The 129,949-nt window shown below is 43.3% G+C and overlaps 1 protein-coding gene and 1 long non-coding RNA gene across 2 annotated transcripts; both read left to right on the top strand.

The window, feature by feature from the left end:
• Positions 1–41,412: 41,412 nt before the first annotated feature.
• On the top strand, positions 41,413–118,486 carry LOC129624620 (adhesion G protein-coupled receptor E1-like). The gene is made up of 21 exons (XM_055542801.1): positions 41,413–41,448; positions 41,654–41,729; positions 45,314–45,460; positions 77,604–77,759; positions 78,143–78,262; positions 79,899–80,045; positions 87,763–87,891; positions 87,990–88,136; positions 89,238–89,326; positions 90,827–90,910; positions 96,844–97,021; positions 98,092–98,211; positions 102,223–102,422; positions 103,063–103,233; positions 106,098–106,292; positions 109,356–109,591; positions 112,109–112,175; positions 112,881–112,972; positions 114,030–114,198; positions 114,314–114,418; positions 118,481–118,486. Exons 1-21 carry the CDS (start codon positions 41,413–41,415, stop codon positions 118,484–118,486), a joined length of 2,670 nt encoding a protein of 889 aa, XP_055398776.1.
• On the top strand, positions 69,249–73,076 carry LOC129626735 (uncharacterized). The gene is made up of 3 exons (XR_008702166.1): positions 69,249–69,344; positions 70,572–70,718; positions 72,936–73,076. It is a non-coding gene; the product is annotated as an uncharacterized LOC129626735 (long non-coding RNA).
• Positions 118,487–129,949: the final 11,463 nt, after the last annotated feature.

Raw genomic sequence — 129,949 nt, 5'->3', positions numbered from 1 at the left:
TGGATAACAACAGGGACCTGCTGTGTGTAGCACATGGAACTCCAGTGCTCAAGGTTATGTGGAGCCTGGATGGGAGGGGAGTTTGGGGGAGAATGGACACATTTATGTATATGGCTGGGTCCCTTCACTATTCACTCGAAACTATCAAAACATTGTTTGTTAATTCAGTTCAGTTCAGTTCAGTTCAGTCGCTCAGTCGTGTCCGACTCTTTGCGACCCCATGAATCGCAGCACGCCAGGCCTCCCTGTCCATCACAAACTCCTTTGTTAATTGGCTATACCCAAATAGAAAATAAAAAAGTTTAGAATATCAAAACAAATAAGGCCTGAAATACGGAAATGGGACTCCTATGTGGCAGGAAAGAATTTTACACTCACAAATTGTTGTTGTTCAGTCACTAAGTCACGTCTGATTCTTTGCAGCCCCGTGGACTGCAGTACGCCAGGCTTCCCTGTCCTTCACTATCTCATGGAGTTTGCTCAAATTCATATCCATTGAGTCAGTGATGCTACCCAACCATCTCATGCTCTGTTGTCCTCTTCTTCTGCCCTCAATCTTTACAGCATCAGGGGCTTTTCCAATGAGTCAGATCTTCGTTACAGAAGGCCAAAGTGTTGGAGCTTCAGCTTCAGTATCAGTCATTCCAATGAATATTCAGGGTTGATTTCCTTTAGGACTGACTGGTTTGATCTCCTTGCTGCCTAGAGTCCAAGACTTTTTTTTTTGATGGCTACTGAAATATCAAATTTAATGATCTCATACATACAAGTGATTTTTAAAGCAAGTAATTCATTCATTTTTTTGATTCAGAAGTAACAATCTGAACTAGGTAAAAATGATGAATGAACTCCTCTAGACAAGAACTGCAGAAGGAAATGGCAAACCACTCCAGTATTCTTGCCTAGAAAATCCTGTGGATGGAGGAGCCTGGTGGGCTGTGTCCATAGGGTCGCTCAGAGCTGGACATGACCAAAGAGACTTAGCGGGGCAGCAGACAAAAACTCTTCATATTCAAAAACACTTCCAACATTTTTACTCCTGCTGGAAGATATATGTGTGTGTGTGATATTGACTCTATTTGACTATATATAGTTAGAAAGCCTTCCAGTTATACAGCATACAGTAATCTAGTTATGATTTTTAAGTAAAAATTCTTCTATTAATTATTCAAAAAAATTATCTCAACACTTTTGTATGTCAGGCACTATACCAAAGCCACTGAGAACAAATGTGAATAAGGCAGACATGCACCCTGCTCTTATGGAGCTTGAAAACTAGTGCTACCATTTTATTTTATTTTTTTAAATTTTATTTTATTTTTAAACTTTACAATACTGTATTAGTTTTGCCAAATATCAAAATGAATCCGCCACAGGTATATCTGTGTTCCCCATCCTGAACCCTCCTCCCTCCTCCCTCCCCATACCCTCCCTCTGGGTCGTCCCGGTTACTAGCCCCAAGCATCCAGTATCGTGCATCGAACCTGGACTGGCGACTCATTTCATACATGGTATTATACATGTTTCAATGCCATTCTCCCAATTCTCCCCACCCTCTCCCTCTCCCACAGAGTCCATAAGAGTGATCTATACATCAATGTCTCTTTTGCTGTCTCGTACACAGGGTTATTGTTACCATCTTTCTAAATTCCATATATATGCGTTAGTATACTGTATTGGCGTTTTTCTTTCTGGCTTACTTCACTCTGTTTAATAGGTTCCAGTTTCATCCACCTCATTAGAACTGATTCAAATGTATTGCTTAAGAATCTTCTCTCGATATTTGGTAAAACTAATACAATATTGTAAAGTTTAAAAAATAAAATTAAAAAAAAAAAAAGAATCTTCTTAAACACCACAATTTGAAAGCAAAATTTCCTCGATGCTCAGCCTTCTTTATGGTCCAACTCTCACATCTGTACATGACTACTGGAAAAACTGTAGCTTTGACTATATGGACCTTTGTCGGCAAAGGTTGCTTTACAATGTTATGTTAATTTCTACTGTACAGCAAAGTGAATCAGCTATGTGTATACATATATCCCCTCTTTTTCGGATTTCCTTCCCATTTAGGTCGCCACAGAGCATCGTGGTGTTCCGGGTGCTATACAGTAGGTTCTCGTTAGTTACCTATTTTATACACAGAATTGATAGTGTGTATGTGAGTCCTAATCTCCCAGCTCATCCCACCCTCCCTCCTTTCTCCCTTGGTGTCCATTCGTTTCTTCTCTGCATCTGTGTCTTTGTTTCTGTTTTGTGAGTATGATCATCTCTACCATTTTTCTGGATCCTACACACATGTGTTAATAGATAATATTTGTTTTTCTCTGTCTGACTTCACTCTGTATGACAGGCTCCAGGTCCATCCATGTCAAAAATATGGGATACTTGACAAATTTGCTGTTATCCTTGCACAGGGGCTGTTCCAATTTTAATATTTGTGCTGCTGAAGTGAGCACCAGAATCTTTCCTTGGGCTTTTGAAACCCCGGAAGTCACATCTTTGGTAGATTTCCTGAAGGGATAACTCTTAGGAGAAAAAAATCTGTCACCTTGGGCTGAGTATTGCTACTCTAGCAAATGATTTCTCATCTCAACATTGCATAATTCTTTCATGCACTGGCCTCAACTCTGCTGAAGAAGAAGCTTCTGGAAGGAGAAGGCACTGCAGCCTTGGGATGTGCCAGGCTTGTGGCAGGAGTAACAGAGAAATGACTGGACCACTCGGCGGTTTCCTCGTATTTCTTCTTGGGAATGAAAAGAAGACATCTCATTAGCCAGAGCAACATCAGTTGGCAAAGGTTTCCTCCTCAACCAGGGAGAAGCAGTGAATACACGGGATAAAATCAGAACCTGCCAGAAAGCCCTTTCTATCATTCATTCATTAATTCATTGATTTATTCACTCACTTTTGTGATAAGAAGGAATCTGTGATGCTGACTGTATTTGAAGATGGGTTTTTTAAAGCGCTAATTAAGTTAACGTGATGTCGTTAGGGTGGACCCTAAGTCAATGTGACTAGTGTCCTTCTAAGGATTGGGACGCACCATCAATACCATCAACAGATGAATGGCTAAAGACGTGTACACACACACACACACACACACACACACACACTGGAATACTATTCAACCATAATACGAATGAAATCTTATCACCTACAGCAACATGGATGGACCTAAAGATTATCATACTAAGCAAAGTGAATCAGAAAAAGACAAATGCTGTATGGTATCACTTATCCGTGGAAACTAAAAAAAAAACACCAATTATTTATTTGCAAAATAGAAACAGACTCATAGATTTAAAAAACCTGTGGTTACCAAAGGGGAAAGGGGGGAGGGTGAGATAAATTAGGCCTATGAGATTAACGTCTACAGACTGTATAAAATAGGCAAATAATAAGGACCTACTCTATAGTATAGGGAACTATGCTCAATATCTTGTAATATGGGAGGAAATCTATGTGGGAAGAAACCCAAAAAAAGGTATGTATAACTGAATCACTTTGCTGTATCCCTGGACCTAACACAATACTGTAAGTCAGCTATACTTCAATTTGAAAAAAAGAAAAATGGGGTGGGTTTAGGGGAAAGAGAAATGAATGTGAGCCTTGTAGGTTCTGAAAATTACCAGGAGTTTACTGTGCTTAGGGAGAAGGCAATGGCAACCCACTCCAGTACTCTTGCCTGGAAAATCCAATGGGCGGAGGAGCCTGGTAGGCTGCAGTCCGTGGGGTCGACTGAAGCGACTTAGCAGCAGCAGCAGCACTGTGCTTAGATGGGGAGGGAGAGAGTAAGGGGCGGAGAAGTGGTTGGAGCTGCCTTGTTACAACCCCCCGAGGGACCAGGCAGATGGCTGCTGAAAGAGGCCACTTCTTACCGGCTGGCAGAGGTGAGGGGTGGCCTCAGGTGTGCCCTGGCGTGGCCTGCAGGTGGCTGTAGAGTTGGGTTCCAGGGAACAGCTGTCACCGAAATGTATTGACATAGGAACACAGGACAGGGACTTCCCTCGGGGTCCAGAGGTTAAGAATCTGCCTGCCAGTGCAAGGGACAAGGTTCAATCCCTGTTCTGGGGGAATCCCAAATGTCGGGGAGCAACTAAGCCCCTGTGCCACAACTACTGAAGCCAGCCCTCTGAAGCCCATGATCCGCAACAAGAGAGGCCACTGCAGTGAGAAGCCCACGCACCACAACCACGAGTAGCCCTGCTCACCGCAACTAGAGAAAGTCCGTGTGCAGCAACAAAGAGCCAGCGCAACCAATAAATAAATAAGTGGAACACAGGGCAGTCCCCCTGCCCTAAGCAGGAACTCCCCTGGCCCTGGCTGTTAGTTACATGCAGCTGCCGGGGGATGCACATACACCAGCACACTGTATTAGTTTGCTCAGGGTGCCACAACTGAGTACCACAAACTGAGTGGCCTAATTGTTGTCACTGTTGCTCGGTCGCCAAGTCATGTTTGACTCTTTGCAACCCCATGGACTACAGCACTCCAGGCTTCCCTGTCCCTCACCATCTCCCAGAGTTTGCCCAAGTTCATGTCCATCGAGTCAGTGATGCCATCCAACCATCTCATCCTCTGTCGTCCCCTTCTCCTCCCGCCTTCAATCTCTCCCAGCATCAGGGTCTTTTCCATTGAATCAACTCTTTGCATCAGGTGCCCAAAGTATTGGAGCTCCAGCTTCAGCATCAGTCCTTCCAATGAATATGCAGTACTGATTTCCTTTAGAATGGACTGATTTGATCTCCATGCAGTCCAAGGGACTCTCAAGAGTCTTCTCCAACACCACAGTTCAAAAGCATCAATTCTTTGGTGTTCAGCCTTCTTTATGGTCCAACCCTCACATCTGTACATGACTACTGGAAAAACTATAGCCTTGACTGTACGGACCTTTGTCAGCAAACTGATGTTTTTGCTTTTGAACACACTGTCTAGGTTTGTCATGGCTTTCCTGCCATGAAAGGCTTAATTAAACCAAACAAATGGATTGTCTCACATTTCTGGGGACCAGAAGTTCAAGATCAAGGTGTCAGCGGGGGGCTGTTCTCCCTCTGGATGGTGGAGAGACATCTCTTTCAGGCATCTCTCTCTCTCTCACTTCTTGGGAGCTTCTTGCCTGTGGGAGCACAACTCCAGTGTTGACACAGCACCCTACTTGTGCGCATGTGTCCAATCTCTCCCTCCTGGGGAATTCCCTGGTGGTCCAGTGGTTAGGACTCCAAGCTTCCGCTGCCAAGGACCAGAGTTTGATCCTCAGCTTGGAAAGTAAGATTCTACAAGCCATGAGGCGAACACAAAAACAAAAAACAAAGAAATTTCTCCTTTCTAAAAGGACACTGGCTTCCCTATGGCTCAGTTGGTAAAGAATCCGCCCGCAATGCAAGAAACATGGGTTCTATCCCTGGGTTGGGAAGAGCCCCTGGAGAAGGAAATGGCAACCCACTCCAGTATTCTTGCCTGGGAAATCCCGTGGACAGAGCACCCTGCCCTCCTACAGGAGGGCTACAGTCCATGGGGTCACAAAAGAGTCAGACATGACTTAGCAACTAAACCACCATAAGGACACCAATCTAACTGGATTAAGGCCCCCCCTTACTCCAGTGTGGCCTCAAATTAACTCATCATATCTGCCAAGATCCTATTTCTAGATAAGGTCACATTCTGAGGTCCTGGGTGTTAGGTCTCTGTTTGGCGGGGGGGTGGGGGGGTGTCAATGCAATTTAACCCATAACACACGTGATGGATATAAAGGCCCTTGTGATGAAACAGACACATAACAGGCCAAGCAGGTGCACTGACTGTCATGAAGAAACACAGGCCCCCAAATACACACAGACAGGCAAATACAGCAAATAAACTGGAAAGCAGGCATGCAGGTGGACACTGAAAGGATCTGCCCATGTCTGATGTCAAGCGGACATCTCTAGGGATGCACACAGATATCCTCCCCTCATTACACCAGGCCAACAGATCCCAGACCCCAAATACTCCCCTCCCCAAATACCGAAACTAACTGAAATAAGATTAGAAACGCCTACACAGAGGTGCAAAAATACTGACACCCGCTTTCAACTGGCAATTCAGAGGTGCACCTGTCAAACTGATTTATAAAAATAGGTGCGGAGACATGTGTCTACTCAGCTAGCTGCAGAAGCACACCCCAAGCACACACCATATGGTACCCGAAACAAGCAGACAGATTGACAGATACAACATCCTCAAACAATACACCCTGCCCTTACTTACTCAGATGAAGACATCCACAGGTGAAACTGGTGGACAGACTTCAAACACAATCAGACATATATCCATTGGATCAAACAAGTACATTTATAAACATCACAAAAGATGGCCAACAAGCACATGAAAAGATGTTCGCTACCACTAATTATTCAGTTCACTTCAGTCGCTCAGTCGTGTCCGACTCTTTGTGACCCCATGAATCGCAGCACGCCAGGCCTCCCCGTCCATCACCAACTCCCGGAGTTCACTCAAACTCATGTCCATCGAGTCAGTGATGCCATCCAACCATCTCATCCTCTGTTGTCCCCTTCTCCTCCTGCCCCCAATCCCTCCCAGCATCAGAGTCTTTTCCAATGAGTAAACTCTTCTCATGAGGTGGCCAAAGTATTGGAGTTTCAGCTTCAGCATCAGTCTTTCCAATGAACACCCAGGACTGATCTCCTTTAGAATGGACAGGTTGGCTCTCCTTGCAGTCCAAGGGACTCTCAAGAGTCTTCTCCAACACCACAGTTCAAAAGCATCAATTCTTCGGCGCTCAGCTTTCTTCACAGTCCAACTCTCACATCCATACATGACCAGTGGAAAAACCATAGCCTTGACTAGATGGACCTTTGTTGGCACTAATTATTAGAGAAATGTAAATCAAAACTACAATGAGGCATCACCTCACACTGATCAGAATGCGTGTGTGCTAAGTAGCTTCAATCGGGTCCAACTCTTTGCAACCCTATGGATGGTAGACCTCCAGGCTCCTCTGTCCATGGGATTTCCCAGGCAAGAATACTGGAGTGGGTTGCCATTTCCTTCTCCAGGGGATCTTCCTGATCAGATCCAAGGATCCAACCTTTGTCTCTTAGTCTCCTGCAGTGGCAGGTGGGTTCTTTACCACTAGCGCCACTTGGGAAACCCAAAGCCATCCCAGGTCAGAATGGCCATCATCCAAAGGGAAAAACAAAGCCAAACCTGTAAATCTCTCTCCCTCTCTCTCTCTCTCTCTCTCTCTCTCTCTCTCTCTCTCACACACACACACACACACACAAACACGCATTACAAATGCAGATAGCCCCAAATTAAGCCACGCCTGCCCTCTGGTGGATATCGGGAGTAGTGCACCAACCTCCTTGGCAGATAACTTGGCTTGGGGAAGTGGAGAGCAGGGTGAGTGTATGTGTGTGTCTGTGTGTGTGTGTGCACACGTGCTTGTTCACAAGCCTGCTTATATGAGCCCAGGTTTGAACAATAGAAAGAGCCCTTGATACTTTTGGCCCTGCAGCATCATCACACTGCCCAGAGGTACCCCCAATCCCACCCTCAATTCATTCACCCAAAAGTATAGGGACGGGATCCATAGAGGCCTCACGTCAGAGTTGTTGGATACAAACACTCGCAGCTTCATGTGGCCAGGTTGGGGCAAGAGGGAGAAACACAGAGTTGGAGGAGCCAAGAGGAATGAGTTTCCCGGAAGGAGAGGTTGGATCTAGGTCTTTTGAGGATAAGTGTGTGTTTAAGGGCTTCCCAAGTGGCTCAGACGGTAAAGAATCTGCCTGCAATGCAGAAGACCCGGGTAGGATGCCAGGGTGGGGAAGATCCCCTGGAGAAGGAAATGCAACCCACTCCAGTATTCTTGCGTGGAGAATTCCATGGACAGAGAAGATGGGCAGGCTACAGTCCATGGGGTTGGAAAGAATTGGATACAACTGAGCCACTAACTCTTACTAAGTATACAGCTGAAAAGATACCTGCTGTATGTGCAGTGGGCTCTGCCCAGAACCTTTTACTGTGACACAAAGGCTCTTCCTAATTCTTTAATCCCTTCCAGGGCTCAGCTTGTGCTGTTGAGTTAGTACCCTGTATCTCTTGGAAGAGAAATATTAAAGCCAAAGAAATGACTCTTTAATGGTGGAATGCCAGTGAAGTCAGGCACAGGGCATTTTTTTTTCTTTCGTTTTGAACCTAGTTTATTGAGGTATGATTGACATATTAATATAAAAATGTATACATTGAGTGAATACATAGCAATGAGTTTGGGGATACCTATCCACACTGGTAGCTCAGATGGTAAAGAATCTGCCTGCAATGCAGGAGACCTGAGTTTGACCCCTGGGTAGGGAAGATGCCCTTGAGAAGTAAATGACAACCCACTCCAGTATTCTTGCCTGGAAAATCCCATGGACAGAGGAGACTGGCAGGCTACAGTCCATGGGGGTCGCAAAGAGTCAGACACAGACTGAGTGACTAACACACTCTCTTTTTCATCCTCCTACAAAAGCATCACCACTATCTAGGCCATAAACACCTTCATCACCTCCCAAAATTGACTCCTGCGGTGGATTTCCGCGTTGGGTTCCTATCACATTTCATGGCGACTGTTGACTTGATGAAAGCTTGTCCTCGGCGACTCAGGACAACGTTTGAGAGGAAGCAGGAACGGCTCAGGTCTAGTGAAATCTTTTTGCCCTGTGTTCCCGCTTCACCAACGTGAAGCTGTGTGCTGCCCTCTAGTGGCCACGGCGGATTCTAAACTTCCTGCTTCTGTGACCAGGCTGGAAGGGCGGGCTGCATCAGGCTTACAAGTTTGAGCTTTGGGACTTCCATGGTGGTGGTAGTACGTGCTTCCTTGCGGGCTCAGACGGCAAAGAATCTGCCTGCAATGAGGGAGACCTGAGTTCGACCCCTGGGTTGGGAAGATCCCCTGGAGAAGGGAATGGCAACCCATTCCAGTATTCTTGCCTGAAGAATTCCATGGACAGAGGAACCTGGCGGGCTACAGTCCATGGGGTCGCAAAGAGTCGGACAAGACTGAGGCACTAACCCACAGTGCATAGGACTCCTCTAGCCAGTGCAAGGGACACAGTTTCGATCCCTAGTCCAGGAATATTCCACATGCTGCAGGGCAACTAAGCCTGGAAGCTACAACTACTGAACCTGCATGTAGCAACTACTGAAGCTGGCACTCTGGAGTCCGTGACCTGCGATAAGAGACGCCACTGCAATGAGAAGCCCATCCACCACAACTAGGGAGTAGACAAGAGTTGTGGCGAGCCCCCACAGCAATGAAGAGCCGGTGGGCCACATTAAAAAAAAAAAAAAAAAAAAGACCCAGCTCAGCCAAAAAAGTTGTAAAAAAGTTTGAGCTTTAAGCTGCAGGAGGACGGAGCCATGGAGTAAGGGGATTTATTCAGTGGATGCTGGTATGGCATTTTACACTTGTCACAGTTTATTTCAAGTCATTAGTATCATCATGTTCATTGACTTTTGTAAAGGTCTCCCCAGTTTCCAATCCATTCTGCAAAAGCACAATCAGTATCATATAATTCAGGCACCAAACTGAATCCTTAGGATGACCCATAGGACCTTATGTAATTTGCATTATTCTTCTTGTTCTGGCCACACTGACCTCTGTAAACTGGAAGGGGCAGGAGATAAGCAAAGATGTGACCTCAGCTTGAGTTTACTTAGAAAGTAGCTTCTTGGAGGAAAAGAATGTATGTAGAGTAGCAGGGTAGAGGGTGTCTTGATGGTGGTGGGTGGTTATTATTGATCAGACAGCAGGGAAGTCATCTCTGACTTTTGAACTGAGACCCCAAATGAATGGAGAGAGTGCACCATGCACAAGCGAGGAGGAAAAATGTGTGTTTTAAACAGAGGAAATGAAAAGTGAAAAGGCTCTGAGGAGACTGTTGAGTCCGTACCCTGTATTTCCTGGAAGAGAAATGCCTTTAGCCAAAGGAATGATTTTCTAACAGTGGAATTTCAGGCAATGAAGTCAGATGTAGGACAGAGCTGCTGCTTTTTTTTTTTTTTTTAAACCACTTTATGGAAGTATGAAGAATGAGTTTGGTGAAATCAAGAACTAGTAATAAGGCCAAAGTGGCTGAAATAGAGAAAAGATAGAAGTAAGAGGTTGGCAGAGACAGACCATGATGGAAACTTGGGATTTTTTTCTAACCTTGATGGGAAGCTGGTGTTTTTATATATACTTGTGTTCTGCACAAAAGTGCTTTCTTAGGGGAACAAGGGGAGATCGAAACTCATCCTGAGTTAAGCTGCAAGTTTGAAGATTTGTAAAAATTTATAATATTTTATTGTGGTAAATATACATAATATATTTTCACCATGGCTTGGATCCAAGTTTGGTTGGGCAACAGATTGTGGTTGTTGTTGTTTGGTCGCTAAGTTGGGTCTGACTCTTTGCGACCCCATGGACTGCAGCACCCCAGGCTTTCCTGTCCTTCACTAGCCCCAGAGTTTTCTCAAACTCATGTCTTTTAAGTCGGTGATGCCATCCAACTTTCTCATTCTCTATCGCCCACTTCACCTTTAGCCTTCAATCTTTCCCAGCATCAGGGTCTGATGCTGAAGCTGTAATACTTTGGCCACTCAATGTGAAGAGCTGATCTGTTAATTATGTAACAGATACATATAGCCTATTTTGCATATCCACTCATCTGTTGACAGATATTTGAGCTGTTTCCACCTTTTGGCTTTTGGGAATAGTGCTTCTATGAGTGTTTTTTACATTGAAATGGATGAAGAGGGAATTCCCTGGCAGTCCAGCAATTAGTACTCAGCACTTTCACTGCAGGGGGCGTGGAGTCGATGCCTGAGAGGGGAACTAAAATCCCACAAGTTGCATGGTTCAGCCAAAAAGTAAAAAAGTGGTTGAAGAAGATCAAAACAAGAACAATATTTCACGACATGTGAAAATCTCTGTCCATGGGATTTCCCAGGCAAGAATACCAGAATGGGTTGCCATTTCCTCCTCCAGCGGATCTTCCCGACCCAGGGATCGAACCCGTAACTCTTGCATTGCAGGTGGATTCTTTACTGAGCCACTAGGGAAGCCTAATAACATGTATGTACATGGATGTAGATGTATGTAGTGTATTGTAAGAGTGATAATATAGCTGATGCGTGTTTTCTGGGTATTTTGTTACTCTAAGTGCTTTGGCTAAGTGCTATGTTACTTCATTTAGTCCCTATGATTACTATTTGAAGTAGATATGTATATTTTTTAAAATTAATTTTTAATTGGAGTATAGTTGATTTATAACATTTCAGGCATACAGCAAAGTGATTCAGTTATTCCTCCATCTATCTCTACATCATATTCTTTTTCAGATTGTTTTCCTTTATAGATTATTACAAGATACTGAATATAGTTTCCTGTGCTCTACAGTAAGACCTTTGCTGATTTTATATATAGTGGTGTGTATCTGTTAAACTCTGAATTTTCCCCCTCCCTCTTCCCCTTTGGTAACCATAAGTTTGTTTTCTATGTCTGTGAGTCTATTTCTGTTCTGTAAATAAGTTCATTTGTATCATGTTTTAGATTCCACATATGACATTTGCCTTTGTCTGATTTACTTCACTCAGGATGAGAATCTCTAGGCGCATGTATGTTGCTATAAATGACAGGCTTTCATTCTTTTTCATGGCTGAGTAGTATTCCATTGTAGAGATATGCCACATCTTCTTTATCCACTCCTCTGTCACAGACATTTAGCTTCCTTCCAGAAGCAGACATATTTTTCAGTAGATGAGAAAACTGAGCACGTTTTAAGGCCACATGCTGAGTGGTTGGAGCTGGACTGTGAGTGTGATGGATTGAAATGCATCACCGTCTCTGAACAAAACATGTTTGTTAAAGTTTTCAACTCCAGGTCCTCAGAATGCGACTGTTCTTGGAGGTGGGGGTCTTCACAGAGGTGATGAAGTTAAATGAGGTCATCAGGGCGGGCTCTGACCCACAAGGATTGTGTCCTTAAGAGAAGAGGAGATTAGAACACGGACACCTGAGCAGAGGGATGGCCCTGTGAGGACACAGGGAGAAGACGGTTGTCTACGAGATGAGGAGAGAGGCCGCAGGGAGACCCAGCCCTGCTGACATCTTGACTGTGGGCAACCTGCCTCCAGACCATGAGAGAATATCTCTCTGTTGCTTAAGCCACCTACGTGTGTGTGTGTGTGTGTGTGAGCACACACGAGTACTCAATTGCATCTGACTCTTTTGCGACTCCATGTAGCCTGCCAGGCTCATCTGTCCATGGGACTCTCCAGGCGAGAACACTGGAGTGGGTTGTCATTTCCTCCTCCCGGGGATCTTCCCGACGCAGGGATGAAACCCACATCGCTTGTGTCTCCTCTTTGGCAGGCTGTTTCTTTCCCACCAGCACCACCTGTAGGATTTTGTATGGAAAGCCCCAGCAAAGCAATGCACCGATACTAGTTCTATCTGCCTGTGTATTCTAAGCTCATGGACAGAATTATCCCTTGTTTGGGCTGTCTTGTTCTTTTGTGGCCATGTTGTGTGGCATGTGGGATCTAGTTTCTTGACCAGGGACTGAACGTTTGCCCCCTGCATTGGAAGCACAGAGTCTTAATCACTGGACCTCCAGGGAAGTCCTCAAGGGCTGTCTCCTTCTGATGTTCCACTCCTTCCAGAATCTTTGGCAGTTGCAGAGGCTCAGACCTGGAGGCCCACTTTCTTCTTACACTGTTGGAGAATTGCTTCTTCAAATTCTGGCCCCTAATTACCCTGTGTTTGGAGAGCAAATATGAAGATTTCTTATGTTTCTCTCACAGCTCTGTCTGTCCACATCCTCCTCTGTTGATACTTTTGGTTCTGTCCAAACGAGGTCTACTTACAGTTCCTCTAGCCGGGAGATGGAATAATCACTAGAAAAGCATTCGGAGAACCAAGTTTCTGCAGTTATTTTGCAGAGGAAGGGCAGGTGTGCAGCAATGCCTGCAAACACCAGCAATGCACTCAGAGAGGAATGGTCCACTCGATTACATGCGATTAATACATGTTCACTGTGTAGGTTCACGCGTGTAACCATGTTGTTACTGTGGATGGAGAAGGACTTCCCAGGAACATGTCTTATCTGTCTGGGTGCAGTTAGGAAACACACACTGCTTTAGTGTTTGCTGTTGCATTTCAGTTTTAAAGGGAGTGTACGTTTAGGTTGTTTCTAAGCTTTCTGAGGTCTTTATAGTTGTGAAATGAGATCAGCTATCTATTTAAAAAAATATTTCTTTAGCTATGCCTGGCTTAAGTTGGGGCATTACAAGATCTTTGAACTACGTTGCAGCATGCCAGATCTTTAATTGCAATGTGAGGGATCTAAGGACTTGACCAGGGATCAAATCCCCATCCCCTGCATTGAGAGCGCAGAGTCCTAGCCACTGGATCACCAGGGAAGTCCCAAGATTAGCCATCTATTTAAACGAATGCTTAAATGAAAAAGAGGACACAATTCACTAGTGATCCTCTAAGCACATGTCTTCTGATCTGTTTATACAATATAAATATATAAATATAAATATCCATTTATATAATATAAATAATATAAAAATAATTTTGTCCCTTTATACATAGTATACAAAACCTAACAATTTGGTCTCTTCATGTGGAATGCACAATACAATAATTTGACAGAATGCTGCGTACTCTTCATTTTGGAGTTAATCTTAGCAATTCTATCAAGAGAGTGATTTACACACAACAAACTGTTTCTTTTCACAGTATAAGACTTGGTGCATTTTGACAAACTCTGTTGCAAGCAAGATAGAGAACATTTTCATCATTCCTCCTAAATTTTCTTCATCCCTTTGATCATCCTTCCCTCCCTCCACTCCTGGCCCTAGGCAATCCTGGAAGATTGAACGTAATTTCCTCTGGACTTCAACCCGTTCCTCTTGTTTTTTTTTTTTTGTTGTTGTTGTTGTTGTTGTTTGTTTGTTTTTTTAATGTATTATTATTATTATTTTTGCTGGCATTTGGATCTTAGTTCCCCAACCAGGGATCAAACCCAGGCCCCCTGCCTTGGAAGCATGTAGTCTGAACCACTGGACAACAAGGGAAGTCCCAGTACTTTCCTCTTGTTGATTTGCTTTGTATCTCACTGATAGACAGAGTGCCTGATGAACTATGGACCGAGGTTCGTGACATTGTACAGGAGACAGGGATCAAGACCATCCCCATGGAAAAGAAATGCAAAAAGCAAAATGGCTGTCTGGGGAGGCCTTACAAATAGCTGTGAAAAGAAGAGAAGTTAAAAGCAAAGGAGAAAAGAAAAGATATAAGCATCTGAAAGCAGAGTTCCAAAGAATAGCAAGAAGAGATGAGAAAGCCTTCCTCATCAATCAATGCAAAGAAATAGAGGAAAACAACAGAATGGAAAAGACTAGAGATCTCTTCAAGAAAGTTAGAGATACCAAGAGAACATTTCATGCAAAGATGGGCTCGAGAAAGGACAGAAATGGTATGGACCTAACAGAAGCAGAAGATATTAAGAAGAGGTGGCAAGAATACACAGAAGAACTGTACAAAAAAGAGCTTCATGACCAAGATAATCACGATGGTGTGATTACTCACCTAGAGCCAGATATCCTGGAATGTGAAGTCAAGTAGGCCTTAGAAAGCATCACTACGAACAAAGCTAGTGGAGGTGATGGAATTCCAGTTGAGCTATTTCAAATCCTGAAAGATGATGCTGTGAAAGTGCTGCACTCAATATGCCAGCACATTTGGAAAAGTCAGCAGTGGCCACAGGACTGGAAAAGGTCAGTTTTCATTCCAATCCCAAAGAAAGGCAATGCCAAAGAATGCTCAAACTACCGCACAATTGCACTCATCTCACACACTAGTAAAGTAATGCTCAAAATTCTCCAAGCCAGGCTTCAGCAATACATGAACCGTGAACTTCCTGATGTTCAAGCTGGTTTTAGAAAAGGCAGAGGAACCAGAGACCAAATTGCCAACATCCGCTGGATCATCAAAAAAGCAAGAGAGTTCCAGAAAAACATCTACTTCTTCTTTATTGACTATGCCAAAGCCTTTGACTGTGTGGATCACAATAAAGTGTGGAAAATTCTGAAAGAGATGGGAATACCAGACCACCTGACCTGCCTCTTGAGAAATTTGTATGCAGGTCAGGAAGCAACAGTTAGAACTGGACATGGAACAACAGACCGGTTCCAAATAGGAAAAGGAGTACATCAAGGCTGTATATTGTCACCCTGCTTATTTAACTTATATGCAGAGTACATCATGAGAAACGCTGAGCTGGAAGAAACACACGCTGGAATCAAGATTGCCGGGAGAAATATCAATAACCTCAGATATGCAGATGACACCACCCTTATGGCAGAAAGTGAAGAGGAACTAAAAAGCCTCCTGATGAAGGTGAAAGAGGAGAGTGAAAAAGTTGGCTTAAAACTCAACATTCAGAAAACGAAGATCATGGCATCTGGTCCCATCAGTTCATGGCAAATAGATGGGGAAACAGTGGAAACAGTGTCAGACTTTATTTTTCTAGGCTCCAAAATCACTGCAGATGGTGACTGCAGCCATGAAATTAGAAGACGCTTACTCCTTGGAAGAAAAGTTATGACCAACCTAGATAACATATTGAAAAGCAGAGACACTACTTTGCCAACAAAGGTCTGTCTAGTCAAGGCTATGATTTTTCCAGTGGTCATGTATGGATGTGAGAGTTGGACTGTGAAGAAGGCTGAGCACCGAAGAATTGATGCTTTTGAATTGTGCTGTTGGAGAAGACTCTTGAGAGTCCCTTGGACTGCAAGGAGATCCAACCAGTCCATTCTGAAGGAGATCAGCCCTGGGATTTCTTTGGAAGGAACGATGCTAAAGCTGAAACTCTAGTACTTTGGCCACCTCATGTGAAGAGTTGACTCACTGGAAAAGCTTCTGATGCTGGGAGGGATTGGGGGCAGGAGGAGAAGGGGATGACAGAGGATGAGATGGCTGGATGGCATCACTGACTCGATGGATGTGAGTCTGTGTGAACTTCGGGAGTTGGTGATGGACAGGGAGGCCTGGTGTGCTGTGATTCATGGGGTCGCAAAGAGTCGGACACGACTGAGGGACTGATCTGACCTGAACTGAGAGGATAGCTATGTGCCCAGTTCTAAGAGTTATTCTAGGGAATCATTGAACTGGGTATGGTTCTGGGGGATTGTCAATAGATCACTGCTACTTGGCAGGGGTCTGAGGAGCCCAGGATAACTAGGAATCATTCAGAGAAAGCAGTGGCTCTGGCCTTTATCACCTGTTTCCCTCTCAGGGCTCCTTTTCCTTTAGTCCAGTAGAAAGGCTGCTGCTACTCACCCCCAAATGCATCAAATCTCTGGTCATCTCTCTGGAGTCAGGGGAGGATCAGGATATTCATTAGTTCACCTTTTTTCTTCTTTTGTTTCCTCATTTTCTAGGATACAGTGTCCCACAGAATCCCTTTCCAGCCCCTGTGATGCTCCCAGTCTTTGAAGGAAGCAGACTTGGTGGTTCAGACAGTAAAGAGTCTGTCTGTAATGCAGGAAAGCCAGGTTCTATCCCTGGATTGGGAAGTTATCCTGAAGAAGGAAATGGCAACCCACTCCAGTATTCTTGCCTGCAGAATTCCATGGACAGAGGAGCCCGGTGGGCTATAGTCCACTGGGTTGCAAACAGTCGGACACGGTGGAGCAACTAACACTTCACTTTCATTCTTTCCAATAAGCATAGATCATGCTGAGCGTTGGGATTTGGGGAAGCGCAGAGTGAGTGAAGTGAAGTCGCTCAGTCGTGTCTGACTCATTGCGACCCCATGGACTGCAGCCCACCAGGCTCCTCCGTCCATGGGATTCTTCAGGCAAGAATACTGGAGTGGGTTGCCATTTCCTTCTCCAGGGGATCTTTCTGACCCAGGGATCGAACCCAGGTCTCCCACATTGCAGGCAGATGCTTTAACCTCTGAGCCGCCAGGGAAGCAACAGAAGAAGTCCCTAATCTTGAAGCAGAGGGCAGGGAGGGTTTCCTGTAGGAGATGATATTTATATGGGAAAGCTTCTTGGGGGAGATGATAATTACACTGGAAGGCTCCCTGGTGGAGGTGATAGTTACATGGGAAGTCCTGGGAAGAGGTGATATTTACACTGGAAAGCTCTGCTGCCCTCTCAAGAGGTGATATTTACATAGGAAACATACATAGGATATGGGACTCATGAGTATCCGTGACAGACCTCAGTTCTTAAGACAGTTCAGTTCGGTTCAGTTGCTTAGTCGTGTCTGACTCTTTGTGATCCCATGGACTGCAGCATGCCAGGCTTCCTTGTCCATCACCAATGCCCAGAGGCTACTCAAACTCAGTTCCATTGAGTCGGTGATGCCATCCAACCATCTCATCCTCTGTCACCCCCTTCTCCTCCCACCTTCAATCTTTCCCAACTCTTTTCCAATGAGTCCGTTCTTCACATCAGGTGGCCAAAGTATTGGAGTTTCAGCTTCAGCATCAGTCCTTTCAATGAATATTCAAGGCTGATTTCCTTTAGGATTGACTTGTTGGATCTCCTTGCCGTCCAAGGGACTCTCAAGAGTCTTCTCTAGCACCATAGTTCAAAAGCATCAATTCTTCGGCACTCAGCTTTCTTTATAGTCCAACTTTCACTTCCATACATGACTTCTAGAAAAACCATAGCTTTGACTAGATGGACATTTGTTGGCAAAGTAAGCGAAGTCACTCAGTCGTGTCCGACGCTTTGTGACCCTGTTGACTGTAGTCTACCAGGCTCCTCAATCCACAAAATTTTCCAGGTACGAATATTGGAGTGGGTTGCCATTTCCTTCTCCAGGGATCTTCCCGACCCAGGGATCGAACCCGGGTCTCCCACATTGCAGACAGACACTTTACCATCTCAGCCACCAGGGAAGCCCTGGCAAAGTAATGTCTCTGCTTTTTAATATGCTATCTAGGTTGGTCATAACTTTTCTTTCGAGGACTAAGTGTCTTTTAATTTCATGGCTGCAGTCACCATCTGCAGTGATTTTGGAGCCCCCCAAAATAAAGTCTGACACTGTTTCCACTGTTTCTGTATCTGCTTGCCATGAAGTGATGGGCCCAGATGCCATGATCTTAGTTTTTCTGAATGTTGAGTTTTAAGCCAACATTTTTACTCTCGACTCTTTCACTTTCATCAAGAGGCTCTTTAGTTCCTTTTCGCTTTCTGCCATAAGGGTGGTGTCATCTGCATATCTGAGGTTATTGATAATTTTCCTGGCAATCTTGATTCCAGTTTGGGCTTCTTCCAGCCCAGCGTTTCTCATGATGTACTCTGCATATAAGTTAAATAAGCAGGGTGACAATATACAGCCTTGACGTACTCTTTTCCTGTTTGGAACCAGTCTGTTGTTCCATGTCCAGTCCTAACTGTTACTTCTTGACCTGCATACAGATTTCTCAGGAGGCAGGTCAAGTGGTCTGGTATTCCCATCTCTTTAAGAATTTTCCAGTTTGTTGTGATCCACGCAAAGGCTTTGGCATAGTCAATAAAGAAGAAGTAGATGTTTTTCTGGAACTCTCTTGCTTTTTCAATGACCCAGTGGATGTGGCAATTTGATCTCTAGTTCCTCTGCCTTTTCTAAATCCAGCTTGAACATCTGAAAGTTCATGGTTCACATACTGTTGAAGCCTGGCTTGAAGAATTTTGAGCATTACTTTGCTAGCGTGTGAGATGAGTGCAATTGTGTGGTAGTTTGAACATTCTTTGGCATTGCCTTTCTTCGGGATTGAAATGAAAACTGACCTTTTCAGCCCACTGCTGAGTCCTCCAAATTTGCTGGCGTATTGAGTGCAGCACTTTCACAGCATCATCTTTTAGGATTTGAAATAGCTCAACTGGAATTCCATCACCTCCACTAGCTTTGTCCATAGTGATGCTTCCTAAGGCCCACTTGACTTTGCATTCCAGGTGTCTGGCTCTAGGTGAGTGATCACACCATCATGGTTATCTTGGTCATGAAGATCTTTTTTGTATAATTCTTCTGTGTTTTCTCGCTGTCTCTTCTTAATATCTTCTGCTTTTTTTAGGTCCATACCATTTCTGTCCTTTCTCGAGCCCATCTTTGCATGAAATGTTCCTTTGGTATCTCTAATTTTCTTGAAGAGATCTCTAGTCTTTTCCATTCTATTGTTTTCCTCTATTTCTTTGCATTGATCACCGAGGAAGGCTTTCTTATCTCTTCTTGCTATTCCTTGGAACTCTGCATTCAAATGGGTATATCTTTCCTTTTCTCCTTTGCCTTTAGCTTCTTTTCTTTTCTCAGCTATTTGTAAGGCCTCCTCAGACAACCATTTTGCCTTTTTGCATTTCTTTTTCTTGGGTATGGTCTTGATCACTGCCTCTTGTACAATGTCACAAACCTCCGTCTATAGTTCTTCAGGCACTCTGTCTATCAGATGTAATCCCTTGAATTCATTTGTCACTTCCCCTGTATAACCATAAGGGATTTGATTTAGGTCATACCTGAATGTCCTAGTGATTTCCCATACTTTCTTCAATTTAAGTCTGAATTTGGCAATAAGGAGCTCATGATCTGAGCCACAGTCAGCTCCTGGTCTTGTTTTTGCTGACTGTATAGAGCTTCTCCATCTTTGGCTGCAAAGAATATAATCAATCTGATTTTGGTATTGACCATCTGGTAATGTCCATGTGTAGAGTCTTCTCTTGTGTTGTTGGAGACAGCTTAGTGTCTAATGGTGGGAAGGGGTTCTTAGGCTTCCCTGAAAGCTGACTCTGCCATGAGGATTCTTATTTTGGGGTTTATTAATGGAGGGCATGGCAGAGGATGAGTGGGGGGAAGATGATTTGTGTGCAAACCCTCTAAGTTGTGTCCAACTCTTTGTGACCCCATGGACTGCAGCACCAGGCTTCTTTGCCTTTACTCTCTCCTGGAGTTTGCTCAAACTCATGTCCATTGAGTCAGTGAAACCATCTAACCACTTTATCCTCTATTGCCCCCTTCTTTTGCCTTCAATCTTTCACAGCATCAGGGTCTTTTCCAATGAGTTGGCTCTTCTCATCAGGTGGCCAAAATATTGGACCTTCAGCTTCAGCATCAATCCTTCCAATGAATATTCAGGGTTGATTTCCTTTATGATTGACTGGTTTGATCTCCTTGATGTCCAAGGGACTCTCAAGATTCTTCTTCAGAACCACAGTTGGAAAGCATCAGATCTTTGGCACTCAGCCTTCTTTACAGTTAAGCTTTCAGATCCATGTGTGATTACTGGGAAAACCATGGCTTCTGACTATCCTATCTGGACCTTCGCCCTCAAAGTGATGTCCTTTTTTAACATGCTGTCTAGGTTTGTCATAGTTTTCCTTCCAAGGACCAAGCATCTTTTGAATTCCATGGTTACAGTCATGGTCTTCAGTGATTTTGGAGCCCAAGAAAATAAAATCTGTCACTGTTTCCACTTTTCCCCCATCTATTTGCCATGGAGTGATGGGACCAGATGCCACGATCTTAGTTTTTTGAATGTTGAGCTTCAAGCCAACGTTTTCACTCTCCTCTTTTATCCTCATGAAGAGGCTCTTTAGTTCTTCACTCTCTGCCATTAGAGTGGTATCATCTGCATATCTGAGGTTTTTGGTATTTCTCCCAGCAATTTTGATTCCAGATTGTGATTCACCCAGCCCAGCGTTTCACATGATATATTCTGCATAGAAATTCAATAAGCAGAGGAAGGAGGGTAAGATGGAAGAAAGAGTTGAGCAAGGAAGTGGTCCTACCTGGAGCCTAGGCTTAGCCTGATCCCACAGGGCTCCCTGGAGCCTGAATAACACCCCCCAAGTTGACTTCACCTTGGGGCGAGATTTTGACCTTCACGACCATCAGTTATGGGCCATGGGTTGGGTCTGAGGGTTTGTGCAGGCATTGAACTGAAGAGCAGTTGTCTGGAGAAGGGGAAGCTGTGAGCTGTTAGCAGGCAACACCCACAGAAACCGAAATTGGGGGATGGGTGCTCCAGCAGCTAAAGGTGGCTGGACAAGGCCACCAACAGGGCCCGTTACAGGAGACGGGTTAGTTTAGGATGACTGGAGCTTTGGAGGGATGAGGGAGCAGTGAGGCCAGAGGCGGACCAGTATAAGGCTAGTCAGGGTCTTTTGTGTGTGTGTGTGTGTTTGCATTGTTCTTCTTTTAATTTTTAAAAATGTATTTATTTTTTTTTTTTTTTTTTTTTTTTTTTTTTTTTTTTAATTTTATTTTATTTTTAAACTTTACATAACTGTATTAGGTTTGCCAAATATCAAAATGAATCCGCCACAGGTATACATGTGTTCCCCATCCTGAACCCTCCTCCCTCCTCCCTCCCCATTCCATCCCTCTGGGTCGTCCCAGTGCACCAGCCCCAAGCATCCAGTATCGTGCATCGAACCTGGACTGGCAACTCATTTCATACATGATATTTACATGTTTCAATGCCATTCTCCCAAATCTTCCCACCCTCTCCCTCTCCCACAGAGTCCATAAGACTGTTCTATACATCAGTGTCTCTTTTGCTGTCTCGTACACAGGGTTATTGTTACCATCTTTCTAAATTCCATATATATGCGTTAGTATACTGTATTGGTGTTTTTCTTTCTGGCTTACTTCACTCTGTATAATAGGCTCCAGTTTCATCCACCTCATTAGAACTGATTCAAATGTATTCTTTTTAATGGCTGAATAATACTCCATTGTGTATATGTACCACAGCTTTCTTATCCATTCATCTGCTGATGGACATCTAGGTTGCTTCCATGTCCTGGCTATTATAAACAGTGCTGCGATGAACATTGGGGTACTCGTGTCTCTTTCCCTTCTGGTTTTCTCAGTGTGTATGCCCAGCAGTGGGATTGCTGGATCATAAGGCATGTCTATTTCCAGTTTTTTAAGGAATCTCCACACTGTTCTCCATAGTGGCTGTACTAGTTTGCATTCCCACCAACAGTGTAAGAGGGTTCCCTTTTCTCCACACCCTCTCCAGCATTTATTACTTGTAGACTTTTGGATTGCAGCCATTCTGACTGGTGTGAAATGGTACCTCATAGTGGTTTTGATTTGCATTTCTCTGATAATGAGTGATGTTGAGCATCTTTTCATGTGTTTGTTAGCCATCTTTATGTCTTCTTTGGAGAAATGTCTATTTAGTTCTTTGGCCCATTTTTTGATTGGGTCATTTATTTTTCTGGAGTTGAGCTGTAGGAGTTGCTTGTATATTCTCGAGATTAGTTGTTTGTCAGTTGCTTCATTTGCTATTATCTTCTCCCATTCTGAAGGCTGTCTTTTCACCTTGCTAATAGTTTCCTTTGATGTGCAGAAGCTTTTAAGGTTAATTAGGTCCCATTTGTTTATTTTTGCTTTTATTTCCAATATTCTGGGAGGTGGGTCATAGAGGATCCTGCTGTGATGTATGTCAGAGAGTGTTTTGCCTATGTTCTCCTCTAGGAGTTTTATAGTTTCTGGTCTTACGTTTAGATCTTTAATCCATTTTGAGTTTATTTTTGTGTATGGTGTTAGAAAGTGTTCTAGTTTCATTCTTTTACAAGTGGTTGACCAGAGTTCCCAGCACCACTTGTTAAAGAGATTGTCTTTAATCCATTGTATATTCTTGCCTCCTTTGTCGAAGATAAGGTGTCCATATGTGCGTGGATTTATCTCTGGGCTTTCTATTTTGTTCCATTGATCTATATTTCTGTCTTTGTGCCAGTACCATACTGTCTTGATAACTGTGGCTTTGTAGTAGAGCCTGAAGTCAGGTAGGTTGATTCCTCCAGTTCCATTCTTCTTTCTCAAGATCGCTTTGGCTATTCGAGGTTTTTTGTTTTTCCATACAAATTGTGAAATTATTTGTTCTAGCTCTCTGAAGAATGCTGTTGGTAGCTTGATAGGGATTGCATTGAATCTATAGATTGCTTTGGGTAGTATACTCATTTTCACTACATTGATTCTTCCAATCCATGAACATGGTATATTTCTCCATCTGTTAGTGTCCTCTTTGATTTCTTTCACCAGTGTTTTATAGTTTTCTATATATAGGTCTTTAGATTCTTTAGGTAGATATATTCCTAAGTATTTTATTCTTTCCGTTGCAATGGTGAATGGAATTGTTTCCTTAATTTCTCTTTCTGTTTTCTCATTATTAGTGTATAGGAATGCAAGGGATTTCTGTGTGTTGATTTTATATCCTGCAACTTTACTATAGTCATTGATTAGTTCTAGTAATAAAAATGTATTTATTTTTAATTGAAGAATAATTGCCTACAATATTGTGTTGGTTTTTGCCATACATCAACATGAATCAGCCGTAGGTACACATATGCCCCCTTGCTCCCTCCCACCTCCCGTCCACCCCATCCCTCGAGGTTGTCACAGAGTCCTGGTTTGAGCTCCCTGAGTCATACACCAAATTCCCACTGGCTACCTATTTTACGTATGTTAGTATATATGTTTCTATGCTGCTCTGTTCATTCATCACGCCCTCTCCTTCCTGCCGCCGTGTCTACAGTCTGTTCTCTGCACTTCTCCGGTGCTGCCCTGCAAATAGGTTCATGAGTGCCATCTTTCTAGGTTTCATATATATGGACTAGTATACAATATTTGTTTTTCTTTTTCTGACTTACTCCACTCTGTAAAAGGCTTTAGGTTCATCTATCTCATCAGAATTGACTTAAATGTGTTCCTTTATATGGCTGAGTAATATTCCGTTGTCTATATGTACCACAACTTTTTTATCCATTCATCTGTTGATTGACATCCAGGTTGGTTCCATGTTCTAGTTATCATAAATAGTTCTGCAATAAACACTGGGGTCCATGTGTCTTTTTCAATTATGGTTTCCTCAAGGTACGTTCCCAGTAGTGGGATTGTTGGGTCATATGGTAGTTATATTCCTAGCTTCTTATGGAATATCCACACTGTCTTCCATAGCAGCTGTATCCATTGACATTCCCAGCAACAGTGCAAGAGGGTTCCCTTTTCTCCAAACCCTCTCCAGCATTTATTGTTTGTTAGACTTTTTGAAGATGGCCATTCTGACTGGCATGAGATGATATCTCATTGTAGTTTTAATTAGCATTTCTCTAATAATGAGCAGATGTTGGGCATCTTTTCATGTGTTTGTTAGCCATTTGTGTGTCTTCTTTGTAGAAATGTCTATTTAGGTCTTCTGCCCACTTTTTGATTGGGTTGTTGGCTTTTCTGGTATTCAGCTGCATGAGCTGCTTGTATATTTTAGAAATTAATCTTTTATAAGTCATTTCATTTGCTATTATTTTCTCCCATTCTGAAGGTTGTCTTTTTGCCTTGTTTATGGTTTCCTTTGCTGTGCTAAAGCTTTTAAGTTTAATTAGATCCCACTTGTTTATTTTTATTTCCATTACTCTAGGAAGGAGATCATAGAGGATTTATGTCATAGAATGTTGTGCTTGTTTTCCTCTAAGAGTTTTATAGTTTCTGATCTTACATTTATGTCTTTAATCCATTTTGAGTTTATTTTTGCATATTATTTTTATTTTTTATTATAATTTTCATTGGAGTATTGTTGGTTTACAAAGTTATGTTAGTTTCTGCTATACAGAAAAGTGAATCAGTTAAACATACATATATCCACTCATTAAAATTCTTTCCCCATATAGGTCATTACAGAGTATTGAGCAGAATTCCCTGTGCTATACAGTAGGTCCTTGCTGCTGCTGCTGCTGCTGCTAAGTTGTTTCAATCGTGTCCGACTCTGTGCGACCCCATAGACGGCAGCCCACTAGGCTCCTCTGTCCCTGGGATTCTCCAGGCAAGAGTACTGGAGTGGGCTGCCATTTCCTTTTCCAATGCATGAAAGTGAAAAGTGAAAGTGAAATCGCTCAGTCGTGTCCGACTCTTAGCGACCCCATGGACTGCAGCCCACCAGGCTCCTCCGTCCATGGGATTTTCCAGGCAAGAGTACTGGAGTGGGGTGCCGTTGCCTTCTAGGTCCTTACTAGTTATCTATTTTACAGTAGGTCCTTACTAGTTATCTATTTTATATGGAGTCGTGTGTATATGTCACTCCCAATATTCCAAATTATCTCCCACCTACCTTTCCCTGCAGTAACCATAAGTTTGTTTTCTACATCTATGACTCTATTTCTGTTTTGTAAATAAGTTTATTTGTACCATTTTTTTTCAGATTCCACATATAACCGATACCATATGATATTTGTTCTTCTCTGTCTCACTCAGTATGACAATCTCTAGATCCATCCATGTTGCTGCAAATGGTATTATTTTGTTCTTGTGTTTATAGTGGAGTAGCATTTCACTGTATATGAGTATCCCATCTTCTTTCTCCAGTCCTCTGTTGACGAACATTCAGGTTGCTTCTATGTCTTGGCTGCTGTGAATAGTGCTGCTGTGAATGCTGGGGTGCATGTATCTTTTTGAATTATGGTTTGCTCTGGGTATATATGGGCTTCTCTGGTGGCTCAGATGGTAAAGAATCTGCCTACAATGCAGGAGACCTGGGTTCAGTCCCTGGGTTGGCAAAGCCCCTGGAGAAGGGAATGGCTACCCCACTCCAGTATTCCTACCTGGAAAATTCCATGGACAGAGGAGCCTGATGGGCTAGAGTCCATGGGGGTTGCAAATGGTCAGACACAACTGAGTGACTGACACTTTCACTGGCTATATTAGGCAGGGTCTTGAGTGCTGTATTAATGAGCCTGCACTTCATCCTGAGGTTAATAGGGAGCCACAGGAGGATTTAGGGTAGAGGAGGAACATAGTTTAGTCAGGCAGGGCTGCCCTGGAGCCACCCCTCGCCCCACACTCTCATTAAGAGTACAGTTGAGTGACGTGTCTGGGGCTTCTCCAAACTGACTTCTTGAGTCATGAATGTTCGTTCAATTTCCCCTTTGCCAGGAAAGTCACAAAGGTTAGTCTTCCGCAAGTCACTTGAGTAGAGTTGAACATTTCCTTCCCTTTCTTCTCTCCTTACACCCCCGCTCATCCCTAGAGGATCTCTGCTATTCAGATTTCATAGCCTTGGTCACCTCTTTAGTGTTTGAAGGATGACTGGCACCTTCAATCCTCAATCTCTCACCAGGACCCCAGACCCTCTCTGTAGTTGGTAGAATAATGAGCCTCCCTTCCAACCCCAGACAGGTTGACCATAGTCCCCAGAAATGGTGAATATATGACCTTATACAGCAAAAAGGACTTTGCAGGTGTGATGAAGTTAAGGATCTTAAAACAGGAGATTATTCTGGATTATATGAGTAGGTCTAATGTACTCACAAAGTCCTTTTAAGTGGGAAGGAAGGACGGTCAGAGAGAGAGGGAGATGAAGAGAGAGAGAGAGGTTGAAGACAGAGAAATCTATCTACTTATTGTCTATCTATCTATCATTTATCTATCTATCATCTGTTGTCTATCTATTGTCTATCTATCTACCATCTATTGTCTGTCTATTTATCTATTGTCTGTTAATCTATCTGTCTATCTATCCATCCAGCCATGGAGTGAATGTGTGTGATAGCGGGAGAGAGAGAGAGATTTAGGAGACACTATACTACTGGCTTTGAAGGTGGAGGAAGGGGCTTTGAACCAAGGAATACGGACGACCTCCAGCAGCTGGAAAAGACAGAGAATGGACTACCTCCAGCAGCTGGAAAAGACAGAGAATGGACTACCTCCAGCAGCTGGAAAAGACAGAGAATGGACTACCTCCAGCAGCTGGAAAAGACAGAGAATGGACTACCTCCAGCAGCTGGAAAAGACAGAGAATGGGCTCTTCCTTAGAACCTCCAAAAGGAATGCAGCCCCCCTGACATCTTGATTTCAGGCCCTCTAAGACTCATTTGGGATTCTGACCTCCAGACCTGTAACGTAATAAATTTGTGTTGTTGCAAGCCACTAAGTTTGTGGCGATTTGTTTTGGTGCAGCAGGAAACCCATACATCACCTCATCCCACCCCCATCACCCCTGGGGAACCTGTACTTGATTGAAAAAACTTTCTGATTCTTGAGTCCAATCTCCAAAGGTCAATTCCTCCATTGGTCCCAGACTCCCTGCCCACATCCAGACATTCCCCCCATTCTGCTGTTCCTCTCCATCTCCACAGCCCTTGCCCTAGTCCAGGTCATTACCCTTTTCTTCTTCCCATCTCCCCACCCATGACCACATCCTGCCTGACACCCATGCTACACAACGTGAGTGTTGTAAGATACCAGCGTGACCGTTACTCCCTTGCTGAAATGTCTTCTATTGCCCTACAGGGAAGGTCTAAACCAGCTCACACATACTGGAAAGTCCTGCCTGAAATGAAATTGCTGACTTCCAATTCAGTCATTACGGGTACCACACCTTTGATGAGTAACTGTGACCACTTGGCACAGTGGGATAATAATAATGTCAATAATAACTAATAGCATTGAGCTTTTTTTTTTTTTTTTTTGGTTAGGAAGGATTTAGGGTTGTATCACAGTAAACTTTAAACCCTGTGATGTAATGATTGTCCTTTTCTAAAAAAACTGACAAGGATTATTGTTTCTAAGTGTATCAGTTAGCTTTTGCTATGTAACAAGTTGCTCTCCAAATGTAACAGCATTAAAACAATGAATGTTCAATTAAACTGATGTTCATAGCAGCACTATTTACAGTAGCCAAGTCGTGGAAGCAACCTAAATGTCCATTAATGGATGAATAGATAAAGAAAATGTGATATGTTTATACATTGGAATATTGTGTGTATGTATGCTAAGTCACTTTAGTCGTGTCCAACTCTTTGCAACCCATGGACTGTAGCCTGCCAGACTCCTCTGCCCATGGGACTCTTCAGGCAAGAGTACTGGAGTGGGTTGCTGTGCTTTCCTCCAGGGGATCTTCTTGACCCAGGGATCAAATCCACATCTCTTGCATCTCCTGCATTGGCAGGTGGGTTCTTTATCACAATGGCACCTCACTCCAGTACTCTTGCCTGAAAAATCCCATGGACGGAGGAGCCTGGGGGGCTGCAGTCCATGGGGTTGCTGAGGGTCGGACACAACTGAGTGACTTCACTTTCACTTTTCACTTTCATGCGCTGGAGAAGGAAATGGCAACCCACTCCAGTGTTCTTGCCTGGAGAATCCCAGGGATGGGGAGCCTGGTGGGCTGCCGTCTATGGGGTTGCACAGAGTTGGACACGACTCAAGTGACTTAGCAGCACCACCTGAGAAGCCCAGAGTGGAATATTACTCAGCCATAAAGAGGATGAAATGCCATGTGCAGCAACATGGGTGGAACTTGGTGTAGGAGACAGGAAGAATAAAAGAAAAGCAGCCCCTGGCAAGGGCCGCAAGAGAAATTTATAATGATAAACTGGATGCTATAAGGTTTGAGACTCTTGGAACAAGTCCAGAGGAAACAGTTCATAATCTTGAAAACAAGGTATGATCCTGGGGTCAGAAAACTGACCCCAGACTGCTTCTCAACTGGCATCTCAGAGTCACATGTTTTACGTATCTGGTGGAAAATCTATAGATAAGAATATTAGTCTTAGTTACTGATTAGTTATTGATTACTGTTTCCTAATTACTCAATGGTTAATGATCATTTTGTTCTTTGGCCCTGAAGGCCACACGAGTTCTGGTTTAACTCCCTGCATATTCTTTCATTCATGGCTGAGAGTATAATAAAGCTGGCTTGGCTTTAGTTTCAGCACCTTCACTTTGGAGCGGTGCTGGTCCCCTGATCCTCGCTTTTCTCTGCATTCTTGTGTCTCGTTTCTCATTCTCTCGCCGTATCACGCTTTTGGAAACCCTGCTTTTCGAGCTGGTCTCGACACCTTAGATTATCATACTAAGTGAAATATTAATACAATAAATCAGAGAAAGACAAATGTTATATGATGTCACTCATAGGTATAATCTAAAAGATCACACAGATGAATATATTTACAAAACAGAAACAGACCCATCAACATAAACAGCAAATGTACGGTCACCAAAGGGGAGGAGGGAAAAGGGATAAATTAGGAGTTTGGGGTCGAAATATACACACTACTATATATAAAATAGGTAACCAACAAGGACCTACTCTATAGCACAGGGAACTATACTCAATATCTTGTAATAACCTATAATGGAAGAGAATGTTAGAAAAGAATATATATATATCTGAATCATTTTACTATACACCTGAAATAACACAAATTGTAAATCAACTATATTTCAATAAAAATAATAAAAAAAGAACTTGCCCAGGATCACACATAACCAGCAAGTGGTGCAGACAATATCTGAACCCCCAACAAGCTGATGCCAGAATCTTGTGTTTATCTTCTTCTGCTGCTGCTGCTAAGTCGCATCAGTCGTGTCTGACTTTGTGCAACCACATAGACGGCAGCCCACCAGGCTCCTCCATCCCTGGGATTCTCCAGGCAAGAACACTGGAGTGGGTTGCCATTTCCTTCTCCAATGCATGCATGCATGCATGCTAAGTCGCTTCAGTCGTGTCCAACTCTCTTAAACATGACACAGCTCTGCTTACCCTCCTTCTCGGGGAACTTTGTGGGCTTGTAACTGCAGCCTCACCATGTAGGGTCTCTTGATGAACGGTCAGAACCATTGATGAATCTGCTTCAGTCATCGTAACTCCAAGGTGGATATTTTGCCTTGCACAGAGCAAAAATGAGAATATAAAAACAAGCAGGGGGACTTCCCAGGTGGGCCAGCGGTGAAGACTCTGCATTTCCACACGCTGTTAAAATGGATAACCAATAAGTACCTACTGAGCACAGGGAACTCTGCTCAATATTGTGTGGCAGCCTGGATGGAAGAGGAGCTTGGGGAAGAATGGGTACATGTATATGTATGGCTGAGTACCTTTGCTGTTCACCTGAAGCTATCACAACATAGTTTGTTAATTGGCTATGTGCTGTGCTTAATCGCTCAGTCATGTCTGACTCCGTGCGACCCCATAGACGGCAGCCCACCAGGCTCCCCCGTCCCTGGGATTCTCCAGGCAAGAACACTGGAGTGGGTTGTCATTTCCTTCTCCAATGCATGAAAGTGAAAAGTGAAAAGGAAGTCGCTCAGTCATGTCCGACTCCTAGCAACCCCATGGACTGCAGCCTACCAGGCTCCTCCATCCATGGGATTAAAACTGTTTAAAAAATAAAAGTGGAACTGTCATTCCAAAAACACAGGGGTGGTCTTTGCACCTCAGTTTTAGCTTAGAGATGTTTTGGGAGCCTGCCCACACCCGTGACCCTCAATCCCTCAAGGCATGCTAGATTAACACCTGCCAGTCACTGCATTTTGTTACCAATTGGTACGTTATGAACTGGAGCCCATTCTATCTGCTTGGAGGCCAGGTCTTGGGGGGGGTGTGTGTGTGTGCGCGCGCGCGTGCATATGCGTGCACGCACTCATCTGCTTGGTTGTGTCTGACTCTCTGTGACCCCATGGACTATAGCCCTCCAGGCTCCTCGCTCCATGGGATTCCCCAGGCAAGAATACTGGAGTGGAGTTGCCATTTCCTCCTCCTGGGGATCTTCCTGATCCAGGGATTGAACCAGAGTCTCCTGCGTCTCATGCTTTGGCAGGTGGATTCTTACTTACTCAGCCAGCTGGGAAGCCCAAGTCTGGGGTTGACACAGCCTTAATCAGTGACTTACAGTAGCTGGTGAATAAATACCCCAACTCCTCTGCCCCTCAGTTGCGATAACTCTGAAGAGTGTGCTCTAAGCTGCCTTCCAGAAGTCTCCAGCCACCTTAAGTTTTAGTTTCTACTAGATAACTTGCTTGAGAACATCTACTGTATGTTCTTTCCCTTCCCTCTCTCACTTCCCCCATCCTCAGCTGGAGTTTTCTGGGGTCACCTCTCTGATGAACTATAATATTATGGAAAACCCCCAAAGAACTTTTTGGCCAACCCAATGCTTTCACTAGAATCCTTGTCTCAGTGTCTAAATCTGGGGGACCCTAAATTAAAAGATGCTTACTCCTTGGAAGGAAAGTTATGACCAACCTAGATAGCTTATTCAAAAGCAGAGACATTACTTTGCCAACAAAGGTCCGTCTAGTCAAGGCTATGGTTTTTCCAGTGATCATGTATGGATGTGAGAGTTGGACTGTGAAGAATTGATGCTTTTGAACTGTGCTATTGGAGAAGACTCTTGAGAGCCCCTTGGATGGCAAGGAGATCCAACCAGTCCATCCTAAAGGAGATCAGTCCTGGGTGTTCTTTGGAAGGAATGATGCTAAAGCTGAAACTCCAATACTTTGGCCACCTCATGTGAAGAGTTGACTCATTGGAAAAGACTCTGATGCTGGGAGGGATTGAGGGCAGGAGGAGAAGGGGACGACAGAGGATGAGATAGCTGGATGGCATCACCGACTCGATGGACGTGAGTTTGAGTGAACTCTGGGAGTTGGTGATGGACAGGGAGGCCTGGCGTGCTGTGATTCATGGGGTCGCAGAGTCGGGCACGACTGAGCAACTGAACTAAGACATTCCTAGATCACCATATTTATGAGATGGCATGTGTGTGTGTGTGTGTGTGTGTGTGTGTGTGTGTGTGTGTGCTGGGTTGGGGATGGTACTAGGAATGGGATATGAGTATCACTGTCCAGTGACCAGATATTGTAGGGGAATGAAAGCAAGTAAAATGGTGAAGACTCTAGATCTTGAAGTCAGACGATCCTGGATTCAAATCTTGGGTCCAGGTAATCTTGGACAAGTCCGTCTCCTCTCCAAGCCTTGGTTTCCATTTTTCAAAAGTAATTTTACTTATTTGTTTTGGGCTGTGCTGCATCTTTGCTGCTGAACAGGCTTTTCCCTAGTTGTGGAAGGCAGGGGCTAATCTCTAGTTGTGGTGCACAGGCTTCTCATTGTGCTGGCTTCTCTTGCTGTGGAGCAAGGGCTGTAAGGCACTTGGGCTACTTTAGTTGCAGCTTATGGACTCTAGGCCACAGGCTCAGTAGTTACGGTGGACGGACTTAGCTGCTTCTTGGCACATGGGATCTTCCCGGACTAGAGATGGAACCTGTCTCCTGCATTGGCAGGTTGGTTCTTAATCACTGAGCCACCAGGGAAGCCCTTGGTTTCCATTCTAATTGTACTTTTTATTTTTGGTGAAATAGGCAGGGGTAAGAATCCCTACTATATTACATTGAATGATGATGAAATTAAATTTTATTGGAAACATGTTTAACACAGTGTCTGATGCTCAATGGCTATGATGTTTGCATGGGGCAGGTTGAGAGGAGACCCTTGAGTTTGGGGCTTGCTTCCTTGAGGTTAGGTAGTGGTAGCTTATTTATTATTGGGTACAATAAAATAAATGGGCTTTCTTCAGTGGCTAAAGAACCTGCCTGCCAATGCAGGAGACACGAGAGATGCAGGTTCAATCTCTGGGTCAGGAAGATCCCCTGGAAGAGGGCACGGCAACCCACTCCGGTAATCTTGCCTGGAGAATCCCACAGTGAGAGGAGCCTGTAGGGCTACAGTCCATGGGGTCACAAAGAGTTGGACATGACTGAAGCAGCTTAGCATGCATGCAATAAAATAAGGTGAGGAGAGATGGGAGATAGATCTTGGTAGGGGTAAGGAAAAAGTGAGTGGGAATAAAAGAGAGAAAGGGGGAGATAGACCCACACAATGACACACTAACCAGATGATCTTATCTTCATTGTGGAGAAAGGAAAGACTTCAAGCCTTGTCAGAGTGTCCTTTCTGAGTAGAGGCAACTCAGCAGAAAAGGGCGTGCTGCTCTGGCTGCCTTGAGCAATTCTCGCTCTGCCCTCCCCTTCTCTCCACGCCCTCAGTTGTTGAAAAGCCTGGGAACAGGGGGAAAGTACTCCTCTTTGAATGGCAGGACCTGCACGATGTGGAGCTTCAGTTTTCTCCTCTTTTGGGGTGAGTGTGATGTGGAATAGGAGGCCTGGGGGAAACAGACTCTGAGGAAGAGGGGGGACCTCGACTGTCCAGCCAGGACATCATGATTCTAGGCTGGATGCTGTACAACTTCACTGGGGAAACTTTGACCAAAAAGTCAGTCCAGGGGATTCATCCATCAGGGAAGAGTTTTGTTACAGTCCTTCATTTGGCATGTATTTCCTGAGCACCTACTATGTGCCAGGTGCTGTTTTAGGCACCAGGGATAGAGCTGTGAATGAACAGACAAGGTTCCTGCCCTTGAGAAGCTGACATACCGGCAGGAGGAGGCAGGAAGAAAGGAAATATTACCTCTGACAGTAATAGCAGCCTTCTAAGTTCCTCAAACAGACTGCATTCAACCTTCACTAAATTCCTCTGATATCAGGTCATGTAAAATCCCATTTTACAAAGGAGAAAAATGAGGCAACAGAGATGAAATAACTTGCCCAAGCCCACTTAGCTAGTAAGGGGTTACAGCCAGGATTTAAAACTGGGCAGCCTGGTGACTCAGATGGTAAAGAATCTGCCTGCAATGTGAGAGATGCGAGTTCGATCCCTGGACTGGGATGATCCCCTGGAGAAGGGAATGGCTACCCGCTCCAGTATTCTTGCCTGGAGAATTCCTTGGACAGACGAGCCTGGTTGACTACAGTCTATGGGGTTGCAAAGAGTTAGACACAACCCAGCAACTAACACTAACAACCTTGTTGCGGAGCCTGCAATTTTTTTCTAAACTGTGCTGCTCCAAATAACAAATAAACAAAAGCATTTCAGGGAATGACAATTGCTAGGGAAGAAATTGCCATAGAGTGTGACTAGGGATTATGTGAAGGGGGAAGTCAGGGAAGCTATTTCTGAAGAATAGTGAGATGGAGTCAACCTTGTTCTTTTTCTTCAGATGTCAGCTTTTTCTGGGTTTGATTTTTTTTTTTTACAGAAATATTTATTTATTTACTTGTCTGTGCCATGTCTCAGTTGTGGCATGTAGAATCTTTTTTGGTTTCGGCACATGGGATCTGCTGCTGCTGCTGCTAAGTCACTTCAGTCGTGTGCGACCCCATAGATGGCAGCCCACCAGGCTCCCCCGTCCCTGGGATTCTCCAGGCAAGAACACTGGAGTGGGTTGCCATTTCCTTCTCCAATGCATGAAAGTGAAAAGTGAAAGTGAAGTAGCTCAGTCGTGTCTGACTCTTAGCGACCCCATGGACTGCAGCTTTCCAGGCTCCTCCGTCCATGGGATTTTCCAGGCAAGAGTACTGGAGTGGGGTGCCATCACCTTCTCTGACATGGGATCGACTTCCCTGATTGAATCTGAGTTCCCTATATTGGAAGCTCGGAGTCCTAATCGCTGGATGACCAGGGAAGTCCTCTTATAACAAATTTTTAAACCCAAGCATTTTGACACTAGAGCTGATATGCTTAAACATGATGCTTTGTTGCCTCTAAAATAATTAAAGAGCAAGAGAATTTCAGTTAAAGATAAGGCTTCCTGATAGCTCAGTTGGTAAAGAATCCACCTGCAATGCCGAAGACCTGGGTTCAATTCCTGGGTAGGAAAGATCCCCTGGAGAAGGGATAGGCTACCCACTCCAGTATTCTTGGGCTTCCCTTGTGGCTCAACTGGTAAAAATCTGCCTGCAGTGCAGGAGACCTGGCTTCAATTCCTGGGTTGGGAAGATCCCCTGGGGAAGGGAAAGGCTACCCACTCCAGTATTCTGACCTGGAGAATTCCATGGACTGTATAGGCCATGACATCGCAAAGAGTCGGTCACGACTGAGTGACTTTCAAAAAGAAAAAAAACTAAGAAAGGTGGGAGTTAGGTTCCTGGGGACTTGCTGACTGGCAGGCTGCATTAGAAGGAGCGGGTCACTTGTGGACCTCAAGTGCGAAAATGCAGACTTGTTCTTTGAAGTGTCAGCAGTAGTGCTGGCCATTAGCACTCCAATTCTGCCCTTAACATGCAGAGTGGTGATGATGGTGGTGGTGATGATGGTGGTGATGATGGTGGTGATGATGATGGTGGTGATGATGATGGTGGTGATGATGGTGGTGGTGATGATGATGGTGGTGATGATGGTGGTGGTGATGATGATGGTGGTGATGATGATGGTGGTGATGATGGTGGTGGTGATGATGATGGTGGTGATGATGATGGTGTTGATGATGGTGGTGATGATGGTGGTGGTGATGATGATGGTGGTGATGATGGTGGTGATGATGGTGGTGGTGATGATGATGGTGGAGGTGGTCACAATGGGGATGCTGAAGATGACGATGATGGCAAAGATATGGTGGTGGTAGCGGTGATGATGAAGATGATGTGAGTATGATGGTGGTAGTGATGGTGACAGAGAAGAGCTTAATGCTGGAGTAGCTGAACCGCCTTTTAGACATTAAAAAAAAAAAAAAAAAGAATCGTGGACTTCCCTGGTGCTCCAGTGGTTAAGACTCTGTGCTTCCACTGCAGAGGTTCCCGGTGTGATCCCTCGTTGGTGAACTATGATTCCCCTGTGCCGAGCGGCATGGCCAAAATCAAATTAAGAATCATCTTACCCTCCCATCCAATTTAATACTATGGATATACTATGAGTTTCCCTGGTGGCTGAAATCGTGAAGAGTCTGCCTGCAATACAGGAGACCTGGGTTTGATCCCTGGGTAGGGAAGATCCCTTGGAGAAGGGAATGGCTACTCAGTCCAGTATTCTTCCCTGGAGAATCCCATGGACAGAGGAGCCTACTGGGCTATAGTCCCTGGGGTCACAAAGAGTCAGACATGACCGAGCAACTAACACTTAACACATGGCAGCTCTATGGATATACTATATACTAATTTATATATTATATGCATATCTGTATGTGTTCTATACATAAAACAGCAAGATTTTTTTTCATCTCTTTACAAGAGCCAAGGTTTGCCATTTTAGTTCAGTTCAGTTCAGTTGCTCAGTCTTGTCCGACTCTTTGTGACCCCATGAATCGCAGCACGCCAGGCCTCCCTGTCCATCACCAACTCCCGGAGTTCACTCAGACTCACGTCCATCGAGTCGGTGATGCCATCCAGCCATCTCATCCTCTGTCATCCCCTTCTCCTCCTGGCCCCAATCCCTCCCAGCATCAGAATCTTTTCCAATGAGTCAACTCTTCGCATGAGGTGGCCAAAGTACTGGAGTTTCAGCTTCAGCATCATTCCTTCCAAAGAAATCCCAGGGCTGATCTCCTTCAGAATGGACTGGTTGGATCTCCTTGCAGTCCAAGGGACTCTCAAGAGTCTTCTCCAACAGCACAGTTCAAAAGCATCAATTCTTCTGTGCTCAGCTTTCTTCACAGTCCAACTCTCACATCCATACATGACCACTGGAAAAACCATAGCCTTGACTAGAGGTTATTCCCTTTGAGAATGATTGTTTAAATGTATGTTTTAGAAAAAAAAAAAAAAAACTTGAACAGATAGAGAAACCCAAGCTCTAAGTTAGTAATTTTATTTAAGTAATTACAACCACTGAAACATATGATTATAGTTTTAAAGCATTGAAATTTCTTTGCGTATAAGTTGAGAGGCTCCTTCTCTGGCATGAAATAAACTGGAAGTGTAAGGATAAATCTCCCTGAGGCAGATACAGGCTGGAACCTGAGAACTTAGAAGGTGGACTTTCATTGTGTTGGTCTACGTTTTCTATTTTGCCTTATAACTCTGATTTTATTGGTTCATAAACTTGAGTTTTACAGCCTGTTACAGAAAGGTGGTGAGCCCAGCTGCTCACTGCTCAAAAGCCAGTAAAAAGGCCAGGCTGGTGGAAAGTTTGTTTTATTTCAATGTTGGCAACTGAGGAGGGAGGGCGGACATCTGCCCAAAGGCCAACTCCCCTACACTGGCAGTCAGTGGGACAAGAGTTTTCATGGACAGAAGGAGGAGGCTACATGCAGAAACAGCGTGGTCGTCTTTGACAGTCATCTTCAAATTGGTCATCAGTGGTCTAACCAGTGTCATCTTGGTTGTTTTGAAGTGAAGTCGCTCAGTTGTGTCCGACTCTTTGCGACCCCAAAGAGTTTGAGTTGTTTTAGGTACAGTCAACTGTACAACCTAGTCTTCAGTCAACTGAATCGGTTTACTTCCATTTCTTTGAGGCCAGTTCTCAGAATTGTGGCAGCTTATGCCGTGGGTACTGTCTGGCCCTCATGTGGTTAACTTCTCCACCTGGTGGGGCTTTCAGAATAAGACAGCTCACAGGCTGTGGCTCAGAAAATTGTCTGTAGCCCTTGAGAAGGAACTGAAAGTCCTTGACTATGCTTAATGACTGCATTAATCATTATTTGCTCTCCTTTGTTTCTGCCTGTTCTCATTTCTTGGATTGAACTTATCCTTTAACTCAAATTTTCCACAGATAAAAGGCAGGCAGAGGACATGGAGGTTGGGGGAAGGCACAAGGACTATGTAGGGTCTTGCTCCATTTCAAAGCCCAGATAAAAAAAATTGTATGTTTTTGAAAATCAGCTGGAACTCTTCTTAATTGAAAAGGAAACGAAGGTAATACAAACAAAGTGAAATACAAAGATGAAGTGCCGGAAAGCAGGAATGGCTGCTGTGAAGACTATATAATAACTCATGGTTGTCACTCAGCCGGGGCTTTCATTTAGGCTCATCAGACCTGTTTCTGGGGACTTCCCTGGTGGTCCAGTGCCTAAGACTTTGAGCTACCAATGCAGGGGACCTAGGCTGGATCCCTGATCAGCAAACTAGATCCTGCATGGCACAACTAAAGAGTTTGCAAGCCACAGTGAAGATCAAAGATCCAGTGTACTGCAGCTAAGACCTGGCGCAGCCAAATAAACTAATAAATAATTTTAAAAGCCCTGCTTCTATGAGACCACTCCAGGAGTAATTTTTCAGGTTGAGTCCAAAGAACTTCTTGATGTATCATGGTGTTTTTCTTTCTTCACAGGGTGTTGTGGTATATACACCTGGGGGATGCTCACATTACCCACACTGGGATCAATGACAAGGCGTAAGTTGGACAAAGAGACTCCATATGCCCAATGTGGTGGGGAGGACACACTTCTGTCCCAGGAGGCTGCACCACTGCTGGACACTTGCCACGAGCTAGTCAGTGGCCAAGAAAGGGATAACATCCCGTCTCCTGGTTCCCACCTGAGCTCTTTTCCTTGTACCTTAAAATTGCTGTGTGACCTCAGGCAAGTCACACAACCTCTCTGATCTTCAGTTTCCTCAGCTGCAAAATACAGGTAACAAGGGTTCCTATCCTATAGGAATGTTGTGAAGCTTAAACCCAAAGAGGTAACTTTGTCAATCATCTGGCTTCATAAATGATGGTGCCATGGGAATGCGTATGGAGTTTTATCAAACTACAACTCAGTGTGAAAAGAAATGCATTTTTGGATGCTTTGTTAAGTATTCTCATCTTCCACACAAGCTCCTGCTGGATTCAGGAAGAGAAACACTGTCAGTTCTTAATGTTGTCAGTGTCTGTTTTCTGGTTCAGCATTGTTTGGGAAACTCAGTCTATATTGTAGGAAGAGTTAATCTTTCAAATTTTCTCACCCTACTCTTGTTCCTACCAAGATGATGTGTGGGTGTTGTCACAGGGGAAGCCTGTGGGATCTTGCAGCTGTGAAGTATGGACTCTGAATGAGGTGTTCTGTCCATTGGTAAAGCATGGTAACAACACTGGAGTAAATGAATGTATATTTACCCCTGGGAACTGGCTGGAAAACTTGTTGCATTTATTAGAGTACCCCAAGCTACTGCAGCAAATATACCCCCATCAGTGGCTTAAGAAAAAGAAATTTAATTCTTGTTTGTTCAAGAGTCCAATGAGGATATCTCTTGCTAGTGGGTGGTTTTCTTACATGAGCTGATTCAGGAACCCAGATGCTTTCTGTTTGTGACTCAGCCACACTAGTGCCTTGGAGTCTCTGCAGATAGTGGAGAAGGCACATTATTAAAACCCAGGCTTAGCAGTGACACTTGTCACTTCCACTCAGGGTCACATGACCATACCTGGATGCAAGGTGAGCTGGGAAATGTAGTCCATGGCTGGGTAGCTGCCTTCTACTCTCAGTGTTATACCACAGAAAGGAAAGTGTGGAGTTTTTGTTTGATCTTGGGCTACTGAGCTATCTCTGGCACAGTTAGAGCCCATTTTAATGCGATACTAGGCAGCTGTTGGAAAGCATGAGATCAGTCATGTGAACTGACTTGGCAAGTTGCCCAAAACATTATTTTCTTAATTTTTTTAACTTACAGAAATAAACATTCAAAGGTAGGAAAAATAGTATAACAAACTCTCATGTACATATTGCCCAGCTTCAACACTTGGCAAATTTTGCTGCTCTTGGTTTGCAAGACTTACTGTAGCATGGGAAAAAAAGTTATAAGCAGAACAGAGTGGTTGAAAAGAACTTTCAATGAGCATGTTCTAGATCTGCAGTAGCCACTAGTCAGTGGAGCACCCGAGAACTTGGAGTGTGGCTAGTGTAACTGAAGAATTAATGCTTCATTTTACTTAATTTTAATAGATTTCAGTATAAACAACCATGTACTGTATTGGACCATATATTGCATGGTACCATTCACATTAAGAAAATTGTGTGAATTTATACATTTATTCATATTTAACATATTTACATGACTGAGTTTATGAACAGGACCTAATCTAGAAGTATTCACTCTTTTTGACAGTGGTGATCTCTTGGTATAAGAATGGAGCTCAGGGAAATCTACACTTTTAATTTTATATACTTCTGCATTGTTTGAGTTTTTTACAATAACTAATTATTATCTTCTTAGAAAAAGATGAAAGCAAATGAAACAACAGATACACAGCACTATATATAAAATAAATAAGCAACAAAGTCCTATTGTATAGCACAGGGAACTATGTTCACTATCTTGAAATAATGTATAATGAAAAAGAATATATATACATACATATATGTATATATATGAATCATTTTACTATATCCCAGAAGCTAATACAACATTGTAAATCAACTACAATAAAAAAGGAAATAAAGTTCAGTTCAGTTGCTCAGTTGTGTCCGACTCTTCGTGACCCGCATGGACTGCAGCACGCCAGCCCTCCCTGTCCATCACCATCTCCAGGAGCTTGCTCAAACTCACGTCCGATGAGGTGGTGATGCCATCCAACCATCTTGTCCTCTTTCGTCCCTTTCAGGACCAGCACCTGCTTTTGGTTAGTTTCCAAAGAAGCAGAGTCAGAGATGAGGATTCTTGTGAGTAACTTACTAAGGGAGGGCTCCCAGGAGACACTTGTAGGGGAGGAAGGGGAACAGGGATTAAGCAGGGGGAAGAATAAGTCATTCAGAAGGTATTTCAGGAAAGTTTCTGTCACAGCCTGATCCTGCCAGGAGCTCTGGAGTATGAATCACACCAGAGGCTGTTACACTCCCAAGTCTGTCAAGCAGTGTTTCCAGGCCAGCGAGACAGTGTGAGATGGGATGCCAATTAGGTAAAGTGAAAGGCGGAATGGTTGTTAGCCCCCCTACCCACTTAAAAAAAAATTTTTTTTTTACTGCACTTCACAGAATGCTTAGTTTCCCCACCAGGGGTTAAACCTGTGGCTCCTGCAATGGAAGCAGTGTTTTAACCACTGGACCACCAGGGAATTCCCCTACCCCCTTTTTAATGGCTTCCCAGGTAGTGCTAGTGGTAAAGAAACTGCCTGCCAATCCAGAAAGATAAGGAGACATAAGAGACACAGGTTGGATCCCTGGGTGGGGAAGATGCCCTGGAGGAGGGCATGTCAACCAATTCCAGTATTCTTACCTGGAGAATATCATGGACAGATGAGCCTGGAGGGCTACAGTCCATAGGGTCACACAGAGTTGGATGTGACTGAAGCGACTTAGCACACATGTACCCCTTTTTAAAAACTGGTTTTTAAAATTGAAGTATAGTTAATTTACAGTGTTGTGTTAGTTTCAGGTGTCCAGAAAAGTGAGAGAGAGATATATATACCTTTTCATATTCTTTTCCATCATAGGTTGCTACAAGCCATTGAATATAGTTCCCTGTGCTGTATAATAGGTCTTTGTTGTTTATTTTATATACAGTGGTGTGCATTAGCTAATCCCAAAGTCCTTGTTTATCCTTCCCTGATGCCCTTTCCACTTTGGCAACCATAAATTTGTTTTCTATGTCTGTGACTCTATTTCTGTTTTGTAAATAAGTTTGTCTGTATTATATTTTTAAAGATTCCACATATAAGCCATGTCATATGTTATTTGTCTTTCTCTGATTTTCTTCACTTAGTATGATAATCTCCGTTGTGGTAGATGGCATTGTTTCATTCTTGTTTATGGCTGAGTGATAGTCCATGGTATATATGTACCACATCATTATCCATTCATCTGTGGACGGACAGGGGTTACTTCCATGTCTTGGCTATTATAAATAGTGCTGCCATGAACATTGGCATCCACACTTTGTTACCTGGCAAGGTGTGAAGAATTCATGAGGAGTTCCTTCCACCTACCTGATGAACATAAATCCTCAGGAAGAAGCTATTTTCCTCTTTACGTCTCCACTCCCACTTTCACAACTCACCACCATGATCACTGGTGCCCAGGGAAACAAGGAGCCTGGTTTGAGACAATGGGGCATGGCCAGCTCTCAAAAAATCTACTGACTTTTCTTTTCTTGCAGATGAACGGCCACGGCGGTCATCGTCGAGTCTTGGTAAGAGACTCCCCCATCTTGAAGGCAATTAGACCTTGGGCAAGTGCCTCCGTCTCTTGGTTTTGTCACCTGATTACTATGTATAGTGTAATGCGTGTGTGCAAAGTCGCTTTAGTCATGTCCGACTCTTCGTGCCCACCAGGCTCTTCTGTCCATGGGATTCTCAGGCAAGAATACTGGAGTGGGTTGACATGCCTTCTTCCATGAGATCTTCCCCACCCAGGGATTCAACCTGCATCTCTTACCTCTCCTGAATTGGGTTCTTTACCACTAGTACCACCAAAGTGAGGATTCAACTCCATGTGGAGTTGTCATGAGATGGGCTGTGGAATCGCCCTTCCTGGGTCTGAATCTTGGTTCTAGGGCTCATGACCATGGCAACTGTCACGGAAGTCCGAGTGCATGTTGGAAAAGAATTTCCAGACACAGAGCATTTCAGAAGGGAGTATGTTTATTAAGAGCAAGGAGCAGAGATAATAAAAGGAAAAGTGAAAGCCGCTCAGTCGTGTCTGACTCTTTGCAACCCCATGGATCGTAGCCCACCCGGCTTCTCTGTCCATGGGATTCTCCAGGCAAGAATACTGGAGTAGGTTGCCATGCGCTCCTCTATGGGATCTTCCCAAACCAGGGATCGAACCTAAGTCTCCTGCATTGGCAGGTAGATTCTTTACCGTCTGAGCCACCGGGAAGCCCACATATAAATATGTGTAAAGATTTATTGTAAGGAATTGGCTCGCCTGATTCTGGCAGGATCTGCAGACCAGAGAAAATTTGGAGAAATGAGCAAAGGTGAATGTGGCTAGCGGGACCAGGTTGAAGATGAGCCAGGAAGGCTGACAGGTGCCCGGTCACTCAGGACTGACTGTGTTGCTACTCTGGTTTGGGATGGATTTGAGTTATGAGAGGTAGAGCTAGAGGAAAGTAATAGGAAACTCAGTGTTGAGAGATCACAAGTGGTAATACACCGGAAATCTGCAAAGAGAAGTTTTGCCTCTGCAGATGAAAGAGGAAGCTGGAAATGAGAAGAAAGATAAAAATCTGAGGCATTGTGCAGGGAAGGAAAATAAACAAGGCATGTTGTAGGTGACAAAGAGTCTGGCTCTCAAGACCTTAGTAATGAAAAGCCATAATTTTCATAGTTTTTAAAATCAGTTAATTTTAAATTGGCGTATAATGACTTTACAATGGTGGTTTCTGCTGTACAGTGAAGTGAATCAGCTGTAAGTACACATATATCCCCTCCCTCTTGGGGCCCCCTCCCCCTATCCCACCCATCTAGGACACTGCAGAGCACTGAGCTGAGCTCCCTGTGCTAGGCAGCAGTTTCCCTGGCTATCTATTTTACACATGATAGCATACCTGTGTCAATGCTACTGTCTCAGTTTGTCCTGCCCTCTCGTTCCCCTGCTCTGCCCATAAGTCTGTTTTCTATGTCTGCGTCTCTATTCCTGCCCTGCAAATAGGTTCATCATCACCATTTTTCTAGATTCCATACACATGCTTTAATATATGATATTGTTTTTCTCTTTCTAACTTACTTCACTCTGTAAAACAGGCCCTAGTTTCATCCACTTTACTACAACAGACTCAAATTTGTTCCTTTTTATGGCTGAGTTATATTCCATCGTATAAATGTACCACAACTTCTTTATCCATTCATCTGTCAATGGGGCATCCAGGTTGCTTCCATGTCCTGGCTATTGTAAATAGTGCTGCAATGAACATTGGGATACATGTGTCTTTTTGAATTATGGTTTTCTCAGGGTCTATGCTCAGTAGTGGGATTACTGGGTCATATGGTTGTTTTATTCCTGGTTTCTTCAGGCTATACTACAAAGCTACAGTAATCAAGATAGTATGGTACTGGCACAAAGACAGAAATATAGATCAGTGGAACAAAATAGAAAGCCCAGAGATAAATCTGTGCATCTATGGATACCTTATTTTTGACAAAGGAGGCAAAAATATACAATGGAGAAAAGACAATTTCTTTCACAAGTGGTGCTGGGAAAACTGGTCAACCATCTGTAAAAGAATGAAACTAGAACACTTTCTAACACCATACACAAAAATAAACTCAAAATGGATTAAAGATATAAATGTAAGACCAGAAACTTTAAAACTCCTAGAGGAAAAGATAGGCAAAACACTCTCTGACATAGATCACAGCAGGATCCTCTATGACCCACCTCCCAGAGTCATGGAAATAAAAGCAAAAATAAACAAATGGGACCTAATTAAATTTAAAAGCTTTTGCACAATGAAGGAAACTATAAGCAAGGTGAAAAGACAGCCTTTAGAATGGGAGAAAAAAATAGCAAATGAAGCAACTGACAAAGACTTAATGTCAAAAATGTACAAACAGCTCATGCAGCTCAATACCAGAAAAATAAACAACCCAATCAAAAAATGGGCCAAAGAACTAAACAGGCATTTCTCCAAAGAAGACATACAGATGGCTAACAAACACATGAAAAGATGCTCAACATCACTCATTATCAGAGAAACACAAATCAAAATCACAATGAGGTACCATCTCACAGTGGTCAGAATGGCTGCAATCCAAAAGTCTACAAACAATAAATGCTGGAGAGGGTGTGGAGAAAAGGGAACCCTCTTACACTGTTGGTGGGAATGCAAACTAGTACAGCCACTTTGGAGAACAGTGTGGAGATTCCTTAAAAAACTGGAAATGTAACTGCCATACAACCCAGCAATCCCACTGCTGGGCATACACACTGAGGAAACCAGAATTGAAAGAGACTCGTGTACCCCAATGTTCATCACAGCACTGTTTACAATAGCTGGGACATGGAAGCAACCTAGACGTCCATTGGCAGATGAATGGATAAGGAAGTTGTGGTACATATACACAATAGAATATTACTCAGCCATTAAAAAGAATGCATTTGAATCGGTTCTAATGAGGTGGATGAAACTGGAACCTGTGGTACAGAGTGAAGTAAGTCAGAAAGAAAAACACCAATACAGTATATTAACATATATATATGGAATTTAGAAAGATGGTAACAACGACCCTATATGTGAGACAGCAAAAGAGACATAGATATAAAGAACAGACTTTTGGACTCTGTGGGAGAAGGTGAGGGTGAGATGATTTGAAAGAATAGCATTGAAACATGTATATTACCATATGTGAAATAGATGACTACTCCAAGTTCGATGCATGAAACGGGGCACTCAAAGTCAGTGCACAGGGACAACCCAGAGGGATGGGATGGGGAGGGAGGTGGGAGGGGGTTCGGGATGGGGGACACATGTACACCTGTAGCTGATTCATGTCAATGTATGGCAAAAACCACCACAATATTGTAAAGTAATTAGCCTCCAATTAAAATAGATACTTTAATTTTAAAAAATCTCCATACTGTTCTCTGTGTGTGTGTGTGTTTGTGTTAGTCACTCAGTCGTGTCTGACTCTTTGTGACCCCATGGACTGTAGCCTGCCAGTCACCTCTGTCTATGGGATTCTCCGGGTAAGAATACTGGAGTGCGTAGCCATTCCCCTCTCCAGGAGATTTTTCCAAGCCAGGGATCAACCTTCCTCCTCTCCCTTGCTGCTCCACTCGGGGCTCTAACCCAAATTCCTTCTTCTCCGTTGCCTAGATGGGAATGGGTGTACAGATACCACCATGTGTCCGGCATATGCAACCTGCACCAACACCTCAAGAAGTTACTACTGCTCTTGCAAAAGAGGCTTCCTGTCCAGCAATGGATTGAAGATATTTAAGGACCCAGGAGTGGAATGCAAAGGTGAGTTCATGCCCCATCAAACCTTCCTCTCCTGCCCAGCATTTGGTAGTAAAATCAGATAGAAGCTGGCTGGGCAGCAGATGTAGGTAGGTATCCCCAAGCATTGTTGTCTGTCTTCCTTCCTCTGCCTCTTCTTCCTCCTTCCTTCCCCCATCTCTTTCTCTTTCTTTCTTAATTTCTTTCTATTATAAAAATAATTCCTGGTCACTAAAAACTCTAATGATTTTACAGACAAGTGTTAGAATAAAAAAAGAGGAAGTTCCTGGTGATCCAGCTAAGACGCCATGCTCCCAGTGCAGGGGGACTGGGGTTCGATCCCTGGTCAGGGAACTAGATCCCACATGCTACAACTAAATATCCTGTGTGCTGCAACTAAGACCTGGCAAAAAAATTCTCTGTGGTGGATTCATTTTGATATTTGGCAAAACCAATACAATATTATAAAGTTTAAAAATAAAATAAAATTAAAAATAAATAAATATTAAAAAAAAAACAAAAAGAAAATTATGCTGTATGTCAATATACAGAAATAAACACTGATTTTCTTCCTGTCACCTCTTCATGCAAGTAATTTCTAATATGTATTGAATACCAGGCCCTGGGTGAAGTTCTTTATATGTATTTTCACATAGTATAGGCACTATGATGATCTCCATTGTACAGACTGAGGCGTGGGGGGCTAAAATGACTTGTTTAGGGTCATTGAACAATTGAACTGGAATCCAAATCCAGGTCTTTTTGAGTTTAATGGCAGTCTCTCAACCACTTACTTATTTGTCACACTCCAGATGTGAGACACTGGGGAAATGTATTTAATCTCTCTAAGCTTCAATCTTTCCATCTGTAAAATGGGTGTATAAGAGTACCTACCTTAAAGGATATTTGAGAAGATTAAATGGAATAGTGTATGCAGTGTGCTAGGCACATGTACAGTCCGAAGAGCTACTATTAATACAAATAATAGAAACTAAAATAATTTCTAGAATGAGCTAAATTTTCGGTCTATAGTCCTTATATTTAGACCCAAACTGTCTTCTTGACAGTAAAGGTCTGACTATGCCTCTGACATAATTTGCAAGGGTCTGCAATCTATTTCTGTAAGGGGCCAGATAGTAAGTATTTTGGAGACTGCAGTTTGTATGATCTTTCTCTTAAGTACTCAATACTCCAGTTGTAGTACAAAAGCAGCCATCAGTGATACATAAATGAATGAGTGGAGGTGTGTTTTAATAAAACTTTATTTATACAAAGAGGTGACAGTTCAGATTTGATTCATGGGCTATAGTATATTGAGCTCTGAACAAGATTTCCATTTAATAATTTATTTCCATTATTATAGTTCCCAGGGAGCTCCAAACATCCTTTTCTTAAAAAATTAGTTATTATTAAAATATAGTTGATTTACAATATTATGTTAGTTTCAGGCATTATATATATATATTCTTTTCTACTATGGTTTACTATAGGATATTGAATATCCTATAGTAAACCATAGCCCTAACCCTAACCCTGTGTTATTCAGTAGAACCTTGTTTATCCATCCTATATATAATACTTTGCATCTACTAATTCCAAACTCCCAATCTACCCACCCCCACCCTTGGCAACCAAAAGTCTGTTCTGTATATCTGTGAGTCTTTTTCTGTTTTATAAATAAATTCATTTGTGTCATATTTTAGATTCCACATATAAGTGATGTCATATGGTATTTGTCTTTTTCTGTCTGACTTACTTCACATGGTATAATAATCTCTAGGTTCATCCATGTTGCTACAACTGGGATTATTTATTCTTTTTTATGGCCGAGTAATATTCCTTTGTATATATGTACCACACTTTCTTTATCCATTCCTTTGTCAATGAAAATTCAGGTTACTTCCATGTCTTGACTATTGTAAATACTGCTGCTATGAATGTTGGGGTATATGTATCTTTTTGAATTATAGTTTTGTCCTGGAATATGCCCAGGAGTGGAATTGCTGGATCATAAGCAATTCTGTTCTTAGTTTTTTGAGGAACTGCCATTCTGTTCTCCATAGCGGCTGCACCGATTTACACTCCCACCAACCGTGTGTAAGTGTCCCCTTTCTCCACACTCTCTCCAGCATTTATTATTTGTAGAATTTTTAATGATGGGCATTCTGACCAGTGTGAGGTGGTACCTCATTGTAGTTTTGGTTTGCATGTCTCAGATAATTAGCAATGTTGAGTATTTTTTCATGTGTCTATTGGCCATCTGCACAAACATTTTTTTAAAAAAATCTTTGGGCTACAGTTTATGGGTTATTCAGTAAACATAGCAGCCTTTTGGGCTCTTGTTTTTAGATAAAGGATGGAAGCAACATTTCCCATCTAGAAAATGGTGGAACCTTATCTACTCTGTCTTTGACCTGTGGTACCTAATACATTGTGAATATTTTATAGTTCCTTGTCAAATGAAGGAATGTACTACCTTATTCCTTATGCCAGCTCTAGACTTACTCACCCTGCAGTTGATGGACAATTAGGTGGTTCTAATGTTTCATTACTTAAGGCTGGAATGAACATTACTATTTGCATGACAAGTGCATAGAAAGTGTTTATTTAGGGTGATTTGGCAGAGCATTGGTGAAGGAAATTAGGGGAGGACCACCCCTCAGATGGTAAAGAATCTGCCTGCAATGCATGAGACCTGGGTTCAATCCCTAGGTCAGGAATATCCCCTGGAGAAGAGAACAGCTACCCACTCCGGTAGAAGTGCCTGGAGAATTCCATGGACAGAGAAGTCTGGCAGGCTCCAGGGGGTCACAAAGAGTCGGACATGTCTGAGTGACTTTCACTTTCCTTTTTTTTCCTTTTCACCCCATGATACCATGACTGCATAATTCTATTGGCACTGCATGAGTAAATTTGTATAATGGGTTTGCAAAATGTTCTGGTTATCTATTTCTGGGTAGCAGCAAACTTTGTGCATTAAAACACCAGTGATCATTTATTTTGCTCCCGAATGAATCTTCTACTTGGGCTGAGTTCACTGACAATGGCTTGACTTTGTTCCACACAGTGTCAGTTGAAGTGGCTCAACTGGGAGCTAGAGGATTCATTTTGAAGGAGACTCACCCACAAGGCTGGCAAGCTGGTGATAGCTGTTGGCTGGTTGCTCTGCAGGGCTGTGAGCTGGAGGTCTTAGCTCTTCTCCATGAGAGCTGTTTTTTCATGGCTTATTGAGCTTCCTCACAGTATGGCAATTGAGTCAAGCATGAGCATCTCAAGAGAAGGTGTGGAAGAGTGCGATATTTTGATGACTTATCGTGGTAATTTTAATGACTTGGTGTCACCACCACCGTATCACAAGTAAGCTCAGATTCAAGTAGAGGACATATAGACCCCACTGCTTGATAGAAGGAGTACCAAAAAAGGACATTAAATTAAGTGTATACGAAATAGAAGACATTGTTTCAACAATCTTTGGAAAATACAAACTGTATTTGAAGAAGATTTGTAACTCTGAGTCTTTTTCTCTCCAGATATAGATGAATGTTCTCAAAGTCCCACACCATGTGGTCCTAACTCAATCTGCAGAAATATGCCTGGGAGATATAGGTGCAGCTGTATGACTGGTTTCTCTTCTCCCACTGGAAATAACTGGACCCCAGGAAAGCGAGGTCATTTCACCTGTAGAGGTAAGGGGCTCAGACTCTCAGGCGTGGGTCTTTGGTGGACAGCTCTTATTGTTAGGAACGTGTGTTCTAACTTTAAACAACTAACGTTTTGTCTGCTCACTCTCCTCCACTGCTCTTCAGACATTAATGAATGCCTCTCCCATGGGGTCTGCCCAGAGCATTCTGAGTGCACCAACTCTTTGGGAAGCTACCATTGCAGCTGCCAAGTGGGATTCACCTTAAAAAATGCCATCTGTGAAAGTATAGAGAGTCTGATCTTCTTTTTTACCTTCTCAATTAATGGAGAACTTTATTTGATGATCCTATGAAGTAAAGGTTATGGTCCTCATTTTAGGAATGATCCAACTGAGGCTCAGAGAGGTAAAGTCAGTTGTCCAGAGAGACACAGCTATTAAGTAGAAGAACGTGGATTTGAACTCCCATTGAGTGTCTACTGGTCTTCCTTGATGGCTCAGTTGGTAAAGAATCTGCCTGCAAAGCGGGAGACTTGGGTTTGATCCCTGGGTTGGGAAGATACCCTGGAGAAGGGAAAGGGTACCCACTCCAGTATTCTGGCCTGGAGAATTCCATGGATAGTCTATGGGGTCGCAAAGAGTCAGGCATGACTGAGCAACTTTCGCTTCACTCTTCACTCTTGAGTGTTTACTCTGAGTTAAGCAGTGAATCAGGCAGTACTTGAGAGGAACAGGGAACTCTATCATTAGCATGAGTCACACCTTTCCGTTCCTGAGGGGAGATATTAACAACATCTGGAGACATTTTTGGTTGTCCAAACTGGTGGTGGTGATGGGGTGCTTGGTGTTACTGTCATCTGGTGGGTAGAGAACAGAAATCCTGCTAAACATCCTCCAATGCACAGAGCAGCCTCCCTACAACCAATAATAATCTGGTCCTAAATGTCAGTAGTCCTGGGGAAAGCTCAGAACCAAACATCAAAACTTTTTCCTAAAAGATATTTAAATGAAGACCTGAGAGTTCTTCTTTTTTTTTTTTAATACTTTTTGGCTGCTCCACATGGCATGTAGGGTCATAGTTTCCACACCAGGGACTGAACCCACGCATCTTGCATTGGAAGTGCTGAGTCTTAACAACTGGATCAGCATGGAAGTCCCACCTGAGAATTATTCTTGATCCTCCTTTCCCTTTCATATTAAATCTGTCATCATATCATTGGGCAATCTATCTGCTAAATATGTCTTAAATCTCTCCACTTTTCTCTTTCCTTGGTACTAATGTACAATCATTAGTACTGTAACCACCTCACTAGTATCTCCATTTTTCTAGTGTTACTCCATCAAATTTATCCTCCACACTGCAGCCAGAATATTCTCATGAAGAGATAAGGGCTCCATCTTCCCGAGTCTGCTGCAGCATTATTATGTATTTAAAGGGAGGGTGACTCCATCAAGCAAGGCAAAGAGTGGCCAAGCGCTTACCATATCCTCTTTGTATCCTCTTTGCTTGGAGTTGGAGATATTTACAGTCATCTATGACTTTTCCAATCTATTTGTAGCAGTTAGCTATTGCTGAGTAACAAAATCACCCTGAAAGTTAGTGACTAAAACAACAACCATTATTTAGCTCTCTGGATTCCATGTGTTGGCAGTTTAGGTTGGGCTCTGCTGGTCAGTTCTTTCCGTTTCCACTGGGCTGTTCTCCATGTCTTTCTGGGCAGCTGTGTGTCAGCTTTGCTGATCTTGGGTGGGCTGTCTCACATACCTGGAGCTCATCTAGGATGATCCATCTCTCTTCTACCTTGTTTTTTTTTTTATTAGCCTGGAGTTTGTTCACATGGCAGAGGTAATGGGCCCAGAGTAGGAGTAGAAGCACATAGATTTCTCCAGATCTAAGTTTTGAAGTAGCACCACGAGGCTTGCTCTGTATTGATTGATTCAATGCAAGTCATAGAGCCAGCTAGAGTCAAGGGCTTGGGACCCAAACCCCACATCTTAAAGAGCAGAGTAGCAAGGTCACACTGTGTAGCACAAACCTCTTCCCAAAGTGTGGACACAGGGAGGATTACAGGATGACAACCATTTTTGCGATCAATGATCATTATCGTTTGAAACTATTTATCACTCTTTTGTGTGCATACATGGCCCGATGTATTCTCATGGCCATACCTAACATCAAGGGAGGTTAGGGAGAAGGGGAAAGTCTGGATTTGGGGCATGTCAGGTGGAGACAGTCTCGTGTTTGTAGTGTCCCATCTTTGCTGCTTCTCCTTCTTTGACATGGGTTTTGATTTCTACTCACCAGATGTGGACGAATGTGCCAATCCCAGAAGTTGCCCAGAGCATTCAACTTGCCACAACAGTCCTGGAAGTTACTCTTGTGTCTGCAACTCTGGTTTTCAATCCAGAAGTGGAAGGAAAAGATTTCAGGGGCTAAAAGAGATGTGTCAAGGTATTTGAACGGGTCTTCTGGGGAATCAAGGCCAATGTGTTTGAAAAGACAGAAGTGGTGGGGAGAAGTTGAGGTGGGTCTAGCTGAGTTCAAAGCCCTCATATGCAAAGCTGAAGCCAATAGCAATTGATTCATTCATGCATTCCTTCAACAAACACTTCTTGAGCACCTACTATATGCCAAGCATTATTCTAGGGATGGAGGATACTGTGATAACACAGAAAAAAGCATTTATTCTACTGGAACTTCTTATCATGGTGAGAGAATCAGACAACAAACAAAACACCATCATGTATTTGGGCTGAGTTTGCTGATGATGGCCTGACATTCTCCCATGCAGTGACAGTTGTGTTGGCCCAACTGCGGGCTAGAGGATCCACTTTGAAAGGGGCTCCCTCACAAGGTGAAGGTGGTGCTGGCTGTTGGCTGGCAGCTCTGCCAGAGTTGGAAGCTGGAGGTCTACGTTCTTCTCCATGAGAGCTGCTTTTTTCATGGCTAGTTGAGCTTCCTCACAGTATGGCAGCTGAGTCAAGCACGGGCATCTCACGAGAACCAGGTGGAAGTGTGTGATACGGTGATGATGTTCACGGTCTTTTTATGAGCTGGTGTCTCCACCAGCACAGTCACACGCATGCTCAGATTCAAGGGGAGGAAATAGAAACCTCATTGCTTGATGGAAGGAGTATCGAAGAAAGGATATTGAATTAAAGGCATTAGGAATGAAAGACACTGTTTCAACTATCTTTGGAAAATACAAACTATTTCACAAGATGAAGGTAATTTGTAACTCTGTCTCGGGAAATAATTGGATCCCTGGAAAGCCAGGTCATTTCCCCTGTACAGGTAATGTGCTCAGGCTCTCAGGCATGGGTCTTTTGTGGACAGCTCCGATAGTGTTGGGTGCATAAGTTTCTTGGGGGTTTCCCAGGTGCTAAAGAACCTGCCTACCAATGCAGGAGACACAGGCTTAATCCCTGGGTCAGGAAGATCCCCTTGAGGAGGGCTTGGCAACCCACTCCAGTATTCTTGCCTGGAGAATCCCATGGACAGAGTAGCCCGGTGGGCTACAGCCCATAGGGTCACAAAGATTCACACATGACTGAAGTGACTTAGCACACATGAGCACATATGTGTTCTTACCTTAGACACCTAATCTTTATCTGCTCACTCCTCTCCACTGCTCCGCAGAGGTTAATGAATGCCTTTCCAGTGGGGTCTTCCCAGAGCATTCTGAGTGCACCAGCTATTAAGCTACCATTGCAGCTGCCAAGTAGAATTCAGCTCTAACATCCTCAGTCAGGAAATGTGTAGAGAAGCTGATCTTCTGTACCTATTCAATTAGTTAAGAACTTCTTTGATGATGCTATGAGGTAGAGATTATGATTTTCTCCCTGATTTTGAATGGAGATATTTGAAGTCATCTCTGATGCTTCTCGGAGAAGGCAATGGCACCCCACTCCAGTACTCCTGCCTGACAAATCCCGTGGACGGAAGAGCAAGGTGGTCCGCAGTCCACGGGGTCGCTAAGAGTCGGACACGACTGAGCGACTTCACTTTCCCTTTTCACTTTCGTGTATTGGAGAAGGAAATGGCAACCCACTCCAATGTTCTTGTCTGGAGAATCCCAAGGACTGGGGAGCCTGGTGTGCTGCCGTCTATGGGGTCGCACAGAGTCGGACACGACTGAAGCGACTTAGCAGCAGGGGATGCTTCTGGTCTATTAGTAGCAGTTAGCTATTGGGGAGTAATAAATCATCCCATAGGTTAGTGGCTAAAACAAAAACCATTTATTTGTCTCCTGACCATGTGCTGGCACTTTGAGCTGGGCTCTGCTGGTCAGTTCTTTAAGTCTCCACTGGGCTTGTTCCTGTGTTTGTGGTCAGTTGTGTGTTAGCTTTGCTGATCTTGACTGGGCTGTCTCACATATCTGGGACTCATCTGGGATGACCCATCTCTCTTCTACTTTGTCTTTTTTGTTATTAGCCTGGGGTTTGTTCATATGGTAGAGGCAACGAGCCCAGCGTATAAGCACAAACAAATAGGCTTCTTGAGGTCTAGGTTTGGAACTGGCACCACTTTACTTCAGCTGTACTTCTTGGTTGAAAGCAAGTCACAGAACCAGGTAGAGTGAAGAGGTGGTGAATCAAACCCCATATCTTAAAGAGAAGAGTAGAAAGGTTGCATTGTGTAGCACGAACCTCATCCCAAATTGTGGACACAGGGAGGAGTAAAGGATGACAGCCATTTCTGCAATCAATGATCATTATGGCTTGAAACTATTTTCACCGTTTTGTGTGTTCATACAGTTGGCCAGAATATTTCTCACATCACACCTAACTGCAAGGGAAGTTTTGGAGAAGGGAAAAGTCTGGGTATTTGGGAGCATGAGGTGGCGAACACTTGGAGTGAATCTCCTGTTTTCAGTCCCCTGTCCTGGCTTCTTCCTCTGCCTTGATGTGGCTTTTCATTTCTACTCACCAGATGTGGATGAATGTGCGAGTCCCAGAATTTGCCCAGAGCATTCGACTTGCCACAACAGTCTTGGAAGCTACTCTTGTGCCTGCAACCCAGGATATATCTCCAGAAGTGGAAAGAAGAGTTTCCAGGGACCGGGGGAGACATGTCAAGGTAGGTGCAGGGGTCTTCTGTGGAATCAAGTCCATCTGTTTGGAAAGACAGCAGTATTGGAGGAAGAGTTAGAAGTTGAGGTAGGTCTCAGCTGAGTTCAAAGACTTGTCTGCAGAACTGGAGCCAATTCACCCATTCATGCATCCATCCAACAAACACTTCTTGAGCACCTGCTATATAGAAAAGCACTATTTGAGGGATAGAGGATACTGTAGTGAGTAACACAGGCAAAAATGCTTGTCCTCCTGAAACTTTTTGTTGAGGGCGTGAAAAAACATGATAAACAACATACGTGCATGCATCTGTATTTGGGCTGACTTTGGTGAGGATGACTTGACTTTGTTCCAAAAAGTGCCAGTTGAGCTGGTTCAACTGGGGGCTAGAAGATCCACCTTAAAGGGGGCTCACTCACAAGGTGAAGCTGGTGCTGAATGAAGCTGTGGGCTGGAGGTCTTAGTTCTTCTCCACGTGAGCTGTTTTATCATGGCTCTTCGAGTTTCCTCAGAGTATGGTGGCTGAGTCAAGCATGAGCATTCCAAAAGAACAAGGTGAAAGTGTATGATGTTTTTATGACTTAGCACAATACTCCTCTGGTCTCCACTGAGCTTGTTCCTGTGTGTGTGGTCAGCTGTGTTTCAGCCTTGCCAATCATGGCTGGCTCTCTCACATATCTGGGACTCATCTGGGATGATCCATCTCTCTTTCCCTTTGTCTTTTTCTTATTAGCCTGAGGTTTGTTCAAATGGCAGAGGCAAGGGGCCCAATGAATGAGCAGAAGCAAATAGGCTTCTGAGGTCTGAGTTTGAAAGTGGCACCACATGCTTCTGCCATTTCAATTGGACAGTGCAAATCATAGCACCAGCTGAGTCAAGGACTGGTGAACCAAACCCCACATCTTAAAGAGAGGAGTGGCAAGGTCGCCATGTGTAGCACAAACCTAATCCCAAGGTGCAGACACAGGGAGGAGTAAAGGAACACAACCATTTCTGCAATCTATAATCATTACAGTTTTAAACGACTGCCTGCCTTTTGCTTGCATACAATTGGCCAGAATGTATTCTCATTGATGCCTAATTGCAAGGAAACTTAGAAAGAAAGAGAAAGTCAGGATATTGTGGGGTGCGGGGGTACATCTGGTGGAGAACAGGTGGAATGAATCTCCTGTTTGCAGTGTTCTGTTCTCACTGCTTCTTCTACCTTGACCCGGGCTTTCATTTCCACTCACCAGATGTGGATGAATGTGCCAATCCCAGAAGTTGCCCAGAGCATTCGACTTGCCACAACAGTCTTGGAAACTACTCTTGTGTCTGCAACCCGGGTTTTCAATCCAGAAGTGGAAGGAAAAGTTTCCAGGGGCCAGGAGAGATGTGTCAAGGTATGTGCAGGGGTCTTCTGGGGAATCAAGACCAATGTGTTTGCAAAGACAGAAGTGGTGGGGAGAAGTTGAGGTGGGTCTTAGCTGAGTTCAAAGCCCTCCTATGCAAAGCTGAAGCCAATAGCAATGGATTCATTCATGCTTTCCTTCAACAAACACTTCTTGAGCACCTACTACATGCCAAGCATTATTCTAGGGGTGGAGGATACTGTGATAACACAGAAGAAACATTTATTCTACTGGAACTTCTTTTCATGGTGAGAGAATCAGACAACAAACAAAACACCATCATGTATTTGGGCTGAGTTTGCTGATGATGGCTTGACATTCTCTCATGCAGTGACAGTTGTGTTGGCCCAACTGCGGGCTAGAGGATCCACTTTGAAAGGGGCTCCCTCACAAGGTGAAGGTGGTGCTGGCTGTTGGCTGGCAGCTCTGCCAGAGTTGGAAGCTGGAGGTCTACGTTCTTCTCCATGAGAGCTGCTTTTTTCATGGCTAGTTGAGCTTCCTCACAGTATGGCAGCTGAGTCAAGCATGGGCATCTCACGAGAACCAGGTGGAAGTGTGTGATACAGTGATGATGTTCACGGTCTTTTTATGAGCTGGTGTCTCCACCAGCACAGTCACACGCATGCTCAGATTCAAGGGGAGGAAATAGAAACCTCATTGCTTGATGGAAGGAGTATCGAAGAAAGGACATTGAATTAAAGGCATTAGGAATGAAAGACATTGTTTCAACTATCTTTGGAAAATACAAACTATTTCACAAGATGAAGACAATTTGTAACTCTGTCTCGGGAAATAATTGGATCCCTGGAAAGCCAGGTCATTTCCCCCGTACAGGTAATGTGCTCAGGCTCTCAGGCATGGGTCTTTTGTGGACAGCTCCGATAGTGTTGGGTGCATATGTTTCTTGGGGGTTTCCCAGGTGCTAAAGAACCTGCCTACAAATGCAGGAGACACAGCTTGATCCCTGGGTCAGGATGATCCCCTTGAGGAGGGCATGGCAACCCACTCCAGTATTCTTGCCTGCAGAATCTCATGGATAGAGTAGCCTTGTGGGCTACAGCCCATAGGGTCACAAAGATTCAGACATGACTGAATTGACTTAGCATGCATGCACCCATATGTTCTTACCTTAGACACCTAATCTTTATCGCTCATTCTTCTCCACTGCTCCTCAGAGGTTAATGAATGCCTTTCCAGTGGGTTCTTCCCAGAGCATTCTGAGTGCAGCAACTGTTAAGCTACCATTGCAGCTACCAAGTAGAATTCAGCTCTAACATCGTCTGTCAGGGAATGTGCAGAGAAGCTGATCTTTTTACCTATTCAATTAATTAAGAACTTCATTTGATGATGCTATGAGGTAGAGGTTATGATTTTCTACCTGATTTTGATTCGAGATATTTGAAGTCATCTCTGATGTTTCTGGTCTCTTCTAGCAGTTAGGTCTTGCGGAGTAATAAATCATCCCATAGGATGGGATGTTTTAGTTTGTTTTAGTGGCTAAAACAAACACCACTTATTTATCTCCTGACCATGTGTTGGCACTTTGAGTTGGGCTCTGCTGGTCAGTTCTTTAAGTCTCCACTGGGCTTGTTCCTGTGTTTGTGGTCAGTTGTGTGTCAGCTTTGCTGATCTTGGCTGGGCTGTCTCACATATCTGGGACTCATGTGGGATGACCCATCTCTCTTCTACTCTGTGTTTTTCGTTATTAGCCTGAGGTTGGTTCATATGGTAGAGGGAAGGGGCCCAATGCAAAAGCAGAAAAAAATAGTCTTCTTGAGGTCTAAGTTTGGAACTGGCACCACTTTACTTCATCTGTACTTCTTGGTTGAAAGCAAGTCACAGAATCAGATAGAGTGAAGAGGTGGTGAACCAAACCGCACATCTTAAAGAGAAGAGTGGCAAGGTTGCATTTTGTAGCACGAACCTCATCCCAAGGTGTGGACACAGGGAGGAGTAAAGGATGACAGCCATTTCTGCAATCAATGATCATTATGGCTTGAAACTATTTTCCACCCCTTTGTGTGTGCATACAGTTGGCAAGAATTTTTCTCAGGTCATGTCTAACTGCAAGGAAAGTTTTGGAGAAGGGGAAAGTCTGAGTATTTGGGAGCATCAGGTGGCGAACACTTGGAGTGAATCTCCTGTTTTCAGTCCCCTGTCCTGGCTTCTTCCTCTGCCTTGATGCGGCTTTTCATTTCTACTCACCAGATGTGGATGAATGTGCGAGTCCCAGAAGTTGCCCAGAGCATTCGACTTGCCACAACAGTCTTGGAAGCTACTCTTGTGCCTGCAACCCAGGATATATCTCCAGAAGTGGAAAGAAGAGTTTCCAGGGACCAGGGGAGACATGTCAAGGTAGGTGCAGGGGTCTTCTGTGGAATCAAGTCCATCTGTTTGGAAAGACAGCAGTATTGGAGGAAGAGTTAGAAGTTGAGGTAGGTCTCAGCTGAGTTCAAAGTCTTGTCTGCAGAACTGGAGCCAATTCACCCATTCATGCATCCATCCAACAAACACTTCTTGAGCACCTGCTATATAGAAAAGCACTATTTGAGGGATAGAGGATACTGTAGTGAGTAACACAGGCAAAAATGCTTGTCCTCCTGAAACTTTTTGTTGAGGGCGGGAAAAAACATGATAAACAACATATGTGCATGCATCTGTATTTGGGCTGACTTTGGTGAGGATGACTTGACTTTGTTCCACAAAGTGCCAATTGAGCTGGTTCAACTGGGGGCTAGAAGATCCACCTTAAAGGGGGCTAACTCAAAAGGTGAAGCTGGTGCTGAGTGAAGCTGTGGGCTGGAGGTCTTAGTTCTTCTCCACATGAGCTGTTTTATCATGGCTCTTTGAGTTTCCTCAGAGTATGGTGGCTGAGTCAAGCATGAGCATTCCAAAAGAACAAGGTGAAAGTGTGTGATGTTTTTATGACTTAGCACAATACTCCTCTGGTCTCCACTGAGCTTGTTCCTGTGTGTGTGGTCAGCTGTGTGTCAGCTTTGCCAATCATGGCTGGGCTGTCTCACATACCTGGGACTCATCTGGGATGATCCATCTCTCTTTCCCTTTGTCTTTTTCTTATTAGCCTGAGGTTTGTTCAAATGGCAGAGGCAAGGGGCCCAATGAATGAGCAGAAGCAAATAGGTTTCTGAGGTCTAAGTTTGAAAGTGGCACCACATGCTTCTGCCATTTCAATTGGACAATGCAAGTCATAGCGCCAGCTAGAGTCAAGGACTGGTGAACCAAACTCCACATCTTAAAGAGAGGAGTGGCAAGGTCGCCGTGTGTAGCACAAACCTAATCCCAAGGTGCAGACACAGGGAGGAGTAAAGGAACACAAACATTTCTGCAATCTATAATCATTACAGTTTTAAACGACTGTCTGCCTTTTGCTTGCATACAATTGGCCAGAATGTATTCTCATTCATGCCTAATTGCAAGGAAACTTAGAAAGAAAGAGAAAGTCAGGATATTGTGGGGTGCGGGGGTACATCTGGTGGAGAACAGGTGGAATGAATCTCCTGTTTGCAGTGTTCTGTTCTCACTGCTTCTTCTACCTTGACCCGGGCTTTCATTTCCACTCACCAGATGTGGATGAATGTGCCAATCCCAGAAGTTGCCCAGAGCATTCGACTTGCCACAACAGTCTTGGAAACTACTCTTGTGTCTGCAACCCGGGTTTTCAATCCAGAAGTGGAAGGAAAAGTTTCCAGGGACCAGGAGAGATGTGTCAAGGTATGTGCAGGGGTCTTCTGGGGAGTCAAGACCAATGTGTTTGCAAAGACAGAAGTGGTGGGGAGAAGTTGAGGTGGGTCTTAGCTGAGTTCAAAGCCCTCCTATGCAAAGCTGAAGCCAATAGCAATGGATTCATTCATGCTTTCCTTCAACAAACACCTCTCGAGCACCTAGTATATGCCAAGCATTATTCTAGGGATGGAGGATACTGTGATAACACAGAAAAAAGCATTTATTCTACTGGAACTTCTTTTCATGGTGAGAGAATCAGACAACAAACAAAACACCATCATGTATTTGGGCTGAGTTTGCTGATGATGGATTGACATTCTCCCATGCAGTGACAGTTGTGTTGGCTCAACTGCGGGCTAGAGGATCCACTTTGAAAGGGGCTCCCTCACAAGGTGAAGGTGGTGCTGGCTGTTGGCTGGCAGCTCTGCCAGAGTTGGAAGCTGGAGGTCTACGTTCTTCTCCATGAGAGCTGCTTTTTTCATGGCTAGTTGAGCTTCCTCACAGTATGGCAGCTGAGTCAAGCATGGGCATCTCACGAGAACCAGGTGGAAGTGTGTGATACGGTGATGATGTTCATGGTCTTTTTATGAGCTGGTGTCTCCACCAGCACAGTCACACGCATGCTCAGATTCAAGGGGAGGAAATAGAAACCTCATTGCTTGATGGAAGGAGTATCGAAGAAAGGACATTGAATTAAGGGCATTAGGAATGAAAGACATTGTTTCAACTATCTTTGGAAAGTACAAACTATTTCACAAGATGAAGACAATTTGTAACTCTGTCTCAGGAAATAATTGGATCCCTGGAAAGCCAGGTCATTTCCCCTGTACAGGTAATGTGCTCAGGCTCTCAGGCATGGGTCTTTTGTGCACAGTTCCGATTGTGTTGGGTGCATAAGTTTCTTGGGGGTTTCCCAGGTGCTAAAGAACCTGCCTACCAATGCAGGAGACACAGGCTTGATCCCTGGGTCCAGAAGATCCCCTTGAGGAGGGCATGGCAACCCACTCCAGTATTCTTGCCTGGAGAATCCCTTGGACAGAGTAGCCTGGTGGTCTACAGCCCATAGGGTCACAAAGATTCAGACATGACAGAAGTGGCTTAGCATGCATGTGCACATATGTGTTCTTACCTTACACACCTAATCTTTATCTGCTCACTCTTCTCCACTGCTCCTCAGAGGTCAATGAATGCCTTTCCAGTGGGGTCTTCCCAGAGCATCTGAGTCCACCAACTGTTAAGCTACCATTGCAGCTGCCAAGTAGAATTCAGCTCTAACATCCTCATTCAGGGAATGTGTAGAGAAGCTGATCTTCTTTACCTTTTCAAGTAATTAAGAACTTCATTTGATGATGCTATGAGGTAGAGGTTATGATTTTCTACCTGATTTTGATTGGAGATATTTGAAGTCATCTCTGATGTTTCTGGCCTATTTGTAGCAGTTAGCTATTGCAGAGTAATAAATCATCCCATAGGTGAGTGGCTAAAACAATAACCACTATTTATCTCTTGACCATGTGCTGGTACTTTGAGTTGGGCTCTGCTGGTCAGTTCTTTAAGTCTCCACTGGGCTTGTTGCTCTGTTTGTGGTCAGTTGTGTGTCAGCTTTGCTGATCTTGGCTGGGCTGTCTCACATATCTGGGACTCATCTGGGATGACCCATCTGTCTTCTACTTTGTCTTTTTCGTTATTAGCCTGAGGTTGGTTCGTATGGTAGAGGGGAGGGGCCCAATGCATAAGCAGAAACAAATAGTCTTCTTGAGGTCTAAGTTTGGAACTGGCACCACTTTACTTCAGCTGTACTTCTTGGTTGAAAGCAAGTCACAGAACCAGGTAGAGTGAAGAGGTGGTGAGCCAAACCGCACATCTTAAAGAGAAGAGTGGCAAGGTTGCATTTTGTAGCACGAACCTCATCCGAAAGTGTGGACACAGGAAGGCGTAAAAGATGAGAGTCATTTCCGCAATCAATGATCATTATGGCTTGAAACTATTTTCCACCATTTTGTGTGTGCATACAGTTGGCCAGAATTTATTCTCACATCATGCCTAACTGCAAGGGAAGTTTTGGAGAAGGGGAAAGTCTGGGTATTTGGGAGCATCAGGTGGCGAACAGTTGGAGTGAATCTCTGTTTTCTGTCCCCTGTCCTTGCTTCTTCCTCTGCCTTGATGTGGCTTTTCATTTCTACTCACCAGATGTGGATGAATGTGCCAATCCCAGAATTTGCCCAGAGCATTCGACTTGCCACAACAGTCTTGGAAGCTACTCTTGTGCCTGCAACCCAGGATATATCTCCAGAAGTGGAAAGAAGAGTTTCCAGGGACCAGGGGAGACATGTCAAGGTAGGTGCAGGGGTCTTCTGTGGAATCAAGTCCATCTGTTTGGAAAGACAGCAGTATTGGAGGAAGAGTTAGAAGTTGAGGTAGGTCTCAGCTGAGTTCAAAGACTTGTCTGCAGAACTGGAGCCAATTCATCCATTCATGCATTCATTCAACAAACACTTCTTGAGCACCTGCTATATAGAAATGCACTATTCGAGGGATAGAGGATACTGCAGTGAGTAACACAGGCAAAAATATTTGTTCTCCTGAAACTTTTTGTTGAGGGCGGGACAAAACATGATAAGCAACATACGTGCATGCATATGGTATTTGGGCTGACTTTGTTGAGGATGACTTGACTTTGTTCCACAAAGTGCCAGTTGAGCTGGTTCAACTGGGGGCTAGAAGATCCACTTTAAAGGGGGCTCACTCACAAGGTGAAGCTGGTGCTGAATGAAGCTGTGGGCTGGAGGTCTTAGTTCTTCTCCACATGAGCTGTTTTATCATGGCTCTTTGAGTTTCCTCAGAGTGTGGTGGCTGAGTCAAGCATGAGCATTCCAAAAGAACAAGGTGAAAGTGTGTGATGTTTTTATGACTTAGCACAATACTCTTCTGGTCTCCACTGGGCTTGTTCCTGTGTGTGTGGTCAGCTGTGTGTCAGCTTTGCCAATCATGGCTGGGCTGTCTCACATATCTGGGACTCATCTGGGATGATCCATCTCTCTTTCCCTTTTTCTTATTAGCCCGAGGTTTGTTCAAATGGCAGAGGCAAGGGGCCCAATGTATGAGCAGAAGCAAATAGGTTTCTGAGGTCTAAGTTTGAAAGTGGTACCACATGCTTCTGCCATTTCAATTGGACAATGCAAGTCATAGCGCCAGCTAGAGTCAAGGACTGGTGAACCAAACTCCACATCTTAAAGAGAGGAGTGGCAAGGTCGCTTTGTGAAGCACAAACCTCATCCCAAGGTGGGGACACAGGGAGGAGTAAAGGATGACAACCATTTCTGCAATCTATAATCATTACAGTTTGAAATGAATGCCCGCCTTTTGCTCACATACTATTGGCCAGAATTTATTCTCATGTCATGCCTAAATGCAAGGGAACTTAGAAAGAAAGAGAAAGTCTTGATCTTCTGGGGGGCGGGAGGACATCTGGTGGAGAACAGGTGGAATGAATCTCCTGTTTGCAGTGTTCTGTTCTCACTGCTTCTTCTACCTTGACCCGGGCTTTCATTTCTACTCACCAGATGTGGATGAATGTGCCAATCCCAGAAGTTGCCCAGAGCATTCGACTTGCCACAACAGTCTAGGAAACTATTCTTGTGTCTGCAACCCGGGTTTTCAATCCAGAAGTGGAAGGAAAAGTTTTCAGGGACCAGGAGAGATGTGTCAAGGTATGTGCAGGGGTCTTCTGGGGAATTAAGGCCAATGTGTTTGAAAAGACAGAAGTGGTGGGGAGAAGTTGAGGTGGGTCTTAGCTGAGTTCAAAGCCCTCCTATGCAAAGCTGAAGCCAATAGCAATGGATTCATTCATGCTTTCCTTCAACAAACACTTCTTGAGCACCTACTACATGCCAAGCATTATTCTAGGGATGGAGGATACTGTGATAACACAGAAAAAAGCATTTATTCTACTGGAACTTCTTATCATGGTGAGAGAATCAGACAAGAAACAAGACACCATCATGTATTTGGGCTGAGTTTGCTGATGATGGCCTGACATTCTCCCATGCAGTGACAGTTGTGTTGGCCCAACTGCGGGCTAGAGGATCCACTTTGAAAGGGGCTCCCTCACAAGGTGAAGGTGGTGCTGGCTGTTGGCTGGCAGCTCTGCCAGAGTTGGAAGCTGGAGGTCTACGTTCTTCTCCATGAGAGCTGCCTTTTTCATGGCTAGTTGAGCTTCCTCACAGTATGGCAGCTGAGTCAAGCACGGGCATCTCACGAGAACCAGGTGGAAGTGTGTGATACGGTGATGATGTTCACGGTCTTTATATGAGCTGGTGTCTCCACCAGCACAGTCACACGCATGCTCAGATTCAAGGGGAGGAAATAGAAACCTCATTTCTTGATGGAAGGAGTATCGAAGAAAGGACATTGAATTAAAGGCATTAGGAATGAAAGACACTGTTTCAACTATCTTTGGAAAATACAAACTATTTCACAAGATGAAGGCAATTTGTAACTCTGTCTCGGGAAATAATTGGATCCCTGGAAAGCCAGGTCATTTCCCCTGTACAGGTAATGTGCTCAGGCTCTCAGGCATGGGTCTTTTGTGGACAGCTCCGATAGTGTTGGGTGCATAAGTTTCTTGGGGGTTTCCCAGGTGCTAAAGAACCTGCCTACCAATGCAGGAGACACAGGCTTAATCCCTGGGTCAGGAAGATCCCCTTGAGGAGGGCTTGGCAACCCACTCCAGTATTCTTGCCTGGAGAATCCCATGGACAGAGTAGCCCGGTGGGCTACAGCCCATAGGGTCACAAAGATTCACACATGACTGAAGTGACTTAGCACACATGAGCACATATGTGTTCTTACCTTAGACACCTAATCTTTATCTGCTCACTCCTCTCCACTGCTCCGCAGAGGTTAATGAATGCCTTTCCAGTGGGGTCTTCCCAGAGCATTCTGAGTGCACCAGCTATTAAGCTACCATTGCAGCTGCCAAGTAGAATTCAGCTCTAACATCCTCAGTCAGGAAATGTGTAGAGAAGCTGATCTTCTGTACCTATTCAATTAGTTAAGAACTTCTTTGATGATGCTATGAGGTAGAGATTATGATTTTCTCCCTGATTTTGAATGGAGATATTTGAAGTCATCTCTGATGCTTCTCGGAGAAGGCAATGGCACCCCACTCCAGTACTCCTGCCTGACAAATCCCATGGACGGAAGAGCAAGGTGGTCCGCAGTCCACGGGGTCGCTAAGAGTCGGACACGACTGAGCGACTTCACTTTCCCTTTTCACTTTCGTGTATTGGAGAAGGAAATGGCAACCCACTCCAATGTTCTTGTCTGGAGAATCCCAAGGACTGGGGAGCCTGGTGTGCTGCCGTCTATGGGGTCGCACAGAGTCGGACACGACTGAAGCGACTTAGCAGCAGGGGATGCTTCTGGTCTATTAGTAGCAGTTAGCTATTGGGGAGTAATAAATCATCCCATAGGTTAGTGGCTAAAACAAAAACCATTTATTTGTCTCCTGACCATGTGCTGGCACTTTGAGTTGGGCTCTGCTGGTCAGTTCTTTAAGTCTCCACTGGGCTTGTTCCTGTGTTTGTGGTCAGTTGTGTGTTAGCTTTGCTGATCTTGACTGGGCTGTCTCACATATCTGGGACTCATCTGGGATGACCCATCTCTCTTCTACTTTGTCTTTTTTGTTATTAGCCTGGGGTTTGTTCATATGGTAGAGGCAACGAGCCCAGTGTATAAGCACAAACAAATAGGCTTCTTGAGGTCTAGGTTTGGAACTGGCACCACTTTACTTCAGCTGTACTTCTTGGTTGAAAGCAAGTCACAGAACCAGGTAGAGTGAAGAGGTGGTGAATCAAACCCCATATCTTAAAGAGAAGAGTGGAAAGGTTGCATTGTGTAGCACGAACCTCATCCCAAATTGTGGACACAGGGAGGAGTAAAGGATGACAGCCATTTCTGCAATCAATGATCATTATGGCTTGAAACTATTTTCACCGTTTTGTGTGTTCATACAGTTGGCCAGAATATTTCTCACATCACACCTAACTGCAAGGGAAGTTTTGGAGAAGGGAAAAGTCTGGGTATTTGGGAGCATGAGGTGGCGAACACTTGGAGCGAATCTCCTGTTTTCAGTCCCCTGTCCTGGCTTCTTCCTCTGCCTTGATGTGGCTTTTCATTTCTACTCACCAGATGTGGATGAATGTGCGAGTCCCAGAATTTGCCCAGAGCATTCGACTTGCCACAACAGTCTTGGAAGCTACTCTTGTGCCTGCAACCCAGGATATATCTCCAGAAGTGGAAAGAAGAGTTTCCAGGGACCAGGGGAGACATGTCAAGGTAGGTGCAGGGGTCTTCTGTGGAATCAAGTCCATCTGTTTGGAAAGACAGCAGTATTGGAGGAAGAGTTAGAAGTTGAGGTAGGTCTCAGTTGAGTTCAAAGACTTGTCTGCAGAACTGGAGCCAATTCATCCATTCATGCATCCATCCAACAAACACTTCTTGAGCACCTGCTATATAGAAAAGCACTATTCGAGGGATAGAGGATACTGCAGTGAGTAACACAGGCAAAAATATTTGTTCTCCTGAAACTTTTTGTTGAGGGCGGGACAAAACATGATAAGCAACATACGTGCATGCATATGGTATTTGGGCTGACTTTGTTGAGGATGACTTGACTTTGTTCCACAAAGTGCCAGTTGAGCTGGTTCAACTGGGGGCTAGAAGATCCACTTTAAAGGGGGCTCACTCACAAGGTGAAGCTGGTGCTGAATGAAGCTGTGGGCTGGAGGTCTTAGTTCTTCTCCACATGAGCTGTTTTATCATGGCTCTTTGAGTTTCCTCAGAGTATGGTGGCTGAGTCAAGCATGAGCATTCCAAAAGAACAAGGTGAAAGTGTGTGATGTTTTTATGACTTAGCACAATACTCTTCTGGTCTCCACTGGGCTTGTTCCTGTGTGTGTGGTCAGCTGTGTGTCAGCTTTGCCAATCATTGCTGGGCTGTCTCACATATCTGGGACTCATCTGGGATGATCCATCTCTCTTTCCCTTTTTCTTATTAGCCCGAGGTTTGTTCAAATGGCAGAGGCAAGGGGCCCAATGTATGAGCAGAAGCAAATAGGTTTCTGAGGTCTAAGTTTGAAAATGGTACCACATGCTTCTGCCATTTCAATTGGACAATGCAAGTCATAGCGCCAGCTAGAGTCGAGGACTGGTGAACCAAACTCCACATCTTAAAGAGAGGAGTGGCAAGGTTGCTTTGTGAAGCACAAACCTCATCCCAAGGTGGGGACACAGGGAGGAGTAAAGGATGACAACCATTTCTGCAATCTATAATCATTACAGTTTGAAATGAATGCCCGCCTTTTGCTCACATACTATTGGCCAGAATTTATTCTCATGTCATGCCTAAATGCAAGGGAACTTAGAAAGAAAGAGAAAGTCTTGATCTTCTGGGGGGCGGGAGGACATCTGGTGGAGAACAGGTGGAATGAATCTCCTGTTTGCAGTGTTCTGTTCTCACTGCTTCTTCTACCTTGACCCGGGCTTTCATTTCTACTCACCAGATGTGGATGAATGTGCCAATCCCAGAAGTTGCCCAGAGCATTCGACTTGCCACAACAGTGTTGGAAGCTACTCTTGTGTCTGCAACCCGGGTTTTCAATCCAGAAGTGGAAGGAAAAGTTTTCAGGGACCAGGAGAGATGTGTCAAGGTATGTGCAGGGGTCTTCTGGGGAATTAAGGCCAATGTGTTTGAAAAGACAGAAGTGGTGGGGAGAAGTTGAGGTGGGTCTTAGCTGAGTTCAAAGCCCTCATATGCAAAGCTGGAGCCAATAGCAATGGATTCATTCATGCTTTCCTTCAACAAACACTTCTTGAGCACCTACTACATGCCAAGCATTATTCTAGGGATGGAGGATACTGTGATAACACAGAAAAAAGCATTTATTCTACTGGAACTTCTTATCATGGTGAGAGAATCAGACAAGAAACAAGACACCATCATGTATTTGGGCTGAGGTTGCTGATGATGGCTTGACATTCTCCCATGCAGTGACAGTTGTGTTGGCTCCACTGCGGGCTAGAGGATCCACTTTGAAAGGGGCTCCCTCACAAGGTGAAGGTGGTGCTGGCTGTTGGCTGGCAGCTCTGCCAGAGCTGGAAGCTGGAGGTCTACGTTCTTCTCCATGAGAGCTGCTTTTTTCATGGCTAGTTGAGCTTCCTCACAGTATGGCAGCTGAGTCAAGCATGGGCATCTCACGAGAACCAGGTGGAAGTGTGTGATACGGTGATGATGTTCACGGTCTTTATATGAGCTGGTGTCTCCACCAGCACAGTCACACGCATGCTCAGATTCAAGGGGAGGAAATAGAAACCTCATTGCTTGATGGAAGGAGTATCAAAGAAAGGACATTGAATTAAGGGCATTAGGAATGAAAGACATTGTTTCAACTATCTTTGGAAAGTACAAACTATTTCACAAGATGAGGACAATTTGTAACTCTGTCTCAGGAAATAATTGGATCCCTGGAAAGCCAGGTCATTTCCCCTGTACAGGTAATGTGCTCAGGCTCTCAGGCATGGGTCTTTTGTGCACAGTTCCGATTGTGTTGGGTGCATAAGTTTCTTGGGGGTTTCCCAGGTGCTAAAGAACCTGCCTACCAATGCAGGAGACACAGGCTTGATCCCTGGGTCCAGAAGATCCCCTTGAGGAGGGCATGGCAACCCACTCCAGTATTCTTGCCTGGAGAATCCCATGGACAGAGTAGCCCGGTGGGCTACAGCCCATAGGGTCACAAAAATTCAGACATGACAGAAGTGGCTTAGCATGCATGTGCACATATGTGTTCTTACCTTACACACCTAATCTTTATCTGCTCACTCTTCTCCACTGCTCCTCAGAGGTCAATGAATGCCTTTCCAGTGGGGTCTTCCCAGAGCATCTGAGTCCACCAACTGTTAAGCTACCATTGCAGCTGCCAAGTAGAATTCAGCTCTAACATCCTCATTCAGGGAATGTGTAGAGAAGCTGATCTTCTTTACCTTTTCAAGTAATTAAGGACTTCTTTGATGATGCTATGAGGTAGAGGTTATGATTTTCTACCTGATTTTGATTGGAGATATTTGAAGTCATCTCTGATGTTTCTGGCCTATTTGTAGCAGTTAGCTATTGCAGAGTAATAAATCATCCCATAGGTGAGTGGCTAAAACAATAACCACTATTTATCTCTTGACCATGTGCTGGCACTTTGAGTTGGGCTCTGCTGGTCAGTTCTTTAAGTCTCCACTGGGCTTGTTCCTGTGTTTGTGGTCAGTTGTGTGTCAGCTTTGCTGATCTTGGCTGGGCTGTCTCACATATCTGGGACTCATCTGGGATGACCCATCTGTCTTCTACTTTGTCTTTTTCGTTATTAGCCTGAGGTTGGTTCGTATGGTAGAGGGGAGGGGCCCAATGCATAAGCAGAAACAAATAGTCTTCTTGAGGTCTAAGTTTGGAACTGGCACCACTTTACTTCAGCTGTACTTCTTGGTTGAAAGCAAGTCACAGAACCAGGTAGAGTGAAGAGGTGGTGAGCCAAACCGCACATCTTAAAGAGAAGAGTGGCAAGGTTGCATTTTGTAGCACGAACCTCATCCGAAAGTGTGGACACAGGAAGGCGTAAAAGATGAGAGTCATTTCCGCAATCAATGATCATTATGGCTTGAAACTATTTTCCACCATTTTGTGTGTGCATACAGTTGGCCAGAATTTATTCTCACATCATGCCTAACTGCAAGGGAAGTTTTGGAGAAGGGGAAAGTCTGGGTATTTGGGAGCATCAGGTGGCGAACATTTGGAGTGAATCTCTGTTTTCTGTCCCCTGTCCTTGCTTCTTCCTCTGCCTTGATGTGGCTTTTCATTTCTACTCACCAGATGTGGATGAATGTGCCAATCCCAGAATTTGCCCAGAGCATTCGACTTGCCACAACAGTCTTGGAAGCTACTCTTGTGCCTGCAACCCAGGATATATCTCCAGAAGTGGAAAGAAGAGTTTCCAGGGACCAGGGGAGACATGTCAAGGTAGGTGCGGGAGTCTTCTGGGGGAATCAAGCCCATCTGTTTGGAAAGAAGCAGTATTGGAGGAAGAGTTAGAAGTTGAGGTAGGTCTCAGCTGAGTTCAAAGTCTTGTCTGCAGAACTTGAGCCAACTCACCAATTCATGCATTCATTCAAGAAACACTTCTTGAGCACCTGCTATATAGAAATGCACTATTCGTGGGATAGAGGATACTGCAGTGAGTAACACAGGCAAAAATATTTGTTCTCCTGAAACTTTTTGTTGAGGGCGGGACAAAACATGATAAGCAACATACGTGCATGCATATGGTATTTGGGCTGACTTTGGTGAGGATGACTTGACTTTGTTCCACAAAGTGCCAGTTGAGCTGGTTCAACTGGGGGCTAGAAGATCCACCTTAAAGGGGGCTCACTCACAAGGTGAAGCTGGTGCTGAATGAAGCTGTGGGCTGGAGGTCTTAGTTCTTCTCCACATGAGCTGTTTTAACATGGCTCTTCGAGTTTCCTCCCAGTATGGTGGCTGAGTCAAGCATGAGCATTCCAAAAGAACAAGGTGAAAGTGTATGATGTTTTTATGACTTAGCACAATACTCCTCTGGTCTCCACTGAGCTTGTTCCTGTGTGTGTGGTCAGCTGTGTTTCAGCCTTGCCAATCATGGCTGGCTCTCTCACATATCTGGGACTCATCTGGGATGATCCATCTCTCTTTCCCTTTGTCTTTTTCTTATTAGCCCGAGGTTTGTTCAAATGGCAGAGGCAAGGGGCCCAATGAATGAGCAGAAGCAAATAGGCTTCTGAGGTCTAAGTTTGAAAGTGGCACCACATGCTTCTGCCATTTCAATTGGACAGTGCAAATCATAGCACCAGCTGAGTCAAGGACTGGTGAACCAAACCCCACATCTTAAAGAGAGGAGTGGCAAGGTCGCCGTGTGTAGCACAAACCTAATCTCAAGGTGCAGACACAGGGAGGAGTAAAGGAACACAACCATTTCTGCAATCTATAATCATTACAGTCTTACGACTGCCTGCCTTTTGCTTGCATACAATTGGCCAGAATGTATTCTCATTCATGCCTAATTGCAAGGAAACTTAGAAAGAAAGAGAAAGTCAGGATATTGTGGGGTGCGGGGGTACATCTGGTGGAGAACAGGTGGAATGAATCTCCTGTTTGCAGTGTTCTGTTCTCACTGCTTCTTCTACCTTGACCCGGGCTTTCATTTCTACTCACCAGATGTGGATGAATGTGCCAATCCCAGAAGTTGCCCAGAGCATTCGACTTGCCACAACAGTCTTGGAAACTACTCTTGTGTCTGCAACTCGGGTTTTCAATCCAGAAGTGGAAGGAAAAGTTTCCAGGGGCCAGGAGAGATGTGTCAAGGTATGTGCAGGGGTCTTCTGGGGAATTAAGGCCAATGTGTTTGCAAAGACAGAAGTGGTGGGGAGAAGTTGAGGTGGGTCTTAGCTGAGTTCAAAGCCCTCCTATGCAAAGCTGGAGCCAATAGCAATGGATTCATTCATGCTTTCCTTCAACAAACACTTCTTGAGCACCTACTACATGCCAAGCATTATTCTAGGGATGGAGGATACTGTGATAACACAGAAGAAACATTTATTCTACTGGAACTTCTTTTCATGGTGAGAGAATCAGACAACAAACAAAACACCATCATGTATTTGGGCTGAGTTTGCTGATGATGGCCTGACATTCTCCCATGCAGCGACAGTTGTGTTGGCCCAACTTCGGGCTAGAGGATCCACTTTGAAAGGGGCTCCCTCACAAGGTGAAGGTGGTGCTGGCTGTTGGCTGGCAGCTCTGCCAGAGCTGGAAGCTGGAGGTCTACGTTCTTCTCCATGAGAGCTGCTTTTTTCATGGCTAGTTGAGCTTCCTCACAGTATGGCAGCTGAGTCAAGCATGGGCGTCTCAAGAGAACCAGATAGAAGTGTGTGATACGGTGATGATGTTCATGGTCTTTTTATGAGCTGGTGTCTCCACCAGCACAGTCACACGCATGCTCAGATTCAAGGGGAGGAAATAGAAACCTCATTTCTTGATGGAAGGAGTATCGAAGAAAGGACATTGAATTAAGGGCATTAGGAATGAAAGACATTGTTTCAACTATCTTTGGAAAATACAAACTATTTCACAAGATGAAGACAATTTGTAACTCTGTCTCGGGAAATAATTGGATCCCTGGAAAGCCAGGTCATTTCCCCTGTACAGGTAATGTGCTCAGGCTCTCAGGCATGGGTCTTTTGTGGACAGCTCCAAATGTGTTGGGTGCATAAGTTTCTTGGGGGTTTCCCAGGTGCTAAAGAACCTGCCTACAAATGCAGGAGACACAGCTTGATCCCTCGGTCAGGATGATCCCCTTGAGGAGGGCATGGCAACCCACTCCAGTATTCTTGCCTGGAGAATCTCATGGATAGAGTAGCCTTGTGGGCTACAGCCCATAGGGTCACAAAGATTCAGACATGACTGAATTGACTTCGCATGCATGCACCCATATGTGTTCTTACCTTAGACACCTAATCTTTATCGCTCATTCTTCTCCACTGCTCCTCAGAGGTTAATGAATGCCTTTCCAGTGGGGTCTTCCCAGACCATTCTGAGTACAGCAACTGTTAAGCTACCATCGCAGCTGCCAAGTAGAATTCAGCTCTAACATCGTCTGTCAGGGAATGTGCAGAGAAGCTGATCTTTTTACCTATTCAATTAATTAAGAACTTCTTTGATGATGCAATGAGGTAGAGGTTATGATTTTCTACCTGATTTTGATTCGAGATATTTGAAGTCATCTCTGATGTTTCTGGTCTCTTCTAGCAGTTAGGTCTTGCGGAGTAATAAATCATCCCATAGGATGGGATGTTTAATTTGTTTTAGTGGCTAAAACAAACACCACTTATTTATCTCCTGACCATGTGTTGGCACTTTGAGTTGGGCTCTGCTGGTCAGTTCTTTAAGTCTCCACTGGGCTTGTTCCTGTGTTTGTGGTCAGTTGTGTGTCAGCTTTGCTGATCTTGGCTGGGCTGTCTCACATATCTGGGACTCATCTGGGATGACCCATCTCTCTTCTACTCTGTGTTTTTCGTTATTAGCCTGAGGTTGGTTCATATGGTAGAGGGAAGGGGCCCAATGCATAAGCAGAAAAAAATAGTCTTCTTGAGGTCTAAGTTTGGAACTGGCACCACTTTACTTCAGCTGTACTTCTTGGTTTAAAGCAAGTCACAGAACCAGGTAGAGTGAAGAGGTGGTGAACCAAACCCCATATCTTAAAGAGAAGAGTGGCAAGGTTGCATTGTGTAGCACGAACCTCATCCCAAGGTGTGGACACAGGGAGGAGTAAAGGATGACAGCCATTTCTGCAATCAATGATCATTATGGCTTGAAACTATTTTCCACCCCTTTGTGTGTGCATACAGTTGGCAAGAATTTTTCTCAGGTCATGTCTAACTGCAAGGAAAGTTTTGGAGAAGGGGAAAGTCTGAGTATTTGGGAGCATCAGGTGGCGAACACTTGGAGTGAATCTCCTGTTTTCAGTCCCCTGTCCTGGCTTCTTCCTCTGCCTTGATGCGGCTTTTCATTTCTACTCACCAGATGTGGATGAATGTGCGAGTCCCAGAAGTTGCCCAGAGCATTCGACTTGCCACAACAGTCTTGGAAGCTACTCTTGTGCCTGCAACCCAGGATATATCTCCAGAAGTGGAAAGAAGAGTTTCCAGGGACCAGGGGAGACATGTCAAGGTAGGTGCAGGGGTCTTCTGGGGGAATCAAGCCCATCTGTTTGGAAAGACAGCAGTACTGGAGGAAGAGTTAGAAGTTGAGGTAGGTCTCAGCTGAGTTCAAAGTCTTGTCTGCAGAACTGGAGCCAATTCACCCATTCATGCATCCATCCAACAAACACTTCTTGAGCACCTGCTATATAGAAAAGCACTATTTGAGGGATAGAGGATACTGTAGTGAGTAACACAGGCAAAAATGCTTGTCCTCCTGAAACTTTTTGTTGAGGATGGGAAAAAACATGATAAACAACATACGTGCATGCATCTGTATTTGGGCTGACTTTGGTGAGGATGACTTGACTTTGTTCCACAAAGTGCCAGTTGAGCTGGTTCAACTGGGGGCTAGAAGATCCACCTTAAAGGGGGCTAACTCAAAAGGTGAAGCTGGTGCTGAGTGAAGCTGTGGGCTGGAGGTCTTAGTTCTTCTCCACATGAGCTGTTTTATCATGGCTCTTTGAGTTTCCTCAGAGTATGGTGGCTGAGTCAAGCATGAGCATTCCAAAAGAACAAGGTGAAAGTGTGTGATGTTTTTATGACTTAGCACAATACTCCTCTGGTCTCCACTGAGCTTGTTCCTGTGTGTGTGGTCAGCTGTGTGTCAGCTTTGCCAATCATGGCTGGGCTGTCTCACATACCTGGGACTCATCTGGGATGATCCATCTCTCTTTCCCTTTGTCTTTTTCTTATTAGCCTGAGGTTTGTTCAAATGGCAGAGGCAAGGGGCCCAATGAATGAGCAGAAGCAAATAGGTTTCTGAGGTCTAAGTTTGAAAGTGGCACCACATGCTTCTGCCATTTCAATTGGACAATGCAAGTCATAGCACCAGCTAGAGTCAAGGACTGGTGAACCAAACTCCACATCTTAAAGAGAGGAGTGACAAGGTCGCCGTGTGTAGCACAAACCTAATCCCAAGGTGCAGACACAGGGAGGAGTAAAGGAACACAACCATTTCTGCAATCTATAATCATTACAGTTTTAAACGACTGTCTGCCTTTTGCTTGCATACAATTGGCCAGAATGTATTCTCATTCATGCCTAATTGCAAGGAAACTTAGAAAGAAAGAGAAAGTCAGGATATTGTGGGGTGCGGGGGTACATCTGGTGGAGAACAGGTGGAATGAATCTCCTGTTTGCAGTGTTCTGTTCTCACTGCTTCTTCTACCTTGACCTGGGCTTTCATTTCTACTCACCAGATGTGGATGAATGTGCCAATCCCAGAAGTTGCCCAGAGCATTCGACTTGCCACAACAGTCTTGGAAACTACTCTTGTGTCTGCAACCCGGGTTTTCAATCCAGAAGTGGAAGGAAAAGTTTCCAGGGACCAGGAGAGATGTGTCAAGGTATGTGCAAGGGTCTTCTGGGGAGTCAAGACCAATGTGTTTGCAAAGACAGAAGTGGTGGGGAGAAGTTGAGGTGGGTCTTAGCTGAGTTCAAAGCCCTCCTATGCAAAGCTGAAGCCAATAGCAATGGATTCATTCATGCTTTCCTTCAACAAACACCTCTCGAGCACCTACTATATGCCAAGCATTATTCTAGGGATGGAGGATACTGTGATAACACAGAAAAAAGCATTTATTCTACTGGAACTTCTTTTCATGGTGAGAGAATCAGACAACAAACAAAACACCATCATGTATTTGGGCTGAGTTTGCTGATGATGGCCTGACATTCTCCCATGCAGTGACAGTTGTGTTGGCCCAACTGCGGGCTAGAGGATCCACTTTGAAAGGGGCTCCCTCACAAGGTGAAGGTGGTGCTGGCTGTTGGCTGGCAGCTCTGCCAGAGTTGGAAGCTGGAGGTCTACGTTCTTCTCCATGAGAGCTGCTTTTTTCATGGCTAGTTGAGCTTCCTCACAGTATGGCAGCTGAGTCAAGCATGGGCATCTCAAGAGAACCAGATAGAAGTGTGTGATACGGTGATGATGTTCATGGTCTTTATATGAGCTGGTGTCTCCACCAGCACAGTGACACGCATGCTCAGATTCAAGGGGAGGAAATAGAAACCTCATTGCTTGATGGAAGGAGTATCGAAGAAAGGACATTGAATTAAGGGCATTAGGAATGAAAGACATTGTTTCAACTATCTTTGGAAAATACAAACTATTTCACAAGATGAAGACAATTTGTAACTCTGTCTCGGGAAATAATTGGATCCCTGGAAAACCAGGTCATTTCCCCTGTACAGGTAATGTGCTCAGGCTCTCAGGCATGGGTCTTTTGTGGACAGCTCCGATAGTGTTGGGTGCATAAGTTTCTTGGGGGTTTCCCAGGTGCTAAGGAACCTGCCTACAAATGCAGAAGACATAGGCTTGATCCCTCGGTCAGGAAGATCCCCTTGAGAAGGGCTTGGCAACCCACTCCAGTATTCTTGCCTGGAGAATCCCATGGACAGAGTAGCCCGGTGGTTTACAGCCCATAGGGTCACAAAGATTTAGACATGACTGAAGTGACTTAGCACACATGAGCACATATGTGTTCTTACCTTAGACACCTAATCTTTATCTGCTCACTCTTCTTCACTGCTCCGCAGAGGTTAATGAATGCCTTTCCAGTGGGGTCTTCCCGAGCCTTCTGAGTGCACCAACTGTTAAGCTACCATTGCAGCTGCGAAGTAGAATTCAGCTCTAACATCCTCAGTCAGGGAATGTGTAGAGAAGCTGATCTTCTTTACCTATTAAATTAATTAAGAACTTCATTTGATGATGCTGTGGGGTAGAGATTATGATTTTCTCCCTGATTTTGATTGGAGATATTTGAAGTCATCTCTGATGCTTCTGGTCTATTTGTAGCAGTTAGCTATTGCAGAGTAATAAATCATCCCATATGTTAGTAGCTAAAACAAACACCACTTATTTGTCCTCTGACCATGTGCTGGCACTTTGAGTTGGGCTCTGCTGGTCAGTTCTTTAAGTCTCCACTGGGCTTGTTCCTGTGTTTGTGGTCAGTTGTGTGTCAGCTTTGCTGATCTTGGCTGGGCTGTCTCACATATCTGGGACTCATCTGGGATGACCCATCTCTCTTCTACTTTGCCTTTTTCGTTATTAGCCTGGGGTTTGCTCATATGGTAGAGAGAAGGGGCCCAATGCATAAGCAGAAACAAATAGGCTTCTTGAGGTCTAAGTTTCGAACTGGCACCATTTTACTTCAGCTGTACTTATTCGTTGAAAGCAAGTCACAGAATCAGATAGAGTGAAGAGGTGGTGATCCAAACCCCACATCTTAAACAGAAGAGTGGCAAGGTCACATTGTGTAGCACGAACCTCATCCCAAGGTATGGACACAGGGAGGAGTAAAGGATGACAGCCATTTCTGCAATCAATAATCATTATGGCTTGAAACTATTTACTACCCTTTTGTGTGCATACAATTGGCCAGAATTTTTCTCACGTCATGCCTAACTGCAAGGGAAGTTTTGGAGAAGGGGAAAGTCTGAGTATTTGGGAGCATCAGGTGGCGAACAGGTGGAGTGAATCTCCTGTTTTCAGTCGCCTGTCCTTGCTTCTTCCTCTGCTTTGATCTGGGTTTTCATTTCTACACACCAGATGTGGATGAATGTGCCAATCCCAGAAGTTGCCCAGAGCATTCAACTTGCCACAACAGTCTTGGAAGCTACTCTTGTGCCTGCAACCCAGGATATATCTCCAGAAGTGGAAAGAAGAGTTTCCAGGGACCAGGGGAGACATGTCAAGGTAGATGCAGGGGTCTTCTGGGGAATTAAGTCCAATGTGTTTGGAAAGACAGCAGTGCTGGAGGAAGAGTAGAAGTTGAGGTAGGTTTCAACTGACTTCAAAGTCTTGTCTACAGAACTGAAGCCAATACATCCATTCATGCATCCATCCAACAAACACTTCTTGAGCACCTGCAATATAGTAAAGCACTATTCGAGAGATGGAGGATACTGCAGTGAGTGACACAGGCACAAATATTTGTTCTCTTGAAACTTCTTGTTGAGGGTGGGGAAAAACAGATGATAAGCAACATACATGCATGCATATGGTATTTGGGCTGACTTTGGTGAGGATGACTTGACTTTGTTCCACAAAGTATCAGTTGAACTGGTTCATCTAGGGGCTAGAAGATCCACTTTAAAGGGGGCTCACTCACAAGGTGAAGCTGGTGCTGAGTGAAGCTGTGGGCTGGAGGTCTTAGTTCCTCTCCACATGAGCTGTTTTATCATGGCTCTTTGAGCTTCCTCAGAGTATGGTGGCTGAGTCAAGCATGAGCATTCCAAAAGAACAAGGTGAAAGTGTGTGATGTTTTTATGACTTAGCACAATACTTTTATGATCTAGTGTCACCACTGCATAGTCATGAACATTCTCAGATTCAAAAAGAGGAAATATAGACCCTGCTCGATGGAAGAAGTACCCATGAAGAGACATTGAATGAAGGGCATATGGAGTAAAAGACACTGTTTCAACCATCTTTGGAAGATCCTACCTGTATTTGAAGCAAATGTGTAACTTTGTCTCTCTTTCTCTCTAGATATAGACGAATGTTCTCAAAAGCCCCCACCTTGTGGTCCTAACTCAAGGTGCAGAAACCTGCCAGGAAGGTATGAGTGCAGCTGTTTGACTGGTTTCTCTTCTCCCACGGGAAATAGCTGGATCTCTGGAAAGCCAGGTCATTTCACCTGTACAGGTAATGAACTCAGATTCTCAGGCTTGTGTCTTTTGTGCTGCTGCTACTGCTGCTAAGTCGCTTCAGTCGTGTCCGACTCTGTGCGACCCCATAGACGGCAGCCCACCAGGCTCCCCTGTCCCTGGGATTCTCCAGGCAAGAACACTGGAGTGGGTTGCCATTTCCTTCTCCAATGCATGAAAGTGAAAAATGAAAGTGAAGTCGCTCAGTCATATCCGACTCTTAGCGACCCCATGGACTGCAGCCCTCCAGGCTCCTCCGTCCATGGGATTTTCCAGGCAAGAGTGCTGGAGTGGAGACTACTCCTATTGAGTTGAGTACATAGTGTGCTAAACTTGGACACCTAATCTTTGGTCTGCTCACTCTCCTCCACTCCTCCTCAGATATTAATGAATGCCTCTCCCATGGGGTCTGCCCTGAGCATTCTGAGTGCACCAACTCTTTGGGAAGCTACCGTTGCAGCTGCAAAGTTGGATTCACCTCTGGAAACTCCACCTGTGAAGGTACAGAGAACCTGATTTCTTTTAGCTACTTAATTAATTAAGAAGTTTATTTGATGATCCTATGAGCTAGAGATTTTGATCTCTATTTTAGTAATGATCCAAATAAGGCCCATAAAAGTAAAGTTACTAGGTTAAGGATACACAGCTAGTATGTGGAAAAACATGGGTTTGAACTCTTGTTGAGGGTGTACTATGAGTTAAGCAGTGGGTCAAGCAGTATTTGAGAGTACTGGAGGACTCAGTCCCTAGCCTGATTTATGCCCTGCTGGGGCCGGGGGTGATATTGACAATGTCTGGAGACACTTTTGTCCAAACTGGTGGTGGCTGTGGGTTGGTTTGTGTAACTGGCAACTGGTGGGTAGAGACCAGAGATCCTGCTAAACATCCTCCAATGCACAGAATAACCTTCCCTCAAGCAAGAATGATTGATCCCAAATGTAAATAGTACTGAGATAGAGACACTCCTTCCCAGGGAGATCTCAGACCCAAATGTTAGAACTTTTCCCTAAAAGGTATTTGAATGAAGACCTGAGAGTTATTCTTGATCCTTGCCCCCTTTCCATATTAAATGAGTTATCATGTCATTGGGCAATCTACCTGCTAAATGTGTCTTGAATCTCTCCACTCTTTTCCAACCTTGGTTTAGGTTCCAACATGATTGCAGCAGTCTTCTCACTGTTTCTAATGTTGCTCCCTCAGCTCTATCATTTACACTGCAGCCAGTATGTAATACTCTCACCAGGAGTTAAGGGCTCCATTTTCCTGAGTCTGCACAACACTATTATTTATTTATAGTGAGGATGGTTCTTTGATACGTCACCTTGAAGTTAGAGATATTTGAAGTCATCTCTGACATTTATGATCTATTTGAAGCAGTTAGCTATTGCTGAGTAACAAATCACCCCAAAAGTTAGTGGCTAAAACAACCACAATTTTTAACATCTTGATTCCATGGCACCTTAGGTTAGACTCTGCTGCTCAGTTCTGGCCACCACTGGGCTTGTTCATGGGTTTGTGGTTAGCTGTGTGTCAGCTTTGCCAATCTTGGCTGGGCTGTCTCACATATCTGGGACTCATCTGGGATGATCCTTCTCTCTTTCCCTTTGTCTTTTTCTTATTAGCCTGAGGTTTGTTCAAATGGCAGAGGCAAGGGGCCCAATGAATGAGCAGAAGCAAATAGGTTTCTTGAAGTCTGAGTTTGGAAGTGGCACCACATTGCTTCTGCCATTTCAATTGGACAGTGCAAGTCATAGAGCCAGCTAGAGTCAAGGACTGGTGAAGCAAACTCCATATCTTAAAGAGAGGAGCAGCAAAGTCACATTGTGTAGCACAAACCTCATCCCAAGGTGCAGACACAGGGAGGAGTAAAGGATGACAGCCATTTCTGCAATCTATAATCATTACAGTTTGAAACAAATGCCCGCCTTTTGCTTGCATACAATTGGCCAGAATTTATTGTCATGTCATGCCTAATTGCAAGGGAACTTAGAAAGAATGAGAAAGTCTGGATATTGCAGGGTGCAGGGTGGGGCGGGGGACATCTGCTGGAGAACATGCGGAATGAATCTCCTGTTTGCAGTGTTCTGTTCTCACTGCTTCTTCTACCTTGACCCGGGCTTTCATTTCTACTCACCAGATGTGGATGAATGTGCCAATCCCAGAAGTTGCCCAGAGCATTCGACTTGCCACAACAGTGTTGGAAGCTACTCTTGTGTCTGCAACCCGGGTTTTCAATCCAGAAGTGGAAGGAAAAGTTTCCAGGGGCCAGGAGAGATGTGTCAAGGTATGTGCAAGGGTCTTCTGGGGAATCAAGGCCAATGTGTTTGCAAAGACAGAAGTGGTGGGGAGAAGTTGAGGTGGGTCTAGCTGAGTTCAAAGCCCTCATATGCAAAGCTGAAGCCAATAGCAATGGATTCATTCATGCATTCATTCAACAAACCCTTCTTGAGCACCTACTATATGCCAAGCATTATTCTAGGGATGGAGGATACTGTGATAACACAGAAGAAACATTTATTCTACTGGAACTTCTTTTCATGGTGAGAGAATCAGACAACAAACAAAACACCATCATGTATTTGGGCTGAGTTTGCTGATGATGGCCTGACATTCTCCCATGCAGCGACAGTTGTGTTGGCCCAACTGCGGGCTAGAGGATCCACTTTGAAAGGGGCTCCCTCACAAGGTGAAGGTGGTGCTGGCTGTTGGCTGGCAGCTCTGCCAGAGTTGGAAGCTGGAGGTCTACGTTCTTCTCCATGAGAGCTGCTTTTTTCATGGCTAGTTGAGCTTCCTCACAGTATGGCAGCTGAGTCAAGCATGGGCATCTCACGAGAACCAGGTGGAAGTGTGTGATACGGTGATGATGTTCACGGTCTTTATATGAGCTGGTGTCTCCACCAGCACAGTCACACTCATGCTCAGATTCAAGGGGAGGAAATAGAAACCTCATTGCTTGATGGAAGGTGTATCAAAGTAGGGCATTGATAAGGGCATTAGGAATGAAAGACATTGTTTCAACTATCTTTGGAAAGTACAAACTATTTCACAAGATGAAGAAAATTTGTAACTCTGTCTTTCTTTCTCTCCAGATATAGGTGAATGTTCTCAAACGCCCCCACCTTGTGGTCCTAACTCAAGCTGCAGAAACTTGCCAGGAAGGTATGAGTGCAGCTGTTTGACTGGTTTCTCTTCTCCCACTGGAAATAATTGGATCCCTGGAAAGTCAGGTCATTTTACCTGCACAGGTAATACGCTCAGACTCTCAGGCTTGGGTCTTTGGTAGACAACTCCTATTGAGTTGAGTACATGGTGTGCTAAACTGAGACACCTAATCTTTAGTCTGCTCACTCTCCTCCACTGTTCCTCAGACATTAATGAATGCCTCTCCCATGGGGTCTGCCCAGAGCATTCTGAGTGCACCAACTCTTTGGGAAGCAACTGCTGCAGCTGTGCTGTTGGATTCACCTCTAAAAACTCCATCTGTGAAAGTATAGAGAACTTGATCTTCTTTTTTAGCTACTCAATTAATTGAGAACTTTACTTGATGTTCCTATGAGGTAAAGATTATGTTCTTAATGATCCACTTGAGGCTCAGAGAGGTAAAGTCATTAATCCAAGGATACACAGCTTTGAAGTAGAAGAAGCCATATTTGAACTCCTGTTGAGTGCCTACTATGAGTTAAGCTGTGGCTCAGGCTGTATTGAGAATACTTCGTGGCTCAAGCTCTAGCCTGATTTACATCTCACTGGTCGGAGATGTGACAGTATCTGGAGATAGTTTTGGTTTTCCGTTCTGGTGATGTTGGTGGGTAGTTTGTGTTAATCAACTGGTCAGTCTCTGGGTAGAGACCAGAGATCCTGCTAAACATCCTCCAATGCACATCACAGCCTCCCCACAACCAAGAATAACCAAGAAGGTCCCATGTGTCATTAGCACTGAGATAAATTCTGTCCTGGGGAAAGCTCAGATCCAAAATTCAGAATTTTTTTCCTGAAAGGTATTTGAATGAAGACCTGAGAGTTATTCTTGATATTCCCTTCCCTTCCATATTAAATCAGTCATTGTGTTTTGGGCAATCTACCTGCTAAATATGTCTTGAATCTCTACTCTTTTCCATCCTTGGCTTAAGTTCCATCATTATTACAGTGGCCTCCTCACTAGTCTCTCCATTTTTCTAGTGTTGCTTTCTCAAATCTATTCTGCACACTGCAAGCAGAATACTGTCACCAAGAGATATGGGTTTCAATTCCTGAGTCTGAGGCAGCATTATTAATTATCTGAAGGGAGGGTGATTCCATAAGCAAGGCATAGAGTGATCAAGCCCTCAACATATTCCCTTGGCTTGGAATTAGAGATATTTTGAAATCATCTCTGACACTTCTGATCTATTTGTAGCAGTTAGCTATTGCTGAGTAACAAATGACCCCAGAAGTTAGTGGCTAAAACAACCACCATTTGTTTATTTCTTAACTCCACATGTTGGAAGTTTAGGTTGGGCTCTGCTCTGGCTAGTTCTTTAGGTCTCCACTGGGCTAGTGCATGTGTTTGTGGTCAGCTGTGTGTCAGCTTTGCTGATCTTGGCTGGACTGGCTCATATATCTGCAGCTCATCTGGGATGATCTGTGTCTCTTTCACTTTGTTTTTTTCTTATTATCCTGGGATTTGTTCATATGACAGAGGCAAGGGACCCAAAGTATGAACAGAAATAGGTTTCCTGAGGTCTGTTTGGAAGTGCCACCACGTTGCTTCTGCTGTATTTATTGGCTACTGCAAGTCCTAGAGCCAGCTAGAGTGAAGGGCTGCAGAATCAAACTCCACATGTTAGAGAGATGAGTGGCAATGTCACACTGTATGGCACAAGCCTCATGCCAAGGTTGGACACAGGGAGGAGTAGAACATGACAGCCATTTCTACAATCTATGATCAGTATGGTTTGAAACTATTTGTCACCTTTTGTGTGCATACAATTGGCCAGAATGTATTCTCATGGCCATGCCTAACTTAAAGTGAGGTTAGGGAGAAGGGGAAAGTCTGGATATTGGGGAGGGTCAAGGGGAGATGATATCCTGTTTGTAGTGTCCCATCTTCACCACTTCTCCTTTTTTGACATGGGTTTTGATTTCTACTCACCAGATGTGGATGAATGTGCCAATCCCAGAAGTTGCCCAGAGCATTCAACTTGCCACAACAGTCTTGGAAGCTACTCTTGTGTCTGCAACACTGGATATGAATCCAGAAGTGGAAAGAAGAATTTCCAGGGACCAGGAGAGACATGTGAAGGTAAGTGAAGGGTAAGTGAAGGTAAGTGAAGAATCAAGTCCAATCTGTTTGCAAAGGCAGCAGTGGTGGGGAAGAAGTTGAAGTGGGTCTCAGCTGAGTCCAAAGCCCTTGTCTGTAGAGCTGAAGCCAATAATCAATCATTCATTCATGTATTCATTCTACAAATACTTCTTGAGCACCTAGTATATGCCAAGCATTATTCTAGGGATGAAGGATACAGCAGTGAGTAACACAGGTAAAAATTACTTGTTCTCCTGGAACTTATCATGAAATGTGCAGAGAGGAAGGTAACAACAAAATGCATGCAGGGAAATCTTGTGTGTTAGGGATAGTTCAAGGAAAGGTGAATAGGGAATACATGAGGGTGATGTAGTTTTAATAGAGTGGTACAGAGAGGTCATGCTGAGAAGTTGATTTTTGATATAAGACCTGAAGGAGTGAGATCCTGGGTATCTGGGGAAGGGTGTTCCAGGAAGAGTAAACAGTAGGTGCAGTGGTCTGGACAAGCCAAGACACTAAGCTCTTCCAAACGTGTTCATTCAGTCCTCCCAACAAACTGATGGTACAATGGTATTTTATACCCATCTTACAGATGAGGAACAGCGTCCATTGTGATGGAATCACCAAGGTCAAGTAGAAAGGAAATAAGAGAGTTAAGATTCAGCTCTTCCCAGTGTGACTCCATACCCCAACCACCATGCCCTTCTGCCTCTGAATCAGGTTGCAACCGCTAGCATCTCAGGGTGGGCTTGTGCAGGACAGATATCAACTTAATCCTCAAATTCCCAGTCCCTGAGACTCAAGGCAGCTGGGAAAGCTGTCATGTAAAGATACCAGAGCCAGACAGAACCTGGATTTAAATCACAGTTGTACTTTTCACAAGATATGTGATTTTGCACAGTTTTGAAGCCACAGTTTTCTCCTCTGAAAAATGGGAATACTAGTTTGCAATTCATAGGGCTGCTGTGAGCTTCCATGAAGTGGATGCCTGAAAAGATTTTCCTCATTGCCTGCCACAAAGAAAGCGCCACATGTTTGCAGTGCATTTTTTACGTTAGCTAGAGAATACATCTATAATATTTGCTCTGCCCCAGATTCCATTCTGAGTATTTAAAGATACTTATTGTTGTTCAGTCACTAAGTCATGTCTGTCTCTTTGAGCACGCCAGACTTCCCTGTTTTTCACTATGTCCCATAGTTTGCCCAAACTCATGTCCATTGAGTCAGTGATGCCATCCAACCATCTTGTCCTCTGTTGTCCCCTTCTTATGTGCTCAATCTTTCCCAGCATCAGGATCTTTTCTGATTAGGTGGCCCTTCACATCAGGCGGCCAAAGTGTTGGAGCTTCAGTTTCAGCATCAGTCCTTCCAATGAATATTGAGGGTTGATTTCCTTTAAGATTGACTGGTTTGATCTCATCATCTTATTTAATCCTCTGAACAACTCAATTGGGTGGGTTCTATTATTGCTTTCATTTTAAAGATGAGGAAACAGAGACACAGAGAGATGACTTTTCTTATCCAGTGTATTAGCTCCGACTGCCATAACAAGGTACCATAGACTGGGGGTGGGGGCTTCACCAACAGAGATTTATTATCTCACAGTTTTGGAGGCTGGAGGTCCAAGATTAAGTATCAACATGGTAGGGTTCTGGAGAGAGCTCTCTTCCTGCCTTGTACAGAGCTGCATTCTTGCTGTGTCCCCACATGGCAGAGAGAGAGAGAGCTCTTGTGTTTTGCCTCTTTTTTCAAAAGTATAACATGTAGTTCTGTTTTACACACGGTTGCATCGTATTTATTTGGCTGTGTTGTTCTTAATTGTGGCACTCAGTCTTCCCTGTGGTGCATGGACTCAGTAGTTGTGGCAAACATGCTCAGTAGTTGCGGTGTGAGGGCTCATTTGCTCCATGGCACGTGGGATATTAACTCCCTGACCAGGCATTGAACCTGCATCCCCTGCATTGCAGGGCAGATTCTTAACCACTGGACCATCAGGAAAGCCCCTTTTCCTCTTCTTTTTAGGGCATTAATCCCATCACGAGAGCTCCATACTCAAGATCTTATCTAAACCTAATTGTTTTCCACATCCAAATGCCATCCCACTGGAGGAGAGGAGGGTTTCAACTTATGAATTTTGGGGAGACATAATTCACTCAATAACGTCCAGTAAAACACAGATTACAAGGGTCAGAGCCAGGCTTTGAACTCATGACATCCATGCTCTCTACCCCTCCACTTGGATATAGTGATTCCTTGGAGAGGAATTGAAATTCATTAACAAAAGAGGGGAGTGATGAATTTGAGGCTGAGGGAACACAGGTGAGAGAGAATGAGCCTCATGAACCTACAGGTAATCGGTGAATTTGAATCATGGATTATGAAGGCATTAGAAGCAAAATATGAGAGACTTCCCTGGCAGTGCAGTGGCTAAGACTTCACCTTCCAATGCAGTGGGTACAGGTTTGACCCCTTGCTGGGGAGTTAAGATCCCACTTGCCTCACAGCCAAAATCCCAAAACATAAAACAGAAGCAATATTGTAAAAAATTCAGTAAAAACTTTAAAATAATGTTATTTGGCCGCTAAGTCATGTCTGATTCTTTTGCAACCCTGTGGACTGTAGACTCCTCTGTCCATGGGTTTATCCAGGCAAGAATATGGGATTGGGTTGCCATTTCCTTCTTCAGGGTATCTTCTGGACTGAAGGATCGAACTCATGTGTCTTGCTTTGACAGGTAGATTCTTTACCACTGACTCACTAGGGAAGCCTTGATCCACATAAAAAAATCTTAGGGAAAAAAAAAAAAAAAGAAAGGAAAAGATGAGCTCAGCTGGGAACAGACTCTCAGGGTCTTACATGTTCTAATGAGGAGTGTGGAGTTTGTCCTGAGCTGTGGGGGATCCTCATCAGAAGATTTGCATGGGTCACACACATGTCTCTAAATGCTTTCTTTTCATAGTGACACAAATATGTTTAAGAAGGTGAGCCTGAAGGAGTCAGGGAAACCCGTTGGCTTCAGTCAGTGATGGGACTGTGAGCTGCTACTGTACTCTCATCGGTCCTCTGCATTTTGATTTTCTGCTTAGATGTGGACGAATGTTCCAGGAACTCAACTCTTTGTGGTCCCAGTTCTGTCTGCACCAACCTCCCAGGAAAATACAGCTGCTCCTGCTTGCCGGGGTTCTTTTCACCTGGTGTGTGGAGCCCTGAAAAACCTGAGGCTTTCAAGTGTGCAGGTAACTCTTCCTGCCGTTTTTGGGGACTTCTCAGTGGGTGTCAAACTACCCTGAAACATGGTGGTGACTTATCACAACAGTCATTTGTTCTTTTTAAAAAAGTATTTGTTTATTTGGCTGCTTTGGGTCTTGTCGTGGTACATGGGATCTTTCGTTGGGGCGTGCAGGCTTAGTTGCTCCATGGCATTTGAAATCTTAGTTCCCCAACCAAGGATTGAACCCGTGTCCCCTGTTTTGGAAGATAGATTCTTAACTACTGGACCACCAGGGAAGTCCCCAGTCATTTGTCTTTGCCCATGATTCTGTGGGTTGACCATATGGTTTTTTTGGGGCCCTAGCATGGTTGGCAGGTCCAAAATAACCTTGCTTACATGGCTGGTAGTTGGCAATGGCCTCTGGCTGGGAGTTCAGCTGGCCCTTCAGTTTTCCTTATGGAGTTTTCCTCATGGCTGCTTGGGCTTCCTCAGAGCATGGCAGCTGGCTCAGAAATCCTCAGAGGGACATGGGTTATACAGCCAGGGTTCCTCAACTTTGGTACTATTGACTTTAGGGGCTGGATAGCTCTTTGTTGTGTGTTGGGGATGCTGACCTGTGCATTATAGGATATTTGTCAGGGTCTTTGGTCTCTACCCATTGGATCCAAGTGACCACTAAAAATTTCTCCAGACATTGCCCAAGGTCCCTCAGTTGAGAACCACTAGATCAACAAAATAGAGATTTCTTACCCTCACACCAATCCAATACGGATATACTTGGCTGAGGGGCAACTTTCCTCCATGGAGTGATATAGGGAACCAGTTTCTTTGTATCTCTTGCTTCTTCTATCCCTTAAGACATTAGAATTCCTGGTTCCAGGGACTTCTCTGGTGGTCCAGTGGTTAAGACTCCATGCTCCCAATGTAAGGGGTGCAAGTTCCATCCTTGGTTAGGGGACTAAGGTCCCACTTTGGACACATGGGTGTGGCCAAAAGATTTTAAAAAGAAATTCCTGGTTACAGTCAGTGGGGAAAAAGAGAAAAAGTATAGCAACTTCTTAACCCCTTGGCCCAGAAGTTACATGTCATACTCCTTCACATCCCATAAATGAAAGCTAGTCATATGATCCCATCTAGCTGCAGAGGATTCTGGGAAATGTAGTCCCTGATTGGGCTGTTATGTTTTAGCAAGAACTCTTTGCTTTGAGGGGCTTCCCTGGTGGCTCAGTGGTAAAGAATCTGCCTGCAATGCAGGAGGTGCAAGCGACGTGGGTTCCATTCCTGGGTGGGGAAGATCCCCTGGAGGAGAACATGGCAACCCACTCCAGCATTCTCCCCTAGAGAATCCTATGGACAGAGGAGCCTGGTGGGCTACAGTCCACAGGGTCACAAACAGTCGAACATGACTGAAGCAACTGAGCACATGTGCACCCTCTGCTTTGAAAGGGGAAGTGTGATTTTTGTTGGCTTGGTGACCCATCTGCATCATGCCTGGTCTGTACCCTGCAGATGTTGATGAGTGCCTTGACAGGTGCCTTTTCAATGGGATATGCACCAACACCCCTGGGAGCTATTTTTGCACCTGCCACTCTGGCTTTGAACCAAGCAATGGACAAACTCAACTCCATAGATCAAAAGGTGGACTGCATAGGGGAGTAGGAAGTTTGCTGGACCTGCTTGGAAAGAATTATCTCCTTACTCCTCTGCACTGTTTGATATCTTTGAGTTTTTTGCAGATATTGACGAGTGCCTTCAGGATCCCTCACGATGCGGCCCAAATTCTGTCTGCACCAACACCCTGGGCTCCTACAGCTGTGGCTGCGTTGTAGGCTTTCATCCCAATCCAGAAGGCTCCGGGAAACACGGCAACTTCAGCTGCCAAAGTAGTCATCTCCTTACCTGTCTTGGCAATGGAATCTGTGTCTTGCTTTGTAGAATTCTCACTTTTTCTCATTCTCTGGATTCTCCTTTTTTTTTTTTTTTTACTTTATCTACATATTCTCTTATTTTCTGTTCACTTGTTCATTCATTAATCACTCATTTGATAAATTATTTTTGGAGCATCTGCTAATTAATGAATTCAACAGTCCCCTGCACTAGGTCCTGAGGATTTAATCCTGGATATGATAGACATGATATCTACCCTCATGGAGCTTATAGTCTAGGGAAGGGAGCACATGCATAATTATTTAATAGCCACAATGAGTGTGATAATTGAAAAACTGCAGTGTACTTTGTTGGGCATTGTGTAGTGGGATATTTAATATGCTCTGTGAAGTGTCATTTAAACAGAAATTTGAAGGAAGAGTGTGGATTATCTAGATGAAGAATAGAGATCATGGTGCTTCAAATGATAGCATGTGCAAAGGCCCTGAGGCTAATGCAAAGTGAGGAGGGCATGGGAAATGGTATTTATGTCATCTGAGGATGTGGGCAGAGGTCAGCTTTTACAGGACTTGTGTGCTGTGTAAAGAATTTTGTAGTCTTTTTGCTGAGAACCATGGGGAACTTTGAAAGGTTTAAAAAATTTTAAGTTATGGGCTATTTGATGTGTTAGAAGTATAGATAACTTATATGGAGGCAAAGGGGTATAATAATAAAATGAGTATATCTTAAGGCCTTAGCAACATAAGAACTAGAACATCATCAATGCCAATGCATATCCCTGAGTCCTCTGAAGAGAGGCCCACTTGGAACTTTGTAGTTACTGAACTTAAAATATTCCCCCTCTAAACATTCCTTGTTTAGTATGGTTTGCTTTGGAGCTTTATAAAGTGGTATTTTATTATGTATAGTCTTTTCTGACTTGCTTTCTTCACTTGCTATCATGCTTCTCAGAATCACTGCTGTAGTGTGTAGCTATAGTTTGTTCATTTTCATGGTTGCATTGTATAACATGGCAATGGATGGATTTCAAGCAGGGGATGATGAACACAGACTTGCTGGGGTTAAGTTTGATTTGGTTGCTTTTGTTTTCTTTGGAGGGATTCCCTTCAAGTGTAAAGATGATGTGATACACAACAACACGCAGGTCCAGTTATGCCATGTGGGAGCAGAGGTGGAGCCTAAAAATGTAAGTATTTTTGAAGGTTCCTAGTTTTCGAGGTTTCTCCCAGAAGGCACTTAGGTAGGATGTTGTCCTGCAGCTTTTACAAAGACAAAAATAATCATGGCCTAGACAAGATAGATGTTTATTTCTCTCTTTGTAGCAATATGAATGTAAGCTGCTGAGATCTGACATGATGGCTCCATAATACTCTTCCATCATCAACACAAGACTCCCTTATTGTGGTCCAAAATGGCTGCTGCAGCTCCTGCCGTCAAATCTGCATTCCAGTTGGTGGGCAGGGGAGAAGGGCAAGTGAAAGGCACAGTCCTTCTATTTAAGCACATGACCTAGTATCACTTTTGCTTACACCTATCTTCAAGAAAAGCTGGAAAGGAAGGACATTTGCCTATCTAAAACTTGGGAATTCATTTACTCAAACAAGTAAGAATGTTGGAGTCTCACTTTTTGCGAGGTGTATTGCTGCATCTGTGTGATGTGGAATGGATGATACACAGCCTCCAAGCCAGGCAAAAAGGAATTTGGATATCTTGATTTTCTAATGAAGTCATTCTAGTGAGTAAAGACTCCAGAAGCATTTTCAGAAATTGATGTCACTGTACTTCAGACAGCAGTTGATTTTTTTAAATTGTGAAATACACATAAAATTGATCATTTTAAAGTGTACAATTCAGAGGCATTTAGTACACTCACAGTGGTGTGAAAACACCACTTCTATCTCCAAAGCTTTTTCATCACCACCAAAATAAACCCTATATGCCCATTAGCAGTTACTCTTTCTTCCCTCCTGTCCTCAACCCCCCCAAAACAGTGATCTAATTTCTATCTCTATAGACTTGTTCATTCTGGATATTTCATATCAATGAAATCACACACTACATGGTCTTCTGTGTCTGGCTTCTCTTACTGTGCATCATGCTCTCAAGGCCCAACCACGTTGTAGGGAGTATCAGTGCTTCAGTCCTTTTCATAGCTGAATTATATTCCAATTGGACCACTGGTTTTTTCACACATTTTCTGTCTGTTTTTGTTCTTATTGTTCAATCACTCAGTTGTGTTAGACTCTTTGCGACTCCATGAACTGCAGCACGCAGTTTCTGCACTTCCCTGTCCTTCACTATCTCCTGGAGTTTGTTCAAACTCATGTCCATTGAGTCAATGATGACATCCAACCATCTCATCCTCTGTCACCCCCTTCACCTCCTGCCCTTAATCTTTCCCAGCATCAGGGTCTTTTCCAATGAGTTGGCCAAAATATTGGAACTTCTGTCTTTTTACCCCACTCAATAGTTTTGCTGTTGGTTGATGGTTTCTTTTCTTTCTTATGGGAGAGAAAGGTGCTGTGACTCCAGTACTGATTGAAAGGTGAGTTTTTATTTTCCTGAGAATACTATAGCCTTGTGACACCAGGAATTCAGGACCACCCCATGTGGAGGGTTCAGTGGCCCAGTTTGTGCATTTCATGCTTGATCAATGCTCACAGATGCTCTTCCCGCTTGGATACAGGTTTCCTTTTGTGCGCTGATAAATGCCACCCTCAGCGTTCTGGACAATGTCTGTGAAAACAAAACCACCGTCGTCTCTCTGAAGGTAACACTGAAGTCTTTGTAATCATGTTTTGAGTGTCGAACATCTTGGGGGCATACCTTGGGTGCAGAACATCCTCTTTAACATAAAAGGGTTGTGAGTTAACGTTTAATCTGCTCCAGTTGTAAGGTTTGAAAAATTAACATGCAGAAAAATTGCCTTTTTTTCTGTACAGTTTTGTGGGGTTTATTACCTGAGTAGGTTTGTGTAATTACCACCACAATTAGACAATAGAACTGTTCCATTCCTCTCCCCCGACAACTTCCCTGGCCTTCCTTTTTTTTTTTTTTTTTACTTAAAAAATTAAAAAAAAAAATTTTTTTTTTTGCCACATGGCATGTGGGATCCTAGTTCCCCAACCAAGGATCAAACCTGCACCCCGGCAGTGGAAGTGCAGAGTCCTAACCACTGGACCACGGAAGAAGTTCCTTGGGTTTCCTCTTTATCGCCGTATATTCAATCCCTTAACCATTAGCGCCTGTGAATTCCTGATCTATTCTGTCATTTTAGTTTTATCTTTTCAAGAATGTTTTGTAAATCGAATCACACAATGAGTGGCCTTTAGAGTCTAGCTTCTCTCAGTAAGCACTGTGTTTTCAAGTTTCATCCACTTTGCGGCACGTGTCAATGCTTCACTCCTTTTTGTGGCTGAGTAGGAGTCGGACACGACTGAGAGACTTCACTTTGACTTTTCATTTTCATGCATTGGAGGAGGAAATGGCAACCGACTCCAGTGTTCTTGCCTGGAGAATCCCAGGGACGGCGGAGCCTGGTGGGCTGCCGTCTATGGGGTCACACAGAGTCGGACACGACTGAAGCGACTTAGCAGCAGCAGCAGCAGCAGCAGCAGCAGCAGCAGTATCCCATTTCGGAGAAGGCAATGGCTACCCACTCCAGTACTCTTGCCTGGAAAATCCCATGGACGGAGAGGCCTGGTTGGCTGCAGTCCATGGGGTCACTAGGATTCGGACACGACTGAGCGACTTCACTTTCATTTTTCACTTTCATGCATTGGAGAAGGAAATGGCAACCCACTCCAGTGTTCTTGCCTGGAGAATCCCAGGGACAGGGGAGCCTGGTGGGCTGCCGTCTATGGGGTCGCACAGAGTCGGACACGACTGAAGTGACTTAGCAGCAGCAGCAGCAGCGGCAGTAGTATCCCATTTTCTGGGTGGACCACAGAAGGTTTATCCACTCATCTTTGAAGGATATTTGAATTGTTTCCAGTTGACCAAGATCTCTTCATTCCTCCACCCCCACCTTAACTTTTGGTGATTATCAATAGAGCTACATAAACATTATGTGTGTGTGTGTGTGTGTGAATCTGCATTTTCATTTCTCCAGGGTAAATACCTAGAAGTGGAATGACTAGATCATTATAGTTGCAGATTTTATTCAGATCTTTTTATTGATATATAGTTGATTTACAATGTTGTGTTAATTTCTGTCATACAGCAAAGTGATTCAGTTACTCACATATATACATTTAAAAAATATTCTTTTCCATTATGGATTTATCATAGGATACTGAATATAGTTCTCTACAGTTGCAGATATTAAACATTAATTTCTATTAAGTCTTAAAGTTGAAACTAATGGATGTTGTTATTTCATTGATAAATCTAAATGAAAATAAGAAAATAACACTTTCATTTGTATTCTGGTGAATTTTAAATTAATTAATATAACATTTATTCATGAAGTGTATATTCATTCATGGAGTTTTCAGATTAAATTTGTATAAACAATGAGCCCTTTCAACTAACTTATTTAAATTCCTGCAAACATTTTCTACCATGTTTACATGTTTTCTCATTTCTCCCCAAATTTTAAGTACTGAATGAAGATTTACAAACCTGAGGCAAGGTTACTATACCCTTACATGCCATGTGTGCCAAGTTGCTTCAGCCATGTCCAGCTCTTTGCAACCCTTTGGAGTATAGCCCGCCAGATTCCTCTGTCCATGGAATTCCCCAGGCAAGAATACTGGAATAGGTTACCATTTCCTCCTCCAGAGGATCTTCCTGATCGAACCCACATCTCTTATGTCTTCTGCATTGGCAGGCGGGTTCTTTACCACCTGAGAAGCCCTTACTATGCTCTTAAAGGATTTATAAATCCAATCAACCACACATATGAATATAATAATTCAGATTTTTAAAATGTGCAATGCAGTATGTCAATCTTAAAATTGTTCTCTTAAATTGTTCAGATAAAAATCACAAGTCTAATTGCTTTTTGGCATGAAATCATCTGGTTGGTTTGCTTCTCTAATACATCAAATTGTTCCAACCATTAAGGAACAGATTTCCAAATTAAGCCCAAGATTAAAAGATGTCCTAAAATTAACACACATGTTTCACCATTATGGAGTTTTAGCCTGCCTGATATTTTTTTCTTTTCTGAAGATATAAACTAAACTTTCTAGCTAGCTAAGATGAATAAATTTAATGTCAAAGGGAGTTTTGATGATATTTCATCTGCTACAGAACTGAGAATCACACTTTTTCAGGATGATTGTAGTTGAGATTCTTCTGCTGCGTCAGTGGAGAGGGACCCCAAATTCATGCCTTTCATTTGGGATATGGTTACAAAACTCAGTACATCTTGTTTTTCCCAGACAAACATCTCTCAAGTTTCACTCTGACTCAGTTTTTACTGAAGTTCTTTTCATCTTATTGTTATCAAAGTTGGGTAGATAGAAATTGTTTTCCCTGCTAAGATTTCTGTTAATTTCCTTCACCATTGGACTGGATTCAATTAATTTCTTCCCTTTGTTTCTTAAGTTGGGAATTATTTTCTGATTTTTTTTTGGTTGGGGTCACATTTTTATAGTCAATTTATTGATAATAATCAACAATCAAGGAAATAGTATCAGCATTAATGTTAATATAATTATTGCTATTCTTTCCTTTACTCTGTTCCTTAGACAGAACCAAATGTTAACATTTAGATGTGTATCTTTCCATATCTTTTTTTACTTTGTGAATACATGGAAAACAGATCCACACCACACACATACACACACACATTGAATCATTTATTGAGTACCTACTGAGTGGTTTATAGCAGTGATTAAGAATCCAATGTCTGATGTCAGACCCCCCCAAGGTTCAAATCTTGGTCCTGCTACCTACAAGATATGTACTCATGTTTTCCTATCCAAAGTGGTATTAACAGTAGCCTCTATTTCATAGTTATCATAAAATTAAATAATATATATAATATTATTTAAATAATATAAATAATAAATAAATAATATATAATATATCATAAAATTAAATAATATATAAGATTATATATAAAATATATTATATATGATATATAATATTTATATATGCTATATAATATATAATATAATAATATATAATATATATTAATTATATTTAATATATATTATATAGTATACACAGTATATATATTATATTATGTTATATATATTATATATTACACATAAGATATATAATATATCTTATATATCTTATATATTATATTATATATAAGATATATAAAATATTTATATATCTTATTATATATAATAAGATATATAAGATTATATATAAAATATATAAATATATATATAAAAATATAAAAATATATAATATATAATTACAAATAATCATATATAATATATATGATTATATGTAATTATATACAATAAATAATATACAAAAACAATAAAGCATAAATATATAATATATAAAACATATATTATATTATATATTATATATATGTTATATATATAATATTATATTATATATATAAGATTATATATAAAATATATCATATATAATAATATATAATATATAATATTTATATATGCTATACATAAATTACATATATAATATATAAATAATATCATATACTTATTATATATAGTATATAGTATATATATTATATTATATATTATATATAAGATATCTCATATATCTTATTATATATAATAAGATATATAAGATTATATATATAATATAATATATATAACATATATAATATAAAATATATATTATATATAACTATAAAATATAAATATAGAATATAATAATATATAATATATATGATAATACACAAATATAATAAAATATAAAAAATATAAAACATGCAATATATATAATATAATATAAATTATATTATATATGATTATATCTAAAATATATTATATATGATAATATATAATATTTATATACACTATATAAATTATACACATTATTTATATATAGTATATTATATTATACATAATACATATAATATATAACAAAATATAATATATATTAAATATATGTAAATTAAATATAATTAATTTAATTATAAATTAAATAATATATAAAATAATATATAAAAATGTATTTATATATGAATCTTCATGTATATTTTATATAATAAATATATATAACATATATTAGATAATTCATTTTATTAAATAAATAATATATATTATTTTATAAAATAAAAATAATATATAATGTATATATAATTAAATAATATATAATCAATACTTGGTTCACAATAAGTATTAATTATATTTATTTTAAAATCTCAGTGCCAGAAACATAAATACAATAAATATGAAAGTTTAAATTAAAATGCTTGCTGTTTTAAAAGCAAAATGAGATAATATAGCACATGGTTCTGTAACAGACTTATAGGCTTAGAGAACTAACTTATGGTTATGGGGGTGACAGGTGGGGAGAGAGATAGTTTAGGGGTTTGAAATTGACATGTACCTAATGCTATGCTTAAAATAGACAGCCAGAGTTTCTGGCTTTTCCCCGTAGAACACAGGAAACTCTGCTCAATATTCTGTAATAACCTAAATGGGAAAAGAATTTGAAAAATAATAGATACTTGTACATGTATCACTGAATCACTTTACTGTACACCTGAAACTAACACAATATTATTCATCAATGATACTTCAATATAAATAAAATTTTTTTAAGAGGACATATAATTGTAGACTCACAGGAAGTTGCAAAAATAGACATAGAATCCTATGCAAACTTCCAAATTTCCCCGGTGGTGACATCTCATATAATGAAGTAAATGTCAAAACCAGGTGAAAAACAACAAATGTGATTCTGTACTTTGCTTTACTTAAAAATAGCTCATGAACCTTTCTGCTTGTTAATGTATATGGATATACTATATCATTCTTTTATTAGCAACTGCATAGGGGGCTTCCCCTGTATATGGGAGCTCCCCTGGAGAAAGGCATGGCTACCCACTCCAGTATTCTTGCCTGGAGAATCCCATGGACAGAGAAGCCTGGCGGACTACAGTCCATGGGATCACAAAGAATCAGATACGACTGAGTGACTAACACTTTCACACTATCCCATGATTTGATTTTCACATGTTTTATTTAACCAATTGCTTGGACATTCAGGCTTTCCAGATTTTTGCTCTCAAAACCCATGCTGAGATGAACATCATTACACAAGATCCTTGCACAATTTTAAAGTATTTCTTGAAGGAGGGACTTCCCGGAAGGGAAATTGCTGAGTCAAAAGGATACATGTAATTTATAAGGCAGCAAGTGCTGACTTACGGCACACCAAGTTACATCCCCAGTAGGGCTTCTTGAATCAGGAAAAAGAGGCTGAGGAAATGTCTTTTTTTTTTTTTTTTTTTTAAGATTTTTTTAAAAGTCTTTATTGAATCTGTTATAATATTGCTTGTTTTATCTTTTGGGTTTTTTTGGCCAAAAAAAAAAAATGTAGGATGATGTGTAGGATCTTAACTCCTCAACCAGGGATGTGTGGGATGTGGGACATGTGGGATCTTAGCTCCCCACCCGGGGATGGAACCCACACCACCTGCATTGTATGGACGAGTCTTAACCACCCAGACTGTCAACCCATTCTCATGGTGAGAGACGGGGGACAACTGCTGTTTCACTGATGAGAGAAAGAGCAAACACACACCTTTCCTTGCAGAGTACGGCTAAGAGATTTGCTTCTGTGATTGAAAAAACATCCAAGTGGTCCAACTTCACCAAAGAAGAGACCTCTACGCTGGCCACAGTCTTGATGGAGAGCGTGGAAAGCACCATGTTGGCAGCTTTTCTGAAACCCTCAGCGAATGTCAGTCAGACTATTCAGACGAAACACTTAGGTAGGATATATCTTTCAAGGTCGCTCCTGGGGGCTGACTTAGGCGGGTGACTTTGACACTGTGATTCCCCATGTCTTTCTCATATACCACATCCAACTTGTGTCTCCTGCATTGGCAGGTGGATTCTTTACCACTGAACCACCTGGGAAGCCCTAAAGTGGAATGGAGCACAGTAAAATCTGTAGGAGAAGGGATCAGAAGAGAGAGAGGCAGATTTTGTAGACAAACGCAGGCTTCCCTGATGTCTTAGTGGTAAAGAATCTGCTTGCAATGCAGGAGATGCAGGACACTTGGGTTCGATCCCCGGGTCAGGAAGAACCCCTGGAGGAGGAAACGGCAATCCACTCCAGTATTCTTGCCTGGGAAATCCCACGGATGGAGGAGCCTGGCAGGCTACAGTCCAAGAGGTCCCAAAGAGTTGGAGGTGACTGAACACATAGTAGGGAGTCACAATTTTACTTGAGGTAATGGAAGGGAGTGGGATTGAAAAGTTTGGGAATAAACACAGTCTCATCTAGCTTATATTTTAAAAGGACACCTCTGGTTCCATTATCTATCTTGTTTTCATTAAAAGTCCTGTAATTATTGCCATGTTACAAAATCTGAGGCTCAGAGAGGTTAAGTCACTGGTCAAGTTTACACAGCAGGTGAGTGGTAGAGCTGGGCCTCCTAGTTTGTGACTGCAGAACCCGAGCCCTTTTCCACCCTGCTGGGCTTGCTCCAGACCCTCTAGATTTCCTTTGGTTTTGGAAAACCAGTCTAACTCTGACATAGTCAGAGGCTCATGACTGTTATCTTCCATCCTTGTTCACTTCAAGTTCATTTTTCCCTGAAGCATCTCCTGAGATGTGAACCCTTACTCCTAGAGTTCCAACTGGGTTTCGAATTTGTTTGGTGCCTCCATCTGCCTGCCATTAATCAAGGGCCTTGAGATCTTTCCCATGACCCATCATTCTTTCTGTTCTCTCCCTCACTTACAACTAGAGATGCATTCCTTTCTTGGCCAGAAACCAAATTCAGATCCCACTTTCTGGGTGACCTCCTGCCACTTCTCCCTTTCTCCCTTTTAGATATGGAGAGCAAAGTGATTGACAAAAAATGCACTAAAGAGAATGAGACGTTTAAGTTGAAAGCAAAAGGGGATGAAATGAAGATTTGGTGTTCCACAATCGAAGAATCTGAATCCACAGGTACAAACCCATTCCTGAGAAACAAAGAGGAGGGTTATGGTGCATTCAAGCAACAAATATTAATGGATTGATTGCTTTTTAAAATTTTTTAATTTTTAATGTTTTCTAATTGGAGTGTACTTGCTTTACAATGTTATGTTCATTTCTGCTGTACAACAAAGTGAATCAGCTATATGTGTGCTCAGTCACTTAGTCATGTCTTGGTGACCCCATGTACTGTATAGCCCACCAGGTTCCTTTGTCCGTGGGATTTCCCAGGCAAGAATACTGGAGTGGGTTGCCATTTCCTTCTCCAGAATCAGCTATGTGTATTCATATATCCCCTCCCTCCTGAGCCTCCCTCCCACCCTCCCCACAGATTGACTGCTTTTTAGACCTTTTTTTAATTAAACAAAATTTTTATAGTAAGCCCTTATTGGTTGGGCTTCCCAGGTGGCACTAGTGGTAAAGACTCTGCCTGTTAGAGCAGGAGATGCAAGAGATGCGGGTTCAATCCTTGGGTCGGGAAGATCCTCTGGAAGAGAAAGTGGTGACCCCCTCCAGTATTCTTGCCTGGGAAATCCCATGGACAGAGGAGGCTGGTGGGCTATAGTCCATGGAGTAGCAAAGAGTCAGACTTGACTGAGCACAACAAAAACAATATTTTGTTGGTTATCTGTTTCAAATAGAGCAGTGTGTTCCTATCAATCCCAAACTCCCCCTATGTATCCTTTCCCCAGACTCTCCGCACCCTGATCCCAGCAGTTACCACAAATTCATTCTCTATGTCTGCAAGCCTGTTTCAGTTTTGTAAATAAATTCATTTGGATCATTTTTTAAAATTCTGCATATAAGTGACATCCTATGGTCTATTTCTGGAGAAGGCAATGGCACCCCACTCCGGTAGTCTTGCCTGGAAAAATCCCATGGACAGAGGAGCCTGGTAGGCTGCAGTCCATGAGGTCGCTGAGAGTCGGACTCGACTGAGCGACTTCACTTTCACTTTTCACTTTCACGTATTGGAGAAGGAAATGGCAACCCACTCCAGTGTTCTTGCTTGGAGGATCCCAGGGACGGGGGAGCCTGGTGGGCTGCCGTCTACGGGGTCACACAGAGTCGGACACGACTGAAGCGACTTAGCAGCAGCATGGTTTATTTCCTCTGTCTGACTTACTTCACTTTGTATGGTAATCTCCAGCTCCATCCATGTTGATGCAAATGGCATTATTTCATTCTTTTTCATGGCTGAGTAGTATTCCATTGTTTATATGTACCATATCTTCTTTATCTATTCACCTGTCCATGGATATTTAGATTGCTTCCATGCCACACACTGAGGAAACCAGAACTGAAAGAAACACATCAGCACTGTTTATAATAGCCAGGACATGGAAGCAACCTAGATGTCCATCAGCAGATGAATGGATAAGAAAGCTGTGGTACATATACACAGTGGAATATTACTCAGCCATTAAAAAGAATACATTTGAATTAGTTCTAATGAGGTGGATGAATCTGGAGCCTATTATACAGAGTGAAGTAAGCCAGAAAGAAAAACACCAATACAGTATACTAATGCATATATATGGAATTTAGAAAGATGGTAATGATAATCCTATATGCAAGACAGCAAAAGAGACACAGATGTATAGAACAGTTTTTTGGACTCTGTGGGAGAAGGCGAGGGTGGGATAATCTGAGAGAATAACGTTGAAACATGTATATTATCATAGGTGAAATAGATCACCAGTCCAGGTTCAATGCATGGGACAGGGCACTCAGGGCTGGTGCACTGGGATGACCCAGAGGCATGGGATGGGGAGGGAGGTGGAAGGGGGGTTCAGGATGGGGAACACATGTACACCCATGGCTGACTCATGTCAATGTATGGCAAAAACCACTACAATATTGTAAAGTAATTAGCCTTCAATTAAAATAAATAAATTTTTTAAAAACTAAAAAAAAAACCAAACCCAAACAAACAACAAAAAAAGATTGCTTCCATGCCTTGACTATTGTAAATATTGCTGCAATGAACATTGGGGTGCTTCTATTTTTTAACTTTAATTTTTTATTATTTTGAGCAAATATTTATTGAAAATAAAATAATGATAGAGGCAGAAATAGCCCATGCCCTCAGGGAGTTTCCCATCTTCTAGGGAAGTCAGACGTTAAATAATCTCTGGGAGTAGAGTCTGGAAGAGTGTGGATATTTGTATATGTATGGCAAGTCTATGAAAAAGACCCTGATGCTGGGAAAGCCTGAGGGCAGGAGGAGAAGGGGGTGACAAAGGGTGAGATGGTAGGATGGCGTCACCGACTCAATGGACATGAGTTTGAGCAAACTCCAGGAGATAGTGAGGGACAGGGAAGCTTGGTGTGCTACAGTCCATGGGGTGACAAAGAGTCAGACACGGCTTAGAGACGGAACAACAATAGCTGATTTACTTCGGTATACAGCAGAAACTAATACAACATTGTAAATCAACTATATCTCAACAAAAAATTAATTTAAAAATAATCTTACAATATGGGAATGACAAGATGTTTCCTGTCTAGTCAGCAGCCATTGGTCACATTTTGTTATTGAGAGCTTTAAGTGTGGTTAGACTGTGAGTGTAATATCCATACTAGATTTCAATGTCTTGATGCCAGAGATGAAGGAATTAAAATATCTTATTAATAATTTTTAGAATGACTACATGTTGAAATGAAAATATGTTGCAGGTAGTGAGTAAATATATAATTTAAATAATCCCCCCCTTTTTTTTTGTTCTGAAACGTGGTTACTGGAAAATTTAAAATTACACATGTGACTCATACTAAATTTCTAACATACAGTGCTAATCTGTATCAGGGATTAGCGAACGCTTCCTGTAAACCGTGGTTAGTAAATGTTTAAGGCGTTGAGCGCGATAGGATCTGTTGCAACTATTTCAACTCTGCCATCAGGGTGCGCAAAAGCATTCCTAGGCAATATGTAAATTAGTGGGTGAGACTGTGTTGCAATGAAATTTTTATTCACACACACACACACACACACAGGCAATGGGGACTACCCTAAGGTCCATTGGTTAAGAATCCACCTACCAATGCAGGAGACATGGTTTGATCCCAGGTCAGAGGAGATCGTACATGCCGCAGGGAAATGAAGCCTGTGTGCTACCGCTACTGAGCCCATTCACTGGAACTATGCAGCCTGCATGCCCTAGAGCCCGTGCTCTACAACAAGAGAAGCCACCACAATGAGAAGCCCTTCCCTTGCAAATGGACAGTACCCCTACCCACTGCGGCTAGATAAAGCCTGCTTGCAGCCACAAAGACCAGCACAGCATAAAAAAATGTTTTTAATTAAAAAAAAAGGCAATGATGGCCAGATTGGCTTGTAGGTCATTGTTCATCACTCCCCTGATCTATATGCTGTCTGGATGGCCCAGGAACAGGCTAGGACACAGACCACCAACATTGAAAGGGGAAGCCCACCAAAGAGACTGAACAAGAATAACCATAAATGTGAGAAGGGAAACTTATTTCCCACTGCTGAGTTGAATCGTCCCTTAAAAACAACACAAATTCAAATTAATTTTTAAATGTAGCCAAGTTTTTTTTTTTTTTTTTTTTTTTAGGTACTACCACCTCAGGATTTTTTTTTTTCAAGTTAATTTATTTATTTGGCTGTGTTGAGTCTCTGTTGTGGTACATGGTAGCTCTACTTCTGGTGCTTGGACTCAATTGCCCCGTGGCATGTGGGATCTTAGTTCCCTGACCAGGGATCAAACCTGCGTTCCCTACATTGCGAGGTAGATTTGTAACCATTGGACCACCAGGGAAGTCTCAGATTTTTTTAAAAGTTTCTGATGAGAGTTTACTATCTGGAAGTCCACTGGTGTTTCAGTCCTCAGAGGAGGCCAGTGAAGGTGCAGAAATAAGTGAGATATTAAAGTGTGTGTGTATGTGTGGATGAGCTGGTCATCTGTAATAGCTACTAAGCAAATGATTGGCTTTTTTTTTAATTTGGGGGGGAAATTTCAGGGATCAACGGGGTGGCTTTCGTTTCCTTTGCGGGTATGGAGTCTATTTTGGATGAGCGCTTCTTGAAAGATCTTCAGATCCCCTGGGCCATCTCCAAGAAGAAGCTGAAGATGAATTCTCGTGTTGTTGGGGGCATCATAACAGGAGGGAAGAAAGACGGGTTCTCTAAACCAGTCATCTATACTCTGGAGAACATTAAGGTTGGTGACGAGGTTTTCACTGGGCCTCCACATCCTCTATTGGCTTAACTCTCATTTTTTGACAGGGACCCATTAAGCAGATCTTCCCTGGTGACTCAGTGATAAAGAATCTACCTGCTAACGCAGGAGACATGGGTTTGATCCCTGGGTTGGAACATTCCCCTGGAGAATGAAATGGCAACCCACTCCAGTATTCTTTCCTGTAAAAATCCCATGGACAGAGGAGCCTGGTGGGCTACAATCCATGGAGTCGCAAAGAGTTGGACACGACTTAGTGACAACATTAAGCAGCGAGTGTCCACAATTTCTGATAACTCAACCACTTCCCAAAATCCACTGCTAGAAAAATGAGCTCTTCTATTTCAATGTGGCATTTTTCCATTCATCAATGGGCAAGGTTGAGGTTAGATTAAGTAACGTTGATGCAGGAACATTTACATGAACTTTATTTATATTAATTATAACCAAATTAGTAATGGATACAGGTCTGGCACCCGAGACATTTCTTTTTATCACTGCACATTGAAATATCAGCATTTTTCTCCATTCCATACAGAACGTGCCCACATCTTCTTGAGGTTGGTCAGGTTGAATCCATTCAAGATGGATTCTCAGGTAACTAAAGGCTCTGAATTTTCAGCCAAAGCAGGATTTTGAGAGTGCTATCTGCGTTTCCTGGAAACCGGACGTGGAGGGAGGCAGATGGACACCATCAGGCTGTGTGCTCCTTGAAGCTTCCAAGACGCATACTGTCTGCGGCTGTAACCGAATGGTGAACTTGGCCGTCATCATGGCTTCCGGGGAGGTCACGGTCAGTAATGACGCTCTGTAGTCTGGATCCTCAAATCCAATGGGAAAATACTGATTAACATTCATTGTGTGCCTCTCATAGAATTGGGCATTGTGGGAGGGAGTCATGGGGACAGAAGGGGTGTGTACCGTGTCTCTGCCCTTAGAGAATTCATGGTCTGGTTGAGAAGCCATGACACTGGTATATGAAATGAGAACTGACCCTAAACAGGTGCTGCTGCTGCTAGGTCTCTTCAGTCGTGTCCGACTCTGTGCGACCCCATAGACGGCAGCCCACCAGGCTCCCCCATCCCTGGGATTCTCCAGGCAAGAACACTGGAGTGGGGTGCCATTTCCTTCTCCAATGCATGAAAGTGAAAAGTGAAAGTGAAGTCGCTCAGTCGTGTCCGACTCTTAGGGACCCCATGGACTGCAGCCCACCAGGCTCCTCCGTCCATGGGATTTTCCAGGCAAGAGTACTGGAGTGGGTTGCCATTGCCTTCTCCGCTAAACAGGTGCAGGCACGATAATAACCACAAACCCCACTTACAGAACACCTGGGCTTCCCAGGTGGCACTAGTGGTAAAGAACCCACCTGCCAATGCAGGAGATGTAAAGTGATGTGGGTTTGATCCCTGGATTGGGAAGATCCCCTGGAGAAGGAAATGGCAACTCACTCCAGTATTCTTTCCTGGAGAATCCCATGGACAGAGAAGCCTGGCAAGATATAGTCCATGGAGTCGAAAAGAGTCAGACACGACTGAAGCGCCTTAACACACAATGTGCCTGACTCTTTAGCTCTTTTTAGATGCACTTTTCAGGACAGGAGGCTGGACCTCAATAGTCTGTTTAGTCATGAAGCCAGTAATTAGTAGAGATGGGATTCAAACCCAGGATGGCCTGAGTCCAGAGGTCTCTTTCTACAAAATTGTCCATAGGCATGCTTCATTTTATTGCACTTTGCAGACATCACTTTTTAAAAAAACAGAGAAAACAAATTGAAGGTTTGTGGCAACCCTGTGTGCATTGAGCAAGTCTGTTGGCACCGCTTTCCCAACAGCATTTGCTCACTTCATGTCTCTGTGTCACATTTTGGTCGTTCTTGCAATATCTTAAACCTACCAGCAAAAAGATTATGACTCACTGAAGGCTCAGATGATGGTAGCATCTTTTAGCAATAAAGTATTTTTAAATAAGTATCTACATTTCCCAGACATATGCTATTATACACTTTAAATGTGTATGGTGAGTATGGTGGCATGTAAACATAACTTTTATATGCACTGGGAGATAAAAATTCATGTGACTCATTTTATTGCCAATATTTGCTTTATTGCGGTGGTCTGGAATTGAACCTGCACTGTCTCTGAGATCTGCCTGTAAATGGTGCAAGAATTTGTGTTACAGAAACTGAGAGTTGTGTCACTGAGAACTGGGGTTAAGTCAGGAAGGAGGTGGAACATGAAATAAGCCTTGGTGAGAAGTTAGATTTGGTAGAGAGGAAAGACAGGCTCATTGGTGCTGTGATGGGTATCCTTGTCTATCACAGGATCCCAAGTTCAGTTCTCTGCCAAGCAGGTCCTAAATTGCTACTTAGAGGAATATAAGGCTTAAGACTTAAGAAAATTCGATCCAGAGCAAGTCTAGCCTAGTTTCAAGTCCCACCTCAATCACTTTGTAGCTGTGTTTCCATTGGTGTATCACTCAACCTCTCTGAGCTGAGCCAAATTTTTTCATCTTAAAAATGAGAACAAGAGAAAAATGATGACTCAGGAGTTCCCTGGCAGTCCAGTGATTAGGATTCAGCACTTTCACTTCCATGTCCTGGGTTCAATCCCTGGTCTAGGAACTAAGATACCACAAGGTGTGGCCAAAAGACAAAAACAAAAAATTAAAAGCATCAGCATTTAATTAGGGAAAAAGAGAAAATGATGATGAACACTTATGCATGTTTTCTGCACTGTTGTAAGTACTTTAAGCATTTTCATGGAATCCTCTTGGAACTATTCCACATGATACTTACTGTTGGTATCCTCATTTTAACAGAGGAGGAAACGGGCACAGAGCAGTTAGGTATCTTGCCCAAGCTTAAACAGCCAGAAACTGGCAGAATTGTAGTCTTAACCACTATATCACAACATCATAGAGAAGCTGGTGCCTGGCATATCTTTAACACACAGAAAGCACCCCAATAAAATTAATTACAAATAATGGCATAGGGAAGGACTCAACTTGTCACCTCCACTCCCGGAAGTTGGAGCATCTCGGAACACCTATTATCAGTCCTGGTTCAGTGCAGGTAACAGGAACCTCTCAAGGTATGTCAAGGAAAGTATTTTAATACAGGGGCTTGGATGCTCACAGAATTCTTGGAAGGGATGGAGGTCTTGAAGTCAGGGGTTCTGCCACTTGAATGTGGCTTCAAGATCACCCCTCTGCAGCCAGAGGTCATAAATTACCTTTGGCATTTCACCCCACATCCATGAAATTAAAGATCGGATAGTCGGAATGTGGAGTCCAGCCATAGCTCAATCCTGTCTGCAGAAAAGTGGTATCTGCCTCCATCCTGCCTTTTAAAACCTTCATGTGTGCATCTCACTGGAGAACCTAAATGATGTTCAGGACCTTAGCCCCGAGAGATTATGGGAAATGCAGTTTGTAGATGTCTTACCCTATAGGAATAGGGCATAGGAGAGGGATGAGAATGGGTGCTGATGGATGCCGAAGGGTGGTGATGAACAATATCTACTTCACACAGAGCGCCCGAGGGAGAAAAAGCTTCCAAGCTCTATATACCCAAGCCAAGAGTCTGGATAGTTCTTTTTGCTGCCTGGGGGTTATAACTGGTCATTCTCGGAGGCCAACAGTGTATCTCTTTTCTGACAGATGGAGTTCACCCTGTACCTCATTAGTCACGTGGGCACGATCATCTCACTGGTGTGTCTTGCCATGGCCATCATCACCTTCCTTCTGTGCCGCACCCTCCGAAACCAGAACACCTACATCCACCTGCATCTCTGCATATGCCTCTTCTTGGCCAAGATGTTGTTTCTCACTGGTGTGGACAAGACTGACAGCCAGGTCTCATATCCCTCAGGCTTTGACCCCATCCATCCCCATCATCTCCCCATCTGCTTCTGCTCATCCTCACCTAACTCCCTCAATGCCAGTTTCCGCCTCAGGACCTTTGCACATGCTTTCCCCTCTTTCCATACTCATCTGCCAGCTTCTAGTTGATGCCTTCTGGTGATAGGTCTTAGTTTAGAATGATTTTTCCTGATCATGTAATGTATGGGGGTGGTCTCTCTTCCTACACTTTAAGCCTTTGGTTCTTACCCAGGCTGATTCTGTGTCCTCAGGGGACACTTGGCAATATCTGGAGATGTTGCTAGTTGTCACCTTTGGGAGGGGATGCTGCTAAACATCTTACAATGCACAGGACAGTCTCCCTCATCTTCCCATAGCAGAAAATAATAAGGCAATAGTGTTACAAATAGGGACTTCCCAGGTGGCTCAGTTGGTAAAGAATCCCCCTGCCAGTACGGGAGTCACAGGAGACCCGGGTTCAATCCCTGGATCAGGAAGATCCCTGGAGGAAGAAATGGTTACCCATTCCATTCCTGCCTGGAGAATCCCATGGACAGAGGAGCCTGGTGGGCTCCTCTGGGGTTACAGAGAGTCAGACATGATTGCACACAGCACAGCAATAGCAGTGTTATAAATATTAGTAATGCGACAGTTGAGAAATTCTTTGTTTAAAAACTGAAATATAGTTGATTTACAGTGTTGTGGCAATCTCTGCTATACAACAAAGTGACTCATTTATATACATAAGTGCACTCTTTCTTAATATACTTTTCTATTATGGTTTATCACCGGATGTTCAGCGTAGTTCTCTGTGCTGTACAGTAGGACCTTGTGTCTATCCATTCTAAATTTAATAATTTGCATCTAACAACCCCAAACTCCCAGTTCATCCTTCTCCCTCCCCCCACCTTGGCGACAGTGAGTCTATTCACTATGTATGTGTTCATTTGTGCCATAGTTTAGATTCCACATATAAATGATATCATACAGTAATTGTTTTCTCTTTCTGACTTACTTCACTTAGTGTGATCATCTCTAGTTGCATCCATAGGTGAGAAATTTTACTTTTCAAACACTCTATTTTGCATCTTTTCCCAGCACCTATTAATATTTGAAACCATATTGATTTTTGTGGTTGTTGTTTTACTCATTGTGTATCTACCTCTTCCACAAGATTGTGTGCCCCATGAGAACAAGAACTTTTGGCCAATTAAGGTCCATTAACTGTGTCCAAAACAGTAGATTCTCGGGGTATTTCCAAAGGAAGCACTACTGACATTTCAGGTGGGATGATCATTCTTAAAGCAGAACTACCCTCTCACTATGGGATGTTTCACTTCCTAGACCCCTTGGGAACCAAAGGCTAGTAGCACTCCCCACCTGTCATCATGGGACCAAGGGTGAACAAAATTTTCCTGTAAAGAAGCAGATAAAAATATTTTTAATTTTGCAGATGCCGTGGTCTCCGTTGGCAACTGCTCAACTCCGCCACTTTAGCATGAAAACAGCCATGTTGCTGTTTAGTCACTCAGTCGTGTCTCTTTGTGACCCCATGGACTGTACCCCGTCAGGCTCCTCTATCCATGGGGCAAGAATACTGGAGTGGGTTGCCATTTCCTTCTCCAGGGGATCTTTCTGACACAGAGACTGAACCTCCCCCCACCCATCTCCTGGCACTGGCACCCGGGTTCTTTACCCGCTGAGACACCAGGGAAGCCTGAAAGCAGCCATAGAGGATACGTAAATGGGGAAGGCTGTGTGTCAATGAAATGTTAATTACAAAACCTGCAACCAGTCCATGGCTGTAGTTTGTGGATCCCTTCTCCTCCCCCCACCCCTGTATCTTCAAACATCCCCTAAAGTAGGGTGGTCATCTATCTGTTTTTCTCTCAAATTCTCCCAGTTTTAGCACTGGAAGCTGTACATCCTGAGAAAACTCATTTCTAGGGAAACCAGAATGATTGGTGTCCCTACTAAAGGGATGGAACTACCTGTAGTGAAGACTATATCTATAAATATTTGTGGAATGAATGAAGAGGCCGTGTTTGGGGAAGTCCAGTCAAAGTAGCCACATTATGGTTGTTTTTTTTTTAATTTTATCGGAAGATAATTGCTTTACAATTCTGTGCTGGCTTCTGCCATACATCAACATGAATCAGGGAAGGAGGCAGGACACAACCCTGAAAGAAGGACATAGCTGGTGAGGATACAATATGAACTGATTAGAGCCAACTTGGTCCAAGAGAAGGAAATGGCAACCCACTCTGGTATTCTTGCCTGGAGAATCCCAAGGATGGAGGAGCCTGGTGGGCTGCCATCTATGGGGTCGCACAGAGTCGGACCCGACTGAAGCAACTTAGCAGCAGCGGGTCCAAGATGGCAGAAGATTCAACTTGCGGTAGACCTTGAGCCTCATTATACACTACTATAATACATTAGGATGCTACATGACCACTCATAGGCACCCAGGCCCACCATCAAAGACCAAAACGTGGGCAGTGGCCCAATTCCTGGAAACCCCTGCTCCTTCCCCCAAATATATAGTTGAAATAATCTTCCTACTTGTTAGCCTATGAAATTACCCAGCCCATAAAAACTAACCACAGCTGCTTTTGCCTTTTGAGATAGACAGAATTCTGTCATGGAATGTGTGTGTGTGTGTGTGGGGGGGTGTGTGGTGTGCATGCTCAGTCACGTCTGACTTTTTGTGACCCCATGGACTGTAGCCCACCAGGTTCCTCTGTCCATGGGATTCTCAAGGCAAGAATACAGTGGGTTGCCATGCCCTCCTCCAGGGGATCTTCCCAACCCAGGGATCGAACCCACATGTCCTGCATCTCCTGCATTGTCAGGATTCTTTACCACTGAGCCACTTGGGAAGCCATATGGAATGTATAGATACACATTCTAAATAAATAATGCGCACGCTAAATAAATCCACTTCTTACCTATCAAAAGCAAGAGCAACAGCAACAGAAGAGCCCCTTCTATGCCTTCTTCCTCTGAATATACTCCCTGGAGTAAGGGAGACTGAAGGTGCCTGATTCTCTTCTGCAGATCGGCTGCGCCCTCATCGCAGGCTTTCTGCACTACCTTTTCCTTGCGTGCTTCTTCTGGATGCTGGTGGAGGCTGTGATGCTCTTCCTTATGGTCCGGAACCTGAAAGTGGTGAATTACTTCAGTTCTCGAAACATTAAGATGCTGTATCTCTGCGCCTTTGGCTATGGGCTCCCAGGGCTGGTGGTGGCTGTCTCTGCTGGCTTACAACCACAGGGTTATGGGATGTATAATCGGTAAGTGACATTCTTCTCTTTCCCTGAAAATTATTGTTATTATTAATTTTTCCGTGGTGATAATTAAATGAACACACAAAAGAACAATAACAGGAGCAGTAGTCATGGCTACCATATATTGAGCTCTTACTTTATGGGCTGCCAGGGGCAGTAGCCCAGGTTGTGCACTGCACAAATCCGGAAGCCATTGTTTGCATTATATTATCGGTGGGTAGTGGCAATGGAAACAGCAAACTTGATTGCAAAGTTTTCAGTTCGTGGACTCTAGAGCCAACTTGCTTGGGTCTGGATCCTGGCTACACCACTATCTAGCTATGCTGTCTTGGGCAACTTACTTAAACTCTATACTCTCATTTCCTCATCTATTATATGCAAGCTGATGGCAATGCCTATATTATAGTGTTATTGTGGGTGTTAAATGAGTTAGTATCTGCAAAATATTTAGACGGTGTCTGGTACAGTGTAAAGCATTATAAATGTTATTTTTGGTCTCTCTTTTTTCATTTAGTTTTTAATTGGAGGAAAATTGCTTTACAATGTGTTGGTTTCTGCCATACAACAATGTGAATCAATCATAATTATGTATATGTCCCCTCCCTTGTGAGCCTCCCTCCCCTCTACCACCCCAGTCTCTCTAGGTTGTCACAGAGCACCATGCTGGGCTCCCTGTATTACCCAGCAGCTTCTCACTAACAACCCCATGGACGATAGGAGCCTGGCAGACTACAGTCCATAGGGTTGCAAAGAGTCAGACACGACTGAAGCAACTGGGCATGCATGCACTAGCTATCTATTTCACACATGATAGTGTGTGTATCTCAATGCTACTTTCTCAATTCGTCCCACCCTCTCCTTCCTCCACTGTGTTCACAAATCTGTTCTCTACATCTGCATTTTCATTCCTTCTCTGCAAATACTTTCATCAGTACCATTTTTCTAGATTCCGTGTATATGCATTAATACACAATATTTGTTTTTCTCTTTCTGATTTACTTTGCTCTGTATAACAGGCTCTAGGTACATCCACCTCACTACAACTGACCCAAATTCGTCCCTTTTTATGGCTTAGAAAATACTCTGCCATGGTCTGTTTTATTTATTTATTTTTTTTTTTTAGGGGTTTGACTTAATTTTTTTTAATTTTATTTTATTTTTAAACTTTACATAATTGTATTAGTTTTTCCAAATATCAAAATGAATCCGCCACAGGTAGTGAGGTAGGCTTATCAAAGGTTCTGTGTGAGAAGATAGTAGCTACAGTTGTTCAGTCGCTCAGTCGTGTCCAGCTCTTTGTGACCCCAAGGACTGCAGCACGCCAGGTTTCCCTGTCCCTCACTATTACCTGGAATTTATTCAAACTTATGTCCATTGAGTCAGTGATGCCATCCAACCATCTCCTCCTCTGTTGCCCCCTTCTCCTCCTGCCCTCAATCTTTCCCAGCATCAGGGTCTTTTCCAGTGAGTCAGCTCTTCTTATCAGGTGGCCAAAGTATTGGTGCTTCAGCTTCAACATCTGTCCTTCCAATGAATATTCAGGATTAATTTCCTTTAGGATTGACTGGTTTGATCTCCTTGCTGTCCAAGGGACTCTCACTCTCCAGTACCACAGTACAAAAGCATTAATTCTTCAGCACTCAGCCTTCTTTATGGTCCAACTCTTGGACCATACGTGACTACTGAAAAAACCATAACTGACTATATGGACCTTTGTTAACAAAGTCTGGGCTCACTAAAATCATTCTTTACATTTGCATCCCAGCTATCTGGGGCCAGTATCCTGGTTTTTCACATCCCCACACCTAGGTCCTCAGTGCTCATCGTGGGGAGTGGTTTATGGCTGTCTGATAGCAGGTATTGTTTTTCCTGATTGCCCTCCAGGCTCAGAAATTCACTTTTGGAGGGCTGGAATCGCTGATGGCTATGACATCCTTGTTTACTGATATGGCAGGAAACACTCCATTTCTCACTTCATTTCTATTAACAAGTAATTACAGAATGCCTCATCCATGCCAGGCTTTGGACTGAGTGCTGGGTATTCAGAGATAAACAAAAAATTCAAAGTACAAATTCTCCTGCAGCTCATAGTCTAGTAGGGAAAGATAGACAATTTAAACAAACAACTGAGCAAGATAATTTATGATACTGATAGATGTTATGAAAAAAAAATTCAGCAAATTCTGCTAGGGAAGGACCAGACACAGTGTGACTTTTCAGAGGAGGTGATATTCGAGCTGAGAATTGAACGACAATGTGTACCATGGAGAGTTTTGGAGAGAGGGAATACAAAAGTTATGAACTGAGAAATGATCTCTATCCCAGGCGTTAAGAGAACATTTCAGAAACGGTCACTAAAGAAGAAGGTCTGAAAGAAGAAAACTGAAATGTGGCCTGGTCATCGTGAAAATTTTCACTTCAACCTCATCCTCCAATACTCTTCCATAAGCATATCTGGCAGGGTGTGAGTCATTTTAGGGTTAGGACTTTGATACAATGACTGACTCCTGTTTTTCTTTATAGCTGCTGGCTGAATACAGAAACGGGGTTCATCTGGAGCTTCCTGGGGCCGGTGTGCACAATTATAGTGGTAAGTTGATTGCTTGGTTTGGTGTGTTTTGGAGGAGGATCAAAGAGACCCAGGGCTTCCCAGGTGCGCTGCGTGGTAAAGAACCCGCCTCCCAATGCAGGAGATGTAAGAAAAGCAGGTTCAATCCCTGGGTTGGGAAGATCCCCTGGAGGAGGGCATGGCAACCCACTCCAGTATTCTTGCCTGGAGAATCCCATGGACAGAGAAGCCTGGCGGGCTACAGTCCATGGGGTTGCAAAGAGTCGGAGACGACTGAGCGACTGAGAACGAACACACATGGTAAGGGAGTCAGCCACTTTCATTTGTCAAATCACTTGCTTTTGTCAGAGACTCAAAAACAGGCAGATGAGTGGGAAAGTTTTATAGAGGAAAAAACAGAAGGTTTCAGGTATGCCCTGCTCAGAGGCTGTGGACCCAAGGACTCTACAGGTAGGCTGATTAAATGCAGGGCATCCTAGGTGATTGGTTAGGGTTATATACTGGCTTTTTCCTTTTGGTCCTAATTTGGAAGCAGAGCAGAAATGAGGGAGGCTGTCAACTATCAGTCAAGGTCTGATCATCTGGGCTGAGTTGCTGAAGGAGTTATTGTTTGGCTTCCTGGAGTGGTTACTGCAGACTATAGGTCAACGTTCTCTTTTCATAAATGGTCTGGCCATCATCCATTTGTATATCCAGTCTTTCCATCCCTTCTGCTTGGCTCTGTAGGTCAATTCTATCCTCCTGACTTGGACACTATGCATCCTGAGGCAGAAGCTTTCTAGTGTCAATGCGGAAGTCTCCACACTCAAAGACACCAGGTACGGTCCAGCCTTCCTTTCCCCTCATCTTCTAGTCTCCTTTCTTTCTTTCCCCAAATATTCACTGAGTACCTTTTGTAAGCCTGGTCCCGCACTCTAAATGGAATATAGCACAGTGTCTAGATCAGGAAGGCATGTGAAGCATGCCTTAGCACCATTGCTAGGAGGAACGAGTGTTTCCAATACTAAAATCTATTGACAATACCTTTTTATAAGATATAGTGTTTCAGTGTAAGGATGGAACACAGTTTATTTAAATGATCTGGTGGCTCAGATGATAAAGAATCCACCTGCAATGTGGAAGACCTGAATTTGATCCCTGGGTTGGGAAGATCCCCCAGAGAAGAGCACTCCAATATTCTTGCTTGGAGAATTCCATAGACAGAGGAGCCTGGCAGGCTACAGTCCATGGGATCACAAAGAGTCAGACCCCACTGAGTGACTGAACACACACACCAACTCCAGACTCTCATTCCACCCCTCCCCCATACCCCCTCCTCCTTGGTAACCACAAGTCTGTTCTCCGTGTCTGTGAGTCTGTTTGTTTTGTAGATAGCTTCATTTGTGCCATATTTCAAATTCCCCATATAAGTGATATCATATGGTATTTGTCTTTCTCTGTCTGATTTACTTAGTATGATCATCTCTAGGTCCATCCATGTTGCTGCAAATGACATTATTTCATCCTTTTTTATGGCTATGTAATATTCCATTGTCTATATGTACCACATCTTCTTTATGCATCCATCTGCTGATGACCATTTAGGTTGCTTCCATGGCTTGGTTGCTTTATGTCTAGCCTTTTATTACCATAGACAATATTGCATTCAACACATGTGTCCACACATCTTTGTGACCATGTGTACCTGTAAGCCAATTGCCTTTTCAATGGCTGTAGGGTTTGACTTCCCTACCTCTAGGCTTGGAACCTGTGTTCCACATTGATTCTCACCCAGGTGATGGGTCACGTGGTGGCAGCCTCAGACTATACCTGGGAGTGTGGTGGCCCATGAGGGTGACAGCCAGAACTATATCCTCTGCATATCTTCCCCTCCAGGTTGCTGACCTTCAAAGCCTTTGCCCAGATCTTCATCTTGGGGTGCTCCTGGGTGTTAGGCATTTTCCAAATTGGACCCATGGCCAATATCATGGCTTATCTGTTCACCGTCATCAACAGCTTGCAGGGGGCCTTCATCTTCCTCATTCATTGTGTGCTCAGCCGCCAGGTGCGTACCTGCTGCCCTCCCAGCCCTGCTCCTTCCAGGGAGCTTGCCCCTGCCACACACACTCCCCCTGTATCTAAACGTGATTCATCTCCCCATGGTGTGTATCCACCTTCAGGTACGGGAAGAATACAGAAGATGCATGACCAGGAAGACCAAACCCAGCTCTGAGACCCAGACCTCAGGGATCTTACTGTCGTCCGTTCCCTCCACTTCCAAAACGGTGAGACTGTGTGTTGTCTGCATGTTCTGGTCAGACCGAGTGTTATGTGCTGTAAGCTAAGCATTTGTTGTTTCATCGCTCAGTTGTGTCCAACTCTATGTGACCCCATGGACTGCAGCACACCAGACTTTCCTGTCCTTCACTGTCTCCCAGAGTTTGCTCAAACTCATGTTCATTGAGTTGGTGGTAACCATCCAACCATCTCATCTTCTGTTGTCCCCTTCTCCTCCTGCCCTCAATCTTCCCTAGCATCAGGGTCTTTTCCGGTGAGTCGACTCTTCCCATCAGCTGGCCAAAGTATTGGTGCTTCAGCTTCAGCATCAGTCCTTCCAATGAATAGTCAGGGTTGATTTCCTTTAGGATTAACTGGTTTGATCTCCTTGCTGTCCAAGAGACTCTTAAGGTTTTCTCCAGCACTACAGGTCAAAGGCAGAGAAGGAAATGGCAACCCACTCCGGTGTTTTTGCCTCGAGGGTTCCATGGACAGAGGAGCCTGGTGGCAGTCCATGTGGTTGCAAGAGTCAGATACGACTGAGAAACTAAACCACCACCAGCACAGTTCAAAAGCGTCAATTTTTTGGTGCTCAGCCTTCTTTATGGTCCAACTCTTGTATCTGTACATGACTACTGGAAAAACCATAGCTTTGACGTTCATGTGTACTAACTCATTTGATAAACTGTGGTATTTAAAGGTGGGGATTGGGGAGCTAGGCTGCCTGGGTTTAAATCCCATCTCTGCATTTCAGTAGCTGTGCAAACTAAAAAAGATAAAATCATGACTCATGGATATGAAATAAGCATATATTAAGGATTTTATTCTGCTTATTAATCATTGAAAGAATGAGCAGATGTTGTAACTAGCTCACAAGAGAATGCAAAGAACAGACATGTCTGTGTATTACATCATACATATAACATATAATGTATACATAATGCATAGCACTCATATAATGTATACAATGTTCACAATGTATACATAATACATAATATTACTATACTTTTAATTTATACATATGTATGCTCTTTGTGTTGTCTTTTGAACCAGGTATAACATCTGCCTGGTTTCCTCATTGGTAAATAAATGTAGTATATATAATATAACATAATTATATATCGTAATTATACACATAATTGTAAATAAACAAACATTATATCTAATTATTCATATTATAATATATAAATTTTATATTTGTTATTGTTGTTTAGTTGCTAAGACATGTCCCACTCTTTGTGACTCCATGGACTATAGTCTGCCAGGCTCCTCTGTCCATGGGATTTCCCAGGTAGGAATACTGGAGTAGGTTGCCATATTCTGCTCCAGGGGATCTTCGCAACCCAGGGATTGAACCCATGTCTCCTTTATTGGCATGAGGATTCTTTACCACTGAGCCACCAGGGAAGCCCAACTATATATTAATAAATATAAATATATATAAGTATAAATATACATATAAGTATACATATACATATAAGTACAAATATATAGAGCTTCCAGGCAAGAGTACTGGAGTGGGTTGCCATTTCCTTCTCTGATAAATACATATAGTATATAAAAATTTTATATGTAATATATAAATTATACATATAATTGTATATACAGACTTTGTATATGTAATTATTCATATTGCATAATATATACATTTCAAATTATGTACTATATAAATATAAGTTTATATTATATACAAATTGTACATAAAATGTTAAATATATAGACATTATATATAATTATTCATATTATTTAATATATAAATGTACATATAATATACATATTTAGAAGTTGTATAGAATCATTTATATTACATAACACATAAAATTCACAAATGTGTTTGTGTACTAGTGTATTAATTATAATACATATATAATCTCAATTATCGACATGAATGCACAAGTAGAGACAAAACTATTTTTTCCGTGAAATTATTTCCCATCACTGTCAGTTGCTTCAAATGGATAAAATTGTAAAGTAGTTCCGCTACAGATCAGGGCCAGATAACCCAGAGAAGGTATCCCCTGACAACACATCATTATCCATTGAAGCGCACATTGTCTTCTGCACAATGGATCTCATTCAGTTTCATGGCTGTACCACCATCTATTAGCAACGACCCCCAAAATTTAAATAACATGCAGTCCAGCCTTGTCTCCTGAGATATATACTCATATAACCTACCACCTACCAAGTGCCTACTTAGATATCCAATAGATGTTTCAGAGGCAACCTGTCCCACATAAGCATCTCATTTGGAATATGTTACATCAGCAGGTTCCCCCACCTCTCATTTCCACAGAGGGCCCTCTATTTTTCTATTGTTCAAGAGTGAAGTTGTGAAATTAACGTGGACTCTGCTTGACCCCGCCTTTCCTCTCCCCTTCCCTCATCTCTGCTCCGTCAGCAAATCCTGTTGATTCTTCCTCAAAATAGATCTCGAATCTGGTTGCTTCTCTTTCCCTTCATTCCTTCTACTGTGGTCCAAGTCCTATTGTCTCTATCCAGGATGATGGAAATAAACTCAAAAGAGGTCTACCTTGCTGCCTCTCTAATCTTTCCCCTGCCTTATCTTTGGTCTGTTCTCCTTGCAGCAACTGGAGGGTACTTGTGAACACCCAAGTCAGATATCTTCCCTTCTCTACCTACAACGGCACCCCACTCCAGTACTCTTGCCTGGAAAATCCCATGGACGGAGGAGCCTGGTAGGCTGCAGTCCATGGGGTTGCTAAGAGTCGGAAACGACTGAGCGACTTCACTTTCACTTTTTGCTTTCATGCATTGGAGAAGGAAATGGCAACCCACTCCAGTGTTCTTGCCTGGAGAATCCCAGGGGCAGGAGAGCCTGGTGGGTTGACGTCTATGGGGTCACACAGAGTCGGACACGACTGAAGTGACTTAGCAGCAGCAACAGCTACCTACAACACTCCATGGCTCCCACCTTATTCAGAGTCAAAGCCAAAGTCCTCCTTGTGGCCCACATGGCCTTATCTGATCTGACTCTCTTTTCCTTCCTGTCCTTGTCATCTATTAATAGACCCCTCATTTTACTTTGCTCCACCCACACTGGTCTGCTCAAGATTCTTCAGACATGCCAGGCTCACTTCCTCCTTTGGAGCCTTGAACTGAATGTTCTTGAATGCCTTGAATGTTTTTGTCCTGACACCCACATAGATAACTCCCTCACTTCCTTCAAATCTTTGTTCCAGTCATTTCTTTTCAATAGAATTTCCTCTGGTAACTCTATTTTGTGCAGCTTCCTATTCATCCATCCAGGTATTCATGCTTCTCCCACCCCCTTTTCTTGATTTTCTTTTCAGTACTTTCTAACAATCTACTTTCTACAATTCCCTTATTTATTGCATTTATCTTTTGTGGTCTTCCATCTCCTACCAGAATGTCTTATTAATTTTCCCCCTCTGATGTATTCCAAGAACAAGTAACTAAGATCCAGTGGCTTAAATAAATAGGAAGTTCTTTTTATTGCAAGAATAGAAGCTCAGAGTTAGGCGTTGCTGGTATTGGTTCGGTTGCTTAGTAAGATTGCTAAGGATCTAAGCTCTTCCTAGTTTTCCATCTCACCAATAACATACTGACTTTTCATCAATTATTTTCATGGTTGCAAGGTGGCTGCCATAGCTCCAGTAATCATGACCATGTTCAAGGCAGGAAGAAGAATGATGGGACAGAGTGGCAAACTCACCTTTCAACCCTCTCTCTTTAAGAAGAAACAAAAGCTTTTCCAGAAGCCCCTTAGTGAATTTCCCTTTCACCTAATTGGTCAGAACAGTATCACATGAACACTTAGAGTTACAGAGGAATTTGACAAAACAAGTATTCTGCTTTCTAGCTTCTAGAATGGGAATATCAATAGTCAAGAGGCTGAGAATAGCTTTTGAGTTTGTCAACAGTGCCTGGAGGTAATCATTGCTAACATTTTAATGTTTATCCTTCTAGTTTTTGTTGCCATATTTATCTCTGCCTGTATTTGTAAGACCTGTGCCCACATATATATGATCCCTGAATTCAAATTGTACTAATCCTGCCATTGATTCTGATCCTGATTTCTCTCACAGGGTTGAAGTCTCTTCTTGCTTTCAAATATACAGTGGAACAACATCTCAGGAAAGCAGGTGCCTGCAGAAGCCTTCTCTGAAATCTCTTCTCAGCTTAATGTGGAAATGCAGTATCTCGCCAGCCCTAGAACTCTCTGGGAAATTTGGATTATGGATGATTGGGTGGGGTGGTCTTCCCATGGCTTCCTGCCCTGGTGAGAAAAGAAGAGCTTCTGTTCCAGCTTACCATTTTATCTTCCATGTTCTGCAACTCTGACTTTTCAGAGTTTTATGGAGATAACAGATCGCAGTGAGATGGCAGGACCAAGAACTTCTGGCTACCACTTTGATTTGTCCCAAGTCCACTGATGTGTGGCTTTAAGCGTGCCTCTCCAGCTTCTATCACATGCTTCACACACAGAGTAGCCCTTAATAAATGATTTGTTTTCTGACTGGCTGGCTTGCTTTTCAACCAAGAACCCTCCAGCTCTTTTTTAAACTTTTTTTCCCCTGGTACTGGGGTATAGCCAATTAACAAACAATGTTGTGATAGTTTCAGGTGGACAGCAAAGGGACTCAGCCACACACATACATGTATCCATTCTCCCCCAAACTCCCCTCCCGTCCAGGCTGCCACATAACACTGAGCAGAGTTCTCTGTGCTATACAGTAGGTCCCTTTTGGTTATCCATTTTACATATAGCAGTGTGTACATGTCCATCACATACTTCCCCCTGGTAACCATAAGTTCATTCTCTAAGTCTGTGAGTTTCTTTCTGTTTTGAACGTAAGTTAATTTGTATCATTTCTTTTTAGATTCCATATATAAGGGATGTCATATGATATTTCTCCTTCTCTGTCTGACTTACTTCACTTAGTATCGCAATTTCTAGGTCCATCCATGTTGCTGCAAATGGCATTATTTCATTCTTTTTAATGGCCAAGTAATATTCCACTGGATATACTTACCACATCTTCTTTATCCATTTCTCTGTCCATGGACATTTAGATTGTTTCCGTGTCTTGGCTATTTTGTAAACAGCGCTGCTATGAACATTAGGGTACATGTACATTTTCAAATTAGACTTTTCATCTTTCCCAGATATATATCTGGAAGTAGGATTGCTGGATCATATGATCACTCTGTTTCTAGTTGTTGTTTTTTTAAGGAAGCTCCACACTGTTTTCCACTGAACACTACTATTTCTAAAATAACAACAGGTGACTTAAGTCAGGTTCCCTAAAAGCGGAACGTGGGAGGGGTGATTTTGGTGCTCATGATTTATTGACAGAATGCTCTGAAAAGAGAGAAAAAGTGAAAGAAACAGGATGAGGAATAGAAGGAGCCAGGCAAGTTTACAGTCTCGACTGGAACTTACTTTTAGCCTGATCCATGAATTGTATCTCAGCCTCATCCCATTTTGACACAAGGGAAACAGCCATTAAAAAAAAATCTCTGTCAGTCAGTTACTGGCTGTGTGCGGCCCACGCTGTGATGGGAAGATGTTTAGCAGCTCCTGCTTCATGGAGACCAATTTCCAACAGAGCATTGCAGGGCTGGTGGCTCAGACGGCAACGAATCCTATAGCTAGAACGGGAATGCCTGCAATGCTGAAGACACGGGTTTGATCCCTGGTTGGGAAATCCCCTGGAGAAGGGAATGGCAACCCACTCCAGTATCCTTGCCTGGAGAATCCACGGACAGAGGAGCCTGGCAGGCTACTGTCCATGGGATCTCAAAGAGTCAGACACGACTGAGCATTTTCAGAAGGGGGCAGACAACTGACCCAAAAAGGGGGTCAGGGAGACACACCAACAGTAATAACGACTCTGCCCATCCTCATGACCAGCAAACAGAAGAACTTGTATGAGCATTTGGATATGTGTTTAGAGCTCATTCTAATGAGATTCTGAACGGCACTAAAAAGATGTTTATTTCAAATGATGTTCCAAACTTCTCAGACATTCTGATAAACCTTTTCCTTTCTAAAAGATCTTAAAGATTGTTTACCATACCATTTAACTTTTTAAATGATCTTATTTATTTATTTTTAATTGGAGTATAACTTTACTATGTTGTGTTGATTTCTGCTGTACAACATTGTGAATCAGCTCGATGTATATCGCCTCCCTCTTGAGCCACCCTCCCACATCCCCCCATCCCACCCTTCTAGATCATCACAGAGCTCTGAGCTGAGCTCCCTGTGCTACAGTAGCTTCTTCCTAGCTATCTATTTTACACGTGGCAGTGTATATATATCAGTGCTCCTCTCTCAATTCATCTCACCCTCTCCTTCCCACCCTGTGCCCACAAGCCTGTTCTCTACGAGGGCGTCTTCATTCCTGCCCTGCAAACAGGTTCATCTGTATCATTTTCCATTTGGCTTTATTGAGACTAGAATGCAACTTTTTTTTTAATTGAAGTATAGTTGATTTAAAATGTGTTACATGAAACTCTGCCCAATGTTGTGTGGCCACCTAGGTGGGAGGACAATTTGGGGGAGAATGTATACTTGTATATGTATGGCTGAGTCCCTTCACTATTCACCTAAAACCATCGGAACATTGTTAACTGGCTATATCCCAATACAAAATTAAAAGTTTTTAAAATGTGTTAATTTCAGGTATACATCAAATTAATTCATATGTATATATATTCTTTTTCAGATTATCTTCCATTATAGGTTATTTTGTTGTTGTTCAGTCACTCAGTCATGTCTGACTCTGACCCCATGGACTGCAGCACTCTAGGCTTCCCTGTCCTTCATTATTTCCCAGAGTTTGCTCAAACTCTTGTCCATTGAGTCGATGATGCTGTTCGGCCATCTCATCCTCCATCGCCTCCTTCTCCTCCTACCCTCTATTTTTCCCAGTGTCAGGGTCCTTCCCAATGAGATGGCTGGCCAAAGTCCTGGAGCTGTAGCTTCAGCACCAGTCCTTCCAATGAATATTCAATGTTGATTTCCCTTAGGATTGACTGGATTGATTTCCTTGTGTACAAGGGGCTCTCAAGAGTCTTTTCCAGAGCCATAGTTCAAAAGCATCAATTCTTTGGCGCTCAACCTTCTTTATGGTCCAACTCTCACATCCATCCATAGTGAAAGTGAAAGTGAAGTCGCTCAGTCGTGTCCGACTCTTTGAGACCCCATGGACGGTAACCTACCAGGTTCCGCTGTCCATGGGATTTTCCAGGCAAGAATTCTGGAGTGGGCTGCCATTTCCTTCTCCAGGGGATCTTTCCAACCCAGGGATTGAACCCAGGTCTCCTGCATTGCAGATAGACGCTTTACAGTCTGAGCCACATCCATCCATGACTACTGGAAAAACCAAAGCTTTGATTATACTTGACTCAGACAGTAAAGAATCCACCTGCCAATGCAGGAGACCTAGGTTTGATTCCTGGCTTGGGAAGACCCCCTGGAGAAGGGAATGGATACCCACTCCAGTATTCTTGCCTGGAGAATTCCATGGACAGAGGAGCCTGGCGGGCTATAGTCCATGGGGACTCAAAGAGTTGGACACGCAAAGATTCAGACATGACTTAGCAACTACCACTTTAAAGGTTGCTGCTGCTGCTACTGCTGCTGCTGCTGCTAAGTCGATTCAGTCATGTCCTACTCTGTGTGACCCCATAGATGGCAGCCCTCCCCGTCCCTGGGATTCTCCAGGCAAGAACACTGGAGTGGGTTGCCATTTCCTTCTCCAATGCATGAAAATGAAAAGTGAAAGTGAAGTCGCTCAGTCGTGTCCGACTCTTAGCGATCCCATGGACTGCAGCCTACCAGGCTCCTCCATCCATGGGATTTTCCAGGCAAGAGTACTGGAGTGGGGTGCCATTGCCTTCTCCCTTAAAGGTTGATACAAGATATTAAATATGTGCTTAGACTGCAGGGCTGTTATACTTCCAAATACATTTTTGATAAAGTGTTTTCATCTTTTAAAAAAATAGGAAAAGCAGCAGAAGGAGACATTTCTAATGCTTTTCTTGGGAGGGAGCACGTCTTCTCTTTTGCAGTTCTATAAGGTACGGCATCCAATGCTATTTGCAATTTTTAGCCCTAGGTGGCGCTAGTGGTAAGGAAACTACCTGCCAATGCAGGAGACATAAGAGACGTGAGTTCCATCCCTGGGTCGGGAAGATCTCCTGGAGGAGGGAACGGAAACCCACTCCAGTATTCTTGCCTGGAGAATCCCATGGACAGAAGAGCCTGGCGAGCTACAGTCCATAAGGTCACAAAGAATTGCACACGACTGAAGTGACTTAGCACACATGCATCTCACTTCTTTATAATCAATATTCCATCTTCTGAAACCTTACTTCACGAATCATGCCCAACATGATAAAAAAAAAAAACCAGTTTTCATGTAATTTGAAACTCTCAAGCTTCACCTGCCTTACTTACAAATATGGGTTGGCTCAGTTTCCATATCTAGGTTTGAACCACAGGATCTCAGATTGTCTTCCTTCCTCTTTCTTAGTTCTCAGAAAAAAAAAAAATCCTCCTCAGGAGTTTGTGGGTGTTGCTGAAGTATTATTTGATATCTGCTCAGGGCGTGTTTCCAGAGAAGGCAATGGCAACCCACTCCAGTATTCTTGCCTGGAGAATCCCAGGGACAGAGGAGCGTGAGGGGCTGCTGTCTATGGGGTCGCACAGAGACAGACATGACTGACTCGACTTAGCAGCAGGAGCAGGGCGTGTTTCTCCCATCCTTTTCTCTGCTTTGATCTTGAAAGTCCTTCATATGCCTCTCCAGGGTATCTTTCCCTGCTCAGCACAGCAATCTCAACCCACGGCCTGGTCAAGTCTACAGAACGCTGAGATGCAGGTTGACCTGGGCTGTAAGAAGCAGTTCTGTACCCATTGTGGGGGCTGCCACTGTCTCCTGGGCTCCAGAGCTGCTGCACTTAGGCACAGAGTTACGTACACTCATGAACACCGCAGCACCATCTCCCAGCCTATCCTTAACTTAAGGGGCCTCCATGTAGCCACATAGGTCTTTTCAGTTCAGTTGAGCCATGTCCGAGGCCTTTTGGACACACTGATACTCTCCACCCTTCTGACTTCACTCTTGTCTTTTCAGTGGCAGCTTCTCCAAACCTCCATATCTATCAGCTCACTCAGGCAGGTGTTCTGGAAGCTTTAGAAGGGTGTATCGTAATCATTATACAGGAGTATGGAAATTCCATTTCTGGTTCAGTCCATATGCCAGGAAAAAAGGCAAGAAAATCTTTTAGGTAGCTGAGGAAACACAGGAGGCTTGGAGATGTTTAAAAATTTCATACTTTGCTGTATATCTGAAACTAATGTGTGCACGTGCTAAGTCGCTTCAGTCGTGTCTGACTCTTTGCAACCCTACGGACTGTAGCCCACCAGGCTCCTCTGTCCATGGGGATTCTCCAGGCAAGAATACTGGAGTGGGCTGGCATGCCCTCCTCCAGGGAATCTTCCCATCCAGGATCAAACCTGGGTCTCCTGCATTTCAGGCAGATTCTTAAACATCTCAGCCACCAGGGAAGCCCTCTGAAACTAAGGAAACACTGTAAATCAACTATATTGTATTGTTTTAGTTGGAGGATAATTGTTTAACAGTGTTGTGTGGTCTTTGCCTTACATCAATGAAAATCAGTCATAATTTTATATATATATATATATATATATATATATATATATATATATATATATATATCCCCTCTCTCTTGAGCACCCCACCTGCATTTCTGCCCCTCTAGGTCATCACAGAGTGCAAGGCTGGGCTCCCTGTGTTACACAGCAGCTTCCCATTAGTGATCTATGTTACATGTGAGAGTATATATATGTCAATGCTACTTTCTCAATTTCTCCTGACCTCTCCTTCCCCTGATGTGTCCTTAAGTTCGTCCTCTATGTCTGCATTTCCATTTCTTTGTAAATGGGTTCATCAGTACTTTCTTCCAGATTCCATATATATACATTAATATATGCTATTTGTTTTTCACTTCCTGACCTACTTTACTCTGTATAATAGTCTTTAGGTTCATTCACCTCATTAAAATGGACTGAAATGCATTCCTTGTTATGGTTGAGTGATATTCCATTGTATATATGTACCACAACTTCTTTATCCATTCATCTAGGTCAATGGACATATATAGTTCAGTTTTAAAAAAAAATAGGAAACTTCCCTGGTGGTCTAGTGATTATGACTCCAAGCTTCCATTGCAGGAAATGAGGTTGGATCCCTGGTAGGGGAACTAAGATCTCACCCATGCAGTGCAGTGTGGCCAAAAAAAAAAAATTAAGATTTTAGAAATTTGCAGTGTCATTTATTCATTCTGTAAATATTTACTAAGTATCTACTTTCTAGATATGATAATAAGCAAGAAGTACATTGCCTTTTTTTCCATAGAACCTACTTTCTAATGGCAAAGGAGACCCAATAAATATGTGAATGAATATCTAAGTGGGCTGGATGTTGTCTGTTGACCCTCCAAAGCCATTCAGTGGTCTGCCTGGAATGACAACACATCTGGAGTATAACTGTGGACTTTCTTGGCCTCTGGCTTTCAGTTGGTTTTGGCCAATGGGAAACACCAACAGAATATCATAAAAATGGAGGAGAGTGAGGTCAGGGTATTTGTTTTCTTAGCTCCTTCCTTACAGATCACCGTGCAAGGGTTTCTGTCCCTTGAATGGAGATCAGAGCTCCATGATCTGGTATACCGAGTCTTTTCAATTACAATTTCTTACTCCTCGTCTGTTCTGATATTTTCTCAGTAGCTTGACATGCAATTTCTAAATGTCTTTAAAAAGAAAATGTAGAAAGGAATTGCCTGGTGGTGCAGAAGTTAGGACTCAGCGCTTCCACTGCTGTGGGCCTGCCTGGGTTTTATCCCTGGAGGGGGAATTAAGATCCCGCAAGCCATGAGGTGCAGTCAAAAAGATGTAGAAGGCTTCAGTTATGCAATTTTTGGAATTAATATTCACATTTTTAAGGACACAAAGTACAATAATTTGTTCTCCCCACTAGCATTTTGCATGTTGTAATAACTACACAAAGAAAATGAAAGTTGCTCAGTCATGTCCGACTCTTTGCAACCCCATGGACTATACAGTCCATGGAATTCTCCAGGGCAGAATACCGGAGTGGGTAGCCTTTCCCTTCTCCAGGGGATCTTCCCAACCCAGGGATCAAACCCAGGTCTCCCGTATTGCAGGTGGATTCTTTACCAGCTGAGCCATCTGGGAAGCCCAAGAATACTGGAGTGGGTTGCCTATTCCTTCTTCAGTGGATCTTCATGACCCAGGAATCAAACTTGGGTCCCCTGCATTGCAGGCGAATTCTTTACCAGCTGACCTACAAGGGAATCCCAAATAACTACACAAATACCACAGAAAACAAAAGCCAATGTTTTCGGAATTTATGAAAAATAACACCCATCAAAATTCATGGATAAAGGATATAATTTTGCCAAAATCCAAACAGGTCAACCAGATTCCCTGTTTCAATCTGTATGGGGCCAGAAATTAATTTAGTCTTAATTTTTTAAGAGATCAAAGTCACATAATGTAAAATTTACCATTTAACTCATTTTATAGTGTATATAATTCAGTGTCTTATCAAAGAGTCAAAGTGTGCAACCACATGGTGCCATGATTTTAACCATCTTCTGTCCCAAGCTTAAAATTAAAAGGTGCTGGCTCCTTGAAAGGAAAGCAATGACAAACTTAGAGAGCATATTAAAAAGCAAAGACATCACTTTGCCGACAAAGGACCATATAGTCACAGCTATGGTTTTTCCAGTAGTCATGCATAGATGTGAGAGTTGGACCATCAAGAAGGCTAAGCACTGAAGAATTGGTGCTTTTGAACTGTGGGGTTGGAGAAGACTTTTGACAGTCCCTTGGACAGCAAGGAAAACAAACCAGTCAATCCTAAAGGGATCAACCCTGACTATTCATTGGAAGGGCTGGTGCTGAAGCTGAAGCTCCAATACTTTGGCCACCTGATGGGAAGAGCCAACTTATTGGAAAAGACCCTGATGCTGGGAAAGATTGAAGGCGGGAGGAGAAGAGGGTGATGGAGGATGAGATGGTTGGATAGCCAACATGAACTTGTGCAAACTCTGGGAGACAGAGGAAGACAGTGGAGCCTGGTGTGCTGCAGTCCATGGGGTCGCAAAGAGTCAGACATGATTTTGTGACTGAAGAACTAAGAGGTTCCAAGCCCACTTGGTACAAAGAGTTTGTTTGAAACAGAAGTGATGGTATACTCTACAATCAAGGTTCAGTTCATGCCCAGTGAGCCAGGCAAAAAAAAAAATATTTGTAAAGTCACTAACCAGGACCATTTGGCATCAAATCTAAGCTGCCATTCTAATAGGGCATAGACACTGGGCTTTACTTTATTCTTGTGTCTTGCAGGATGAGACACCTTCATCATATTTTCAACCAATTCCCACACCAAAACCCACCATTTCAAAGTGTGTGTTGTTCGGTGAGAAACACTTTTTTGTAGATGATGGACAATAGAGGAAGTGGCATTTATGTTTTGTGCTTTAAGTTCATGTGTTGGTCAAAGGAGAATGTTTCCTTATTCTCTTGAAATATATCTTCCTCTTCCATGACAGTGGCTAAGAAAGGTTTAGCTTCAGGACTTCCCTGGTAGTCCAGTGGCTAAGAATCTGCCTGCCCATGCAGGGGGACTCAGGTTGGATCCCTGGTCCAGGAACTAAGATCCCACATGGCTTGGGATAACTAAGCCCATGTGCCACAACTACTGAGCCCAGGTTCCAGAGCCCATACTCCACAACAAAAGAAGCCCCCATGATGAGAAGCCTACGTACTGCAACTGGAGAATAACCCCTACTTGCCATAACTAGAGAAAGTCAGCAACACAGACCCAGCACAGCCCAAAATAAATACATAAGATTTTTAAAAGACTATCTTTAAAAAAAGAGAGAGAAGTTTAGCTTCTTGGTAGAATGGTAGATATGCTAGAGTGCCAGGGTGTGTATTAGTTAATGACGTGGTGAGAAGCAGCTGGACCAGTCAAGTGAATTAAACAGAGACTTAGTGAAGATGTAATGAAGAGACTTAATAGTGTGGGCAGATAAAAGCAGTTCTGAACCTAGTACCGATGTGTGTGGTTTTCACAAAACCATTCTCTGACACCAGCTGAAAGTCCAACAATTCAACTCAACTGTGATACTGTCTACCCAGAGGTAGCATTATAAGTTCAGGACTTGGTCCCACAAGACTGCCCCCACTCCCCGCAACTCCCAATTTCAGATGCCAACACAAGTCCAGGTTGTCACCTGTGCTTCTGTCCAACAGATTATAGATCAGAGATTCCCATGACCCCCTCCATGAGTTCCATGAGTTTGCTAGAATGGCTCACAAAATTCAGAAAACATTTTACTTACTAGATTACTGGTTTATTATCAAAGGTATAACTCAAGATTTGTCAAGTGGAAGAGATGCATAGGACAAGGTACTAGGAAAGCACACATTATTTCTCTTCCCTCTTCCCAAATCTTCATGTGTTAGCCAACCCAGAAGCTCTCTGAATCCCAACCTTTTGAGTTTTTATAGAGGCTCATTACACAGGATTCCCTGATGGCTCAGCAGGTAAAAAACCTGCCTGCAATGCAGGAGACACAGGAGACACGGGTTCAACTCCTGGGTCACGAAGATCTCCTGGAGGAGGAAATGGAAACCCACTCCAGTATTCTTGCCTGGGAAATTCCAAGGACAGAAGAGCTTGTTGAACCACAGTCCAATGGGGTGGCAAAGAGTCAGACACAACTGAGCATGAGCACGGGGCATTACATAGGAATGACTGATTAAATTATTGCCATTGGTGACTGCTTTGACCTCGAGCCCCTTTCCCCTCCCTGGAAATCAGGAGGATGGGACTTTCATTATGTGGTTGGTTCCACTGGCAACCAGCCCCAACCATTAGGTACTTTCCCAAAGTCACCTCATTAACATAAATGCAGTTGTGGTGGAAAGGGGCTTGTTATGAATAATTCATATTCACCTCTAGACAGCATATTAAAAAGCAGAGACATTACTTTGCCAACAAAGGTCCATCTAGTCAAAGCTATGGTTTTTGCAGTAGTCATGTACGGATGTGAGAGTTGGACCATAAAGAAAGCTGAGCACTGAAGAATTGATGCTTTTGACCTGTGGTGTGGAAGACTCTTGAGAGCCCCTTGAACAGCAAGGAGATCAAAGCAGTCAATCCTAAAGTAAACCAACTCTGAATATTCATTGGAAAGACTGATGCTGAAGCTGAAGCTCCAATCCTTTGGCCACCTGATGTAAAGAGTCAACTCATTGGAAAAGACCCGGATGCTGGGAAAGACTGAAGGCAGGAGGAGGAGGGGGTGACAGAGGATGAGAAGGTTAGATAGCATCACCGACTCGATGGGCATGAGTTTGAGCAAACTCCAGGAGATAGTGAAGGATAGGGAAGCTTGGTGTGCTACAGTCCATGGGGTCACAAAGAGTCAAACTCGACTGAGTGACTGAACAATAACAATAATATTCACGTCTATGGCTGTAAAGTGGTTTCAGGAGTCAATGACAAGATATTGTAATAAAAGATGTTCCCATTGCTCTCATCACTCAGGAAGTTCCAAGGTTTTTAGAAGCTCTGTGCCAGAAATAGGATGAAGACCAAATACATATTTCTTATTTTAAAACACAATATCAGACTTCCCTGGTGATCCAGTGGTTAAGAATCCTCCTGCCAATGCAGGGGACATGGGTTTTATCCCTGGTCTGGGAAGATTTCACATGCCATGGGGAAATTAACCCTGTGTACCACAACTACTGAGCCTGTGCTCTAGAGCCTGTGCTCTGCGATAAGAGAAGCCACGTCAATGAGAAGCCTGCACACTGCAACTAGAGAAAGCTTGTGCATGGCAACAAGGATCAAGTGCAGCCAAAAACAGAAAAGAAATTAATTAATTAAATGATTTTTAAAAACCCACAATACCACAACAGGTTTAAAAGAAACAAAGGAGAGTGGGGCACCCTGGAAGTATAATAGCAGTGGGGGAGGTGGGGTTCTTATAACTTCTTGGCTTAAGGGAGCATCTGGACGTGGCAAGTATAGCAAACTGGAAAGGGCTTTAGCCTGTGACAGAAGAATCCAACCACTGTTCAGATGTGCAGTCCCTGCCAGGAATAAGGAGTTGGGAAAATAAATATCCCCAACTCTCTTTAAAATCCTTCTTCCCTCCTTTAGTTGGCTTTGTTGTTGTTCAGTCCCTCAGTCGTGTCTGACTCTTTGTGACCCCATGGACTGTAGCACACCAAGCTTCCCTATCCTTCACTATCTCCTGGAGTTTGCTCAAACTCATGTCCATCGAGTCGGTGATGCCATGTAACCATCTCATCCTCTGTCACCCCCTCCTCCTCCTGCCTTCAATCTTTCCCAGCATCAGGGTCTTTTCCAATGAGTTGACTCTTCACATCAGGTGGCCAAAGGATTGGAGCTTCA

Source organism: Bubalus kerabau, chromosome 1 (assembly GCF_029407905.1).
Source record: "Bubalus kerabau isolate K-KA32 ecotype Philippines breed swamp buffalo chromosome 1, PCC_UOA_SB_1v2, whole genome shotgun sequence".
Lineage (NCBI taxonomy): Eukaryota > Metazoa > Chordata > Mammalia > Artiodactyla > Bovidae > Bubalus > Bubalus kerabau.
The sequence above is the reverse complement of the archived record's forward strand: the minus strand, read 5'-3'. Positions and strand labels throughout refer to the sequence as shown.

What these genes read in the sequence shown, in the direction of transcription:
- LOC129624620 (XM_055542801.1), top strand. Translation starts at nt 41,413, where the DNA reads ATGAACATTGGCATCCACACTTTGTTACCTGGCAAG. An exon ending in TGGAAACTCCACCTGTGAAG is followed by an intron (nt 78,263 to 79,898) that starts GTACAGAGAACC and finishes TCTACTCACCAG; the next exon opens with ATGTGGATGAATGTGCCAAT. An exon ending in ATTGTGTGCTCAGCCGCCAG is followed by an intron (nt 114,199 to 114,313) that starts GTGCGTACCTGC and finishes ATCCACCTTCAG; the next exon opens with GTACGGGAAGAATACAGAAG.